The sequence below is a fragment of the Lissotriton vulgaris genome, chromosome 12, assembly GCF_964263255.1.
Source record: "Lissotriton vulgaris chromosome 12, aLisVul1.2, whole genome shotgun sequence".
NCBI classification, from domain to species: Eukaryota; Metazoa; Chordata; class Amphibia; order Caudata; family Salamandridae; genus Lissotriton; species Lissotriton vulgaris.
In genome coordinates this window covers 748,946,292-749,083,547 of record NC_141700.1, presented here as the reverse complement: position 1 = coordinate 749,083,547, position 137,256 = coordinate 748,946,292, and the positions used below count along the sequence as shown (strand labels likewise).

Here is a 137,256-nt window from a genome sequence, read left to right as displayed (position 1 = left end):
CAACAGAGGGTCTAGGTGGGGTGGCATTGCAGTAATTGCTAAATCTTCTTATACGTGCAACTTTGAGAGGGAGTCACTCGCCGGGTGCGAAGCTGCTCACTTCAGGATCTCACCTAAGGCGAGTTATATTCTGTCTGGCTTATTGATCTATCAACCGCCTGGGCCTTCCAAAGAGTTTAGAATTGCCCTCATTGATGCTGTAGGACCTCTGGTTATAAGAGTGGCTAATTTCAGTATACTTGGGGACCTGAATCTGCATTTGGACAACCCTCAGGATGCTTACATGGGCAACTTTCTGGACGATCTTGTCAGCTAGTTCAACTAGTGCAAGGCCCTACACACTCTGCAGGTTATTTACTGGACCCAGTTTTTACTAATCTTGCCCTCCTGACTGTTCACCCTCCTTTCCCTATGTGCTGGTTGGATCATTTTCTGATAACTATGATACTCCCTGGGGTTGTGTCCTTGTGTAGGGGGTCCCAGAAGCGAAAACTTAGGCGCCCTTGACATAAACTTTACATTGCACAATTCCAAGTCCTTCTTTCCTCATCTCTGCCTAGTTTTCCAGCCGACCCAGATTCTGCCAATAAATTGTTGTCGGACTGGATTCTTGGTGCCCGCGACCTTTTTATCCCAGGAAAATGGTCTAAAAGCCGCAGCTCCAAATCTAGTCCCTGGTACAACTCCACGCTCACTTCCATGCGCAAAGAGTGCAAGAGGTTGGAGAGAGTATGGAGAAGGGATTATGACCCCAACTTGAAGATGCCCTTTCAAACTGCGATCAAGCAATACCATAGGTCAATGAAGTTGGTACGGGCCACTCTTATGCGGAGGAGATTAAGAGCAGTGCAAATCCTTCTAAATTATCTTTTCGATACTGAAGGAACTGAAAACATCTACAGCCATGACTGCTACGCCAATATCTAAGGACGAGCAATGCGATACTCTAGCCTCCTTTTTTATCGAGAAGATCTATTAATCCTTCCCCCAGGCAACCTCAGGCTCTGACCCAGTGTCTCGTCTCCCTACTCTATTCACTCTGACCACTCTCCTCGCTATCTCCCAAGAGAAGCTGTCTGTGCTTTGCCACAAAGTCAAATCTGGTTCCCCCACTGATCCGCTTAAACCAGCCTACTCGTTGAAAATCCTACCTGTGCTCATCCCTCCACTTAGTCATGTGATCAACCTTTCCCTCTCTTTGGCTGCCGTTCCAAGCACCTGGAAACATGCGAGGGTCGTCCCCTTGTTAAAAAAAACCCAATCTGGAGGCTGCCAAACCCGAGAATTGTTGTCCCATCTCCCTCCAGCCCTGGGTCTCTAAGATCTCCGAGGCCCACGTCAATACCATCTTGACGGGTTATCTGGAGGATAATAATATACTGGACCCCTCTCAGAATGGTTTCTGTCCTGGGTACAGTACGGAATCTGCTCTTCTTGCTGTCACCGAGCATCTGCGATGCGCCCTAGACAAGGGTCGTACCTAGGCACTGATTTTGCTCGACCTCAGTGCTGTGTTCGACACGGTCTCCCACCAGATTCTGCTGAGGCGCTTGGAAGAGGTGGGCATAGTAGGTTCCTCCCTGGATTGGTTTGCCTCTTTTCTTGCCAAGAGGTCCTTCCAGGTAGCCGTCCCTCCCTTTGTCTCCAGAGTTTATGCCACCAAGCATGGGGTATCGCAGGGCTCATCGCTGAGCCCTACCCTTTTCAACCTATATGTCTAACCACTGGCGATGGTTGCTAAGAACAGAGGGCTTACGGTAGTGTCATATGCAGACGATACTCAGTCAGTAGTCACTCTCACCGACGACATTACTCGGGACACCTGTAAGTTCTGGAGCAATCTTGAAGCTGTCACGGGGTGGATGACTGCCAACTGTCTCCAGCTCAACGCCAGCAAGTGTGAGATCCTGCTGGTAGGGAGAGACTCAGGGCTGTGGAGTGAGCATTGGTGGCCGGCCTCATTGTGGCTGGCTCCTGACCCTAAACAGGTAGTAAAAAACCTGGAGGTTTGGATTGACAATGCTCTTAGCTTCCGCACCCAAACCAAGAAAGTGGCCGGGACCTGTTTTGGACTTCTACGGGGGCTCAATTCTTTGTTGGGCTTGTCCAGGCTTTGATTATGTCAAATCTTGACTATGCCAGTTCCCTGTATTTGGGGTACAACCAGACTGAAATTGTCAGACTACAAAGGGTTCAGAATGCGGCTGCCCGAGCTCTCCTTGGTCTGCCTAGGAGGTGCACCACTTCTAACGCCATCCGTTGCCTCCATTGGCTACCTGTGGCCAAGCGTATAGAATTCAAGGCCTTCTGCATTACGTTTAAAATCTTGAATTTTTCTTCTCCTGGTATCCTGGCCAATCTGCACACCTTTTATACCCCCTCCCGCCTACTCCTGTCTATGGGACAGAATCTTGTGGCTGTCCCTAGGGTGAGGAAGCTCCATGCTGGAGGGCGCTCCTTCCGTGTGTTGGCCTCAAAACTTTGGAACGTGCTCCCTACTTCCATCCGTAGTATAAAGTCCTACCTGCCTTTTCATACAGCCATCAAAACATTCCTCTTCCCTCCGCTGTAAGTTGCCTTTGGCCACTAGCTGTGTAGTTTTCTGCTTTCAGCGCTGGGACGCCCCTTTGCTGGGGCAGCCATGCACTCTATAAGCCACCATAACACCATAAAGTGTACCATGAAATTACATGTTGGCCCCTTTGCTGGGGCAGCTGTGCGCTATAAAAATACCAAATAACATAACATAACATAACATAACATATTGTTTTGAAGAATTTTCAAGGGCAGATTATGAAGCAGTGACATCTTTCAGCCTATTCATTTCGAGGTTTATAACAAGTGTGTGTTTTAACCATGGCCTAATCACAGGAAGAGTTCAAAGTTTTTCTATGTTGTCATTAATATTCCTTTGTGCTCAGACTGTTGGGAGGGGATTTGACAAATGATCCATTCTTGGGACCACTCTGACATCGGACTGTCAATATCATCCAGCTGATCTTTCTATAGATGGGTCGCTGCAGGCTGTCTCCTGAAGTGCGCAAGCACAAATGTATGCCGGTAAAACGTGTTCAGTTGCAACGCAAGCCTTTACCTTGCATGCATTACAACGAGAATGCCTTTACCACGCATAACCTTTACCACACATTTTTTATAATGAATATGCCTTTACCACACATGCCTTTACAATTAATGTTGTTGTATAGGCATGCATGTTAAAGGCCTATGCTTGCTAAAGGTTTTCCCTGACCCCCGCCCTCGAACCCATTGCTGTTACCCCACCGGCCCCCAGCCCTTTTTTAAATATACCCCAACCCTGCTCCGGGCCCTAACATGAGGCCCTTGCCTCTCAGGAACTTTTAAGAAAAAACCCACCCCCAGTCTAAAGCCCTAAAGCCATACCCCCATGCCCAAGGCCCAGTCCCTCTTACCTTTACAGGATAACAAGGCTGCTCTTCTGAGGCGAGGTGCTGCACAGGTCATCAAGAGGAAGTGGGAGGGTCTCTCTGTTTACTCTAACAACGCCAATATCCTTGATCACATCAGTGCATTTACCACTGTCACCAGCATATGTCCTTAACACCAGTGCAACTTATATATCTCTAGCATTCATACCTTTTCAATGTTAATTTGTCATAAAGTCATGTGTGGTAAAGGCATATGCTTTGTAAAAAAAAAAGCTTGGTTATGGTTGTGCCTGGTAACAGTGAAAGCGTTGTGACGCATGAGTGATAAAGGTACTGCGTGGATACAGCCACATTGTAATGGCTGTTTCCACTACAAACACACTTCAGGAGTACTATATATGTGTCTTCAGTCAAGGGTTTGATTCTTCTCCACTGCAGCAGCCAGGTGTAATACCTTGCTGAAAACAATAATCACTGAACATGGTCATTTGCATCCTGATATCCAATCTAACATTCTTGGTGAAGATTAAGGAAAGCTTCACAATGACCATGCTCATGCTTCATGTGTCAGGATTGCATGGCCTTTAGCATCAATTCGATCCTAAAATTAACTCCAAGTGAGGGTTGGAAATCTCAGATGTTGGTAGAATATTAGACAAATAAATAATGTTTTGCTGCATCTTGTATTTTTCAGTTTGTACACCCTTGCAGACATTTGTCCTTGGCAACCTATGTGTAACTTATGTACCCTCGAGGTAGCCAGCGTAATCTGTGTCCTGATGTATCCCATAGTGTTACAAAGAGCTGTAATGATCTACTACTGCATCCACACACACAAAAAAAAAATTGAAAACCTCAGCCTTCAAAGAGAGATGTCTTGGAACTGCTAATTTTAGACATCGGATAGGGATGCATTAGTGATCATCAAATTAACTTTATTCGGCACACAGCCATAAGGTTTAAACAAAAAATACAATCCAAGTTTAAAATACACAAGTCAAGTTTAAAATACATTCTTTTGTCCATTAAAAATATTATAAAAGATATAAAAGTTCCTATACAAGCTAAAAACATGATTATACGTAGATGAAGTAATGACCCTCGGGTTTAGATCCTGTTTAACATAATTCATTTCCTCATGCCCCTTCAGTTACTGTACTTCATATTGTTTCCTAATGCCCATTGCGGATTTGATACTGCAGTGCAAATAACAGGATTAGTCAATGATTGCAAATATCTGAAGCCCTCTAAATATGTACATGGGCAAATGTTCTTTAAGAAGGGCACCAAAAATCTGCTCCGTCAATCTTTATAAAGTGCACAAAAAAGAATAAAGTGCAAAGTGCTCTGAGTAATACTATTGTCACATGGGCAAAGAATAAGGTTGTCTGTCCACCCGGATTGTTTAGGGAACACTACCACAAAGTGCAACGGAATCTTGTTAAAAGAAAATACAACTGGCTGTTCGTGGTGAAGGATAGGTAATATTGCTGTTTATGTATGAAAGGGCAACTGGGGCCGGGTGCCTCGAATTGTAAATGGTACAAAAGGGGGTGGTGATGGACGGAGCATCTGAACCAATCAAACACTCACACCCAGTCAACAGATCTGGGTTTAATCCATCACCATTCTTTAGCCCACTCTGCCACCCCAGTTCAGACATGGCCATATGCAAATCAGTCTGACCCTGTGCCTCATGGCAACAGACCAGCCCGAACTGCCAAGCCATGCCTTCCCTGGACCAGAGTCAAGCTTCCTAGGACCGGTTTCTGGCATTACAGTGTGTCAGCATGGAAGTATTTCTCCTCTGCCTGCACTGGCAAAGATATGGTGTATATATACCCAAAACGTACCCTCAGGGGATTATACCTTGCTGTGTCATGTAGGCCGAGGATGGCAGTAGGGATGACCCTTATACATAGGTATTAGGCAGAAGATGGTAATCCTGTTAGGATTCTTCGAATCCTTATGCATAATTAATATGCTAGTTTTCAGGAAAAACCACACAATATTTATGAAGCGCTAGATGAAAGGTCAATATGAAACCCATTATGTAGTACAACGGTATGATAAATGTAGGTGAAGGGTTAGGTGAGTACTTGAACCTATTTTGGGGTACCCTAAGAAACATAACCAAATGGTCTCGGTAACGTCCTATATTGATTTGTGATTTTAATAACTACACTGTATACAAAAATGCCATGCTATATGTTTCTACTTATTAACAAGAAAACATGATAGGAAAAGTTTAATATAACGAGATAACAGTTAATCTCAAATTATGATGTGACTAATATGCCATTTAGTAATTTAATCTTGACAACATCCTATTGTCATTGGAAGATATAATAAGAATTCTATATCTGAGAAAGATAAAAATACCTATGTAGATCCCTGGGCGACATGACGTGCTTTTTTCTAAAAGATTCGATTCGCAATTAGAGTCAAAGAAACCTGTCTTAGTATCAAAATGTTCTAGGTAGGAGAGACAAATGGCGAAATAATAGTAAAACGCCCCAGAACGTAGGCCTAAATGTATGTATAATTCAAGAAGTATGGTATAATCGTTTAGGAGTGCAAATGTCTCAATTAGCCTAAACGGTGGAAATCGATATGTTGATTGAAGTAAGAGAGACATAAAAAAACATGCAATATCAAAAACATGATCTCAAACCTGCGGGACATGCTCTTACCTGATAAGTATATTGTGTGATCGCGTAGTGTTGGTCAATCAATCAATCAATCAAGACACTTATAAAGCGCACTACATACCAGTTAGGGTCTCAAGGCGCTGGGGGAGGGGAGGGGTGCTGCTACTGATCGAAGAGCCATATGGTTCTATGATTACATTAACAACCAGCCTCCGAACGCAGTCTGTCTTGAAAATAAAATCCAACAGTGTTGACCTTATATTGAGTGCTGTACAGGAAGAATTAACAACTAGACCCTACTAACCATGTGAGTTTCTTGTCTACAAGTTGCATGCCCATGGAATAGGTGTTCGAACACACTGAATGAAACAAACAAGACAATGCATACGAATGTAGCATGTCTAGAATCTTTGTAAAAGGTCACTCAATCATCTGCCATCGGATAACTAATTTATGCTCCTGTGCATAATTGCAACATAAGTTTAACAAACACGCTGAGTAGTGTTACTAAACGGGATGAAAGAAATAAGAGTATCACGTATCTAAAATCTTTACAGAGGGCCTCGCGATCACCAATCCCCCAATAAATTCTCTATAATACTGTACCTGATTGCTGCGTAAATATTCAAACACATTGAATTATACGAAAAACAACAAGTTTCACCTATCTAGAATCTTTATGAGAGGTCCCTTGATCACTTGACTCCACATTAAAGGCCATTGAGCTATTACATATGTTAAACTCTTGGAATGTAAAAATAAATACAAACTAAATGCATGTATTGGATGGGAAAAATATAATATCATTTCAATTTAGTGTGCACCTCGAATTCTTATATTAATACTCTCATTAGTGTAAAAGAGAACCTAAAGAGAACCTAAAAGCGCAATACTACCTACGGTTAGAATGTCTAAATATAGCTATATCTGAGCTGCTGGAAAAAAAGAGAAGAAAAATATTCTGCATCAAAAAAATGCCCTATCTAAAAAGTAGGTCCAAATGACTGCACCAAATGATAACAGTAAGTTTAGGTGGAGGAGAGCTAAAGGTATATATATTAACCATGGGCAAAGCACTACGCTACGCTCGCGTAGTTTGTGAAGTTTGCGCTACTTCGCACTACGCAAACTGCACGTAGCACAGTGCAAACACGGGTAGCGTAGCCTAGCATAGTGCAGCGGTCATTTTTTGTTTGCTTGTGGTCCTCAACGTCAAGTTGGCGAACGCGAGCAAGCAAAATGACATCCCGGTGAGACGTTTTCCTCGTTCGGGATCAGCAACATCAAGTTGCCGATCGCGAGTGTGGAAAATAAACATCCCGGCGAGATTCTCAACGCCGGCAGATCAGGTTTCTCATTGCGAGTGGTCACGTATGCTCGCGACCGCTCGCGATGAGAAACTACGAGTCTGCGTTGAGAAAGCTGCTGCTCGAGTAAAAATCTACTTGAGTGGCAAAAAACTAAGCTTACACCGTTTTCAATGATTGCACAGTGCCGGATGCTTGTCCGCAGTTCACGTAGTGCTACGCTTAGCTCACGTAGTGCGAAGTGCACTTTGCATAGCTTCACGTAGCGCTACTTCGCAAACTACGCCCAGCCCTATATGCTCTGGTACAATGAAAACTGAAGCCCTTATAGACCAAAACTAGTTGGTATCATCGCGAATAGCATTCTCCCAGGGGATATCACTATAAAGGCCTCACTTTAATGTATTGAGGGTGAAAATCCAATAAACATCTCTTCGCTTTCTTATTTCTGTACTTTTAAAAAGACATGACAATTTTCTCTAATATCACACATGGCTTATGGTGGAATTCGATTTTTTTTTTTTACTAGTGGGGTTGCTTGTTTAGGTGTCCTGATTGCTGATGAGTATTCCGTAAGGCATGTGGTCAAGGACCTGGCAGTCAAGACAGCACTGCTTCATGAGCATGTGGCTTGACACCCATGCCACAGCTTGACAGATGGCCAGCTCAAATTTGTTTTGGGTTCAAATGATGGAACTTTTAATTTTCTCTGGAGGGTTGTGGTGGACTAAAGAGTACAGGAAGAGTGATGGAATGACTGAAATGAAAGGGCATCACGACCTTTGGCAAGAATGGCACCCTAGTCCCTAACACCAGTCTGTCAATGAAAAAAGTGGTGTAACATGGATGAAGGGATTGAGCTTGTAACTCACTCATGCTATGAGCAGACGCTATCGCTATGAGGGAGGCTAACTTGCAAATCAGGAGACACAAAGGATAGCTGTGCATTGGCTCAAATAGGGAATACATATGAAAAATAGGAAGCATATCAAGGTCCCACTGTGGCATCAAAAAAGATTTGGGTTTGAAATGTATACACTAGATGTTTAATAAAAAGGTTATGTAATTAAGGATAGTTAGTATGGTTAGCGTAAAAAGACCATAGGAGCTGACAAATACCCTTTACCAGTGCCCCTGGCAAGTCCTTACTAGGCTAAAGACAGCACAAAAAAGCAGAACATCTGACAACTTAGCATAGAATGGGTCTGTCTGGCAGAAATTACACCGGGCCACAAACATTTCCCAACATCCAGCATCTACAAAGTCCAACCGTTTAGGGACACCTGGCTGTTTGAATCTCATCTACTACTTTGGAAGGGAGGGTAAAGACAGTCAACTGTTGCCCCTCAATCCCCACACATGGAGTATGCATTGTGCAAGCCCAGGTTCAGGACTGTGCCCTACTGCTGTGAGAGATGATCCTCCTCATGTGGCTCATACCCAATGCAGAGCTAATAGAATGACTTAAGCATGGTAATTTCTGATCTTCTTCAGAACTCAAGATGAAAGACTCATTGGTGGAAATGAGTCCTGTCTATGCAGAATGAGTCTCCAGAGGAGAACCTACTTGGTAACTCCAACTCACAAAAATGTTGGCATTGTGTGTTCCTGGCAGCAATGGAGAAATTGAGCCAGGGTCCTCCCCATAGAAACCTGTAAGGAATTAGATTATTATTTGTTGAGGGTGACTGAAAGCTGCATGGGAAATCCCAACTCCTCTCAGGAAAAACCCTTAAAGTTACTTAAGTACATGGAGCTCAACCCCCCGGATAGCTCTAGAATTGAAATGAGATAACCTGCACAATAAATTGTGTCAATAACACCTACTGAAAAAAAATCCAACATAATAGGTCAACTTTGCCTAAATCAAGATCAATATGCTTATGTTCATGGAACATCAACGGATTAGCAAATAAAATATCCAACCCACAACTCCTTCTCTACTTTCAAACCTTCAACTGAATACTTCTACAGGAAACTTCTACTTAATAACCACCCGCACGTACAGGGCTTTAAGAACCCCCATGTTCCCACATGGAAAGAAGCCAGATATGGTCATTAAATGGGTGTCCTGGCGATATACTGTGTACATCTCAATAGCAGCCAATGGCTCTGCTGAGGAGATGAAGGCAAACCCCATAGTGCCAAGTTAAATGCTAGTGGTAAGAATGACACTCAGAAGCAGCCAAGATGAAAGGAGGGTAGTGAATAGTTAAGGTTTACCTGCATCCCAGAGACAGGGCCAAAGACTCAAAGCAACTGATCAGTGTACTATTATGGCTTTTAGAAGAAAGGGAAACTAATAAATTCATAGTTCAAGTTCAGGAATTTGTATAGCGCACTACTCACCCAGAGGGTCTCAAGGCGCTTGGGGGAGGGGTTGTATTATTTGTCGAATAGCCAAGTTTTAAGTTCCTTTCTGAATGAAATGTGGTTCTGTGTGAGGCGGAGGTGGGTGGGGAGAGAATTCCAGGTCTTAGCCGCCAGGTAGGAGAAGGATCTTCCTCCCAATGGTGGATTTGTGAATGCGCGGAACTGCGGCGAGAGCTTGATTGGAGGATCTTAATTGGCGGGTGGGTGTGTAGAAGGACAGTCGCGTGTTGAGGCATTCGGGTCCTATTTTGTAGAGGGCTTTGTGTGCGTGGGTGAGGAGACAGAACGTTATTCTCTTGTTGACGGGAAGCCAGTGGAGGTCTTTCAGGTGGCCGGTAATGTGAGCTTGGCGAGGGATGTCTACTATGAGTCTGGCTGATGCATTTTGTATGCGTTGGAGTTTTTTCTGTAATTTGGCTGTGGTTCCGGTGTAGAGGGTGTTTCCATAGTGCAGTCAGCTAGTGACCAGTGCGTGGGTGACCGTCTTTCTTGTTTCGGTGGGGATCCAACTGAAGATTTTCTTGAGCATACGAAGTACGTTGAAGCAGGAGGATGAGACGGTGTTGACTTGTCTGGTCATCGAGAGGGAGGAGTCTAGGATGAAGCCCAGGTTACGTGCGTGGTCTGTGGGTATGGGTGCTGTGCCCAGGGCCGATGGCCACCATGAGTCGTCCCAGGCAGAGGGGGATGACCCTAGGATGAGGACTTCCGTTTTGTCTGAGTTAAGTTTTAGGCGGCTGTTTTTCATCCATTCGGCTACTTCTTTCATGCCTTCATGAAGATTGGTTTTGGCGGTGTTGGGGTCTTTGGTGAGGGAGAGGATCAGCTGGGTGTCGTCTGCGTAGGAGATGATGTTGAGGTTGTGTTGTCGCGCGATGGAAGCAAGAGGACTCATGTAAACGTTGAAGAGGGTGGGACTGAGTGACGATCCTTGTGGTACTCCGCAGATGACTTCGGTGGCCTCTGATTTGAATGGGGGGAGTCGGACTCTCTGGGTTCTCCCGGCGAGGAACAAGATGATCCAGTCCAAGGCTTTTCCTTGTATTCCGATGTCGTTGAGGCGTTGTATGAGGGTGCTATGACAGACTGTGTCAAAGGCGGAGGATAGGTCTAGTAGGATGAGGGCAACCGTTTCTCCGTTGTCCAGTAGCGATCGAATGTCGTCTGTCGCTGCAATGAGGGCGGTTTCGGTGCTGTGTTTGGCTCGGAAGCCGGATTGTGATGGGTCGAGAGAGTTGTTGGATTCAAGGAAGGCGGCGAGCTGGCTATTGATGGCTTTCTCAATGACTTTGGCAGGGAATGGGAGGAGGGAAATGGGGCGGTAGTTCTTGAGTTCCGAGGGGTCTGCTGTGGGTTTCTTCAGGAGAGCGCTGAGTTCGGCGTGTTTCCAGCTATCTGGGAAGGTAGCGGAGTTGAAGGAGCAGTTGATGACATCACGGAGATGGGGTGCGATGATGGAATCTGCTTTGTTGAAGATGTGGTGAGGACAGGGGTCTGTTGGCGAGCCTGAATGGATGGAGTTCATTAGGCGGATGGTGTCATCAGTGGTGATTGGGTTCCAGGTGCTCAGGTTGCTAGAGGGCGGTTTAGGTTTGGAGGCGGGTGGAGTGGACTGTTCTTTGGAAATGTTCTCAAAGCTGTTATGTATGTCGGCGATTTTGTTGTAGAAGAAAGAGGATAGCGAATCGCAGAGGTCTTGGGAGGGGGTAATGTCGTTTGAGGCTGCAGTGGGGTTGGTAAATTCTTTTACGATGTTGAAAAGTTCCTTGCTGTTAGGGGCGTTGTTGTCGAGTCGATCCTTTAATGCTGCTTTCTTGGTGGATCGGATTAATTGGTGGTGTTTGCGGGTGGATGCTTTGAAGGAGGCCAGGTTGTCAGTGGTTAGGTTTTTTCTCCATGTTTTCTCGAGAGTACGGCAAAGTTTCTTGGATTTTTTAAGGTCGTCGTTGAACCAAGGGGCCTTTTTACTACCCTGTTTGGTTTGGTGGTTTTTCAGAGGTGCTAATTCGTCAGCACTGTGAGTAATCCATTGTTTGAGTTTGGTGGCAGCTTTGTTTGGGTTCGATGAGAGGGTGGGGGGGTTTTGGTTGAGCGATGTGAGGAGTTGGTCGGTGGTGATTTTATTCCAGTTTCTTCGTGGAAAAGGTTGTGGGTCGAGGTAGTTTTGTAACTGAAGTGAATGCAGCTGTGGTCCGTCCAATGGAGAGCTGTGGTGTGATCGAAGGAGATGTACTTGCTGGAGGAGAAGATTGGGTCGAGCGTATGTCCGGCTATATGGGTGGGGGTGTCAACAAGTTGTTTGAGACCAAGATTGGCCAGGTTGTCCAGAAGGGTGGTGGTGTTGCTGTCGTTTTTCTTTTCCAGGTGGAAGTTGAGGTCTTCCAGTAGAATGTAGTTCTCGGAGGCGAGGGTATGTGGGCTGATGAAGTCAGTGATGTCTTCATTGAATTGTTTATGGGTTCCTGGTGGTCTGTAGATGAGGGTGCCTCTAAGTGTGGTACTGGGGTCGGTGTGGATCTGAAAGTGGAGGTGTTCGGCGGTTGTAAGGTTATCATCGAAACTGGTCGTGATTCTGATGGTGTTCTTATGAATGATGGCGATGCCTCCTCCTGTTTGGTTGGTGCGGTCTTTTCGGATGATCTTGAAAGTGTCCGGGATGGCTATGGCGATGTCGGGCGCTGAAGAGGCATTCATCCAGGTTTCTGTAAGGAAGGCGATGTCCGGTGAAGCAGTGTCCAGTAGGTCCCATAGTTCAGTGGCGTGTCTGTGGATCGAGCGGGTGTTCAGCAGGATGCACTTCAGGTGGTTAGGGTTGGATCTGTGTTTGGAGTTAGTGGGTTTGGTGTGGGTCTTGATGCAGGCAAACTTGCAGGAGAGGCAGGCGAAGGGGCCGTGGGTGAGTCCTGGGGCAGCTTCGTAGCATTGTGGTGTGCGACCAGGGTTAAGGGCTAGGAGGGTGGCAGCGTCATACGTCATGCAGGTGGAGTGGGTTTTGCGAGGACCAGGGGGTCCGGCGCTGGGCGCGGTCCAGGCGCGGACGGGCGTCCGCGCCTGGACCACGCCTGGACTTCAATATCCACCTTTTGGGACTAACAACAGACGCAGATTTGATGCTTCCCCAGTGAGCGCCATGGAACATCCCAGAACAGGGGTCAAGAAAAGCAGGCAAGCAAACCAAGATAGCTATGCAACTCTTGAAGGAACTGGAGCATCTTAGACTACAGGCATTAAATAGATGATTTTAGGATGACAATCTGCCTGCACTAACATATCATTCGGCTTTCTCCAGCTCAGTTCTCGATTACACATTTGTCACTCTCCCCAAGTTCACAAAATCTCCTCTTTCAATCTGGGGATGACAGACATGAATGATCATATGGAACACAGTTCCTAAGACCAGAAGGTCTCAGGCGGGTAAAGAGGTCCTCGGTCAAGAGGACAGAAAGGATATATCCTCCCTATTCTATACACTTTTAACCAAACAAATATCCTTTCAAACATTTTTTGGTTGCTCCCTCTCAAACCAGGGGGTAGCAAGCAACACAGGAATGACCAAAAAGAAGGGTTTTTTTTGTTCCTAAGTGTGTGATGGTAATACTTTCAAGAAGCTTCTTGAGAGAATTATGAGTCTGACCAACCCGTTGTTTATGGGTGGGAAGGGAGAAAGACCCTTTTCTTTTAATAGCCCTCACTCACTCTAATAGTAACCTGCTTCATCATGGGGCTCACCCAACTCCTAAAAGTCGGGGTGGGTTCAACTGTTTTTCAGAGAGCACTTAGGATATTGTGTATGGGGACGTACTATTATAGATAACATTCCTCACCCACTCCTAAACAAATCTTTAATAATGGGATGGGTGGGAAGGTTAAAATATATACTAACGGGTGTTTAGGATGTGATGGTCCTATGACCCTTGCTTCTGCACCAACATGTTTCAGCCCTTCCTACCTGGCCTAAATATGTCCTGGGCTTTCGTCAGGGTGGGATGTAATGAAGCTACTTCCCCCAAAGACTTGAGGGCATATGAACCATTTGTCTCAAGCACTTCTAAGTGTTAAAAACTGGAACAAGCCTAAAACTTGCCACTGGTCTGGATAAGGAAATACCTCATCAGGAGACAAGATATTTATTCTAAACCTGGGCGTAGTTTGCAGAGTTGCAATATGCGAAGCTACGTGAAGTGCAAAAAAAACTACGTGGAGCTCCGCAAGTTAGCACCATAGAAAAATGCCGATCACAGTGATTACACAGTGCTGGATGCTTGTCTGCACTGTGCAATCATTCCAAACAGCACCATGCACAGCGCTAGCTTACCTTTTCTGCCGCTCAAGTAGATTTTTACTCGAGCGGAAGCTTTCTCTACGTAAACAAGACCACTCGCAATCGGAAACCTGACGCCCCCGCATTGAGAAATCTCGGCGGGAGGTTTATTTTCCACGCTCGCACTCGCCAACTTGATGTTGGTGAACACGAGCGAGGAAAAAAACTCGGCAAACTCCACAAGCAGAGCAGAGTTCACCGCCCAGGGTTAATTTATTCATTGTTAAATACAACGCCATCATTATATAAATCCCCCTGGAGTCTTTGTAGTGGGGGTGTAGGCATTTTCACCCATTCCCCCACATCTTATTAACCTAGCGTGTTGCTGTTGTGATTAAGGGCCATATGTATCAAGGCAAAATGGGTTCGCAAACGCCGAAATTCGCAGAATTCCGGCGTTTGCGAACCCATTTTCGCTAAACGGTATGTATGAAACATTTTTGGTGCAAAATAAGGAATCGCTAAATTTGCCATTCCTTATTTTGCGATTGCATTTAAGGAATTGCAAATTTTGCAATTCCTTAAATGCAATGTATCAAGGAAAAAAACATTCCAAAATGCCATTAAGGAATCTTCTAGTTGGTGGGAAGTTGCGAATTCTTTTAAAAAAGCATTTTTTTAAAAATCAAAAGGTGCCATGTGACGCTCATACATGCCCTTAAGGCATGTATGTGCGCCATATGCGCACACATGTCATTTTCAGGGGTCCAGCAGGCTGTACTTGAGACACCCCTGCACCCTTGAACATATTCACAATTTGCGATTAGCAAATTGCGATTTGCAATTTCCCCTTCATTCCTATGGGCCTCCTGGCCCATAGAAATGAATGGGAAATTATTCCTTAATTGCGATTAGCAATTCGCTAATCGCAATTATGGAATTTTAAGGAATCGCTAAAAAGAAGCGATTTTCTACATACATACCATTTTGCGATTTCTAAATAGCGATTCCTTAATAATCGCTATTTAGGAATCGCAAAACGGAATGTTGATACATATGGCCCTATATCATATGTATCACATTTGACATTCCATATGCATTCTTGTGCCTTTCACATGTGCTATGGAATCATTAAAGCAAAATCCTAGGCACACATAAGGTAATCAAACAGTATGTAAGTTATTACAAGAACTACAACATAGTAAAGACCGTTTTGATATAAATCTTCTGATGAGTCAAAATCAGTTGAATAAATGATCGCATGTCAAAGAAGGTATGTGTGTGCAATAGTGATAGAACCTATTACAGACTCTGGCGAACTAATGCTTATTATCTGCTTGTCCTCTCCTAAGCCACCAGTCCTTGTCGTGACTCCAATTTGTTTAATTAACACCTCTTCACCTGAGCTTTACCAACAATTAAAGATCTTGTGCAATTAAATGCAATTACCACCATCCCCTGTGGATCCTCCAGTCTCTCACTTGGAAGCACTGGAGGGTATAAAAGAGCGTAGGGCACTGGTATACAGAAACAAATGACCGCTCTGTGAGGCAGAACACTACACAGTATTAGGAAAATACTTTTTAGACTGTAGTCTTGTTAGAGAGTGACAGCTTTGTATTGATAATTGCAGCTTCTATATGACAATATAATTTTCTACAAATATTGATAAACACACATGAGTTCTCATATAAAGACACTCCTAGTAATACAATCACACACACACACACACAAATACATCTACTCACATACTTCTTACATTAACATACATTTGTAGGGTACATTGCCTCTCATTTGGTACTAACATTGGATGAGAATTACCATAAATTGAATGAGATGATGCAGTAATGTGATATGAGAAGGCACACGTTTATAGCCAGATATAAAACTAGCACCCCACCTTTACTGCCACAAACACGCTTCAATTTAGCAGTGTTTTTGATGAAAAATTAATCAACACAAAAGACAAGACATCTCTTCCTACAAGTAGAGATATTACATTGATGGCCTTCATCAACAATCTTCTTGGCATTCGTGTAGTCGTGTACCTCCTCGTGTGCTGCTTGATGCCAGTGTCTGTTGCCCACAGCGTGGTGTCCGGGTGCCATCTCAAGAGAGACAATGCGAGTGCATTTTCAAGAAATGGAGACATCTTGATCGGTGGGATTGTCTGGGTCCACTTTTCTGTGGTGCAGAAAGAGATCACCTTCCAAGAAGAACCTGAGCCAGCCCGGTGCCAGATGTAAGTCCATTACTACTCACTAGTGAGCAAAGTGTTTGCATACTTGTTTCAACTTAACACCAGAAGCCCTAAAGCCGTGTTCTGATGAATAACAACAGTGACAGTAACAAGGTAAGATGGTGGTGCAGGGACCTAGTACTGTGTATGGTCATCTGTCGTGAATGTAAAACAGCACTGTTGATGACTGAAATAAGTCCTTGGTCACATTAGTCCTTAGTTACAAAGTCTGCTGATGTGAAATTCTACTACAACGGCACATATATTAAATCTGCAATTAAACATGCAAATTGATTCCTTGGTATTTTCCCTCTATTAATACTTTTTTATGTTGAGGTGTGATGCTCTTTCATGTTGTATTTTGTTAAATATTCCTAATATTTCACATTCTAAAATGTAATATTTCTGCTCCTCTAATACATCTCAAATATAGCGAAGAAAACAACCATGCCCCAGTTGGTTCATTACAGTCATATTGTAAGAGTGTATATTCCACTACTAGTCATTGCCATAACAACTTAAGGCATTACTTCCTTGTTCATAAACCCATTTAGTCTGGGAGAATTAGAGTTTCTCAAACACAGTGCTTGCACAATAATGCTCTATTTTGTTTGGTAAGTGTGTTTACATTCCTGTGAAAACATCATTTTTTCCTGCATGCAGCCAGTGCACATCTGTTAGAATGTTTGTTAAAGGCAGCAGCACAGTAGCAGTGTTTTGTCCCACGTTAGTGCCTTATTAATATTTTCTCTTGTGCGCTGGCCTTGTATGCTTTCTGCTGAAAATCTGAAGGACTCTCTTTTCAGTGTACTTATATTAGCACATAATTTGCAAAGCTTAAACACTATGGCCCATATGTATCAACATTCCGTTTTGCGATTCCTAAATAGCGATTTTTAAGGAATCGCTATTTAGAAATCGCAAAATGGTATGTATGTAGAAAATCGCTTCTTTTAAGCGATTCCTTAAAATTCCATAATTGCGATTAGCAAATTGCTAATCGCAATTAAGGAATAATTCCCCATTCATTTCTATGGGCCAAGAGGCCCATAGGAATGAAGGGTAAATTGCGAATCGCAATTTGCTAATCGCAAATTGTGAATATTTTCAAGGGTGCAGGGGTGTCTCAAGAACACCCTGTTGCACCCCTGAAAATGACTTGTGTGCGCATATGGCGCACATACATGAATGAGCGTCACATGGCACCTTTTGATTGAAAAAAAATGCTTTTTTAAAAGAATTCGCAACTTACCACCAACTAGAAGTTGGTGGTAATTTGCGATTCCTTAATGGCATTTTTGAATGTTTTTTTCCTTGATGCATTACATTTAAGGAGTCGCAAAATTTGCAATTCCTTAAATGCAATTGCAAAATAAGGAATGGCAAATTTAGCGATTCCTTATTTTGCATCAAATATGTTTCATACATACTATTTAGCGAAAATGGGTTCGCAAACGCCGGAATTCTGTGAATTTCGGAGTTTGCGAACCCATTTTGCCTTGATACATATGGCCCTATATCAATTTAACTACACAACACTGCTGTCACTGGTACGTGTAGGAGGCTGCCACAGCAAGCAGTGCTCCAACAATATATATGGTTTGATTGCAGGTTTATACCTTTAGAAGTGCACCATTGTGTAAGAAAAGCAAAACAAAACAAGAAATGCCAGCAATCTCTGTACCATGCGTTTACGTATGTAATATAGCGTGATGCTTGAGGTTTACTGGCTTGTGTTCGAAATAAATCATTTCCCTCCAAATGCTGGCTTTAAAAGCAAAAAAAACCACAATGAATAGTAAAATGTTGGACTCTGCTCCAGCCCCCTAGAGGGCAGTCATCAAGATGCAACTCTACAGCCATACTCCAGATGCTGACAAACTGCCGTCCAGACATCCCTGCTGGGGGGGTCATTATTCACCAGACAGAGCAAAAGAATAATGTTAATTAGGATTGCCACTGTGAGTTGCCCGGGTCACATAAAATAGAGTTAGTATTTTAATACTATCTTATCCCCCTCTCATAACCATACTCGTCGCCATATTGTACAGCATACCTTGATTACTATGTGAGGCGACCAGGGTACAATGGATAAGGAGATAGTCAGAGACTGTATTTCTCGAGTTGTGGACTAATGGGCATTTTGCCATCCATTCTCCTGACACAAGAGAAATATTAAGGGCCCGATTCACAGAACTAACTTAAGATAAAATCCCAAACTTACTACTTTCGGTATTCAAAGAAGTTAGAATTTTGTCTTAAGTTTGTCTTAAGACAGACTTAAGACAGACTTAAGTTAGGATTTTGTCTTAAGTCTGTCTTAAGTCTGTCTTAAAACAAACTTAAGACAAAATCCTAACTTCTGTGAATATCAAAAGTAGTAAGTTCAGGATGTTGTCTTAAGTTAGTTCCGTGAATCGGGCCCTATGTGCCTGAAGATGGCACCAGAGGCGGGAGCCTAATATTCACTCGTATAGAACCTGCCAAAGAGGGCACACCCTGGTACTTGAGGAGAACCCTTTTGTTTCAGCTGAGTTCACGGGAATGTTGAGTAGAGCAAGAGGAACCAGGTCTACACAGCTCTGCAATAAATTAGCAAACTGTGTTGAAATTTCAGGTGCCTCCATGTGCAAAGACTCATGAGACTTAATGGCATGGGAAAAAATGTAGGTATGTTTTAGGTAAAATTAGGTTTGTACTAAATCTACATTTAAAGTTAATTGTTGATTCAAATCTTTGTAACAGTCACACCGGAATGCAGCGCCCCGAAAGTAGGGATGGGGAACGGAGGTGAGGCATCCCCAAAATAACCTTGCTGGATTTCAATAGGTGAATGAGCTATAAAGAGACCTTTAAATGTTGTTTTTATCTTGCCACATCTGTTGCATGTCAAATGTCTTCTGACAAATTGCCTCTGATTCATTTAACTTGGAGATTCAAGTTTACTTTTCTTTTCTTTCTCTGACTACAAAGTGGGGAGATTTTGTCAAGTGAACCATGTGACAATCGTGCTGGTGTAGGGGGAGTGTGAAAGGAAAGTCTGTGGGATGGCAATTTTATTTTAATACACAACAATGAGCTACACACATATTTCAAAGTGAATGAGTCATTAGGAAAGCACACATGAGACACATTTTTTGTAACTCTGGATTGTGATGGACGCAAAGATTTTAATAGAATCAAAACAAATCAAGACAATTTTCTTGGTGATGCAAAAAATGATACATATTTGTTGAAAATCCTATTCCAACATGTTGCGTATGTTTTAAAAAGAAAACATGGAAAAATTGATTTTCGTAAACAACAGTGCACTATCACACCATGCTTTATTAATATATTTGTGATTGTGTGCTCCTAAATGCACTACGAGACACATACCATACTTGTGTCACTCTAATGCAGAATGGACATGGCTCATTTGCTGCACCTGTTCTTTGTTTGATACTTGGGGGCATATGTACAAGCCGCTATTGCCACCACAATTTCACTTTTACCGAAGTTGTGGCAGCGATAGGGGCCGCGCCTTATGTACAAGGCAACGTTAAGTCACTTAAGACTTAACGCTGCCTTGTACATAAGGACCCCTTTCACACTATTGGTAATGTGAAAGGGGAGGGCAGTGGGTGTTGCGGTGGGCATTTCACCGCAACACCCATTCATTTTGATGCTGTCCCCTATGTACAAGGGTGACGTACATAGGAGGCAGCGCCAAAATGAAGACCAGGTAGATCCAGGTCTTCAGTTGACGAAGCGAGGAGAATGCATTATTTCTTATTGTTTGTGCTTTTTTCATGTGTGCTGCCTTGTGCAGTAAACATGGAAAATGCAAAATGTCATGGTCTGTTTATGTACATAAATACATAAATACACACTTTAAGACAATATAATATAGTGATATAAAACAGTAGTAGGGTCATGCTATATCTAGTCTTTGCCATATTGTACGAACAGCAATAACATGTATCAAACCGTACATATCTCGAGGCATACTGAACAGTGAGCTAAAGCATAGAGCACAAGACCATTCTGGCGAGTTAAGACATATAAAATCAGAGTTACAATCTGGGGAAAGTGGAGAACCAAAGGGGTAAATCTGCATTGTGTGCAAGATTGATATATGTAGAGGGGGGATATGAACACCAACCTGAAAATCTACTGCGATAAGATGTGGTTGGGGGGCTGGATGCATGGCAGTTGGTAAGCTGTATAACAGTAATCCTCTCTGGGATATAGCTCTAATTACAGCCAAAGGGTGTCCCAATCACCATTAACTAACCATCTACGGAGGTCTGTGACTTTTTCTGTTTAAAGGTCTGTACTTTCAGCTTTCATTCGCCACACATTTTCCTTCTCCCCTCTTGTTGGGTGAAATTTGTTTTTGTTGGTTATAGAACCTGGTGCACTTTGCCACTGCTAACCAGTGTAAAGTATTTGTACTCACTTCTTAAAACATGGTAAAATTGTTCTACTCCGGATTGACAGTTTAATTGACTTGTAAGTCTCTTGCAAAGTGGTACAACATGTATCATAGCCTGTAAATCAAATGCTACTAGTGGGCCTGTAGTATTTATTCTGCCATCCATTTGAGTAGCCCTTTAAAACACGTCTCAGGCCTGCCATTGCAGTTGCTGTGCAGTTTTAAAATGCCATTTCAACATGATAAAATATACCTTTTGACAAGCCTAAAACTTCCTTTTTAATAATAAGGCACCCATAAGGTAACCTTAAACAGCCCATATGGCAGGGGGCAGTGTATTTAAGAAGTTAGACATATACTTTTAAGTTTTGCATGTGCTGGTAGTGAAAAAACGTTTAAATGAGTTTTTCACTACTGCAGGGCCTACCTTTCCCGTAAGATAACATTTGATAAGAGATAACTTTTTATTGAGAACAGGCAGAGATGTCCTTTTTGATGTCAGACAATTTGTCAATTAAAATTCTCTTTAATGGTAAGGCCAGATTTTAAGTCACAATTCTGAAAATATAACTTTTAGAAAGTTAAACAAAACTGCAATTGCCCGTGCTGACAATCCTTTCACACACTTAATTTGACTGTGCACGCCTTATCTCACTGAGTGGCTCATGCTCTATAGTGGGAGGTGATAGGCTCTTTGCAAGTTTTCAAAGAAGGAAAGATCTAGCTGAAATGAAATCAAACGAGTTCCGGTCACAGTTGACCTAACCTTCTCCGGCGAAAGGCTTCAATAAATAACACGGATTACCACCAGATGACAGTGGGTCCACAGCTGTTTGGAATTAATTTTGTCAGAATTTACATACACAAGGTATAATCACATGACCCATTGATTCGTTCAAGAGGTCACTTTGAGTGTCGAGTAGTTCTGGGTCCTGAGGAGAACCCTCAAATAACATTTGCTTAAAAATGCATCAACAATGTTTAAACACCAGAAAGTGAATGTAGAGACATCACTGATGCACAGGGAATAAGGAGAATAAGGAGAAATATTGGCATAAAAGATAACTTCCTGTCAATAGCCTGTTTTTATGTAAATTGAGATTACATCTCAGGTTCAAGCCAACAGGCAGGCGCTAGTTAAAAAATAGATTTACCTTATAGTGGTTGATCAAATTCAGAGCCATGGTAGGTGTTGTTTATCTACAAATGTTGTGTTTTTGTGTGTATGTTTTCATGTAGCAGTTACATGCTTTGTTAAGTCTTATGTGGGTGACCCTCATTGAAGAATTTTATATAATGGTTTCCATGTTTGTTAGTCAACTGTCTATGGTTTTGTTGTGGTAAAATTATTAAATGTTTCTTGAATATAGAGAAGATAAACAGTGGTAGCAGGTATTCATTTGCACAATCATGAAGAGTAAAATTGAATGTGTGACTGGATCGTCAGCACTGGCAATTGCAGTTTTTCTTAGTTTCTAGTGGCCTAGCCTTGCTCACACATTATTGGCCCAACCCCTGTTCCTGAATTCAACTTTTAGAAAGTTGGTATTTTCTTGTCCTAACCATAGGGTGCCTGCAGTCTGTGTATCAACAGTGAGACAAATGGGGACTAGGGGCCAGATGTAGGTAGGCCTTTACCGGTCGGTAACGGCCGAAAATACCGATTTTGGGCCGTTACCGACCGGTATTGAGTGATCCGTATGTAGATGACAGAAAATAGGCTGAATCGGTAAATATACTGATTCGTTAAAGTTACCGATCGTTAAAGTTACCGATCGTGGAAGTTACCGATCGGTAAACGTACCGATCGGTAAACCAACCGATCGGTAAACGTACCGATCGGAAAACCAACCGATCGGTAAACGTACCGATCGGTAAACCTACCGATCGTTAAACATACCGATCGGTAAAAAACAGTCAAAATTGAAATTGAGATGTAGGGAGGCACAGAAATACCGAATTTGCTCCAAAATCGGTATTTAACATTCATTAATTACCATGGATTCAAAGCAGGTGGTAACCAGGTGCAGCCTATAAAAAAGGACCCAAAATGCAATTCTGTTTGCACAATGGCTGCATTTTATGTCATTGCAAGACGGCTACGGCTACAGGAGGAAGGAGAGAGGGAATGGCAGAGACAGGAGCAGGTTTACAGGCAGAGGGTGACCCTGTTCATGCTCACAGAGGAAGAGATACTGCAAAGGTACAGGTTGGCTCCAGACACCATCTTGGAGATAATCAGGGACCTAAAACCACTGTTGGAGCACCCCACTCCAAGGGCACATGCAATCCCAACACATGTACAGGTGCTGTGCAGCATCCACCTGCTGGCGTCAGGGAGCTACCAGAGCGTGGTTGCTGCGGTGGGAGGGGTGAGCCAGAGCAGCCTCTCAAGGTTTTTTCAACATTTCCTTGACGCCATGTTGCATAGGATGGAGCATTACATTTCTTTTCCATCCACCCATGCTGAACTGTTTGTAACCATATCTGACTTCTACCAGATGTCAAGATTTCCCCATATCATCGGATGCATTGATGGGACGCACATCCCCATTTGTCCCCCTGCTGCCACGGAATACATTTACCGCAATAGAAAGTCAAGCCACACCATCAACGTGCAGGTGATTTGCAATGCCAAGAACGTCATCACAGACATTGTCGCTAAATACCCGGGAAGTACCCACGACTCATATATATTTCAAAACAGTGGCATCTATGCACACCTGACTGCAGGGGAATTTGGTGAAGGCTACCTCCTAGGTAAGAGACAGTGTGCAACACCTATTACACCTATTGCAATAAGCAGTACATGTATGCATGTGAGTAAATTGTACCCTTTTCATTCTAGGAGACAGTGCATATGCCCTCCGCTCATTCATACTCACCCCCTACCTCAACCCCTCAACACCCAGCCAAAGGAGATACAACCGGGCACACAAGAGCACACGCAATGTTGTTGAGAGAACATTTGGTATATTGAAAAGTAGGCTCAGATGCTTGCACAAGAGCGGAGGTGCAAGGCAGTATACCCCCATTACCTGCTGTAAGATCATTGCTGCCTGTGCTATGTTGCACAATCTGAACAAACAATGGTCCGCAACCTATAAATTGAGGTATACAGATCTGATCAGAAATTAAATTATTATTCCCAAAACAGTAGCACCTTTAATAAGTCTGCTAACCATGCAGCAAAGACTAAATCTTTGGGAAAAAGAACCTAACACCACGGTTTTTGAAAAATATATATTCTTATTTTATTTTTATCCATTCAAATTTTTGGTATATTTTTTCTCAATAAAAACAAGCGGGTTGCCCCACGACAGGAAAGTGCAGTGGTAAAGGTGTGATTCAAAGGGGTGAACAAGTGAAAACAGAAAGGAAATTGCACAAAAGTAGAAAAAAGAATTGAATATAATTCAAACAATCAATACTGCATGTACATAATTCAACAAAATTGCAGCAATGAGTACCTAACCAGCCGATGTAAATTCATAAAGTCATGAAATACAACACTGTAGTCTTCATGTGTCAATATTCATAGTTTTGCACAGTCTACAATGTTGGAAATACACTGGTCTAGGGTGTATGTGTAGAAAATGTCGACGTTTCGACTCAACTTATTCCCAAACGGTGATTTAGACCTGGGGATGGCGAGTCTTCATCAGGACAAGAGGCAAAATTACGAGGCAACCAGGGATTAATGAATAACCCCTTAGTAGTAAAGGAACCGTTGATTCTGGTGATCCAAAAGAATTCACCGCGTCTCACACAGAATTCCTTGAGAGACAGCACGAAAGGGTGAGTAGAGTATATCCCAAAGCTCCGTGGTGATTATTCCCACCTCACCTGGTTGGCGATTCAAGAGCAATATCTGAGTCCATGTGGAGTCATTATTCTGTTATATGGACATGATAGGAGATGCCTTAAAGATATATAACTTGGTCCATGTAGTATACGTAATCTTCTTATATGGGCATATAGTTTATACCTTAACTGTGTCAATGCACAGATTCCAAATAGAACAGATGCGGCCGATCACTCCAATAATTGCGCACTGATTTTCAGTTATTTAAGGACGCTAATGAAGCTAATCCAAATTCCATCCAATTGTTAGCCGCTATAATCCGGCTTCCAACGTAAGCATCCGAGCCTCCCAGTGCTTCCGGATGTGTACACAGTGTGGGGGTTACTTCCACTGTTACATGGGGACGCTGACCATACGTCCAAAAAGAACTCTACTCCCGAGCCTCACAATGCTTCGGGATGACCGCCGGTATCCCGAAGCATTGTGAGGCTCGGGAGTAGAGTTCTTTTTGGACGTATGGTCAGCGTCCCCATGTAACAGTGGAAGTAACCCCCACACTGTGTACACATCCGGAAGCACTGGGAGGCTCGGATGCTTACGTTGGAAGCCGGATTATAGCGGCTAACAATTGGATGGAATTTGGATTAGCTTCATTAGCGTCCTTAAATAACTGAAAATCAGTGCGCAATTATTGGAGTGATCGGCCGCATCTGTTCTATTTGGAATCTGTGCATTGACACAGTTAAGGTATGAACTATATGCCCATATAAGAAGATTACGTATACTACATGGACCAAGTTATATATCTTTAAGGCATCTCCTATCATGTCCATATAACAGAATAATGACTCCACATGGACTCAGATATTGCTCTTGAATCGCCAACCAGGTGAGGTGGGAATAATCACCACGGAGCTTTGGGATATACTCTACTCACCCTTTCGTGCTGTCTCTCAAGGAATTCTGTGTGAGACGCGGTGAATTCTTTTGGATCACCAGAATCAACGGTTCCTTTACTACTAAGGGGTTATTCATTAATCCCTGGTTGCCTCGTAATTTTGCCTCTTGTCCTGATGAAGACTCGCCATCCCCAGGTCTAAATCACCGTTTGGGAATAAGTCGAGTCGAAACGTCGACATTTTCTACACATACACCCTAGACCAGTGTATTTCCAACATTGTAGACTGTGCAAAACTATGAATATTGACACATGAAGACTACAGTGTTGTATTTCATGACTTTATGAATTTACATCGGCTGGTTAGGTACTCATTGCTGCAATTTTGTTGAATTATGTACATGCAGTATTGATTGTTTGAATTATATTCAATTCTTTTTTCTACTTTTGTGCAATTTCCTTTCTGTTTTCACTTGTTCACCCCTTTGAATCACACCTTTACCACTGCACTTTCCTGTCGTGGGGCAACCCGCTTGTTTTTATTGAGAAAAAATATACCAAAAATTTGAATGGATAAAAATAAAATAAGAATATATATTTTTCAAAAACCGTGGTGTTAGGTTCTTTTTCCCAAAGATTTAGTCTTTGCTGCATGGTTAGCAGACTTATTAAAGGTGCTACTGTTTTGGGAATAATAATTTAATTTCTGATCAGATCTGTATACCTCAATTTATAGGTTGTGGACCATTGTTTGTTCATACTGTTAAGTTACCCAGGTCCATACCTTTAGGGTTACCCCATTCTTGTAAATGTTGCACAATCTGGCTGTTAAGAAGGGGACTGAGGTGGAGTTATCTGACTATGAGGATCATGACGACGACATTGCTGTGCCTGAAAGACAACCTGCTGGAGTGGCAACACCAAGTGATGGCAGATACAGACGTGATGACATAGCACGCAACTATTTCTGAGTAAGTGAAGACACTGAGCTATAGTGAAAGCACAAGCTTCTGTTTAATTCGATTCGTAAAGTTTTATTGAAGAACAAAAGTGCAACAGTAAGCATTTGACATCAATGCTCACAGTGGGCAAACACACTCAGACAGGTGTAGAATCCACCAACCATAGTTGTACATAGTCACTTGGCTGGTTGCAATGGCACAAATGTGCAAATAACACTGTATGAACTATAAATCTAATGTCCATTGGCAGTAGGCCATCGTTACAGCTGTTCATTTACGCACACGCTTAGCACTGGCAGGGGTCTGTGGCTCATCCTGTTCACTGGGCGTTTGGCCTATAGCCTCACCCTGTCGCCTGCTGCTCCTCCTCGTCTCTAAGCCATGGGGGCTAGCTGTGCTGCTCCTACTGGTGCTAGCTTCAGTGTCCGGCACGTCTACAGCAGAACCTTGTGCACTTTGTGCATTGAGTAGGGCCTCCAGCGCACCGGTCATTCCAGCTATGCCCCTTGTCAACTGGTTGCTATTCTGAGTCAGGACTAACTGACTATTGACGCTACGCCTGCATAGCAGGGATGTGGCTGTAGCCAGCTGCTCCATGGATGTCTCTATTCTCACAGCGCGCTGCCTGTCCCTGCGCCTTGCACCAATATCAGAGTCAAGTTTTTTGCACAGTTGCTGTATGCCTGTTGCCATGCTCTGGTTGACTATCACCAGCTCTTTTATGCCCTTGCTAATTTCTTCCATGTTGATGTTCACGTTTCGCATTTGTCTTTGACAGGCCATGATGCCCTTGCCCTGCATCCTCTGAATCCGGACCATGGCTCCCTCCAGGACTTTGAAGACACTGGAACCCTCCCCATGTGCACCTTCATCCCTTCCTTGCACTGTGCGCCTTCTAGTGGTACATAGTACAGGCTCTGTGCTAGGCTGCAGTGTGGCAGTGATGTGAGCTTGTAACAAGTGAAGTGAGTCTTCACCCTCCATTTCATCACCACCTGAGTCCATTTCCGGCAGTGGGGGAACAACATGCCTCCTGCCAGGGTGTGCAACAGGTGTTTCTACAACAAGGGATGCATGCATTTCTGGTGATGAGACCAATAGTGGTGACTGCGAAGGAATTGGGGAGCCCTGCATTTCTTCACAGATGTCAGTTTCTTGGGTGGGTGGCTGCCCACTCGGAACACCTGTGTTGTGGGATGCACTGGGCCCTGGCTCCTGACTGCCATCCCTCTGGGGTGCCGCGCCCTCTGCCTCCTCAGACTGCCTTCTGGATGTGAGACCTGTGGACATATGAGCACATATCAGCTAGGTGTAAATGTGTCACAGCCACTACAATTAAACATGTTACATTGCACTTTGTACATGCTGCCTGCCCTTCATTTTGTAAGCATTCATGTGAATAATGTGTTGGTTACAGTGCTGTGTGACATGGTCTTCCAATGACTGACTACATGTATCATGATGCATTGGTACAGTTTTGCACAGGCACCATGGGACTGGGGTAACTTAGCTGCAAGGGGTGAGGGATGTATGGGGGTGGGAGGGGGATGGCTGTGCATGCATCTTACCTTTTTTTTTTGCAGCTTGCGCAGAGCTGTCCACTTCTCCCAGTCCATGGACACTGTCAGCCTCCAGGGTTGTGGCTACCAGCTCCTCCAGCTCGTTGAGGGGGGGTGCAGTGTTCTTTCCTCGACCTGTTTGCTGTGACTGTCTGTGGCGGTCAGCCAATTTTTTCTTCGTGAGGCTCCTCAGGTCATAGAACCTCTTCTTTAAATCGTCAGTGCGTCTGTTGGTGACTCCCACTGCATTTACTTTATCTTTGATTTCCAGCCAAAGTTTCCTTTTTGTTGATTCTGGCACAGTTAGGGACTGCTTTCCAAAAGGTCTGTGGTGTACCTTTACCACCTCCTCCACAAGGAGCTGTAGCTCCTGTCTACTGAATTTAAGCTTTCTTTTCCTTTCAGCCTGCTCAGTGTCCCTGCTGCTTTCCATGTTGGAGTTTTCAGTGAATACACAAGCTCTGTCTGCTGCTTCTGCTGCTCCCACTCTCTCTGCTCCAACTGCCTTTCCTGAACCTTCTAATTAGTTGCACCTGCCTGTGGGGCCACTCCCTGGAGAGTAGGGGGAGGGTGGTGGCACCTGATTGGCTGTTGTGTTGAGTTTCACTTTTGTTTGTTGTCCGTCGCGGGAATTACCGATCGGTATTTACCGATCGGTAAATACCGATCGGATGATACCGATCGGTAAATACCGATCGGATAATACCGATCGGATAATACCGATCTATTAATACCGATTTTTAACGATTCGTTAAATAATCCAGATGTTGGTACCTACATCCCAATTACCGATTTTGGAATACCGAATCGGTAAAATTCGGTATTTCAAAATCGGTAAATGTGATTTACCTACATCTGGCCCTAGATGTTGGCAGGATGTACCAGCCTACAGGCTGGGTGGAGCAGAGCTCTTCCAAGCTAATTACAAATGTGTTTGTCTAGCATCTACTCGAGCTCGGCGGTGAAGGGTAGGTCGATCTGCGTGGACACAGGAGGAACGAGCTTTAACCTTGGGCTCTCCCTGATGTCTAATCCCGCCGACCCCTCATGTGGCATGTAGTCCTCAACCTTTAGGCATAGGAGTACCCACAGAGGTAAACATAAGACATACATGACACTAGCATGTTTTGACACTGCACATTTACACGGTCCTGATGAATCGCGGGTGACTATACCCATAGCGTGAAACATGTCGACCTTCATCACCTTTAGCCTCATCTAGGGTCACCTGACCTAACTTGTTGACTCATAGTGAGCCTAACCCCTCCTTTTAACTGCAGCCAGGGGACCCCCTGAATAAATTGAATTCCGGTACCCCTTGCTACATTTTAATACCCCACACATCACCACACCTAGCCCGGTCCACACACCCCCACCTCACCATAAGGCAGTTGGAAAAAGATCTCCGCCAAAGAGCCCCTCTTTGAGGTGAGCCCGTCGGGGATTGCACCGCCTCCCCGACGAGGAGCAACTGCCGATGATGAAGCATGACATCCTTCGGGGTGTGTGAGGCCACTATATCCAACAAAATGGATGCCCCAGGATGTTACTTTAACATCTGTGGTCATGCCAGCTAGACACTTCTCCCATTTCCCGTAGGAACAGTACAGCGACCTCTTTTGTTTCCTTTGTCTAGCACACACACAAAGGAAATTGATACCAGCGCTTCAGCACCTCAAACTTCTGGATTCCTTGGCATGGGAAGGAAGGAACTTCCCTGATACAGATGTGGGGGAGTTCTAGAAGTATTCCCAACTTCAATGTATGGCACCAGGTTCGAATATTCAACCCTTAGACCAGTTCATTAGTATACTACTGGACCTCTGGAGGACTCCTAGAAAAACGTTGTTGTAATTCGGAGGACTGCCTTACTACTTGAGGCCTGCCTTGTACCTCGGAGGACTGTCCAGCTGCTACCTGAGGGATGCCCTGCTGCTTGAAGCTTTCCCTGTACTCTCAGAGAAGATTGTCCTGCTGTTTGAGGGCTGCTGTGCTTCTTAAACCCAGGTCTACAAAGAGTGACTCCAAGGGCTATGGCACTGGCCTCTTCTGTGAGCTGCATGGACATAACAAGTTCCAGATACCTTGAAGTTGCTTCTCCTGACAACAATTGGGACTTTAATAAAGTCACCAAAAAGTGGCCTGAGAACCGACAGGAGACCCAGACATATCTGCTTGCTGATCCGCTCTAGGTGCAACGCCGGTCAGCCTAATTTTGCAGTAGCTCCCTCTTCGGTCTTCTCTGCAGCATCAAATCCTGTTCAGCTGCACCTCTCAACAAAGGTATCCAGCCTTGTGAAGCCTTCGTCAGCTACAGCCTGCAGCCCCATCCTGATGGAGATTTTTGACTTCCAAAAAGTGACAAAGTCTGTGCTCAGAAACCTTTACCACAACAGTCCACTGGCTCCCCGACAATGATGTGTCCTCCTTAGATACCACCCGCTGCCTTTCCCAGTGGAGTTTATCCTTCTCAGGAACTTTTCTTCAAAATGCCTTTTAAGACTGAAGGTAAGCCAAGGTCGGGCCCAATCCCCCTCATATATCTGAAACACCCTCCTTCACAGTTGGCCATAACTTTTGACTTTGGCAAAGTTTTGCATGCCAAGATGCCTGTGATTGGGGCTTTTATCTTTTAGGTTCTAGTTTTCACTAAAAGCTTTAAAAATTCTAAACTTGTGTTCCACTGGTTAGATTTCATTTGTTTTGATGTCATTTTATTTATCAAAACTTTCTATATTTTCCAAAATTAGTTTGGGGGTTTTCTTGTGTTATGTTTTCACTTTGTTATTATTTGTGTGCTGCATAAATACTTAGCACATGCCTCTGAGTTAAGCCTGATGGCTTTTGTGCCAAAAGGAGGCAACCTCCACCTAAAGACCCTGCGAAAACTGAAACCCTTTCTGCCCGCCTACGATTTCAAACAAGCAGTTCAAGCCCTTGCAATCACCCGCATGGAATATGGGGCAGTAACCTTATGTGGCCTCCCAAGGTCATCGACAGCCCCTCTGAGAGCCACCATCAACTCAGCTGCGAGACTCAACACAGGTTCTAAGAGAAACGCTCACATATCCCCAGACCTGAGAGCCCCAACTGGCTACCGTTTGGAGCCAGAATTCATCTAAAAATCACTTGTATGACGCACAAGGCCCTCTACCACAACGCCCCACACTACCTAGCTCAGAAACAGGTGCTCTCTGTGGGCAGCAGAGCCTCCAGGAGTGCCAAGACTCTTCTCCTACAACCTCAACGATTTGACAAGAAAAAAACCTATAACCGGTCCTTTTCCAGTATGGCTCCGAGGATATCGAACGCTTTACCCAATAAAACAAGAATGAACCCTTCCACTGCCTACTTCAAAAGAGAAGTGAAAGCTATCCTTATGGCTAAATACACGTGAACTCAATGACTATTTACTGTATTTTACTATTTGTTATGTTCCTGCGCTCCATATTCCTCCTGTTTTTTGCGCTAGCTTAGTACTGTTTTCTTTCGATTAAGAACTATGTATACCTTTCTCCCATAGATTGCTGTATACTATATCTTGCCTTCTACCTATGACTGTAAAGTAAGCATGGGCGAATTTTGCAAATTCGCTATTCGCGAATTTGCGGATTTGCGAAATTGCGATCCGCAAAATTCACAAATTTGTGCGAATTTGCGTTTTTTTTTAAATTTTTGTGTGTTCGCGGGGCGCTTTGCGTGATCGCGGGGCGCTGTGCGTGTTCGCGGGTTTTTTTTTTCCGTTTTTACTCTTTGTTCCCTTCTACCCTCTGCCCTTCTGTCCTCTGCCCCACTCCTGTTTTATTTTAGGATGGCGCCAGCAAGCTGCCAGCGCCATCCTAGAACAGTTACTACGTTATCAGGAAGCACTAATAGATAAAATAAAGCAGGTGCACCTCTAATTTATAGAAGCCAGGATCCGCTTATCTGTCAGGCCTCACAATAATATCGTTTATCTAGTGGCTTATTCTGCAGCACCCTATGGCCCTCAAGACAAGTTATACTGTTTACTTGCACCCCATACCCCGTGACCTACTCACCATGGGAACTTGTAGTATACTTGTTGTTCGATTCATGTGGGCCCCATTGAAGTGTATTGTCCACAAAACCAGCCCAATGCAGTTCTAGGAGAAGCCTTGACTCCAAGATCCCTTGGAATTCCACACTCTACTGTCCCTCAGAGGAAGAAAGCTGGCCAGTTACAACAGCCCCAGAGACCCCGGCTCACCGAATCAAAGTCAGTATAACTTCCTTCAACTCCCAACAGAGGGGGTCTTTCCACCCTTTTCTTTTGCAGGTTCCAGTGATTCTCAAAGTACCACCCTTGTGCAGGAGTTTTAAGTGGTGGCGGAAATTTCTGGAAAGTGGGAACCTCTGCCCAATCCACAGATGCCATATCATTCATTAATACACCCCATCACTCTGCACAGCATCTTTATGGTGACTTTAAGTGGTCTGTGAACACGGCTCTCTCATAGCTATACGCCTGGCCCTATGTTCCACTGCTTAACTGATTTGTTCCCCTCAAAAGGTCATTGCGGCCTCCTGAAGACGGAAGTCCAACTAATCCCTGATGTTTCTCTGGGAAGGTCAGGCTTGTCAGGCAATATGAATGTAATTAACCTTTGCGGATTCTGCTACCAACCTTTTCTTCTCCCAGGACCAGGCATAATCCCCTCCAAATGTGTCCAATGTGTGGCAGAGGCTTTGATCTACCTGATGGCCAACAGAGTTATTAAGACCAGCAGGGTAGTTAAAAGCCCAAATCGAGTTATGCGATGACCCACAGAACTAAGACTAAAATCCAAAGTATGGAAGGAAGGCTAATGCGTCCACATTAGTATTACATTTGCACTCTGGATGCTTGTGAACCCTGGGAAGCATGCAGTAAACCCTTCGCTAGTCTGAGCCATTGTGAAATTGTTATTTTGGTGTGGCTTTTCACCTACAGTGTGAATACAGTAAAGCACTACAGCCATACAGTGAAGCAGTACAGACACACACTAGATTGAAAAGGTAATAGCCATATTTATTTTTGAACGGCCAATTAAATAATAGGATTGCACAGGCAGTGGCGTAGCAAGGGGGAGCGGGGGGGTGGCGGTGCAAGTTTTTGGGGCACCGGCAAGCATCTTCACCAGTACCCCCCGCTCTTCAGCGCGACGTGCTGCAGCAAAAGGCAGGGACCGCCATAGAGGCAGTAGAGTGCCTAGCTATGCGCCAATTTATTAAAGTCCCATCTGCAACAGCCTACCTGTCAGCCACCACACGAGTGCACATAATGTGCATTTGGGATCACATGTAACCAGCACTGAGTCTCTTACTCCTGCTGTGCAGCTGCAAACTTTATTTTAGAAGGCAAGCCCTGGGAGATAGCAATGAAGTCCATTTTATAAGTGCTTACAGTGACTGAGATTTATTGACATTTACTCACAACCATGACCCAAAAACTGTGTGGTACACAGGTAGAACATCTAAGGGGCTAAATTGTGCCAGAACCATATGCATCAAAATTACTTCGATGGGTAACTGGTGAGTGACAGTCAATCAATCAATCAATCAGGCTTTTGTTAAGCCCGACTACTCACCCGCTTCAACAGGAAGCACTAATAGATAAAATGAAGCAGGTGCTCGAGCACCTGCTTTATTTTATCTATTAGTGCTTCCTGATGAAGCTAACTTAGTAACTGTTTTAGGATGGCGCTGGCAGCTTGCCGGCGCCATCCTAAAATAGTTACAAGCTTGAAGCTTGAACTTTTGCCCCCAGATCCGTTCGCTCGCAGATTTGCGGATTTTCGGCAAATTCGCGGGAGTTCGCGGATTGCGAATTTGCCAAAAATCCGCAAAATCCGCGAGCGGAACGGATTTTACGCTCACACTTACTGTAAAGCACTCTGATACTCACAAGAGTCTTGTTTACACTAAATAAAACCGTCAGAATAAAAATAAATAAATAAATAAAGCTATCAGAGGGTTAGGCACAGGTTAGTTTAGTGAGTTTTGTGGTCACCCTGACAAACACTGTAGTTGTTCCTTGAGTAGGGTTTCAATTCCTCAACCAATAACCCAGTTTCGTACACTGGTTCACACTTCATGAGTGTTGCAGAAATCGACTTCAGAGCAGGGCATTTAAAACAGGCAGGGCCTGACCTGCTGCAGAAGCGGTGGCTGGGCTGATCCTCTATGTGTGATCCACTCCGCAAAACTCATGCCACAAGGACTCCTCAGGGAGTGGCATTGAGGCAATCCATTGTGTCTAGTCACAGAGGCAATCACTGCTAATCACTATGGGAATCCTACCATCCAAGAAATCCTTGCTTTGGGGCTTAACCCCGAAGCCAGCAGTTTGGGAACACACACTGAAGATCATGATCAGATAGAATGGAGGCCTTCGGCCTAGATGTCTGCCTTGATTGTCTGCTTGGCCATTCCCAGAACAGCTTCACTTAAAAGTTAACTCCTGAGGGTGCTACATTCTGCAGTAATAAAAATGGCAAGAAGGCTCCATGGGCCAAATGACATAAAGTATCATGCATGAATCAGCCCGACAAGTTAGCAATTACAGTAATCAGTGAGAACAAGTTTTTTTGGTTTTGAAAAGAAATCTGTTAGCTCCTTTTGGCTAGAGAAAATAAGGAACATTTAAGAGAAATAGTGAGTACATTTCTCTATGCTGCTTAAGCAGCAGAAACATTTATCATTCTTACCAGCTTGGTTTGCTTTAGAATATATATTGATACAGTAGACGTGGCTAAAAAATAGGAGCTAGAAATTATTTTAACAAAGTCTTTCTCTATTTTGGCATTTAATAACTGTTGAATATATAACATGCTAGTAAACACATGCCTCTACATATTCCAGGTTTGAACTTCAGAATTACCGGATGATGCAGGCTATGCTGTTTGCTATTGAAGAAATTAACAACAACCCACACCTTTTACCCAACATTACCCTGGGATTCCAGATCTTTGACACTTGTACAATGCTCCAGCGATCACTGAAGGGGACTCTATGCATTCTATCAGGACATGAGGAGCCGATTCCAAACTTTCGGTGCCGGAAGAGTTTGAAACCAGCAGTTATCATTGGTGATTCTGGATCCACAAACTCAATTAGTCTTGCACGCATACTGGGCCTATACAGATATCCACAAGTAAGACTTTGACATTAATGTGCATCATTTGAACAGATTCATTAAGAAGTGCGGTTGTGTCATAACAATAAACAGTGCTCTTTGAAAAAGGAACACTATTGTTCAAGATATGATTGTGTTAAAAAACTAGATTATGAGTTCTAGGTGACTTAAAGTTCTTGTCCTGGAAGATGTAGAGCAGAGAGAAAATTAAATATATTCTATTTGTACTTGTTCCACCCTCTGGGTCCTGAAGCAGAAAGACTAATTCTAAACAGCATGGGGTATACAGAGCTTTAAGGCCAGGGTAAGCACACAAATGAAGTAGCATCCTTACCTAATTGCACATGTTGAGGGTTTGTCTAACGTTCTTTAGTGCATGTCCTGTATCACTGCACTAAAATGCATTGACATGTATAATTAGTAACTAAGTATGGGCGAAATTCGCGTTCCGTGAATTTGCGCAAAATGGGATTCGCAATCCTCAAAATCTGTGAATTTGTGAGAATTTGCGGATTTTTTTTTGCGTGTTCGCTGGGTTTTTTGTGTGTTCGCGGGACTTTTTGCGTGTTCGCGGGCCGCTTGCATGGCGAAGTTACCCATGCAGTCGTGTATGGGCACAGCACCCTCTGGTTCACCACTGCCACCCTCTGGTTCACCCCTGCCACCCTCTGGTTCACCCCTGCCACCCTCTGGTTCACCACTGCCACCCTCTGGTTCACCACTGCCACCCTCTGGTTCAGCACTGCCACTCTCTGGTTCACCCCTGCCACCCTCTGGTTCAGCACTGTCACCCTCTGGTTCACCACTGCCACTCTTTGGTTCAGCACTGTCACCCTTCAGGGCAGTCTGTAGACGAGGGTGCCTCTTAGGGTGGTCGTGGGGTCCGTGTGAATCTGAAAGTGCATGTGTTCAGCGGTGTTGAGGGTGTCGGTGGGGCTTGTGGAGACTCTGATGGTGCTCCTGTGGATGATGGCGATTCCTCCACCGACTCCATTAGTGCGGTCCCTGCGGGTGATGTCTGGGTCGGCGGTTTAGTTCAGCCAGGTCTCTGCCAGGAAGGCGATGTCCGATGATGTGGAGTCCCAGAGCTCGACGGCGTGTTTGCTTGCAGAGCGGGTGTTGAGCAGGATGCATCTGAGCTGATTTGGTTCCGTCGTGGTTGGTGGCTCGGTGTCTTTGGTGCAGGAGAAGCTGCAATTTTGGCAGGTGAAGGGGCCGTGGGTGCGCTTGGGCGCGGCCTTGTGGCATTTGGATGGTTGTCCGAATTTGAGTGCAATGAGGGTGTTGGCATTGTACGGGATGTGGGCTTCGTGGGTGGTGCTTGGTCCAGGGGTCGTGGCGCTGGGCGTGGTCCAGGTGCGGACGGGCGCAGACGGGCTTGCCTTCGGCACGCCGCCATAAAAGGAGGAGTGGGAGAAAGGGTCAGCTGGGAGGAGGGTGGGGCTGGTGGGAGCAACGAATCGGCAGCAGGGAGGCGGGGCAGCAGGGGAGGCAGCGGCGGGAAAAACTTGGCAGCAAGAGTGGGGAGCGAGGGAGGGGGCGGGGTACAGAAGGAAGGGGATGGGGCAATCAGAAGGAAGGCGGCGAAGCAATCAGGGCAGTGAAATCACTGGGGCCAGGAACCGTGAGGCCTGGAGCACATGGAGTGCTCAGGAGCAGGGGCAGGCACAGGAGCAGCGCACAGGTAGGTCAGGAGGTGATCATGGAGGCAGATAGCGGCGGAGCTGTAGCGGGAGGGGAGCGACCTACCAGAGGGTCAAGGGTCGCTGACAGTGCTGCAAACAGAGTGAACACTTAATTTATAAGTGCTTACGTATTGGTGGAGAGATAGGATAAGTAGATAGTGGTAGATAAGTGATTAAAGATTGTTGTGAGTGTATCTAGGACCCTTATTAAATCTTCCTGATTCATGCCTTCATGCGGTTATGATAAACCATGTCCTAATGAAGACATACAAATCTTGCCCATATTCAGTAATAGTCCACGCAGTCCAAATATGGCAAGGCTACTTCCTTAGATTCCTAGAGTGCACAACGAGTTCTTTCGACACACCAAACCTTCAGCAACCTGGGAATTCCCCATAACTTTGTTTTGATTTGTCATTGAACTCCTGCGAGCACTAAAGGAACAGTCAGTTCTTAGTGACATCTTTTATTGACGTCTTATGTCCAACCTTACGTCAAACATGGCACCTTCCAGGTATAAATATACCAACACTTGCCTTAAGCAAACACACAGTGGCTATCTACTTATCCGAAGCCCAGCTGATGCGAGAGCCGAAGGAAGCCGCCCCTCCCCTTTGACACACTGGAGAAGCTGCCTTTTCTCACGTCGAGAAATCCAACTCCGGTGTTTCCAGTCACCTTTGCGGGTGACTGGGAGATCGAGTCCTGAGAAACGAGATACAAGACCTCCTTCATTCTATAACCAAGGTAGGGAGCTGATTCAAACCTTAGAGAGAATTCTTGATTCAGATTCTTAGCAAAAAACCCAACTAAACTTAAAGCTGCAACTTATTTACTCCTTCCCACGTATTAGGCTTAGGTCAGGTACACTGGGGTAGGCGTATCTTAGAAGCACCAGTTGAGTTTGTTAGCCAATGTTTTTATGGATGTAAATATTTTATCCATTTTAAAGTATCATATGGCTAAGAAACCATATCAATGCGTTTACAGTATTATTTCATAATACTCCTTTTACTGTACGCACTTTACTTCATGATAAGTATTGCAATTGTGGCAATTCATTTCTCTTGCATGAGAAAGAAGACTGCTCAATAAAATAACACCTTTTATTGAAAACGCCCGTCTTTCTGTTTCCCTGCACCCTGGTGAAATTAAGCATGCACGATTGACTGGGGTGAAATAGCTGTCTATTGTTTTCACACGACTCTGGAGATACACTCCATATTCTGGGGAAGCAAAGTTGTCATGTTATATGGTTGTCAAAAGCTAATCCCTTCTTGTCTAAATCAGGGAAGTTAACCCCTCCCTATTCATTCGAGAAAGTTTCTAGTGACCTCTGAGCTAGCTGGCAAAAACTAATTAAGCCTAACATGGTCAGTAGAGACCTAGATGACCTCAGTCCTACGTCTACACTGCTGTTTATGTTATTCCAATGCGCAGAGCCTATTGGGAATATAGGAACTACACTACATGGCGCCCAACGCTTGGTAAGGCGATAATCTAACGCAAGACGTCTGGAGTGGGTGAAAGGTTAATAATCGCCGAAACTTAGTAGGATGAGAATCCTATGTATAAGTTTATGGTATAGTCAACGTTGAAGGATACAGTGTTCCAAAATATTGTGCACCTAATCTTTGTTTCCTCAAAACTTGCTCTGCAAGAAACTTTCATTAAACAATGTCAAATCACGGCGACAATAACGACACCGATGAAGCCGCATTAAATGCGAATCAACCGGGTGTAGACCTTACAGGGTTTAATGAAGATAACGACCCAGATGCAATACTCACACCGGCCAATATAAGAAAAACCATAACTGTAAAACTTATAGAAAATGGGGTATCACCAAGAGGTGGTACAGTTGTATTTGTGGTAGGGCCACATGAGTATCGGCAGACAGAGGTATTCTATTCCTGGATAACTTTTCCAGCAGCACATACTGTGACACGTGAGTTCCACTACTATAAAGTAGCAGAATCTCCAGAGGAATACTCTCCTTTTGAGGAAATTGAAATTCCACTAACATACCAAGAGCACCTGCTCTTATTTAATGGCGCCCTAAAACATCAAAATCACATCACCATGCTCGGTCCACAAGGGAGACCAGGAGCCACGTGGCCGGTTCTAGCCAGCTACACACCTCACCCAGACATTGAAGAAATGTCAGACAGAGAACTTTTAGTTCAGTTAAAACAACTAATTAAAATACATAGACAATTGGTCCAATATGTCATGCGGACTTCAACAGTCCAACCTGCAATTAAAATTCCTCAAAACACCCCTCATCAGGAGAATACAAATAAAATTACACCACAGAATATTCAATCATGTCTTGGGAAAACACCCCCAAAATGGGAACAAATTCCCTTTTGGTTAGCTCAAAAAATCACTCAGATAGAGGCAGTTTTTCCTGATACTACCCCTCACGAAAAACACAGAATTCTGACTATCTGTCTCCCGATGGGGATCGCACCACAGGTGGAGGACTGTGCCACTTGGGGCACGGTCTTTGCTTCTATCTACACAAAACACATGGTGTTCCGTCAATGGCGGTTAAACCAGATGTACTAAGACAGATTCAAAAAGAATACGGTCCAGAACCTGCTTTAACTCTGGGTATGAAATTACTGAAAGACTTCAAGCAGGTCTCGGCTATATTATTAGCCAACATAAAAGGAGAAGCAGCATGTGTGGCAATCCGCCAAAAATTGAAGGAAACAGATATAACAGACCAGCCTTTTGAGCTTGCTAAAATAATTGAAAAATGCTATGAAGAATTAGGCAGAGATAGTTTGGGTGGTAAACCAGTAAAACCCCAACTAATTGAAAATCCTGAAAAAACTTTTATTAAAAACAATCTCAATTCTCAAAAGAAGAAATGGGAGGGTAATAAACAAACCACTCCCAGAGAAAAACAATTTCAGTCCAGAGGAAGGTCACCCCAACGGAGAAATAAATCTCCAGGAGGAGGGGATAAGTCTCCCCAAATGGAGCCCTCTGAGAAAAGATATAACCTTAGAGATAGGGATAAATTAAGAAAACCTGACAGATATCAATATATTGATACACGTCCCTCTCGATCTTTTCAGACTTCCTCACAGAAATCGGAAAGAAGAGGACGGTCAGAACACAAGGAAGAGCACGTCAAGTCCAAAGACAAAGAACCTGCTCATCAAAGTAAAAAATCACAATTTCCAAGAAAGAAGGTAGCAAGTATTAAAATTAAACATGCCGAGAATCCTGAGGACACAACTGAAAAACGGAGAGTGGGCCCAGACAATGCTAGACAGCGCAGCAGAAGTGACCATAGCTCACAAGATCCTGATGAATCTTCTGGAGACAGTGGACACAAATGAATACATTCAGGTGGAAACTGCAGACACGCGAGTTAGCGTGCCCCATAAACTATATGAAATAACATTACGTATAGAGGGAGATAAAACTAGGAAAATAAAAGGTCTCTTTTGGGAGAATCTTTCTAAAGGCTATGACATCCTGTTAGCTGAAAAAGACTGGCTACCAGAGTTTGTCAGGGAGTGCCCTCATGGCGAAGAAATGATTATGCCTACCTTCTCAAATCATATCCCGATTCATAAAAAATACACACTTGCAAGAAAATGGGCAGTGGCTCCTGCTTTATATAAAAATCATGTAGGATGGGACGAGGACTCTCCTCACCACAAAATCCAGTTAAAAAATCAACCTACTGCACAAAGGCAGTACCCAGTAAAAGAAGAAGCTAAAAAGCAAGTCAGGGAGATCTTAGATCAACTTGAATATCAGGGGGTGATTGAAACATGCACCTCACAAATGAATAATCCTTTGTTTCCTGTCTCCAAGCAAGACAATTCATATTGTCTAGTTTTGAACTATAGACATTTAAACTCCTGCTGTAAAACTTTTGCAGTCCAAAACTCTCACAGTGCAGCAGTTATGAATAACATCGTGCGCAAAAAATATAAAATGACATTAGATATCTCTAATGGATTCTTCTGTCAAAACATCGCACCTGAAAGCAGGTATTTGACAGCTTTCTCAATATTGGGGTCACAAAAACAATTTTGCTGACTCCCACAGGGATTCAAGAATAGCCCAGGATTATTCTCAGCAAGGGTAACAGAATTACTACAAATGTATGATGACGAGGCATTGTCCTATGTCGATGACATCTATCTTACAGACGATGACCTGGAGACTCACTTGAAAAGAGTGAACACCATAATACTTGGGTTCGCATGCGAAGGTTACAAATTCAACTTTAAAAAGTCAAGAAAATCCCATCCAACTGTCCTATTTTTAGGATATGAATTATCAAGTGAAGGCAAAAGCCTAGCAGACAATTTCCTAGAGAAATGTGCAGTACTCCAAGCAATCAATTCTAGGTTTCCTGAATTTCGGAAGAACATACAATCTAAATTATGCAGAGAGGGTTAAACCTCTCTTTGAATTAATAAAACCTGACTTCAAACCAAATAATTGGACTCAAAAACACACAGAAATTTTGAGATCATTACAGACAGACATGTTAACTAAAACAAAACTGCAAACACGCGCAACCAAACGCAATCTGGTAATCCGAGTCATCCCAGGAAGATGCGGATTCACATACCTGACCTCTAATGAGGGAGAAACTGTACCAATAGCTTACAAATCACATTTGTACACTCAAGCTGAAATGAAATTCAGCTCGACAGAAAAAATTCTGACAGCGGTTCAAACTGCTGTAGCAAGAGAAAGAGCCCTAGCCCAAGGCAAGAGGATAACTGTTTTTACAGCAGAATCAGCCATTGAGGCATTGAGAAGCCCACGCAATCTAAATGCTGTGGCATTAGATCCGAAATGGATACAATGGAAAAATTCTCTTGCTGCAGAAGACGTGAAACACTATTTTGATACGAATATGAAAAAGCTAGAAAATCTGGAATTCGAATATGAATAGCCTCTGCAGACCGAAATCCTGCCTCTAGAACAATACACCTGTGTAATCTACACAGACAGATTTGCACAACATTTTGTTGTGGAAAAGCAAATTTACAACAACGCGTTCGCGATTGTTAAAGGTCGTTGGCGCTTAGGTAAATTCAGACCAATGGTCACTAAAACAGAATCATTCAGAAACTGTACAGCTCAGCGAGCTGAAATAAGATCCCTAAAGATGGCGCTTGAAAATGCCAATCGCGAATTCCCCACACTAATAGTGTGCGATTCACATTACTGCGTCCAATCTTACAATAAGCACCTGCAGACTTGGATTCAAAACGGTTACAAAGATGACACAGGTGCCACAATGAAGTATAAAAAACTATGGGATCAAGTAGTTCTTTTGCAGAAAGAACTACAAAAGACTCACGTGATACATACACTGAGTCATCGACGTGATGGCGTTCACGTTGCAGGGAATTCATTGGCTGATAGAGCCACAGCGGCGGCTGGTCAACCAGCTTCCGTAGCCACTAAAAAGCGTTCAGAATAACAAATAGATGGAGAAACCATGCTGGCAGTAAAAGCCTCATTAAAAGGCGACTATGCGGCATTACCTCTCAACTATCCACTCAAAAATACATACATAATTGATGCAAACTCCGTTCCGTTTGCTCGAATCCCTGGAGTGGGGGATAGAGTAATTCCAAACACGAACTGGAGAATCTTCTTGATACAAGAAGCACACATGGGATTGGGTCTGAGGCACCAAGAGATCTTGAAATCTCTGATAGAATTACAATCACAATACTGGTGGCCGGGGATGAGCGTAGAAATTTACAATTTTGCAATAAATTGTGAGGACTGCAACAGAGATCGCAGTTGTGAACCGGACCAGGCACCAGCCCAAACACCACTATTAGACAGCATCAGGCTATCTATGCGCAGATGCCCGACCGGACAAATGCGGTCCCATAATTATTAAGACTAAGATTCACTAAAGATGTGGCCCCAGTGCTCGGCTGACGCCAGAACTGTTATAAAAGATTTGCGAGTCTTTATCGGCACATATGCAATTGGCATGCTACATTCTGATCAGGGTCCTGCGTTTAGCTCTCGAGCTTACAAAGAGGCCATGAGCAGCATGGGCATTGCCTTGCGGTACTCTTCTCCCTTCCATCCTGAGGGAAATGCGGTTGTGGAAAGAAAAAACTGTGACATAAAGCAATCTATAACGGCGAGGGTATTAGGTTCGGGTGATGGGTGGGTCAAACATCTAACAAGTGTCCAACGTAGTCTTAACAATCTGCCAAGAAACTCTCTAAAGGGTTTCACTCCATACAAACTATTGTTCGGCACTAGAATGAAAATCCAGGACTTAGATAGTCATACTTCAGTGGTAGAAGAAAAAACCTTTGATAGCAAAGATCGTTTGGCTGTTTTACAGGACTTGAATGAAACAAGAAAAAGTCTAAGTAACATAAAGTCTAAGCCAACAACCACTGAATAACCACCTGTCCCAGCAAGACCTGTCTGGATTCCAAAGATTGGGGATCTGATCAGAGAAAAGATCGCGGTGAAGAAGGAATTTGGGCCTTCTTACAGAAAAGCAGTACCTGTCTTAGCTGTCAGCGGAACAAGATCAGTAGTACTACCGCCACTTGCTGGTAAAAAGGAAAACTGAGTTGTTTCCATCGACTTGGTGAAACCACAATCATGTGGCCAATAATAAGTAGTAGGCCCAGTGGCTCCCAAGAAATAGCAGTAGACCAAATCTTGCTACAATCCAAGAGGTTCAAACTGAAAGACTAATCACTTTCGATAAACCATCAGTGAATAAAATAGAGCTATGCAACAAAGCAATGGAACTTGTGCCTCTTGAAACCCAAATTGCAACAGTTCAAGAAATACCAGTCTACAACGATGTAGCCTCGGACTATACAAATGTAACAAAAGAGAATGCAAAGATCAATGGAAATCCGGAAGTAATCCCACCAATTGACAGAACTGCACCTGGCTACTTTATCAACTTTGATGACTTTTCCGATGATCCGAGTGAACATGGAGACAAGCCAGCAACAAAAACTTTCAAAATGAAAATTACAGAACTTTTTCATCAACTCAAAGAAACATATCTGATTTCCCCTTGGATTGAACTATGGATTGTGTTAGGTGTACTTATCCTTCTACTTTAGTTAATCTTAGTTCTAATTTTGGGAAAATGTATTGATGGAAAATACAGTACAATGTACACAGCAAATCAGATTATCAACTTGGTCCTGAAACCACACAGATCCTCTCACATAGAGAAAAGAGAACTATCATCAGTGAACATCACAGCAAAGCCTATACCTGGTGGTATAGCATGGGACAGAACTGACTATGAAATCTATGGCCCGGTAGAGCTCTTGAAGTATTCACATCAATTCAAGATTTCATTAAGTGACTTTGTGACACCAAGTTCTTTCTCTGATGATTGGGACTTTGAAAATATTAATAATATGATGTCAGATTTAGAAATGTCAGCAAAATTTACAGAACATGATTATTTACAGGGCTCATCGAATTATGAAGAGATGTACTATTATAACCACTATGGTCATCATTATCTGCATAAGTCTGCTAATCCTAGAAATGTTTTTACTTATAATCAGTGGGAACATTGTCCAACTCCGCCAATAGGCTGTTCAAAAACGTTTTATGAAAAATTCCCATACTTTTCAGGGTTTAATCACACTGATCCAGAAATGTTTTATTTCAAGATGTTAAATAAGACAGGAATGAAAAACATGCTGACAAATACTAAATTGATTTATTCTGAAAAATTTTATGACAAAATTGCAACATTTGGCTTCGAGTTTTGGAAAACAACATTGAAACAAAAACCATCTGGGGAACAAAAGAATGGCAGGTACAAGGTCTAGAAGCATTATTCAGAGCCTGCATGATCCCAGAACAAATAATGTTCCTGAATGACACAATTCAGCAAACAACTTGTCTTGGCTTAGCTAACATAAAAGATTTAAACAACCCGTCTATACCAAAACCTATGCCTGATAGAAATACCACTACAGATGAGGGGTTAGACGTGTCCCATATTTTTAAACAAAACAGAACAAATTCTGATTGGAAAAAATGGTTGATCTGGCCCTTAGACACAAAGAACTGTCAAAATAGATTCCTGAACAAAATACAGGGGTTCAAACAGAACAGGCCAGAACCTAGATATTCCCAGAGACAACATCCAGGGATAGTAACAAAATATAGTGTAGGAAAACTATGCCTTGACTGGCTACAGAAATCCACACTTCCCGAAATAAAACAACACTTAACTTTACTTAAAGAAGGTGCTGACTTGCGAGATTTCATAATGGGACCTCGCAAACAGCGTCAAAACGTTTCATATACACCGGTATATACGCAGCTTACAATGAAGCTTGGAAATTGAAACAAATTGAAACTGCGGAAAAAATACGGGAAATTGATTGTATCAATTTGGAAAAATCACTTTCTGTAGAAGACAATGGGTTAACGACTCTGTCTGTCCTCCAGAATCTATTCACTGGACAGCATCATATCATCTGCTATTGATATAATAGAGCTGGACATGCTAATGTTACAACATGGCCAGTCCCAATTACGTTCTATTGTACAGCTAGGTTGGACGTTGCAAAACCTGCGTTCAGGCTAGGTGCCATGGCGTTTAATCAACACAACGTCATTGTTTTCTATCTTTAACCTTACTGATAAACAAATCAGTTTGGCACAGAAAGTAGCAGACTATACGATACTGTGCATTGAAAAACTTGAGAGATTACCATTGACAATGTCAGAAAGACCTGTCATTGAATGGATAATACATGATACCATTACAATCCCGATTACGACTTTTCAGTTTTAATACTGCCAAAAATATATACCAGCAGGCCTGTTTGAAAGGTTGGGTAAAGGATACATCAAATCAACCTGGAATTTACCTAATACACACAAATGTTACAGTGAAGGAAAAAAAGAGGTATTTCTTAGTGGTAATGATTGTAAAAAATCACTAAGCAGTAAACTCCTGTGCCAAGGTATTAACTTGTATGGGGCCGGTGAAGGTTCTTCGAACAACCTTTCATGTCATCTTCAGGGCACCCCTACTACACAGATAGAGCCGTTTTTTAGACAACTTTCCAACGGTAGCTACGTTTTAATAAGCAATCACATCTGCTGTGGCATGGTGCCAGGAAAAGCCTATCTCGTAACTGTGACGTCCAGGGTCATTTGCTGTATGCAAGTATTGTATCCAAACAGCAATCCAGACATGGAGGCGGCTATATAGCCTTATGTGAATATCTCTTCTATTCAAATTGAAACTTTAAGCAGAATGAAGTCTATTCTTTTATAGACAACTGTGCCTTTAACCTCGTCCAAAGAGACATATGACCTGCAAGTTGCAAGGACAGCGGCAGAAATACATACCCTATTATCGACAAATTGCCCGGTGCATTTCGCAGAAATGTTAAGTCAAATCTTAAACATGTCAGATACCAGTGGAATCGCACATGTATTTAAGACAATTTTTTCGGGACTGCTAACACCCTTCGAAGCAGTTCTTGGCATCTTCCCGAATTTTGTGCATTCGCTCTTCGGTGGCCTGCCCCTTATTTTGGGACTCGTAGCAGGAATTTCTTTTTTGTTCCTCCTGCTCCGATATGGCAAGCCAAAACACAGACAAACCTCTGGCAATGATGGAAGAAACGATCCTAGCAATACGATATCGAGACCGTATCACTAAGGTCCTCGGGCTGGCCCGGCTAAGAGATCTGAATACTACCTGGTTTCTTTCATTCAGACCAATTTGGCAAAATTGCATCTTACCTGTGCTTCGATGTCTGCTATGCGGAGAAGAATGCGTGTTGGACGTCTGTCTTACACTACCATCAGCAGTACCAATGGATATCAATGCTTTGCTTTGTCCTGTAACGACTCATGCAACGTGTTGTCCCCAGCGGCTACCTATTCTGATGACGGCATTCGTTGAGACTTCACCATTACGATTATGTGGCGGTGAGGTACGAGATGAAAGCGGCACCACACAGGTACAACCTTCTGTGAACATTGCTGATCCTGACATCGATGATGGCAATGCATCGCACATTTGCACTATTTCCACCTTTTCGGAGTTGGCTCAACTTTCACCTACTGTAGTAGACAAATTTTTTACTGGCCTATCAGAAGTAATGTTCTCCCCTAACAACGAAAGTAATATTTGAAAAAACAAGCTCACAGCGTTCCCTGAAATCTGAATTCGGCCTTCAGTTTTTGATGAACAGAACTCCAAAAAGACAGTGACACTATTTTTGTCAAGAAAACTTAAGCATAGTCTGCAGATTCAATAGGAAAATACCATGTTAATGCAGAAGTAGTGTTTTGGAGGTAGCAATGCTTGTTATGTAACATATTTGTATAGCGCAATGCTTATTGTCATAGGGATCTGTAGGAGGCTATGAATATTCATGAAGGCATCACGTTGAGCAGGTGCGCTCAACCGACGCTCTCCCACACGTGAAACTCAGCCTATAAAAGGCTCGCAGGTTCCCTGAAACAACGCTTCGCTTCACAGCATACGCGTCGCTTCAGGAGCCTCGTTCCCCAGCACCCGGCCCCGCCCGCTATCCAGAGCACAGCAGCAACTTGCCTGTCCCTGTCCACGGAGCAATCGAGCATTTGGAGGAATCCTCGACACAGGCAGCATTCCGGCGATGTCAAGGCTCCGTCAGAGACAGATCTAGTGACTTCCGTTTTTTTGAGTCGGAGCTCGTTTTCAGTCGGACCAGCTTAACCCTTCCGGTCCCAGAACTTGGTCTTCCGGCAGATCGCAGGATACAGTAAGACCTTTCTGTTGTTGCTAATAAGGAAACAAACCTTGGCCAAGACAACAAACGACCCTTGGCAAAAACAATAGTTTAACCTAACTGAACCTATGCTAAAGTGTAAGCCGGACCTTTTATTTAATGGACACTGTTATTGTTTTTCTTGGTATCTTTTAGGCTTATATTTGAATGTTCATTTTACAGCGGTGATTTAAACTGCAAAGTCTTCTCATGGTACTGCAGTGACTTAAACTGCAAAACTGATTGTAAAGCTGTGTCGATCTACAGGATTGAGTAGTTGTTATTAGGGACTCTGTGTTCTTTTTCTTTATATTTCTACAGATTCCCTTTAAAGACACACTTGTATCAGTGCAAGGTAAGATGCAACTGTTACATGCTGAGAGTGGTTTGAAGTTACACTAACCAGTTCTTTTACTTTGGTCAGTTCCTTTAACTTGGTGAAGCAATAGAATACGGACGAACATTTACCCTGTGCGTTTATGTTTTAAAGGTGCTAAAAGTTCCTAAGCAGCTCAGTGAATGTTTAGTGAGGTCTCATAAGCTTGCACAAGAAGCACAGGAATGGGCTTTCAAATTGTTGGTATGTACAAAGTTAACCCTTACTGTATTTATTACAAAGGCTGCAGAACAATAAGAAACTAGTGGTGATTAATGTTGATCTTACAATACAGTACTGCAGTCTATGAACCACGACAGTTAAGAGAAAGTCCAGATTGCTTCAAAAGAGAGAGAGACAGTCATCTCAAGAAGAGATCCAGTGTTGTTTGTTTCTCTCTTTCGCTTTCCTTTCTCCCATCCACTACCCTTCCCGTCCCCCACTTCCCTGTCCCTTTAGGGGTCAGCAGATTGTGCCAAGTTTTGCAATTCTTGTCACATTTGTTGGTCTCTGGAGGTATTGGGACTAGTCGGCTCCAAGACGGAAGAAACCTGGACTCTTGAGGTGGCGTTACTGACAGAAAGCGAAGCCACAACAGTCCATATTCCCTCTTGAAGTTGACTACTCCCATGGAAGACATGGATGCCACCCAGTTAGTAGAACTAGTGCGCAAAATGAATGATGAGATACAAGACTTACATTTAGAAAACCAATCTCTCAGACAAGAGTTAGATCACACCAGAGAAGAATTAGAGAATACCAGAGAGGGCTTCACTTCTTGGAGAGATAAGGGGGAGTCAAAAAGGCCAGTTCGATCACCTCCCAAGTTCGGGGCTCCTTTCCAAAACCCAACTCTTACTTCTGGAATTGGTCAAGGTCAACCTGCTCAGATCCCCGTAGTCTCCCCACAGCCTGTTCCTTTAGCCAACCCAGAACGCTTTTCTGGCGATAGTACTCACTTTACTACTTTTATGAGCCAGTGTCAGTTACATTTCTTATGCAAACCTAACATCTTTACTTCAGACATCTCCAAGGTAGCTTTCATTATCTCTTACTTAGGAGGTGTAGCGGCAAATTGGGCCATGCCTTTGGTGGATAAGAATGATCCTTTATTGCATAATCTAACACATTTCAAAACTGCTATGTCTAGTTTATTTGCAAAACATGTCTTTTTACAAGCGTCTGACAATGAATTATTGAATCTACGTCAAGGTTCTCGAGATCTAATTTCTTATGTGACCACCTTTAATCGCTTATTGGCAGAAACCCAGTGGCCAGAAGATAAAAGAATATCCTTGTTCTATCGGGGTCTTAGGGAGGAATTAAAAGACTCCCTGGCTCATATTGTAAACCTTCCTGATGACTTTACTGAATTCCAAGATCTCGTAGTCAAGTTAGATCATAGACTTGGTGAGAGAAGAACTGAAAGACCCAAGTCAGATTTCAGAGCTCTACACTTTAAAAACGAAAAGAAGAGTAGTGAAGATAAGAATGCTCAAGTAGAACCAATGCAGATTGGGGGAATTAAAGGACCTTTATCACAGGATGAGAAAGATAGGAGAAGGAAGGCAAATCTATGCCTTTATTGTGGGAAGCCAGGTCATTTCGCCAAAGAGTGTCCGATTCGGCCGGCTAAAAAGAAACTCCTGGCCACAATTCAAGATCCTCTTCAGGAATCGGAAAACTAGGTTTCTCGAGGGAAGGAGAGACCGATCCCTCGGGAAATAAGACTTTTGAGGACTCACGATTTATTACTAGTGTTGCCAATCATGTACCTCGTCATTTCACAATTAGGCTGGTTTTGATTTTGGCTAACCAACAAAAACATAGTATTCCTGTTTTGATCGACTCAGGAGCCACCGGAAACCTTTTTGATTTAGGATTCGCTAAAAGGTTAAACTTAACTAAAATTTCAAAAAGAGAACCAGAACCCGTGCGAGCTGTTGATGGTTCTGCACTTTCGTCTGGTTTGATCAGGTTTCACACTCCACCACTGCTTCTTCTATCTGACAATGGGCATACAGAGCTAACTGTGTTTGACCTTATTGATACTCCCGCCTTTGGAGTTATCCTGGGCATTCCATGGTTGGAGCTTCACAACCCAAAAATCGATTGGGTTAAGCGTACCGTAACTTTGGATTCAATGCACTGTAAAACAAATTGCTATTTATTTATTTATTTGACAGATTTCTAGAGCGCATGGCTGCCCGTGAGCATCCCAGCTCTAAGTGACAAGAACCTTCTGAGGAGGGGTCTCATGGGAATAGCCATGTTTTGAGCGCTCTGCGGAATGAGAGCAGGTTAGGTTGGGCTCTGATGTCAGGCGGAAGGGTGTTCCAGAATTTGGATGAGTTGTATGAGAACAATCGACCTCCTGAACGAGCTTTCTTGATTCTAGGTATGGAGGCTAGGTTGCAGTTGGAGGAGCGGAGAGTTCTTGTAGTGGTATGGGGTAAAATGAAGTTTTGTAGTATTGGAGGGGCCTTGCCGTGGAGAATTTTGTAGGTGGTACAGAGAGCCTTGAACTGTATTCGTTCCTGGACGGGGAGCCAGTGTAGAGCAGTTAGGGCTGGTTTGGCTGAGCAGCGGCGGTTGGTTCCTGTGAGGATGCGCGCTGCAGCGTTTTGTACTGTTTGAAGTTTGGACAGTACTTTTTTGGGGGCCCCCAGGTACAGGGCATTACCGTAGTCCAGGTGGGACAGCACCAGGCCATGGACTAGGAGTTTGCGGGAATGTGCAGGGAGAAGGGGTAGAACCTTTCTTGCTGACCTTAGGAGGCCATGGCATGTTCTCGCTGTTTTCCTTGCTTGGGCCGAGAAGTTGAGGCCTTCGTCTAGCCATATGCCCAGGCTCTTAATTTCATGTTTCGGGGCGGGGGGAGGACCCATGATGGGTGGCCATAGGGAAGTGGGGTTGTAGAGAGATTTATTGCCCAGGATCATTATCTCCGTTTTGTCGTTGTTCAATTTGAGGTGGGAAAGGTTCATCCACTTTGTTATTTCGGTGAGGCAGGTTTGAAGGTTGGGAAGAGAGTGATCTTGCTGGCTGAGGGATACCACGAGTTGAGTGTCGTCGGCGTAGGTTAGAAGCTTGATCCCAAAAGGGGCGACGACTTTCTCAAGAGGGGACATGTAAACATTAAAAAGGGTCGGGCTCAGGGAGGAGCCCTGAGGGACCCCACAGCCGATGGCCGTAGGCTTGGACGTGAAGTTTCCATCTGCCACCCGGAAAGATCTGTTCTCTAGGAAGGATTTGAGCCAGGTCAAGACCGTTCCTGCAATTCCAAGGTCCCTGAGCCTGTGGACCAGAGTAGAGTGGTTGACGGTGTCGAAGGCAGCGCTTAGGTCCAGAAGGATCACTGCCACTGATCCTCCTGTATCCATGATTTTCCTTGCTTCCTCGACTACCGCCAAAATTGCAGTTTCAGTGCTCTGGCCTGGCCTAAATCCTGTTTGGGAGGGTTCAAGCAGACCTTTAGTTTCAAGGTGGGAGGAGAGGCTGTGGTTGACGTACTTCTCCACTATTTTACTGGAGAAGTGTGGCTCAGGGGTTAGAGGCGGCAGACCCGGAAGCTGAGATCGGCCCTGGACCAGGGTTCAATTCCCCGCCCCGACGGGGGTTGGGCTCAATAATTCCACCGACTCGATAATTCTCGCTCCGGTGCCTACTCGACTCACGAGTTCACACTCTGCGACTCTGGGCAATAGCTTGCTTAATCTCCACAACGGCCCCTCGCGGCGGGATGCCTGGCTTTCACCTTGTGGATACCCTGCCGGGGTATCTCACAGGGGAATACCAGGACGGGTTCCCTAAGCAAGCGCATAGATGCCTGCGATGTGGGCGATTTGCGCTATATAAATACATGTACATTTACATTTACATTTACTAATGCCTGGGAGCAGAGAGATCAGTCTGTAGTTGCCCAGTTCTAGTGGATCCAGGTGCAGTTTTTTAATCAGAGCTTTCACCATTGCTTTTTTCCAGCTTGGGGGGACAGTGCCGCAGGCAAGTGAGCTGTTAATTAGTTTAACCAAGTGGGGAAGAATGGTGGGTGCGACTAATTTTAGGATGTTGAGTGGTGCTGGGTCTGTGGGGGAACTGCTTTTGATAGAGTTCAGTATGGGAAGGATGGTGTCTGTTGTCAGGGGGGTGAAATCTGACAGCTGGTCAGCAGTTGCTGCAGCAGTAGAGGAGGTGGGGTGAGTGTCCGGAGTGGGCGGAGGAAGGGAGTTGATGATATTGTTGATTTTTTGATTAAAAAATTCTGCGAGTTCATTGCAGCGTGTGGTTGAGGGTTCGATCAGGGGAGGGGGCTCCGGTACTTTAAGAAGTTTCTTGGCTATTTGGAATGTCTCCCGCGATGAGTTAGTGAAGGATATTATTTTCTCCTCAAAGTAGTTAATTTGAGCAGTTTTAAGTGCTTTTTTGTATTTGAGGAGGGTTTTTTTGTATTCAATTTTTTTCTCGTCGTCGAAGTTTCTCCTCCAATCTCTTTCTGATTTTTTACAGGCTTTTTTTAGAAGCCGCATTTCGCTAGTGAACCAGGGGGAGGAGGCTTTGCCCCGAGGGTTACTGGAATTTTTTTTAGGGAGTACTTTGTCCAGAGTGTCTCCTATCCATTTGGCAAACTCTGTGTCGGCGAGAATGGGGTTCGTATCAAGTTCAGGAGGGGAACATTCAAGCTGGTGTTTCCAATTCTCTACATCTAGTTTGGACCAGGATCACGTGGGTTTGTTAGGTTTTGCAATAGGGCGAGGAGTGGGAGGTAGCTGCCAATTTATTGGCACTAGGAAGTGATCGGTCCAAGGCATTGGGATGGGGTCTAAGACAGTGAGGTCATTGATGTTGGAAAAAATAGGGTCTAGCAAGTGTCCCTGTGAGTGGGTAGGAAGACGGCTGGGTAATTTTAGCTGGAGAGATTCAAGATCTGCTATTAGGTCGGTGGCAGATTTGACTTCCTTTTTGTCAAAGTGGATATTCAGGTCTCCTAGGATCAGATATTCAGGGTAGGTAGCGGCTAGAGTGAATGTATGCTCCGTGAGGGATTCACAGAATTGACCCAAAGGCCCCGGAGGGCGGTAGATGAGGAAGCCCGATAAGGCTTTACATGGCGAGACCTGAATAGAAAACATGGCGTTTTCGCAGTCTAGAAGAGGGCTGCCTAGTAGACGGCAAGAAAGGTGGTTTTTATAAATGATGGCGATACCTCCGCCTATTCCCTTAGGGCGGTCCAGATGATGGATAAGGAAGCCCTGGGGTAGAGAGTTAACAATGTCGGGGTCCGAGTTCGGTCCTAGCCAAGTTTCCGTAAGAAAGAGAATATCAAGATCATGGTCTTCCAATAGGTGATATATCTCCAGAGAGTGCTTGGGAAGGGATCTACAGTTAATTAGGGCCATGTGCATGTTCAAATGAGAAGGGTTGTCGAAGCCGGTAACAGTGAGTTTGTACGGGCAGTGAGAACATCTGTTGCGGGGGTGATCACCAGGAACAGAGTGTCGGCATAGAGAATGTACCTCTTTGTTCAGGTGGAGCAGGGTGTCCCTTGCATATTTGCGCGTCTGGTCGGTAGTGTCTGGCTCTGCGCTCTGCCTAGCGGGGACGAGCGCAGACGAGCTTGCCTTAAGCGCGCCTTCGGCGCGCCATCGTCGCGCCCGCTGCGCCTGTCCGCTGCGCTTCCGGCCGAGACACATGATTTATGTTGAGTGGACTGGGCGTTGGAGGGGGGTGTGGCCAGCAGAGATGGGCGTATCTCGTGGCTCCCTCATTGTCGGTAATGGCGACCGCGAGCAAGTATTTTGCCTGAAGCAGCGTTAGATCCGCTGTTCAGGGAAGTGCAAGGGGTGCCAGGGAATTCAGTGCAGTTTTAAAAACAAGGTATCACACAGTATCACACAAGTTTTAAAAAGTTAAATTGCGCTATCGCGCTCCCGGCTTCCGCCTCAGGAGCCTCTTGTCAGTGTCGCGCTTGCGTTCTGCGCGCACTATTTATGCTTGGTGAGGTGGGCGTGGCCAGCAGAGATGGGCGTATCTCGTGGCTCCCTCGTTGTCGGTAATGGCGACCGCGAGCAAGTATTTTGCCTGAAGCAGCGTTAGATCCGCTGTTCAGGGAAGTGCAAGGGGTGCCAAGGAATTCAGTGCAGTTTTAAAAACAAGGTATCACACAGTATCACACAAGTTTTAAAAAGTTAAATTGCGCTATCGCGCTCCCGGCTTCCGCCTCAATAGCCTCTTGTCAGTGTCGCGCTTGCGTTCTGCGCGCACTATTTATGCTTGGTGAGGGGGGCGTGGCCAGCAGAGATGGGCGTATCTCGTGGCTCCCTCGTTGTCGGTAATGGCGACCGCGAGCAAGTATTTTGCCTGAAGCAGCGTTAGATCCGCTGTTCAGGGAAGTGCAAGGGGTGCCAGGGAATTCAGTGCAGTTTTAAAAACAAGGTATCACACAGTATCACACAAGTTTTAAAAAGTTAAATTGCGCTATCGCGCTCCCGGCTTCCGCCTCAGGGGCCTCTTGTCAGCTATCAAGAGCATAGAGACCCTGGTCAACCTCTTGTATGTGCTGTCATCCAATCAGAAGTGGTGGAATTACCAATCGAATTCCAAGATTTTTCGGATGTGTTTGACCCTGTAAAAGTAACCAAGTTGCCCCCTCACAGGGTCTATGCCTGCAGAATAGATTTAATTCCCGGAGCAGTTCTACCCTGTAGTCGTGTTTATGCACTCTTGGAACCAGAAAACCAATATCTACGGACTTACTTAGATGAATTGCTGGAACTAGGCTTTATTCGGCATTCTATCTCTCCAGTCTCGTCTCCTTTATTTTTTGTAGCTAAAAAGACAGGTGATTTGAGGTCCTGTATCGACTATCGTGCGATTAATAAGGCCACTATTAAAAATCGATACCCACTTCCGTTGATCCCTGTACTGTTAAATCAAGTTAAAGGATCAACAATTTATACCAAACTGGATCTTCGTGGGGCATACCACTTAATCAGAGTAAAGGAAGGTGACGAATGGAAAACTGCCTTTCGTACTAAATTTGGCCTGTTCGAATATACAGTGATGCCTTTTGGTCTCTGCAACGCTCCGGCAGCCTTCCAATACTTCATTAATGAGGTGTTGCATGAACTGTTGGACATTTGTGTCATTGTATATATCGACGATATTCTAATTTTCTCAAACACTTCAGAAGATCATGTAACACATGTTAGACTGGTTTTACAAAAATTACGAGATAATTCTTTGTTTGTCAAACTTGAGAAATGTGTTTTTAACACAACAAAAGTGGAATTCTTAGGTTACTGGTTGTCCCTTGAAGTCATAGTCATGGACCCCAAAAAGGTAAAAGCAATTTTGGATTGGCCAACTCCTACTTCTGTCAAAGAAGTACAAAGGATTCTGGGGTTTGCAAACTTCTACAGGAGGTTTATCTCGAAGTTTTCGGAAATCGTGGTGCCAATTACTAGTCTTCTACAGAAAGGAAAGAAATTTCAGTGGAATGAAGAAGCTGAACAAGCTTTAGACCTTTTAAAAAAGGCCTTCACTTCTGCCCCCATTCTAACACATCCTGACCCGGACAGACCTTTTTTCGTTGAAGCAGATGCTTCACAAACTGCAATTGGGGGAGTTCTGTTACAGAAAGATGCAAGTTCAGGGAGTTTCCATCCTATAGCCTTTTTCTCCAGGAAACTGTTGCCAGCAGAACAGAATTATACAATCGCTGAGCGAGAACTTTTAGCGATCAAGGCAGTCTTTCAGGAATGGAGACATCATCTCCTAGGGGCCAAGCATACAATAACCATATTTTCTGATCACAAGAATTTACAGTTTTACTCCACAGTGAAAGCAATCACGCCACGACAGATGAGGTGGTTGCAATTCTTTAGTAAATTCGATTTCGTGATCACTTATAGACCTGGGACCAAACAATTATTATCAGATACTCTTTCACGTTTAGTTTGCGATAGAAACAAAGAAACTGAAAAAGGGCAACAGAGTATCATACCAGTGGAAAAGATTTGCGCAGAAATCACTCAACTAGACTTCCTATCTTTACTCAGAGATCAGAATAAAGACCTAAATCAAAAGGATTGGCTTGCACAAAAACAGACTTCTATATCAGATGGTATATTTTATCTCAAAAATAAAATATTCATTCCAAACGAAGACTTGAGAACAAGTGATAAAATGGAACCAGGATTTAGGTTTGGTCGCTCATCCTGGAATTAACAAGACAGTCGAATTGTGTCAAAGATACTTTTGGTGGAAAGGCATGAAATATGATATACAGCAGTATGTTCAGACTTGTCCGGTGTGTGCCCGACAAAAGTCTTCACTCTCATTTCCAGTTGGTTTACTGCAACCGATGGAGATACCTTCGACACCCTGGCATACTATCAGCTTAGATTTTATAACAGATCTACCAAAATCAGCAGGAATGACTACTATTCTAGTAGTGGTGGATTTGTTATCCAAAATGGGGCATTTTATTCCGTTACCTAAACTTCCCTCTGCAGAAGAATTCAGTAAGGTGTTTTTAGCTAACATTGTAAAATTACATGGTCTGCCACAAAAAATCATTTCAGACAGAGGGCCACAATTCCTGTCTAAATTTTGGAAACAATTGAGCACACATCTAGGTATTGACTTAGCTTTATCATCAGCTTTCCACCCTCAAACTGATGGGCAAACCGAGAAAGTGAATCAATACCTGGAACAAAGTTTGCGTTGTTTAACCACCACTTTAACCACAGAATGGATAGACGCCCTGCCTTTGGTTGAATTCACTTATAATAACACTGTGCACTCAGCCCTTGGTTGTTCCCCGTTTTATTTTCTCACTGGCCAACATCCCAGAACTTTACCTGTTATATTTCCAGAAAAAGGAACCAATATGCCGGCAGTCTCGGAAAGACTAACTAGTTTACGTAAATTCCAAGAAAATGTAAAACTAACATTGACTAGGCAAAAAGAAAAGATGACATTTTATGCTGATCAACATAGGACACCAGCCCCTGTTTATAAACCTGGGGATCAAGTTTGGTTATCAACCAAGAATATACAGATTGAGGGACCTAAAAAACTAAAACCCAGATTCGTCGGTCCGTTTTCTATAGAAAAAATAATAAACCCAGTTTCTGTGAGGTTAGCCCTTCCTCAAGACTATAAAATTCATCCAGTATTCCATGTGTCTCTGATAAAACCTGTACAACCTGACACCCGTCCTGATGCTCCACCCCCTCCACTTGTTGTAGGAGATCACTTTGAGTATGAGGTCAAAAAAGTACTGGACTCAAAAAGACTTAGGGGGCGTTTGTACTATCTAATCGACTGGAAAGGCTATGATAGTGCAGAACGATCCTGGGAGCCTGAGAGCAATATTCACGCCCCCCGTCTGATTCGCTCTTTTCATGCTTTGAATCCCAATAAACCACGACCCCTGAGAAGGCCTTGGGGGGGGAAACTGTCAAGAAAACTTAAGCATAGTCTGCAGATTCAATAGGAAAATACCATGTTAATGCAGAAGTAGTGTTTTGGAGGTAGCAATGCTTGTTATGTAACATATCTGTATAGCGCAATGCTTATTGTCATAGGGATCTGTAGGAGGCTATGAATATTCATGAAGGCATCACGTTGAGCAGGTGCGCTCAACCGACGCTCTCCCACACGTGAAACTCAGCCTATAAAAGGCTTGCCGGTTCCCTGAAACAACGCTTCGCTTCACAGCGTATGCGTCGCATCAGGAGCCTCCAGGACCTCGTTCCCCAGCACCTGGCCCCGCCCGCTATCCAGAGCTCAGCAGCAACTTGCCTGTCCCTGTCCACGGAGCAATCGAGCATTTGGAGGAATCCTCGACACATGCAGCATTCCGGCGATGTCAAGGCTCCGTCAGAGACAGATCTAGTGACTTCCGTTTTTTCGAGTCGGAGCTCGTTTTCAGTCGGACCAGCTTAACCCTTCCGGTCCCAGAACTTGGTCTTCCGGCAGATCGCAGGATACAGTAAGACCTTTCTGTTGTTGCTAATAAGGAAACAAACCTTGGCCAAGACAACAAACTGAACCTAGGCTAAAGTGTAAGCCGGACCTTTTATTTAATGGACACTGTTATTGTTTTTCTTGGTATCTTTTAGGCCTATATTTGAATGTTCATTTTACAGCGGTGATTTAAACTGCAAAGTCTTCTCATGGTACTGCAGTGACTTAAACTGCAAAACTGATTGTAAAGCTGTGTCGATCTACAGGATTGAGTAGTTGTTATTAGGGACTCTGTGTTCTTTTTCTTTATATTTCTACAGATTCCCTTTAAAGACACACTTGTATCAGTGCAAGGTAAGATGCAACTGTTGCATGCTGAGAGTGGTTTGAAGTTACACTAACCAGTTCTTTTACTTTGGTCAGTTCCTTTAACTTGGTGAAACAATAGAATACGGACGAACATTTACCCTGTGCGTTTATGTTTTAAAGGTGCTAAAAGTTCCTAAGCAGCTCAGTGAATGTTTAGTGACGTCTCATAAACTTGCACAAGAAGCACAGGAATGGGCTTTCAAATTGTTGGTATGTACAAAGTTATCCCTTACTGTATTTATTACAAAGGCTGCAGAACAATAAGAAACTAGTGGTGATTAATGTTGATCTTACAATACAGTACTGCAGTCTATGAACCACGACAGTTAAGAGAAAGTCCAGATTGCTTCAAAAGAGAGAGAGACAGTCATCTCAAGAAGAGATCCAGTGTTGTTTGTTTCTCTCTTTCGCTTTCCTTTCGACCCATCCACTACCCTTCCCGTCCCCCACTTCCCTGTCCCTTTAGGGGTCAGCAGATTGTGCCAAGTTTTGCAATTCTTGCCACATTTGTTGGTCTCTGGAGGTATTGGGACTAGTCGGCTCCAAGACAGAAGAAACCTGGACTCTAGAGGTGGCGTTACTGACAATTATTTTCTCCCTTCCCGAGAACGATATTATTTTGCCCTAATTTCCAAAATATTTACCATTTTTTGGCACATGGTACTCTTCTTAAGGTACAACTATTCTTAGAGAACAGAAGTTCTATTTTTAGAGACTCTAGAGACCATATTTTGAATCAGCCTCTAGCATATGTACAATCTTATATAACTTTGTGATGAAATGGTTTCGACTTTTTTTTCTGTATTCAGAGCCATTTCATAAATGTATTTTTTGCAATTCATTCAGCCTATATTCATATTTGCATTTCCTGAATGATAACTCTGCTTGAAAGCGTACAATATATTCCTCATTTTTTGTATCTATACCATTTCAAAGGCATTTATTGTATTTTGGGGTGGGTTGGAAAACACATGCATATCTATATGTTTATATATTGCTTAGTATTTAGTAATGATGGACATTATACGTGGAGTGGGTGTTGTGAATGTATCTTGGACCCTAATTAAATATTCCTGATTCATGCCTTCATGCGGTTATGATAAACCATGTCCTAATGAAGACATACGAATCTTGCCCATATTCAGTAATAGCCCACGCAGCCCAAATATGGCAAGGCTACTTCCTTAGATTCCTAGAGAGCACAACGAGTTCTTTCGACACACCAAACCTTCAGCAACCTGGGAATTCCCCATAACTTTGTTTTGATTTATCATTGAACTCCTGCGAGCACTAAAGGAACAGTCAGTTCTTAGTGACATCTTTTATTGACGTCTTATGTCCAACCTTACGTCAGACACGGCACCTTCCAGGTATAAATATACCAACACTTGCCTTAAGCAAACACACGGTGGTGTGGAGCAGAGCGGCTATCTACTTATCCGAAGCCCAGCTGATGTGAGAGCCGAAGGAAGCCGCCCCTCCCCTTTGGCACATTGGAGAAGCTACCTTTTCTCACGCTGAGAAATCCAGCTCCGGTGTTTCCAGTCACCTTTGCGGGTTACTGGGAGATCGAGTCCTGAGAAACGAGATACAAGACCTCCTTCATTCTATAACCAAGGTACGGAGCTGATTCAAACCTTAGAGAGAATTCTTGATTCAGATTCTTGGGAAAAAATCCAACTTAACTTAAAGCTGCAACTTACTTACTCCTTTCCACGTATTAGACTTAGGTCAGGTACACTGGGGTAGGCGTATCTTAGAAGCACCAGTTGAGTTCGTTAGCCTATGTTTTTATGTATGTAAATATTTTATCCATTTTAAAGTATCATATGGCTAATAAACCCTATCAATGCTTTTACAGTATTATTTCATAATACTCCTTTTACTGAACACACTTTACTTCATGATAAGTATTGCAATTGTGGCAATTCATTTCTCTTGCATGAGAAAGAAGACTGCTCAATAAAATAACACCTTTTATTGAAAATGCCCGTCTCTCTATTTCTCTGCACCCTGGTGAAATTAAGCATGCACGATTGACTGAGTGAAATAGCTGTCTATTGTTTTCACACGACTCTGGAGATACACTCCTTATTCTGGGGGAGCAAAGTTGTCATGTTATATGGTTGTCAGAAGCTAATCCCTTCTTGTCTAAATCAGGGAAGTTTACCCCTCCCTATTCATTCGAAAAAGTTTCTAGTGACCTCTGACCTAGCTGGCAAAAACTAATTAAGTCTAACATAGTCAGTAGAGACCTAGATGACCTCAGTCCTACGTCTACAGTGCTGTTTATGTTATTCCAATGCGCAGAGCCTATTGGGAATATAGGAACTACACTACAAGATGTGCATGGGACAGACTGGACGATTCCTACACTGCATGAGTACTAACTGGGTATTTATAAGAGTGTATCAATAGTATGTAGCTTATTAGAGGTCTGTTTGGATATTGCACAAAATATTATAGCTATACTTGTGTTAGTAGCTAGGCCATTCCATAAGTTCAGGACTAGTAACTAGAATAATTACAGTATTCCAAACAGAGTGTATAGTGATTTTATAAGTGCTTAGGTATTGGTGGAGTAATAGCATAAGTAGATAGTTCTGGATGGGTGATTGGAGAAATACCTGGGACATACAGGAGGATTTCTACACTCACTGCATAGGTACTAACTGGGTATTTAGAAGAGCGTATCAATAGTTTGTAGCTGGCTGGAGGTGTGCATGCATAGTGTACAAAATATTGTACCTACACTTGTGTTAGCGACTACGTCATTCCTTAAGTATACAAATAATAACTGGAGTAATTTCAGTGTTCCAAAGAAAGTGCGTGCTGAATTTATAAGTGCTTAGGTATTGGTGAAGTGATAGGATACGTAGATAGTGCTAGATGGGTGAATGGAGAAGTGCATGGGACAGACATAAGGATTCCTAGACAGCATAGGGACTAACTGGGTATTTAGAAGAGCGTATCAATAGTATGTAGCTGGTTTGAGGTCTGCATGCATAGTGCACAGAATATTGTTGCTGTACTAGTATTGGTTTCTCTATGGTTTCGAGAATGGTAGTCTGTATTTTAGGGTGTGAGGAGGTGCATCAGATGATCATGTGGATGATGTCATCAGTGATGTCATTTGAGATGTCATCAGTGATGTCACTGACCATGTCATCAGTGATATAATATGTGATGTCATCAGCAGTGCATTGCGGGGGCGTGAGGTATAGTTAGCACAACTAACTTATGCTCCTGCTAGGAACCTTTGCTCCTCTGCGAAACTGCTCCTCACCGCTCCTCGAGTGCGAAGAGCTAAATAGGGAGGCAGAGCCTTTTCCAATCTGGCTCCAAGATGGTGGAACACTGTTCCTTTAGAAATCAGGATGTTACCTTCAATACAACCATTCAGAAAGGCCCTGAAAACATGGCTTTTTGGTAAAGCCTACCCTTAGCTTTTGGTTCTGCCTTTTCGTTTTTCATTTTTTTTGTAGGCTCCTTGATGCCTCCGGGCAAAGTTGCGCGTTTATAAGTCTAATTTCATTCATTCATTCACTAACTATAACGGCCAAATTTCTCTTGTTTTTGTAGGAGTGAAATGTCCAACTAACTATGATATCCATGAAACCTGTGGTTTTTTTCAGTGAATTTCTGAGGTTTTTTTAAATGCTAATTTCTAACTACAATGTCCCTGAAACTTGTTTTTTCAGTGAATTTCATGTATATATATATATATATATATATATATATATATATATATATATATATATATATACATATATATATATATATATATATATATATATATATATATATATATATATATATATATATATATAAAATCAAAGTCCTGCAATGTGGCTCCCCACACGTCCCTCAGGTACAGATCTTCTCAACACCAGATGGTTAAATCAAAGTGGCTTTAATATTCCCTTGCCATCGGCATGACGCGTTTCGGCCGTCAAAAAACGGCCTTGATCACATGGCTTCAAATGACCAATGGGGGTGTTTATATACTGTACTCAACAAAATTAACATCCGATCACATGGGTAAGAGACATAAAGAAAATACTGGTATACAAATATACACTAAGTACAAACACATTAAAAAATATTCATTATATACAGGAACTTATATGAAACAATGTGTAAACATTTTATCATGTTCAATGAATTAATCTTTGATAAACATCGTTTCTTCAATCGGTTATATATACCAATTATAATAAAGTGCAAGTGCATGATTAAGTTCCATGATTGACTATATGGTGTTAATATTGGAGTTTGTACATGAGGGGAAAAAAAAAATGTAAACCCCAGCAGAGAAAGTTTGTTTTTAGGTGTGTTCAAATTCATAATACCATGTCCCAAAATAATGAAACAGACCCTTAGGATGTTAATTGAAAAACAGTGCTCAAGTGCTTGAAAGTGCGTGGTCTACTCGCAGTATGTACACATTCATAATCTTTCAAAATTAATGACTGATCAATGTCACATTCTCAGATCGTTGTACCTGCGCTAGTGCTTATAACTAAACACAGTTAAAAACATGTTAAGCATTGCCGCTGATGCTGTGAATAAATATATATATTTAATCTCATCTCCCTCTTACAAGGAAGGAATCAGCACTCAGGTTGTAGTTTGGAAGTATTTAATCTGCAAAGGACGTGATCCACGCATTTCGGCTCGTCCGAACCTTGATAACGATACAAGACGTCATTGTAGCATCCTTATTTAAATTTAGAAATGCCTAAAGTTGGCAACATTAACAAAGGACTGCATATTACTTTAATCCAGAAAGCTGGCGGCCATATTGGCCTAGTAACGATGTGAAAATTCAGGAATTGATACAATAAAGAAAAGAAAACAAGTGTTAATATGCACACAATATCATTTCAGCATATCTTGCCCCGTGACCGCCATACCTGTAGGTTGGTCAATGTGACATATACATATTAAACATACTTAGGATTGCAAACATCAACATAAACAATGGACTACACTTTACTTTAAAGTGAAAGGCTATCAGCTATATTAATCTGGGCACATTGCGTATTATAATGGTTCTTACACAAAATAAAATAAAAAAGGGGTGTTACTATACACACACTATCCCTAAATAAAGTTCTAGTGATTATAATTCCATTCCATTCACAGCTCATTTGAGATGTCATGAGTGATGTCATGAGTGATGTAACTGACCATGTCATGAATGATGTAATGTCTGAGGTCATTAGCAGTACATTGGGGGGGGTGTAAGTTATAGTTAGCTCAGGTAACTATAACTGCTGAATTTCACTGGTTGTGTATGCGTGAAATCTGAGTCTAACTATACCGTCCCTGTAATCTTTGTTTTTTTCAGCAAATGTCGAGTTTTTTTTAAATGTTAAGTAAGATGCTTATCACAATGGTTTGTGAGGGGTTGGAAACAGGGCCTGGCATTGTGCTTCCCCCATCCAAGCTTGCTGCTCCTTCCTTCCCTCCTCCTAGCCATCCATTGTCCAAGTCCCTGCTCCCTTATTACAGCCCTGTGTGGCCGTTCTTCCGCCACTGGCCTTCCCACCTTCTCTGAACAGTTAGCTTGCTGCCCCATCCACCTCCTCCAGATCCTCTGTTGTCTGAATCCATGGACTAGCCTCTTCCCTCCTGCCATGTATGGTATGATGTGTTGCCACTGCCCTACATTTAGCATGATGTACCAGTCCACTCTTACTGCCCTCCATTGCCCAATTCTATGCCCCATCATTGACCTCCTGCTTAGCCTCTGTACTTAGCTTGCTGCCCCTATTCTTCTCTCCCCTGCCCTCCGATGTCTTTGTGCATGCCCCTGCTTCATCCTTTTTCCCCACTATGTTCCATGGACCTGCCACTCCTATCTACTCTGAGTGTTCTGTTGAGCTGCCACTCCCCTCCCACCTGCCTAGCATTGTCAGATGACTGTAACCTGTCCCTGCCACCTCCACCCTGCCAGTCCACATTCCATGCGCCTATCCCCTTCCTCCTGTCCCCCATGGCCCATTTTACTGCCACACCCTTCTTCCCTCCCTGGTCTGTTGTGCTGCAACTGCTCCTCCTGCCTGCCCCGTGTGGTCTGTTGTGAGGCCCTCTTCCCCTGAACTCTCTTGTCTGTGCCCAGGTCCTGACCCTCCCTTCTATCCTCCATGGTCCTTTGTGCATGCCCCAGCACCCTCCTCCTTGCCCATCATAGCCATTGTGCTGCCACTAACCCTCCCGCTTGCCATGCATTTTAATTGGTGCTGCCACGCCCCCCCCCACCTTCCCTGTGTGGTCAGCTAGCTGCCCCCTCCTACCTTCCCTCAATGGTCTGTGTGTATGCCATTATAGTCTCACTGTTGCTCTCCATGGTGTGTCTTGCTTCTAGTGCCCATCCTGCCTGACCTCCATGGTCATCTTGCTGCTCCTGCCCTACCCCCTTGCCCCCAGCCCTCTGTTTCCATGTGCAGACCCCTATTCCCTCTCTCCTGACTTGTCCGTTCCATTGTAATTCCCCATATCCGTCCCTCCTGCCCTTTATGGTACTGCAGTTTTCTATCCTGTCTGTCCATTATGGTCAGCTAGCTACCATTGCCTCTTTCCCCTCTGTTCTCTGTTCTCTGTTGTCCATGTGCATAGTCCTGTCCCCTCCCTATTGCTTTCTATGGATTGTTGTGCTGCACTCCCGTCCCGCATGCCCTGTGTGGTGTATTCTGCTGCTGCAAACCCTGATGCCTGCCCTGTAGGGTCAGTTTGGTGCACCTCTCCGTGTCCCTCTGTTATCCAAGTCAGTGAGTAGTGCACTATGCAAATACCTTGATTGATTGATTGAACTTGGTAAGAGGGAGATTTTGAAAAAAAAACTGGGGTATTGATTTTCCCCTTTGACTTACATTGAAAAAGAGGAGATTGTAGACAGGAGACAGATCAAATCATGCCCATTTGGGCTTAAAAACATTGGATGTTTCCTGTCTGAATCTGGTCTGTTGGAATGTATGGTTGTTTTGCCACTTCCTCTTCCTTCTGCCCACAATGGTCTATTATATTGCCACAGCCTCTCTTGCCAGTCCTGTATTGTTAGTTTGTTGCCCCTGCCCCCCTTTCCACTGCCCTCCATAGTCTGCTGTGCTGCCACTGCCCTTCTTGCCTGCCCAGTGTGGCCAAATTGTTGCCTCTGCACCCTCCTACCTGCCTTCAATTTTCAGAATCAACGCCCCTGGCCTCTGCCTCTCAACAGTATCCTAATGAACAACTAGATTGCTAACATTCTATATTTATTAAAAAAGGGTGGAACGCCTGGCGTCATCTTAACATAATCAAAACTGTAATACCTAGAGCATTTTCTTTAGAAATTACATATATGAGAGGGTCTTATTTGGATCAAAATTATGGTTAGTGCTCTAAAAAACTAAAAATAGGACATATTTGCTGAGTTTTCAAATAGCGACAAAACAATTTAAAATTATTTGTTATCTTTCTTTTTTTTATCCAGTTGACCACTTGATTAAATGTTGCACTTAGGGGAGAGGATGTGGTGTTACTTCCAGAGCTGCAGACTTTGCAACTGGGGAACCAGGTTGGAGTTTCTGCTTCAGCTCAACCCTCTGTGATTCTGGTCAAATCCATTTCCATTTCATAATCTTTATTTCGGCAATACATGCCCTAAAAGATGTACAAGATCAATGAGGGGGGAGGGAAGGAATATGTGATCCATTCAGTTTCCTTTGGTCATATATCATCTAATCATATGGGAAGGATCACTTGTCCTGCATAACATCGGGTATGCGGAATTTGTTCTTTCTAGTCCCAATTAAAAAACCCTCATGCACGTGTTTGTTGATGGGAACGTCAAGCGGTATATCTTCATTCTCCGCTAGCCCTCACACGTGTCTGCATAATCATAGGGTTTAGTTGTTATGCAACCTCCACCAGGAGGTAATACCCTTTGTTAAAATCATTAGTGATCAGTGTTAGTGACAGTGATAGGGTGTAGTAAAGGTTGTTAAAAGTCTCTCAATCCCAGATAAGTATTTTAATAGTTCTGGTTTCTGGAGGCAGTAAAAACAATCTAGGTGACTGTAGAGTGATAATGACTCTCTCACACTAACGGTGTGCTCTAGGTGTAAAAGATGTACATACAATCATAAAAACACATTTCTCATTTTAAAAGACATTGGATGAAGAAACAAATTCGTACTGATACAAGTCTGTGTGGTAGATAATTCAAATCAGTCAATAACCTCTACACATCAGCTGGAGAATTTTTCTTTGTAAAGTGCATGTGCATTAACGAAGTTGTAGAGTGTTCAGCACACCACTGCGTTTATGCCATATCGCCGTGAGAAATTTTGCAACAGAAAAAAACACTATAGGTGACCAGTCGGTTTTAAGAATGCGATAGGCTTGCATGCACTGTGTAATTTGCATGTTTTTGCATAGGGGCACCAGCCAGTGCCTCCTCATTGTTCGATAGGCAGGGCAAAAAAACATGATATGTGTTTCAGTTTCCAGGTCACAGCTGCAATTAGGATACATTTTTTCAAAGCAGAGGAAGACCATTTACATGTAAAAGCTCTGATTGGTAATGTACCATACCTCCACTGCAAGTACAACTTCCTCGTAAAAACAGGGAAAACACCATCCATTACAATTTCAAAATGATAAAAATCCTTTTCCTTTAAAAAACAATCTGTTAAAGTGCCGCTGTGTACACTGCGTATAGAGGCAGTTAATTTGCTTTTATAAAAAAGCTTTGACAAGCTTTTTCTTGAGGTCCTAGGGCAAGCAATTGCAGGGTTTTGCCACATTTGGGGAATCCCTAGCTTGAAAAATTCATTTTTAATATACACAAGCCACGAGATTTTCAACACATTGGGTAGCCTTAGGATTTCCAATAATTCCTGTCTATAGGGAGAGAGCTCCGGGGTGCTCCATAATCTCCACCAAAACGCTAGAGGCTTCAGGCCCACAACCTCGTCTATTGGCCGAAGTCCCATGTCAAGTCTGATAGGTAACAGGGGAGTGCTAGTGGGCAGCGACAACAGTTGCCTGAGAAATTTATTTTCTATGCCCACGATCTCAGGCCTACAGGCATGCCCCCACAGTCCACCCCCATAAGTAACAGCCCCTCTCACTTGTGTTTTGTAAATCTCCACAACTGGTCGGTTTTATTGTAGAGGTATTGGATAGTTTTAAAATACCCCCTGTAAGTTGGGACTGCCTGAGTTGATACTTAATTTGATGCGGGCCCACATCATATTTTCATTAAGGGTTACCCCTAGATATTCAAAAGTCTGCACTCTTTCCAGTCTAGTTGTTCCAATTACGAGGTTGGGTCTCATGTGTACCGGGGGATTGAAAATCATGAATTTTGTTTTCAGGGCGTTGATTTCCAAACCCCTTTCCTCACAGAATCCCACAAAACCACCCAAAACCTTCTGTATACCCATTGGGGATTTTGAGAGCAGCAGGGTGTCGTCTGCGAACATTATCGCAGGCACCCTGCTACCAGCTAGTTTGGGGGCGTCAATATATTGTATCCCATTTAAATGGGAAATTACCCCGTTGACATAAAGGCAAAACAGGGTAGGCGCCAAAACGCAACCCTGTCTCACCCCCCTGCCAACGGGGAATTTTGCTGATAGGAGGCCATTTCTTCCACACCTGACCCGTGCGAAGTTATCCCGGTGGAGGCGTATTAAAATGTGCAGGATTTGTTGGGGAATGCCCAATTCATTAAGTACAGCCATAACTTGCATCTTGGGACCAAGTCGAAGGCTGGTCGCAGGTCCACAAAGACCGTGTAAAGGCTTCCCCCCTCGATCGTGACAGACTTCCAGAACAACATGTTCAGCCGGAGAATCTGGTCCGTTGTAGATATATTATTTCTAAAGTCTGCCTGGCTGGGGCTCAGTATGGAGTTTTCCTCCATCCAGTCCTGGAGGCAGTCCAATTTTAACCAGCCAAAGATCTTTTGCGGGCCGTCGATCAAACTAATCGGCCTGTAGTTGGTTGGGAGCAGAGGTGAGCCCTTCTTGAAGATTGGGACATTCTCTGCGCCCAGCCAAGTACCGGATATTGGCATCCCTCTCAGGACTGCGTTATAAATAACTGAGAGGTATGGGGCCCATACTGCAGGTTAGTGTTTGAAAAGATCACCCGGGAGCTTGTCCAGCTCCGAGGCTTTCCCCGCTGCCAGTTTGGTAATTACATCAGTGACCTCCTTCACCGAGAAGTCAATAGCGTCTAAGTGCGGTATTTGGTCTGGCAGCACTCCCCCTGTATCTCCCTCCATGTTAGTAGGTCCTGCTGCGTAGAGGGTTCGGAAGTGCTCTTCCCAAACACTTTCAGCTATATTTACCTCCACAGCAGCTGCTGGCTCTGCTGAGCATGAATTTACAATAGACCAGAATTTACGTAGGTGTGTAGCTGCCAATGCATTAGATAGACCAGTCCAATTGTCATGGTCCCATTCCTCTCTTGCGTACTTCATTACACGCTTATAGTTAGCTCTCAGAGTCTGTACTACTAACTTAGCAGCCTTATGTTTTATGGCAGAAACAAGTTCGGCCTTTGCTCTTCTGCAGGCGGAGTTTTACCATGTGGCCCTGATACCCTTTACTGGGCATTTAACAGCACAAGGGTAGAACACATCTGACAATTTGTGTATTAACTGATCGTATAGGGTCCCCAACTTGTAAAGAGAGTCCAGAATGCATTCATCATTAGTTACAGCACTGATCTCCTCTAGAATAGGGAGGACTAGAGCATAGAGCTCCGAGACTCGCTCTGGTCTTTCCACTATTTTCGCCCACTTTATTCTTCTCCTACCGTTAGTTAGGATCATTCTCGGGTCCGGGGCACCACTGACATCCAGAGTCTCCCTTGCGACACCAGGCATGGTAATTTTTAAGCTTAAGGCATTGTGGTCGCTATCATTTCGTGGAATTACAGAGAAATCCTTTATTGTGGCCCAAAATCGGCTTTCCACAAATATGTAATCCAGGCGAGACTCATGGCCCAATTTGTTAAAAGTGCATTTTGGGGGGATATCTGATTTGACGCGGCAATTGCACGCCCTAATGGAGTGCTTAAGAGTTAGTGACGTAATTTGGACCGCCAATGGAGTCCATGGCCTAGGGAACGGAGCCTGCAGTGACGGTATTGCCCAATGCGCATCCTCCTCCATAAGGCCACCATCTACCAGGCCTGCCAGTGGCTCGAAGTGACAATTGAGGTCGCCCCCAATCACAAGCTGAGCACCGCTAGGAATGGAGCTTATGAATGAAGACAGTTCCTCAACTGTTTTAGATTCCGCGGTGACACCCACTGGTCTGGAGTATACGTTGATCAGTGCAAGCTAAGGGCTGTTGGGCCATTCCAAAAGTACGCACTGCACATCATCAGATAGTGTGTTCAGGGTCTAGGCCGTACAGCCTAGGTGTGAGCCCACCCAAACTGTGAGGCCTCCCGATGGACGACCCTTTCCCCCCCATCTCGCCGGTATGGAGAAGGAGGCATAGCCAGTGCGTGTCTTATCCTCTCTGGCCTATGTTTCTTGGAAAAGACACACATCATTTCCATCTATGAATGCTCCCCACTCTGGGCAATCGATCTTATTACAAAGACCTGCCAGATTCCATGACAGTATTGTTAGAGGACCCTGATTAGCATAATTGGCAGTACCCCTCCTACCCCCATTGAATTCTCCAGTAGAAGGTTCCGCGATCCCCTGTGCCATGTCAGGGGAAGGCGGACCTTCCGGGTAGGTAGGCTGACGAGCAATAATACAGGGATTAGATTCTGTGCTATTTATAAGTGTTTTATTATTGTTCTCAGTCTGCCTGGAACATTAGTTGGTGCTGCAGCAACCGGTAGATTTTATCGTGTTGCTGCGGCCTATTAGTTCCGTGCTACCCTCCTGCACCCCATAGGAGGGGAGTCAGTCGACCATATCCAGAGGGCTAAAGCGATTGTGGCTCAGGAGAGGACCTGGTAGGTGGATGTTAGCATTCCCATCCCCAGGCCCACTGCTCCCTCCCTTGGGGCCCACTCTCGTCCAACCATCCTCCACCTCCCCACTAGAACTCCAAGATCCAGGCCGGTAAAAGGAAGACAAGGGAAGGGACTGAATGGAAGTATCAAGATCTCGGTATGGCCAGGAACATATATGTGAGACAGTTATTGGGTCTTGGAAATTTACCAAAACACAGTCCCCATTAATGTTTTTAGGCGTATTGCCTTTTCACTGCACCCTACGAACCATCAGAATCTCACTATAGATTTGGGGGGAGGGAGGCCTATTCCTGCTCAACTAGTTAATAACCTTATTTTTCAGAGACTGGAAGGATTCCCTGGCCGAAGCCTCCAACACTGGGACCCCTGTTAGTACGACCACAATGGGACACGCTTCTGGGGGTAAATTCATTGCCAACTTGTTTGGTCAAATCACTTAATCTCCCCATGTCTAAAACCAAAATGAATTTGTTCTTGTGTGATATAACTAATGCTCATGTAAAGCACTCCAATACCTGACAAGTCTGCACTATATAAAACTGCAAAACCTCAAAAAATGAAAAGTGTTTTTCACACTTCTGTCATTGGGCTACATGTGGGCTACATCTGGGAGATATGTGTGCTACATTTTGGCTCTTTTGTTTCTGGTGGCAATCTTGGGAGATTTATTTGTTATGAAGTTTCCTAATTTCCTCATTTACTGCAGTCTCCTCAGTAGGATATGCTTTCAGTTTTTTACTTTGATTCCATCAAGAAGGTATTCAGATATGCCACACATTTACCATAAATTCTGAATGTTAGCACTTTAGTTGCTCATTAGATCACTATAGTAAAGCTACTGCTCACCACGGAAGTCTACTGCTGGAATTAAAAGTGCATGTTTCAGTCTGCAATGCATGTCAGAATTTTTTTAATGAAATAGAAGATGATTTGAGAAGTCACTCAAAGTGTGCCCTAATTTTTCTTTCTTCAGCACTAATCATAATTTCTATGGCAAAATGAACCCCCTCAAAGTGTTCCTTTTTAAATTAAATGTTTTAGGTGTTACCTGTTTATTCCAATCAAGATGGCTTCAGGTGTGTCATACTTTTGTCATAAGTAAGACAGTAAGCACTCTAGTTGTTCTTTAGAATACTCTGGGACATTCTGTCATTGAGCTATACGTGGGCTACATCTGGATGATATTCGTGCTACAATTGGGCACTTTTGTCTCTGGTGGCCATCTTGGGAGACTTATTTGTTATGGAGTTTCCTAATTTTTTCATTTACTGCAGTCTCCGCAGTAGGAAATACTTTCAGTTTTTTACTTTGGTTCCATCAAGAAGGCATTCAGATGTGTCACATATTTACCATGAATTCTGAATGTTACCACTCTAGTTGCTCATTAGATCACTGTAGTAAATCTACTGCTCACCAGGGAAGTCTGCTGCTGGTATACAAAGTGCATGTTTCAGTCTGCATGTCAGAATGTTGAAATAGAAGAGGATTTGTGAAGTCAAAATGTGCCCTCTATGGCAAAATGAACCCCCTCATTTTGTTCCTTTGCAAATGAAATGTTTTAAGTGTTACTACTTTATTCCAATCAAGATGGTTTCAGGTGTGCCATACTTTTGTCATAAGTAAGACTGTTAGCGCTCTACTTGTTCTTTAGAACACTCTGGGACATTCTGTCATTGGGCTATACTTGGGCTACATCTGAGTGATATTTGTGCTACATTTTGGCTCTTTTGTCTCTGGTGGCTATCTTGGGAGACTTATTTGTTATGACGTTTCCTAATTTCCTCATTTGCTACAGTCTCCTTAGTAGGAAATACTTTCAGTTTTTTACTTTGATTCCAACAAGAAGGCATTCAGATGTGTCACACATTTGCCAATCCTGCTGCACTGCACCGAGGAGTCATGTCTGTACAGCCAACTGCCTTTGGCGTACACGCGGTCCAGCCGAGCTCACAATTCAAATCGGGTCTTGATTGCCAGGATGATGTACCGAGGCCACGCATAATCTCAGGCTTCACACCTGCTCAGCTTTGGTGGCACTAACTCAGTGCAGCTCAAGTCATCGCCATGTGGCAGGAGTCCTGGGTGGGCCAAAAAGCCTTGGCTGCCACCAACTCTGTGCACCTCAAGTCATCGTCACGTGGCTGCAGGCCAGTGTCTGGCAAAGTGCTTCGGCTGCCACCAACTCTGTGCACCTCAAGTTATTGCCACGTTGCAGGAGGCCCGTGCGGCCAAAGTGACTCTGCTGCCACCAACATAATAAGCACACGGATACACCCAGATAGTGAGTGGAAACTGCATTGAGCACGTGCGCCCGGCCCTTTTTATTGGCAGGGTCACATGACATGTGACGCTTGTGTTGCATGGGTGTGGTGTGGGTGTAAACCAGCTGTGATGGAGTGGCTGTGACATGCTTACAACTAGACATGTGATCAGCAGATCACTACAGGGAAGAACTGGGACATGTAGCATTGTAGTTCCCTCCTTGTAAGCGAAAGCAGAGTGGGCTGGTTGAAACGTGCATCCTTCACAACTTTACCAATATGAAGGTTTGAAGCCACACACCCAGCAAGATAGGTACACAATGGGTTTCTAAAAAAAAATATATATATTAATATTCAAGAAAACAGAAGACATTTTATTATTTTATTGACAAAAAAACAAAATCACAAGAACTATTTTAAAGATATTCAAGTTACAAAATACCACTATTTTTTTTTTCAAAATTACTGAAAAAACCATAGGTTTAATGGACATTATAATTCGAAATTAGCATTTAAAAAACCTTGGAAATTCACTGAAAAAAACATAGGTTTCAGGCACGTTATAGTTTGAAATGAGCATTTAAAAACCCTTAGAAATTCACTGAAAAACCACAGGTTTTATTGACGTTATAGTTAGTTGGACATTTCTCTCGTAGAAAACCATAAAAATTCACCCGTTACAGTTAGTTCAGCTAACTATAACTCGCGCCCTCTGCAACGCACTGCTGATGACGTCACATATTACATAATTTAAAAATATATATACATACAGACACAAAAGCACACATACACATATAGTGTACATTTGAAACATTGGTTCATCAAATACTCATGTACAGCAGATTTTAATTTTACAGCAGCTACTGTTAACAAAAAGTCATACTGCAGAGCATACTATGATTGATGGCAACATTTCTAAGTATTGAAAAGTCACCCCCAATTTTAGAACCAGCCAAGCTATGAAACATGACAAAATATAGGGTGCATCATAGTTTCCAAAGATCAGTTATCACAAGGGCAAAGTAAATTGACATACAATACCCAAATGTTCTAAACCTGGTTAATACATTTCCTTCGTAATCTTTGTTAACCCAGTAGGGATAGTGTTCCAAACCATACACAAATTTTATGAGGACAAAAGTACCTAACACTTAACTTACTGAACTCTTCCGCCTCAGTTAATATACGTCTTTTTTTATAAACCTCTTTGTTGGACCTGCGATGGGCAAGCCCAGCACAAAGGGGGTAGCTTGGCTCAAGTGTCAAGGCAAGTGAAGGCTATCGTGTTAAGCCGGCTTCGACCCAATAATATCTCCTTGAACAACCACCAAAAAGAAGGACACCACACCACTGTTGTAGAAAAATACGATTCCTTTATGTAAAAATTCTCTGTTGTGAATAGGATCAATTTGGAAAGCACAATTACATTTCTTTTGGGTCACAATTTGCTGGGTTTCGATTTTGGAATAGATTCAATAAGTAAGCTTAGGAGTACAGTTCATCAATAAATAGATTAAATATCAGGAATAAATATTGTCAATAAATAGAATAAATATCGGGAATAAATATCTTCAATAAATAGCATAAATATCACTGTCTGTGTAGCAGAGTAAATACTGGTTCAGTTCAAGAACATCTACAGATTCATTCTGGTATCGCTGCCACCAATTAAATACTTCAGGAACACTACATTTGCAAATACATTTCAGATTGGAAAGATTACTCTTACAGTTTATGACGATTTCACCAATAGTGTACACAGGCTTCTCTGGGCTTAACATGGAGTGCTGGGACTCTTTAAGAACCACACGGGGGTTATGCGCGTATATCTAAAAGGCAAGGAAAAGCAGTGAACACTTCATTTACACTCGGCTGCCACCGGGTTTAGATCTCTGTTTGCCGGTGGGGGTCTAAGCGCGCCTAGGGGTTTCTGTCCCCGCTAGCACTCAGGCGGCACCAGTTCCAAGTCTTTAGACTGCCGAACGGGGCTGCCGGAGAGGTCACACAATCTTCGCGCTCAGTCAAATAAATGCCGGTTCACAGTTCCTTTATAACAGCGCTTCCCACCTGAAGAAACGGGCCCACCTCACATCGGCTGCAATCGAAAAGCGATTCAGTCGGGTTCAGCACTTCTCTCGCCTCGCGACGGGTTCTCAGGGGCTCCACGGACCTCCCTCCGACTTCCTCAAACAGGGATGGTTCCCGCCCACAGCTACAGCCGCCGATCCACTGGGGAGGGCCAGAGACAGTAGTCCCTCCCAACGAAGGCTGGCCTTTCCCCGCCCCGGCGCACCACCTCACCTCAGTCTGCGCAGGAAGCACTCTACGCCGGTGGAGCTCGGAGACGTCCGAGCTCCTCGCTGGAGGCGCCTGTCACACAAGGGGCACAGAAGACGCTCGTGGTCGCGGCGAACTTGCTCTCGCCTCGCGACCCGAGTCAGTCGTAATTCGCCACCGGGGGGGCGGGGAGACACACGAAAGATCGGCCACAGTCTCTTGGGGGTGACGAGGCACTCGCTGGGCAGGCGCTATAGGCGCGAGATCACCGCACACACAGCTGACCGGAACGCCAGTCAGGATCCACGCCAGTGACTCTTGCTTGCTCTACCGCCACACTTCCAGCCGCCTCAGGGGTCAACAGGGCAGGTGTCAATCTGGTGTCAAGTCTGGAATCTCCTTCTTCACCTAGATCTGGAACATCATTATCCTATCTAGTCTTCTGGTCATCTAAAATGGCCGCCAGGGACTGGACCTTATATAGCCAGTGCCCTGAGGTGCTGGCTCATGCCAGTAGGTTCTAAAACCTTCTTTGGGTTGGGCCAATGACATGGCACTACTGGGGTATTTGGGTCTCTAACAGCCACCATACTGGGGTTCTAGAGCAGCCATTTTGTGTACCTGAGGGAAATAAAGTAATTCCTGTCAGGAATGCGCGCCAAGTAAAAGGGCGCCAAAACCTTGAAAGGTCAGGGTTCATGGAGGCTCCACAGGGAGTCACTCTCATGAGGAGAATGGATGGCCACCATTTTGGGGTCATTCATACAGGTTGCCAATCCCAGTCTATAATGTCACAGGTTTCGCCAGGTGTCTTGTGAATAGGTGCCAAAACCTTGTGAACAACTGGGCGTCAAGGAACATCTAGCCCCATTGAAACAGCACACAAAAAGGTCCTGGTAGACAAAGAAAAGCGACAAATTTTGGGAGGTACAGGGGAACAAAAGAAATCATAGTGGTGAGGGGACTCTCAGAAGCAGACGGGTCTAACACGCGTCCCCCCCAGCTGAAAGTGGGGAGGGCTACCCAACCTCAACACTAAGGCGGAAATACCTGGAGAGACCGTCTGCATTGGCGTGGTCAACTCCGGGCCGGTGTTCCACCCGAAAGTCCATTCCCTGTAGGGAGATAGACCACCTCAAAAGTTTGGGGTTTTCCCCCTTCATCTGCATGAGCCAGCAAAGGGGTCGGTTGTCTGTCTGAACAAGGAAGTGCGAACCAAACAAATATGGTCGCAGCTTCTTCAGTGCCTAGACCACCGCAAAGGCTTCCCGCTCAATGGTACTCCACCTCTGTTCCCGGGGAAGCAGTCTCCGTGACAGGAAGACCACGGGTTGATCCAGACCCTCCTCATTGAGTTGCGATAACACCGCCCCAATGCCAATGTCGGATGCATCTGTCTGGACAATGAATTCCTTTGTGAAGTCTGGAGCCTTCAAGATGGGAGCATTACACAATGCTTGTTTCAGAGTGTCGAAGGCTCGCTGACAAGCCTCCGTCCAGATGACTCTCCTGGGTTGCTTCTTGGCCGTGAGTTCAGTAAGGGGTGCCACGATAGTGCCATGCCCCTTCACAAACCGCCTGTAGTAGCCTGTGAGGCCCAGGAAGGCTCGGACCTCAGTCTGGGTCTTGGGGCGTTTTCAGGCCATGATTGCCTCAATCTTCGCCTGAAGGGGCTGCACCTTTCCCCTGCCCACCAAGTGACCTAAGTACACTACCGACCCCTGTCCAATCTGACATTTGCTGGCCTTGATTGTCAAGCCAGCCCTTTCCATGGTTCGGAGAACGGCCTGCAAGTGCTGCAAGTGATCCTCCCAACTGCTACTGAAGACAGCTATGTCATCTAAGTAGGCAGCAGAGAAAGACTCCATCCCGGTGAGGATCGTGTTCACCAGCCGCTGAAAAGTGGCAGGAGCGTTCTTGAGCCCGAAGGGCATGACACAGAACTGGTAGTGTCCATCAGGTGTGGAGAAGGCTGACCTTTCCTTGGCTCCATCAGTCATGGGAATCTGCCAGTACCCTGCAGTGAGGTCAATGGTACTGAGATATTGGGCAACTCCCAACCGGTCAATCAGTTCATCCGCCCGTGGGATCGGATGAGCATCTGTTTTGGTTACCGAATTTAGTCCCCGGTAATCCACACAGAATCGTAATTCTGGTGTGGCGCCAGGTGGAGCGGCTTTGGGCACCAAAACCACCGGGCTAGACCAAGGGCTACTTGAAGGTTCAATGACCCCTAGCTCCAGCATCTTAGCTACTTCACTTCGAATGCTGGCCTTCACCTTGTCAGACAGCCGGTAAGACTTGGACTTCACAGGTGGGCTGTCTCCTGTGTCCACGTCATGGGTACACAGGTGGGTCTTACCCCGGGACAAGGGAGAACAGAGGAGCGAATGACCCCAAGACCTGGCGACATTCCTCCTGCTGCTCAGGAGTCAGGGATGGCAAGAGTTTCACTCCCTCCACCGACCCATCCTTTTCTTGAGACGCAAAAAGGTCAGGGAGAGGCTCTGTGTCCTCTTCCTCTGATCCATCAGTCACCATAACCAACATGACTTCGGGCCTCTCGTAGTGGGGCTTGAGGCGGTTGGCATGTAACACCCAATGTGGGTGCCGAGGGGTCTTTACGTCCACCAAGTAGGTAGCCTTGCCCATCTTCTCCAACACCTCATAGGGGCCTGTACAACGGTCCTGGAGGGCACTCAGCTCGCCAGGCTCCATCACCCACACCTTCTGACCAGGCTCCAGCTCCACTGGGTGAGCATTGTGGTCATACCACGCTTTCATCACAGACTGGCTGGCTTCCAAGTTGTCAGAAGCTTGCTTCCACAACTTAGCCATTTGGCTCCGGAAGGCCAGCATGTAGCTCACCACGTCCTGGGGAACTTTCCGAGGAGACTTTTCCCAGGAGTCCCTCACCAGACTGAGAGGTCCACGTACAGGGTGCCCGTACAAAAGCTCGAAGGGGCTAAAGCCCACTCCTTTCTGCGGCCCTTCCCTGTAAGAAAAGAGCAAACAGGGTAGAAGGACGTCCCATTTCCTCCGCAGGCTTTCGGGTAGACTTCTGATCATACCCTTTAAGGTTTTGTTGAACCTTTCCACCAGGCCATTGGCCTGTGGGTGATAAGGAGTGGTAAACCTATAGGTCACCCCACACTCCTTCCAAATTGCCCGCATGTACGCTGACATGAAGTTGGTACCCCTGTCAGACACAACTTCCTTGGGGAATCCCACTCGGGTAAAGATCCCCATCAGGGCCTTCGCCACTACCGGTGCAGTAATGGTTCTCAGAGGTATTGCCTCCGGATACCTTGTGGCTTGATCCACCAGTACCAGGATGAACCTGTGACCAGATGTTGTCGGCGGATCTAAGGGCCCAGCAATGTCGATAGCCACCCTTTCAAAGGGGGTGCCAACGACGGGAAGTGGTTCCAGGGGAGCCTTCAGCTTCATCCCTGTTTTCCCACTGGCTTGGCATGACACACACGACCGACAGTATGTATCGGACGCCACCCTCATTCGAGGCCAATAAAAGTGGGGGACAAGCCGTGCAAAGGTCTTGTCCTGTCCCAGGTGTCCTGCCAAGGGAATCTCGTGAGCCAACTCTAATAGGAAGGCTCGGTAACACTGTGGGACTACCAGGGCCCGTGACAGTCCGTGCACTGGTGCCCTGGGCTCACTGTAGAGGAGTCCATCCTCCCAGTAAATATGATAGTTCCCAGAATCGTTACCTGCTGCCTGGGCTTCAGCCTGTTGCCTCAGACCCTCGAGGGTGGGACATTCCCTCTGTCCCTTGCTCAGTTCCTCCCTGGATGGTCCTCCCTCCACTCGCCACTCAGCGGGGATAGGCAGATCCTCCAATGGAACCATGTCCTCCTCCGCGGACTCCGGGTCCATCTCCTCCGATGGCCTATCCGTCTCACGGGGCACGGACATCGAGGCAGGCTCTTCCTGTCCTCGATATGCTCCCTCATGGGCAGCTGGGTGGGCCATTGTTCCAGGCTCCAACCCATGCGACTTCTCCTCCCGAGCAGCCGCCGACCTGGTACTCACACAGGCCCAATCAGGTGTACCCAGCATCTCAGAATGAGTCCGGTATTCCACCTCCTTCGAAGCATTGTGCTCCATATCATTGCCCAGCAGACAATCGACTGGCACGGCGGGGCTTACGGCAACTCGAAGTGAACCTGCAACCCCTCCCCACTCAAAGGGAACTTCAGCCACGGGATAGTGGCTCATTCTGCCGTCAGCCATCGCGGCTGGATGAAGTACGCCTGGAATCACCTGCTCTGAAGACACCAGATGACTCCTAACTATAGTCATACTGGCTCCTGTATCTCTCAGAGCTTCCCCTCTATGGCCATTGATGGTGACCCATTGCCCATACTTGGTAGTATTTGGGGGCACCTGGATCTTTGGAACCATCTCCCGATCACACACAGACACTAAGGTGACACCCGCCCACTCCTTCCCCTTAACTAAGGGCATCTCCTCCCCGAGCGCTACACTAGCAACTCCCGGGGCCTTTCCTCCAGTGGGAGGCGGTGGTCTCTTTGGGCATTTCGCGTCTCCCTTATAATGTCCAATACCACCGCACTCAAAGCAATGGACAACCCTTGGCTGCTGACTCTGGCCAGGATTAGGGTTCTTTTGCGGGCTAGCCTTAGAGTTAGAGAAGAAACCTTTCCCCTTAAAGTTATTTTGGGGGCCTTTGGAGAACTCCTGTTTCTTATTATCTCCCCCCTCTTTCTTCTGGGGAGCGCCCTGTCCGGACTTCTGAGAATCTCCTCCCGTCCCCTTCGTGGACACTCGGGTACTTACCCAAATGTCCGCCTCCTCAGCAAGCTTACGGAGGCAAGTAAGTTTGCTGTCTACCAGGTGCTGCCTCAGCTCGGGAAGACATTTCTCGAGGAGATGTTCCTTGAGTATGAGATTGTACAACCCTCGATAGTCTTCCACCTCACTACCTTGGACCCACCCATCCAGGGCTTTCTTGGCATAATCCAGGAAGTCAACCCAATTCTGTGAGCTCAGTTTATGGCTGCCCCTAAACCTCTGCTGGTATTTCTCGGGGGTCAACCCAAACTTTCTAATGAGCGCCACCTTCATGGCGGGGTAGTCTACCTGATCCTCACGGTCTAGGGCCAATAGGGCATCCCTACCTTTTGGAGGCATGTAGCGATACAATCCACCACCCCAATACTGCTCATGGATCCCATGGGCTCTTAAGGAGACCTCATAGGCTGCCAGCCACTTAGCTATGTCGTCTCCAACAGTATAGCTAGCGACCACGTCCTTGGGTAAGTGAGGCCTGAGCTCCCTGGCAAATTCCTTAGACTTGACACCCTCCGGAGTGATGTTATTGGTTCTGAGGTCGAGTTCTCGTAGCTTGAACTCGTGTTCCATCCTCTTCCCTTCCATCTCCAATTTAGCTAACTCCCACCTCAATTGTCTTTCCTCTCTTCTATCAGCTAACTCGGTCTCTGACAACCCTCCTGTTGATGCACTGCTGCCCTCCCGTGAGGCTACCTTGGGGCTGATTATCATATCACCCGCCCCCAGGGGACATTCCGCAGCTCTCTCAACGACAGTACCCCTGTCTGACTCCTCCTCCTCTACCATACCCTCCGGATGCGCCTCCTCCCAGGCTCGTAGACTAATGCGGAGCTCCTCTCTTTTGGCCTCTCGCCTAACGAACACTCCCCTTTCCTGACAGAACTCTTTGAGCTGCGCCACGGTATAGGTCTCCAGCTCTGACTTATCGAATTCCATCTTGTCAGTGAAAAGTGTGGACAACCACCTCGAAGTAGGTTACAAGGATAGGAACTCTGAGGGTCACCTCCACCCACCTCCAGAAGAGAATTTGGAAAAAACAAAATATGGAATTGGAAGGCCGCTGGGAGAAAACTCCGGGTGTGTACCTGTGGCGCACACGGAATTATTATGAGGTCCAAAACAAGCACGGCTCGTAATCCCACCCGCTGAGCACCAATTTTATGTTGGACCTGCGATGGGCAAGCCCAGCACAAAGGGGGTAGCGTGGCTCAAATGTCAAGGCAAGTGAAGGCTATCGTGTTAAGCCGGCTTCGACCCAATAATATCTCCTTGAACAACCACCAAAAAGAAGGACACCACACCACTGTTGTAGAAAAATACGATTCCTTTATGTAAAAATTCTCTGTTGTGAATAGGGATCAATTTGGAAAGCACAATTACATTTCTTTTGGGTCACAATTTGCTGGGTTTCGATTTTGGAATAGATTCAATAAGTAAGCTTAGGAGTACAGTTCATCAATAAATAGATTAAATATCAGGAATAAATATTGTCAATAAGTAGAATAAATATCGGGAATAAATATCTTCAATAAATAGCATAAATATCACTGTCTGTGTAGCAGAGTAAATACTGGTTCAGTTCAAGAACATCTACAGATTCATTCTGGTATCGCTGCCACCAATTAAATACTTCAGGAACACTACATTTGCAAATACATTTCAGATTGGAAAGATTACTCTTACAGTTTATGACGATTTCACCATTAGTGTACACAGGCTTCTCTGGGCTTAACAGGGAGTGCTGGGACTCTTTAAGAACCACACGGGGGTTATGCGCGTATATCTAAAAGGCAAGGAAAAGCAGTGAACACTTCATTTACACTCGGCTGCCACCGGGTTGAGATCTCTGTTTGCCGGTGGGGGTCTAAGCGCGCCTAGGTGTTTCTGTCCCCGCTAGCACTCAGGCGGCGTCAGTTCCAAGTCTTTAGACTGCCGAACGGGGCTGCCGGAGAGGTCACACAATCTTCGCGCTCAGTCAAATAAATGCCGGTTCACAGTTCCTTTATAACAGCGCTTCCCACCTGAAGAAACGGGCCCACCTCACATCGGCTGCAATCGAAAAGCGATTCAGTCGGGTTCAGCACTTCTCTCGCCTCGCGACGGATTCTCAGGGGCTCCACGGACCTCCCTCCGACTTCCTCAAACAGGGATGGTTCCCGCCCACAGCTACAGCCGCCGATCCACTGGGGAGGGCCAGAGACAGTAGTCCCGCCCAACGAAGGCTGGCCTTTCCCCGCCCCGGCGCACCACCTCACCTCAGTCTGCGCAGGAAGCACTCTACGCCGGTGGAGCTCGGAGACGTCTGAGCTCCTCGCTGGAGGCGCCTGTCACACAAGGGGCACAGAAGACGCTCGTGGTCGCGGCGAACTTGCTCTCGCCTCGCGACCCGAGTCAGTCGTAATTCGCCACCGGGGGGGCGGGGAGGCACACGAAAGATCGGCCACAGTCTCTTGGGGGTGACGAGGCACTCGCTGGGCAGGCGCTATAGGCGCGAGATCACCGCACACACAGCTGACCGGAACACCAGTCAGGATCCACACCAGTGACTCTTGCTTGCTCTACCGCCACACTTCCAGCCGCCTCATGGGTCAACAGGGCAGGTGTCAATCTGGTGTCAAGTCTGGAATCTCCTTCTTCACCTAGATCTGGAACATCATTATCCTATCTAGTCTTCTGGTCATCTAAAATGGCCGCCAGGGACTGGACCTTATATAGCCAGTGCCCTGAGGTGCTGGCTCGTGCCAGTAGGTTCTAGAACCTTCTTTGGGTTGGGCCAATGACATGGCACTACTGGGGTATTTGGGTCTCTAACAGCCACCATACTGGGGTTCTAGAGCAGCCATTTTGTGTACCTGAGGGAAATAAAGTAATTCCTGTCAGGAATGCGCGCCAAGTAAAAGGGCGCCAAAACCTTGAAAGGTCAGGGTTCATGGAGGCTCCACAGGGAGTCACTCTCATGAGGAGAATGGATGGCCACCATTTTGGGGTCATTCATACAGGTTGCCAATCCCAGTCTATAATGTCACAGGTTTCGCCAGGTGTCTTGTGAATAGGTGCCAAAACCTTGTGAACAACTGGGCGTCAAGGAACATCTAGCCCCATTGAAACAGCACACAAAAAGGTCCTGGTAGACAAAGAAAAGCGACAAATTTTGGGAGGTACAGGGGAACAAAAGAAATCATAGTGGTGAGGGGACTCTCAGAAGCAGACGGGTCTAACACTCTTAATCACCCAAATGATATTACTTGCCTGAATAGTACGAGATTTAGAGAACACCTCAGGAAATGCCAGTTCTAAAGGAGAGTTTTTAATTATCCTAGAAATAGAATCTTATGAAAAGTATTAATTTAAACAGTTCTGAGTAATTTAACAATTCAGGTATGTTATTGATTTGAGGCAGATGAAAATCCAAAGCCTAATACGGCACAGATTAATTCTGTTCAATAAGTACCCTACATCCAACTTTTCATGCAGGTAAAAATAGGTTTGCTCTTAGGCAAGCCCACTAGATTTATTTTGAAGGTATTATTTATTTTAAAGGTTTTATATAGCGCTGGCTAGACCCGGAGGTATCAGAGCGCTTTACATGAGTATCAGATCATAGTTACATGTTACATCGTTCCAAAGGTTACACAGTTATTAGAGCATGGCAACATAGTTACTTGTAAGGTCGAGATAAATATAAGCACAAATACGTAAGGGGAAAAGCAGGCAAGGGGGGAGATTCAGGGGGGTAGAAGCAGGGGAAGCAGACAGATAATGAAGGCGGGAAAGAAGAGGGGAGGGTGAGAGATAACGCAGGGAAAGAGGAGGGGAAAGGGCGATGAGGACACAAACCGGTAGATGAGTCAAAGCAACATCCAAAGTTCAGTAAGCTGTGATCCCAGGGGAAGTGGAAATACTTCCCTATCTCTGTTGCGGGAGGCTCCCTTTACGCAGTGGACTCTCTCAGAGAGGTCTCTGAGACTCAAAGGCCTACATACTAGATACTTCCCCAAAAAGGGGATAGGGAGTGCTTTGGCAAGGGGTGCCATACCATACCTCAGCTGTGAGTGGCTCCCTTGGCGCAGTGGACTCTCTCAGCGGGTTCGCTGAGACTCTAGAGTATAAATATTGGATCTTTCAGCAACAAGGGGAGAAGGAGTGCTTAGTCAAAGGACACAAAGGACAGGGGGCTAGGCAGACTAGCAGGCTAGGAGCGAGATTCAGGGGAGAGAGAATAGGAACTAGGAGCTAGGGGGGTAGGCAAAGAGAGAAAGAGTACTAAATGGGAACAAATTTAATTAATGAGTTATTATATAGGGCTGGCTTGACCCAAAGGAATCAGAGTGCTTTACATGAGGAACAATAATGTTGCAGTTAACATCAGTTAAAAGTTACATAAGTATCAAGAAAAGCATTTAAAGACAAGGTGAATGGAGCAAGGAAGGGTAAGGGGATAGGGTAAAGGGGTAGAAGGAAGATAGGACGTAGAGACGAGGGGAAAATCTGCCCATGGTCCGGCTGGGTAGGTGACGGCAGGGGCGGAAGAGTCCATAACCCATCTCCTCTTTAGCTATCTGGTAGATTCACTGGGCATTAGGAGACTGCAGAGGAGGGAATGCACAGCCCGTCTCTCCAATAGCTATTGGGGTAGCTCCACCGGGCATCAGTCAGAATAGCTAGGCCTCAACAGTTGAGGGAGGGCTCCAAGGTGGGGCCGGGCACCGGGGTCCCCCAGGCCAGCAGTTGTCGCTCCTCCAGACAGCTCCATGAGTTGGTGCCTCATGGGGAATGCTTAGTGTCAAGGCAGGAAAGCTCTGTGGTCACTCCCCTGCAGCCATCTTTAGGTCAGGTGCCCTTTAGCTGCTTCCACTGTTGTTCGTTCTATCCCAGCCCCCTCTCTCTTCAACCAGGACCTTAGGGTAGGTCTTCCCCCACAGATATTCCTCTCCTGTCGCTGTCGGGCTGCTGAATCGCTCCTCAGGGCCGATCACTGGGCAGCCACCATGTCAAGGTCAGGCATGCATGGTTTTGTGGTCTAGCTTTCCATCTGGCCTCCTTTCTGCCGGCAGACAAACTCATTGAGGGAGCAGCGGGTACTCCCCTGGCACCTTCTTAGCTCCCAACTTGTCTCAGGCATCAAGGGCACTCACAGCTGGTCACTCGCAGTCAGGCCATCAACGTGTCACAGGGGAGTCCACAGCGGCTCTCAGCGTCCCTTTCCAGGTCGCCTGGGCTCCCGCAGTGCGTTCCAGCATGCCTCAGAGCCCCGCGCAGCTCCGTTCCCCAACTGGCCAGGGAGAGAGCTTTCAAGCAGACTGCATCATCAGCCTGGAGTGAGGAAACATAAGGGGAACCCACAATGCCCAAACCAAAGGTTACCATGAAAGTGCACTTGGTTGTATAGATCGTCTTCATATGCAGGACTGTTAACCCATCTGCAAGGTAAAATTTGGAATAGCCGTAGGGATTTTTAGGTCTCACCTCTCAATGCGCTTGCGCATTGAGCAGAGCGAGACTATAGGGCTTTAAACAGAGTTTACCCAACTGGCGATTTGGTGCTGTGCCCGTGCGGTTTTAGGTCAATGCACAAGCGCATTGACCTAAAATGCGCGTGCACAGCACCAAATCGCCGTCTGTTCCCTCAGCCGCACTCCTCCCACACCCCCGCTCCGCCCCCTCCCCTGCCTGCCTGCCTTTTCCCTCAGCCGCACTCCTCCCATACCCCCGCTCCGCCCCCTCCCCTGCCTGCCTGCCAGCGTGCGCTCATCCCCTAATTATTCACGGGCAAAGAAAGAAGCAGCATTTGGCTTCTACCTTTTCCCAGCCGGACTCTTCCAAACAAAACCCAGTATATTTTCCTTAAGGGCTCATTCCTGTACAAGTTGATGGTCGTTATTTAGAGTGCCTGCCCAATACGAGCACTTTCAGATTAGAAATAGGGAGATTTATTTACTTTTCAGTTAGTGAAACCCATAAATGTGTGTTTGTAAAGCTGAATTTTCCCACCCTTTCACACCCTTATCGCCGCTCTCCCCGCTCCGCCCCCTCCCCTGCCCGCCGTGTCGCATTTCTCCTCCCCCCTCCCCTTCTCTGCCTTCCCTCCGTCTTGTTTTCCTAGCACCCCTCCCACCCCCCACCCCACCCCCCTGTCCCCTACCAGCCTCCACTGAATGTTCCGATTTTTCTGTGAAAGTAACTGGGCTCGTGAGAAGTTACGCTTTTTTCATTCCAGTTCTGATGTGCATTGAGTGCGGCTCCGGCAGCTTCCAGTTCTGCAGCACTTCGTCTATTGCTTTTGGAAAGCTGCATTTCTCCGCCTCCCCTGCCCGCATTGTCGCTTTTCTTCTCCCCCCTCCCCTTCTCTGACTTCCCTCCGTCTTGTTGCAGCACCCCCACCCCAGTCTTTAAGGGTTAGGCGGCAGCCCCTCCACCTTTGCAAAGCGTGCTCATGGGAGGAGGTGCAGTGAAAGCGGCTTCTTGGAGGGCGCTGTGGTGTCCAGGTTTATAGGAAATGTATCGTTCCTTTAGATCTATCCTGCTGTGAATTGAACTCGTCATTCTGGTTCAGTTTTTTTGAACTGTAACCTTCAGTTCCAATCCCGGATTTCATCCCGGACCAACATTGTGTGATCCTCGGCAAATCCTTTTTCTACCTGCGCATTAGTGCATTTATCAGCTATAGCCTGGAGCACATCATAAAAAACTGAAATGACTGCATGGAATGGCTTGCTCTAAGGGCCCAAAACTTATCCCAAATAACTAAATGTAACCAATAGCACTGAACAAACCACTAACCTTGGGTTCCGGAGCAGCTTGCTGCTGGCGTAAAACACCTCGAACCCTCGTCAGGGGTAGTAAGTGCTATATAAATACAATGGCAATTTTTATTTTATTTAATTATTAGTTGGCTAATGTTCCAGATAGCCTGGGATTAGAAATTAGAGTGTTATTTATTTTTAGAAAGTCGATCTTTGGGAAGTTGTTTTTTGGGCTAGTTTCTAGTTGCGACTTTGGCGTGATTTGGGGCTTAATACATTTGCCAGTATTGCATGTGTGGTTGCCTGACTAAATATTTGGGGTACCAATGGCCACTGCTTTTTTGGGCTCTGTTACACAAAGTGCACCTGGTATAATATTAGACTCAATCTTTGATGTGCCCAGTTTTTTGCACTTTCTACAATTTTGACGTCTTTCACATCAAGTGAGTCAGCACAATTACTTTAGGCTAATTTACAAGGAGCAGACATGTTACCTGTTAGCAAAACTTCTTCTGTAGGCCTGCTCCAATCCGTCGAAATGAATGTTTTGGCCTCCAAGGATGTACTCTAAAAATTGTGATTGGTTTTGTCAACTTCTGCTGTGCTTAACTAAATCATGTGGTTTGTATATCAGCCTTAATTATCTTCATGTGAAATGGCTAGAATGAAACTGGAGTTTTTTTACTTCTGCTTGTCACACCACTTAATTTAGTAGTACTCTGTGCTGCAGGTAAACCGCAGATGTGGCCTAATGACCAGAGCTGCCATCTAAGTCATGTAAATACAAAACATGTTGCATTACAAATGCTACAAGTGTCACATCCGCGAAAGTTATAACTATTGGCATTGTAAATTACAAAGCTATCAATTTAGCTATTTTAAAAACCAACACATAAATAAAATATTTTTCATTTACAAGACCAAAAGCTACAACTTTTTTAATGCGAGACCTATTGCATTTCCAATGCTTGTTTATATAGAAATCTCCATGATTGTAGCAAATTAGTGCGCCTTATAGTAATATTGAAAGGTAGACCCAAAAAGAAAAAAAAGCTTTTTTCAAAATTACCTATATAGTATGGATAGTTGTAAATTGAGTCATTTATGTGCTCATAATTATGACAAAGGTGTGGAAATATTAGTAATTAAACTAAGTCACCCATAAAGGAGCTATAGCGGTGAAAGAACTTGTTAAGCCCATTTGGTTGTCCTGAAGGTTAATGCTACATCATCCCTGTAACTATGAGACCAAAAATTGCATTATTGTACACCCTTATCTTGTTATGAAAGTAGTCTTGCATGGTATTTCAGCAAACTCTTGATTAATTTAGGGATTTTTTTGGGTGCCTATACCTGTCATTGTTTTTAGTCTCCATCTTATTGCAGGCTTGACTCAAAGTGCGTTAACTCATGACTTTACCATATGTGTTCCATTCTACAAATGATTTATGACTCAATTTTGGCCACAACAATATTGTAGTACAAGATATTGTTTTCAAAATATCAATAACTGCAATATCGACTTTAAACACACATATAAAGTAGAAAAAGCTCAACTAAAATTTGAGTGGTCCAAAATATCAATATTATATTTGAAAACATATATAGTTAATTGTAATTAATACTATTGCAAAAGTAATTTGTAAATTAATATACTTAAAATATTCATAACACATATATCTTGTAACTTTAAAATAAATTCTTCAATTAAGGAAAAAAAATACATTTTAAATTTAGTAAAGCTAATTCCTAAATAAAAGAAATGAATATTTTTAATTACATTGAATAAAAACAGCACAAACATGTGTAATTGTGAATAGTTTTGAAAATACATATATATAAACAAATATTCAATATACTAAACTATTCTAAATAATATTGAAAATATGAAACAACGGTGACAACATGACAACATAACAAAAATAGAAAGGAATTGTACAAGCACAAAGGAAAAAATTAAATATTAGTGCTATTGCAAGGGCTTCCCACAAGACACAAGTCAGCTCCTTGTAAGTAGCTCAACCCCTGTGGGGCAATCAGTCACCCTTAACGAAGAAGCCGAACACAGCTCCCTCCAACAGGACAACAGCCTTTCCGGGGAGGCACAGTCACGGGCATTGCTATCACCATCATCGTCACAGCCATGATCACAGCAGTCTCTCCAGGGCTCGTCATCTCTGCAGCTGCAGCCACAACATCAGCCCCAGATGTCAAGAAACACGGGATCAGACCTCTCAGGACAGCAAGTGCAGACTCAGAAAGAAAATGAAGAATCCCAACGCAGCTCATTGATACAACTTCAAGAACGAGGAACTCTTCTACAATGTGATATATAAACTATGCTGAATTTATTTTTAGATGAGATAAGAGTGCTCAAGACAACACAAGCTAACGAAATAGCATCCCTTCATCAACGCCTCTCAAAGATCAAGGAGGCAGTGGTGAGTTTACCGGCAAGGCTACAAGAGGCGGATACAAGGACAGCACACTTTGAAGATCAAATTATTACAATCCAGCAGCAGGTGAACATGGTAACTAAGGAGAAAGCTTCATTGGAGAGTAAGCTTGAGGGGTTCGAGAATCACTCATGGCATGCAAATCTGCGCATAGTGAGGGTCCCAGAAGAGAGTGAAGGTCGCAACTCCTTCAATGGGCCGAATCTTTCATCAAGAAGAACGTGCGCCCAGAATTTACAGGCAACCTCCCCATAACAAGAGTGCATCGGGCGCCCTCTCATGCTCTGCTGAATTCAAAACTACCTTGAACAATCTTGATTAACTTCATCAACTATCGTATCAAAGAGTAGATATTATCTAAGGCAATCCAGCAGAGAAAATGTTTGATTAATGATGAGGCCAGTTGTCAGATTTTTGCTGATATGTCTGCATCTGCGCACATCGGAAAAAAGAGTTTGTTAAATTGTTGAATCTTTTTAAGGCAAAGGGTGCACAGGCGTCAACAGCCCAACAGTCAAAGTTAAGGGTGCTAGTGAGTGAGGGGCAAGTTCCATATGTTTGCAAATATAGAGGAAGCATAGCATCTCTTGAAAGAAATCTCATCCGCAAAGTAGATAAGATTTACTAAATCTAAATGCCAGGGGTAGCTTGAGGTAGGGGCTCAGGGGTCACTTAGGGTGTAGCACCAAGGTACCCCACAAGAGAAGAATTTGGGGAGGGTGGAGACAGGATAGTGGGCTATTTCCATCTCCTGAATATAATTAAAATCCCCCCCAAATACTTTTTTCTGAAGCCCCTCTGATTGTCTCATTCATTCATCCTGACCATAGATGTGGAGGGATAGCTACAGGAGGGGTACGGAGCAGGAGGGTTGCGGTGCAAAGGGGAAGAAAAGGAGCAGAATCATAGGGGTGAGGTGGTAGGAAAACAGTTTAGACTGTTGAATGGATTATTGCAATACTTAGGCATTAATTATAGAAAAGGGATTTAAATGTAGGATAATCTCAGTCAATGTAAACGGTGTTCTAAACAAAAAAACGTATGGAGGGATTATAAGATAGTTAGCTTCCTTTTCACCACAAGTTCTTTTTCTTCAAGAAACACATCTGAAAACAAATACTCCAAAGCTTTTTATACCAAAATTATTTTCTAAAGTTTTTTATGCGTCAGCAGGGATGGCAGTAAGGGGTTTTGTTATGTACTTTAGTCGGGGGCTGGATTGGGAGTTTCTCCAAGTACAGAAGAATACTCATGGCCAGTGGCTATGGGTCATGGCAAGCCTAAATGGGAATACTTTAAACGTTATTGATTATTGTGGTCCAATTATCGATGACCCTACATCTATGGTCAGGATCAATGAGATACTTAGAGGGGCTTCAGAAAAAATTATTTGGGGGGGATTTTAATTATATTCAGGACTTGACAAAGAATAAGTTGAATAAAAATAAAAACCAGCTGAAGCTGAAGACTAAAAAAGAAATCAATGTTATTACAAAAGATCATCAGTTAATTGATCCATGGCCTAGAGTCAATCGGAAAGAACTAGAATATACCTGCTATTCCCAAGTATTCCAGTCAGCTTCCAGCACTGACTTTTTAAAATATCCCATTATTTGCAATATTCTGGATCAGAAATGGGGACTAATTCATTTTCAGACATTCTTTGGTCAAAGTAGAAATAGAAATAGAGGCCAGGAGTATGAGGTCCAGGTGGCAGATGGATCGACTCCTTCTCTCAAACTAACAATGGGTAACTAACACAAGAAAATGGATATTGTTTTTTTTTTTTTTCAAATCTTTTTTATTTTCCAGAACAAGCATCAGGCAAAGGGAGCGTTAAGCCTACAACCCACTCAGGGCCGGCCGCGTTACTAGACAGTGCAATGATAGCTTTAGAAAGCCACACACTAAATCCTATTGTACACAGCATTTCGCCTACAACCCCTGGGAGTCGGCCGCGTCATATGATGTCAAGGATAGGCCATTCAGTCTTGCAGGAAGAGTCCGACCCCTGGGGTCAAATACAAACAGGCAACCAGCCTAAATGGAACAAACAGACCAGCAAGGTTCAAAACCCTACAAGATAGTGGAGAGAGAAGCAGCAGGAAAGAGTGAACAGCAGCAGTAAGCAAAGAGGGAGAAAGAGAAGACAGCAGAAGTAAATGCAGCGTGCGCAGGGGAGAGGGGACTACGGGACGAAAGATCCAGTCCTGCACTCCTGGCAGCTGGGGCCTAATGCCTGAGGGTGTCTATGGCAGCAGTCTATCTGGGTCTAAGGGGGCGACAGCGTCCTCGAAGAGACGCAGCGTCCTGAGCTTGGCAGGCATGTGGCGCTCATGTTCAACGGCACATAAATATTTAACTAGGGGCCGCCAGACAGCTCTAAAGCGGGTGTCCGGGGCTTGCAGCCAAGCTGTAAAGAGCTCCATCGTAATAACATGCCATAAGCGCATGAACCAGGCTGCGAATGGAGGGACTTCGGGCTTTTTCCAATACAAGGCTATAAGCTGCTTGGCCGCCCCCAGCATTTGAAGCGCCAAAGTCCAATCGCTCCGAGTCAGTGCCCTAAGGCCAACAGGTTTGATACCTAGTAGGAGTGTGCTCGTGGCTTCAGGCAGTGGGAACACCAACACCCCCCTGATGTGGCTTGGAACATCTTTCCAGAATAGGGTCAACGTGGGGCATTTCTTTCTGACAGATCCTTCCGGGTCTCAGCACCACCATTCTTATCTCAAGCCCATTCCATCGGCCAGGGAGTTCCGCAGGGCTCTGCGTTGAGCCCGACTTTGTTCAATCTTTATGTACAACCTCTTGCGGTTGTGGCAAAAGATCGGGGCCTAACGCTGGTATCGTATGCTGACGATACTCAGTTGGTCATTACCTTAGCAGAATGCCCTTCTATATCAGCCACGAGGTTCAGAGATGGGATGGCTGCAGTTGCTCAGTGGATGGCTGATAACTGTTTCCAGCTAAAGGCCGGCAAAACGGAAGTGATGCTGGTAGGAAAAAACATCTCCCTCTGGAATGAGCATTGGTGGCCGGCTTCGCTGGGCACCATGCCAACACCTAGGCCAGTAGTTAAGAACTTGGGAGTATGGATGGATGTGGCTCTCAATTTTCAGACCCACACGGAAAAGGTGGCTGCGACCTGTGTGGGCCTGTTGAGAGGTCTCCACCCTATCCTGAGGTTCTTTAATGCACCAGTTCGGCAGCTCATTGTCCAGGCTACAATTTTATCGCGCCTGGACTATGCGAGCGTTCGACTTCTGGGTGCTAACAAAGCGGAGATCTTGCGACTCCAACGAGTCCAAAACTCGGCAGCTCGAGCATTGGTTGGACTCCCAGGTAGATGTTCTGCCAGAGCCACTATCAGAGGCTTACACTGGCTTCCGATCCAAGTAAGGATCCAGTTTAAAACTCTCTGCATGGCGTTTAAAATCCTAAAAGGTACTAGCCCTGAGCTACTGCGGCCTCTTCTAACTCCATACATTCCCCAACGTAGCTTGCGCGCTTTGGGACAACAGCTGGTGACAATACCAAGGTCTAAACTGTGCTGTGCTGGGGGGCGCTCATTCCGGCTCCTGGCGGCTAAATTGTGGAATTCTTTGCCAGTCACTATTCGTGGTACAGAGGACATATTGACTTTCCGGAAAGCCATTAAGACCTTCCTTTTCCCACTATTTTAAGGACTGTGATTTCTTTGGCCAGCATCTGCTATCTTGTACAATTAGACTGACAGCGCCGGGATGCCCCTTAGCTGGGGGAGCTGCGCGCTCAACAAAATTATAACATAACGTAACATAACATATGAATAAAATCCCCCGTTGCTGACCGGCATCTCCAGCACGTAGGAGAGGAAGCAAGGAACATCTTGTGTAAGCACTAAGGCGTGTACTACCACTGGGTCATGAGCTTATAGGCATTTTCCAGCTGTGGGATGCTAAGGTGGACTTTGGGGATATCCTGCCACAGGCCACACCACTCCACGGGGGCAATGTCCGTACACAATAGTGACTGCCAACGTTGCTGATATGGGTGCGAGGGTGGTGTCTTTGGGTGTTGCAGAATCTGGTAGATCCGGGAAATCAATCCCTTTGAATCAACAAAGGAGTGGGCCAGTCGCTCAAATGGAGTGAAGGCCGCATAGCCGCCTGATACGTTTCCTCCTAGTCTACCCAGTGCCTCAACTGGGCGTATTGCATCCCCGTTTCTGGAGAGACGCAGAACTCCTCCCTACAGTGGACAAAGGACTTGAGGGCACCCGCTCAAACAGATCAGTGATCACCCTGCAGTTTCCTTGCGCCCACTTGCTGAAGGCGCCCGTGCGATGAGCCGGCGGAAAGGACGGATATCCCTCTAGCGAAGTGTGCGGCGATGGAAAGGTCGTGAGGCTTTTGCGCACCGCTATCTTATCCCAGATCTCTAGCACAGTTTTTGTTGGTACCGCCATATAGGGGCTCCGAGAGCGCTCCGCACTATGATGCCATGCAAGATCCCAGATGGTTCGCCCAGTCACTGTCCGGTCCATATGCAGCCACCCCTTCTCACTCTCGGTGACCCCCCCACTCCGCTACAAAACAGAGGTGCGCTGCCCAGTAATAGTCCACGAGGTTGGGGCAGGCCCCCCCCCACTGTCGCGCGGTGCCATCAGGAGCATCTGGGAGAACCGAGGTTGCCCCCCCAAATAAAATTTGTGAGATCGCGTTGGAGGCCTCGTATATAGTGCAGCGGGATGAGTGTGGGGAGGTATTGGAATAAATATAGAATTTTGTGGAGGATGGACATCTTGATGGCATTGAGTCTACCCATCCACGACAGTACAAGCGGCTTCCACCTCCGTAGACATTCCTGCCAGTTTACTTGCGTCCACTCATCTAGAGAGGGGGTCAACTGAAGGCCAAGGTAACGGATGTGCTGAGATGCCCATTGATATGGAACAAGCTGTTCCAGGAGGGATATCTCATCCTTCGGAATGGTGAGGTTGAGGGCCCAAGACTTGATATGATTAATCTTCAGGCCGGAGGCCCGCTCAAAAAGGCACAGCACTGAGTGCAGCACAGGGAGGGACTCTCAAGGACTCGTAAGTGTAAGGATAAGGTCGTCCGCAAACAGCGCCACCTTGTTCTCACGGCCACCCAGGGGGATACCATGGATGCCAGGCGTCCGCCGGATCATTTCCGCTAAGGGCTCCACTGCAAGGGCAAACAATAACGGCAAGAGCGGACATCCCTGCCTGGTACCCCTACGGATGGTGAACGGTGCCGTGAGTTGCCCATTGACTCGGATCCTGGCCTGCGGGGCAAGGTACGGTGCCATGATCCTGGTGATCATATTCTGACCTATCCCCATCTTTTGTAGGACCAGTCCACCCAGTCAAACGCCTTCTCCGCATCCAGCGATAGAAGGCAGGCTGGTATCCTCCAGTGGTGCGCTTTGCCCATGAGGTGCACAATCCTGCGCATGTTATCCGCCCCCTGCCGGTTGCGGTTGAAGCCGACCTGGTCCGGGTCCGTCAGGCCCGGCATGTGGGGATCTAGCCATTTCGCCAGTAGCTTGGTGTAAATTGTAAAATCGTATTTAACAAGGCAATCGGGCCGTATGATGCACATAATGAAGGATCCTTTCCAGGTTTCAGTATCAAGGCTATCTCCGCCATACCCATATCAGAGGACGGTCCTGCTGTGTCAGTGAAGGAGTTGTACAGGCTAAGAAGGTAAGGCCGAAGCTGGGCTTGAAACATGCGATAAAAGGACAGAGGAAGACCATCTGGCCCGGGGTTTTCCCTAGTGGGAGTTCCCTCATGGCTGTTGTTATCTCATCTTGAGAGATAGGACCCTCCAGAGCCTTTGCATAGTGCGGGTGTAGCTGCATCCCCGTATAGTTACTCAAGACCTCCGTCACTACCTCCGAGGGTGGTGTCTCCGCCTGCTACAATGCTTAGTAATAAGCCCTAAATGCCTCACACTTATCCCTCTCCGCGGTAGCCCTCGTCCCATCCAGCAAATGGACATTGGCAATATGAGCTTTGGCCACACGTGCCCTCAGCCGTCCCACCAACAGTCTCCCCAACTTGTCCCCCCTTCAAAATATCTCTGTTTCAACGCCAATAGCGATTTTTCTGCCCTGTTAGTACGCAGGAGCCGGAGCTGCCCTCCAAGATTGGCCAGTCGCCGCCTCGACGCCATGGAGATATGGCCCTGATCCTGTGACTCTGCTTTCTTTATATCCCCCGCCAGTCTGTCTTCCAGCGACCGAGCCTCGTGCGCCCGTGCGATCGAAAGGGAGGTAATTATGGCCCCTCATTGTGGCCTTGAAGGCATCCCACACCACTGGAAAGGGTGTCTCCGGCAGATCGTTACTAACAAAGTAAGAGTCGATGGCATCCCTAATGCTTTCTACATCGTCTGTATACCGGAGAATACAAGCGCCACCTCGTTTCCCGGGCATGGCAAGCGTCCGGGTCCTGCAGGAGCAGCTCGACATGAGCGTGGTCAGAAAGCGAGATATCAGCCCCCAAGTATGTCCCGGGAGAGGGCGTGGGAAATAAATGATAATCTATACGGGAGTACGAGCGGTGCGCACGAGAGTAGAACGAGTAATCCCTGTGATCTAGGGAATGGTAGCCACGCATTTAGCAACCCTAAGTCCGTTATCTGCATGCGCAATGCCAAGGACATGGCCCCTGCTCCACTAAAGGACTCATTGCTGCGATCCACGTCCGGGCTCCAAACTAAGTTGAAGTCCCCTCCCAATATTAAAGAGGGGTCTCCTTGCGGGACCTGCTCTCTCAGGAGATCCTGGAGATATCGATCCTGCACCTGATTAGGGGCATATATATTACATAGGGTGTAGCGGCGCCGTCCAATCCCCACACTCACTCTAAGAAAACGGCCATCCCCTATGCAAAAGGGCTTGGTCTCCCCCTGCCTGATGGCAGCCCTGCACAATATCGCTACCCCAGCTCTCTTAGTGTCTGCTGCAGCCCAAAACTGGAGAGGGTACTTAGGATGTGCCATGCGCTTAGTATCAGCCTGCAAAAGATGCGTCTCCTGTAAAAATATGATGTTGGGGTGTTGCTGAAGGAGATAACGCCATGTTTGCCTCCGCTTGTTAGGAGAGTTGAGGCCCTTGACATTAAGTGTTAAGATCTTCAAGGAGCTAGGCAAATTTGCTGTCATGGTAGGTTTCGGTCAGGGGCCACCCATGCCCCACATCCCGCCCCTGCAGAGGCGTATAAACGCAAGAAGCGCCCACCAGAACAGTCCCCACAGCACACCACAGCCACATGTCCCCCCGCCAAGCGCACATAGAGGAAAGAAGAGAAAGAGGCCAGTATGAAAAAAGAAAAGGAAGAATAGGTCAAGAAGGCAAAAAGGACCAACCAGGCCACAAATCCTTGTACAACAATATCGTCCAACTACGCTGTCCCAAGTACAGGGCATCCTACACCCTAGGGTTAGAATACTCTCAGGGATGTCACTCCCTCAGGGACAGTCCGGGGTAGGTCTGCCGAAGCCTCTAAGTTCTGTCATCTGGGAGCTCCCACCACCCCCCACCCCCACAACCAGGAGCCCGGGCATAGTGTGAAATACTATACAGAATACCACCCACGGGGGTGAGTGTACGTGTTATAAGAGCATGCACCCTGTTAGTTAATTTGCAGCCACTCATCTGGTCATGGAGTCGAGGGACACAAGATGGGCTCCTCCCGATCCTCTTCTAGGGATCTCATGTGCACAATAATGTCTTGTTTGGCCAGGGAGGGTGATCGTTCATCCAAAGGGGCTGTGCGACGATAGCGTTGGACAGTGGTCCAGGACCGCTTGGCTGGTATCCTTTCCTGTCTTTGTGGGCAGGATGGGCTCGTTGGCAGCGACGTTGGCAGATAAAGGAGCTGCGCCGCCTCCGTGTAGGCCCGTATCACTTTTCTCTTGGTTTCCCACTGGAAAATGAGAGCGGACGGGTGGCCCCATTGGTAGGAGATGCCCAGGGTTCGTAGCTTCTCGGTCAAAAGCTTGAAGGCTCGCCGTTGTCTCAGAGTGTTGGGCGCCAGGTCCTGGAATATCTGTATTCTTTGTCCCTTGTAGCTAAGGTCCGGTTTGTCACGTGCCACTCTCTAGATGGCTTCCTTTTCCGTAAAAAAGTGGACCCGTGTCAAGATGTCTGGAATGAGTCCCGACCTCCCCGAAAACTAGGTGCGCTCGGTCCAAAGCTAGCAGAGAGGCACCCCATACCTCATGGAGGAGCTGCTCCTTGTACGTTAGAATGTCCTTCCCCTCTTCTCTTCTCCAATGGGAACCCCCAGGATGCGGAGATTGTTCCGGCAGCTTCTGTTCTCCAAGTCCTCCTGCTTCACATGGAGCTCTATGTTCTGCTCCTCCAGAACCACCAGACGCTGCCACAGCTGCTCCTGGTCTTCCGTACTGGCATCCATCGTTTTCTACAGCCCATCCACCCGGTCCCCCAAGTCTGTAACTTCCCTCCGAAGCTCCTTCCCGCAGGTGTGGACCTCGGACCTTAGGGAGCTGATCCTTATCTTGAGCTCTGACATGAAAGAGGCCATGAACGCCTGGGTGACCGGCATTGAGTCCCCTGTAGCTTGGGACGATCCCTCCATGGCAGTCAACGCCCCGGTCTTGCCCCACATCGCCACAACAGTATTGTCCCTGGGGGCTGCAGCCGGGTCGGCCTTGCCCCCTCTGGATCGCGTCATCACCAGCGCTGCAGTGTCCCACAAGCAGCCGAAGAATGCAGCCACAGCACGCCCAGGGCAAGAAATTTAGGGGGCCCTCTTCCCGCTCTCCAATGTGGTGACTTTAGTTAGTTAGGGACCAAGGCCTCGACCCGAGGACAATATGCAAAATGGTGGCCCCCAGTTCCCCACTCATCTGTTCGTCGGCACTTTGGCCTCGAGAGCCACGATCAGACCCGTCCCTCCACTTGTGAGGCCTGAACAAAATGGCAGGTCCACCAACCTGGGGTACTAGCCGCGAGTAATCAACAGGATAGCATCCAAAACTGTGGGGCAAGGCACAGAGAACACTCCCAATCTTCCCGTGACAGACAGTCATGGGCCTCAGTAGATCAGAGGGGCCCAAGTAATGCAACTGCCCCAGCACTCAGGATACACAATACACAGGTGCAGGGTGAGCAGCTGCAGCAGCGCAGGGCCCCACGATGTCTCTGAGGCAAGATGGGGGTGTGCCGGCCTCTCCACCTCCCTGCCTGCAAGCGCCCACAGCAGTCAACTCCCCACATCACCTCTTTAGACTCCAAAGTTGCAGTCCAGAAGTCTATTCACCCCCGAGCAGCTAGGCCGCGCAGCGCAGGGCAAAATGCATTAAGGCAAGATATCCAGTAACTACAGGCAGGGCACCGCTTTAAAATGGCGACTGATGACGCCACCACCCAGCACTGGCCTTTGGTGGCAGCCTCCCACAGGTACTCCTCAGATTCCCCCACAGCAGCAGGACACAGTGGGGCAGGGGGCCGCAGCAGGGGTCAGAGTCTCCAGGTGCAAGAGCGTCCAGGGGCCAGCAACACTAGGCCCCTATGGGGGAGCCGTCAAAATGACAGGGAGGAACAAGCGCTCCGACTCCCCTCTCACCTGAAGCGCCGACCGTCTCCAAGCCCAGCAGTCCTGGGGAGCAGAGGCCGCCCGTCCGGCAGTCCCCGGGCTCTCTGCAGGTCCGCGTCAGCCGCGCCGCTCTCCTGCCACCTCATCAGCTCCAGTCCGATCTCCTGGGTCCCTCTCCGACCGCCGTGTAGAACTTAGGCAGCAACCTCTAGGCAAGGCCCCCGGCACGACAAACAAAGACCAGCGGGCGTAGGGGGGGGATACAAATGAGGCCCGAGTCTGCACTTCCCTGCCGTGTCTCCAACTCGCTAGTCTCCGAGTCCCCGCCGCCACCCGGGGATCGAAGGCGGCGCCTCAGCCGCTGAACTCTGCACATCGCTAGGCAAACTTTCGCTGTCACCGCCTCCCGGCCTACGATGTGGGGAGGCCCATGCAGTCATCCGGGTCGCGGAGGCCCTCAGAGTCCGAGGCAACTACAGGAGCCCCTGGGCGCTATGAAGGAGCAGGCGAGGTGCTGTCCAAGATGGAGGCAGTTAAAGAAGCCCCTGGGTGCTATGAAGGAGCACGGGGACCCTCAGGCCCAGGTAGGCCACAAGAGAGGCTCCGCTGGGCAGGCCAAAAAATGGCGGCTCCCGCCTCAGAGCCGCCGCGTACTTCCTGCCGATCTCTCGCGGTGGCCACTGCAAACCAGGAGTCCGCCGCTCCGCAAGCAATTTTGTCCGCTACCAACAGCTCCCACCCCGGGGGGGCAGCGTTTGCGCCCCTGCTCCGCTGCACAGGCCAAAAACGGTGGCGGAGGACAGGAGCTCCCACAGAGCACGTCTCACTGTATCTCCAGTCAGGCCACGCTCCTCATTGGACTTTTTTTTAAGGTTAATAGGGGTACAGTGGATCTTTTTTCAGTGCGGGGGGCCTTCAAGGCCACAGTACATGGGGAGCATACTTGAGGTGCTGGTGGCCTTTATGGTTGCACGGTCTAAACTTCGGAGTATAGATGAACTTCAGTCGGCGGTTGATACTGCTTGCTCCAGAAAAATGCATCTTTAAGAGGAAATGAGCCAGTGGGAAGGCAGCTTGAAAAAGCTAAACCGGAGTTCAAAGTATTTTTTCTTTTAAAAGAAATGAATAGTTCCCGGACATTCCAGCAGCGAGTCTAAAAAGAGAGCCAAATGACAGGCAAACTGCTGACCTTTTCAACCAAGGTCAAACAGAAAGCTGCGCTAATAACCAAAGTTCTAGAACCTAACACAAGAGCCCCGGTGACTGATAAGGAAAAGAATGCTTGCATTTGATTGCGGCATTATGAGCAGTTATATGCAGCTAAATATATGGCAGCCAAGAGGCAATTCAACAATACTTTGAGGACATTAATCTCCCACAGCTATCGAATAGCCAGGCAGAGGAGATTCAAGTTGACATTTCTGCAGTGCCTTTACCTCAATTTTGGGAGGAAAAGTGCACGGTAACGATGGGCTGCCAACAGAATTTTTAAAAGTCTCTGCCAAGAAATTAACACTTTTTTTGGCGGAGCCTTTTCATTATGTAAAAATGGGTGGTCTAGCGCCTAAAGCCTTTAGGGAATTGTACGTTTTGTAAAGAAAGGGAAAAACCCAAGAGATATTAATTCATATAGACCAATTAGTCTACTTAATTCAGACTATAACATTTTCATGAAAATCTGGGCGCAGTGTTTTACTCATATGGCACAAAAAGTGTTCCATAAAGACCAGGCAGGGTTCATTGCAGGGAGGGTAATGCCCACAAATAAAAGGTTTTTAGTACAGGCACCTTTAATAGCAATCTAACTCCAGCTCTCATTTTGATGGTCGACACAGAAAAAGCATTTGACTTGGTGAATAGGGATGCCCTTTTTTATGGTCTGGGTCTTGCTTTGTAATATTCATGAAGGGGCACAGGCACAGGTGTTTATTAATTCTAACCTAGCTGGGATAGTTGATGTCAATTGAGGGACCAGGCAAGGGTGCCAACTTTCCACTGTGCTCTTCACATTTTTTATCAAACCCTTCGCCACTAGAATTTGCATCAATATAGAGATGAAAGCACCAATAACAGAAATGGCCAGACTGAAGTTGTTTGTAGACGACATTATCCTCTATCTTAGCCCGGCAAGATAGAATATGGATTTAATATTAGCCGAATTTGCACAATTTGATTAATTGGAGGATACAAAATTAATTGTAACAAGACTGAGAATTTAACAATTAATACTTCGAATGATTTTCTTCCCAACAATATTAGACAACAAGCCATTATTCCCAATCCAATTAGAAATTTAGGGATTTACGTTACAAGTCAATATACCGAAATGTAGAAATTAAACTATGAAGCCATGCGGAAAAAAAATTATAAAGATGTTAGAAGAATGGTCATTATTACCACTCACACTATTAGGCCTTGTGGCTCTTATAAAAATGTCAATTTTACCTTTACTTGCTTTTTTGTCTATAAATGTTCCTATAAGAATTAATAGGACCTATTTTAAAGAATTAGAAACAAGTTTTAGAAGGTTTGTTTGGAATAAGAAGGCGCCAAGAGTAAAACTCTCAGTGCTCCAACTTGACATCAATTGGGGGGCTCGCACTTCTTCAAGCTTGTGCATATTATAAAGCATCCTTTTTAGATTTATTAGCCTATTTACTTGAGCATAAGGGATCCGTCGATATTTTTTCTTTTTAGAGAAATGGGTACAAGAATTCCGGTATTTCTAAAAAACAGCCACACCCTCCCAAAAAATGAGGTATAAGACCTTGCAGGAGTACACTTACAGACTGCAGACTTTTTATTAAAAGCAGGCTAACCTCTGCAGGATCTTATTTCCTAAAACTAGCCGAATATAAAAGCTTGGGCCTCCAAATTCAGAGCAGCCATTTAAGGTCTTGGAACAATTGGGGATTTAAAGAGCTAGGGCCTTTTTTAGTGGATCGCAGGGGCATTACTTGGCAAGAGGTCCAAGCGAGGTGTGGTGACCAGAGTAAGCCTCTTTTCTTTGAATATATTCAGATTTCACATCTACTAAAAAAGTGCAGTCTCCCATCCTGTTCCGGCCCAACTCCACATGTGACTGCTCTATTTAGAGCAAAGCTAAGAGAGGTGGGTATTGCTGTATAGGGTCTCAAGGGGATCCATTTATGGTCAATAAATTCTTAGATAAGTGACACAAGAGACACAATGTAGGTCAGGATTGGCAAGCTATCTCACAGTTAGGGAGCAAGGCCTTAAGTGGGGCTAATTTTAAAAGAAAAGAATGGCATTCTTGTCATGCTGGATGGTGTATTATACCCCCCCCCCCCAGCTCTTCACAAGATACCCCAGGAGTCAGATGCTAGGTAAGGGAGGTTGGCTCCATACTTTTTTTACCTGCCCAAAGCTAGAACAATTCTGGGAGAGGATCTTTTTGGAGTTCAGAAAAGTTTGGAGCCTGACGCTGAGATTGCACTATTTGGTCGTGCAAGCCAGAGACAAAACCTTGGAATGTCGAGAGGGGAGGAGGCATGTGTAGCAATTGCCTTCCTCGTGACACACTCTCTGGTACTTCAGAATTGGAGGTCCCCAAAAATACTTACTTATTTGGAATTATTGAATACATTGATCTGCACTAGGAAATTTGAAAAGCACATGCTAAGAGAGTATGTGCCAATAAAATATTTAGTTCTGTATGGAAATATATGGAGAGGTTAGAAACCTTCTCGGAGAAGTAGGGCCCAAAAAAAATGCACTTTAGCACTGCACTTTAGTAATGTTTAGGGTGGAAAGTACTGTAGTAAAATGCACTGGCTGCACTTTGGCAAGGGTGCCTAGAAGATAAATTTCTAGCGTCATGCTTAGATGGTAAATCAACACATTGCACTTTAGGGGAAAATCTACTCGTAGAAACCAATGTTAATTTAACAGTAATAATGCATATTTGTTAAATATTGCATCTCGCATTTTATACATGTTTGCTCTTTCTGAATATTACTTTGCCAAGTCTTTCTGGAAGATTCATTTCTAGCTTTGTGTCAAGATGGTAAATTTGCACAGTGCACTTTTATTGGCAAGATCTATTGATAGAAATCTACGTTAATTCTATTGGAATGACACATAGTTGTTAAGTATTGTATTTTGCACTTTATATGTATACAAGGATGCTTATTTATCAAATCCTTTGTAGTAATTCTTTGTACTTTGTGTTTCTGGTCAATAAAAAAAGACAATGCAGTACTCAATGAATACATATTTATAAACAAGTATTGACAAAACATACCTACCCATTCCACGAATAATCCCTGCAACCTGAAGTTTAAATGTATTACATAATTAAAACATATATTAAACATGACAAAAAAATGAATACCAATGCATAATAATCAATATATTAATTAATTAACGTTAATTAATACTGAAAGAAACACTATCCACCCAACTTCTAATAAACCCACCAACCCAATATATGTATACATTACTATAATGTTTTTTTTAAATTAAATGAAGCATAATACAATACTATAAAACAACATAATAAAACATTATAGTAGACTATATCTTAACCTTTAAAATATTGTACAAAAAAAAACTTATCTCTGATATTTTTTGTCCATGATATTTGTTTAACCACGATATCTAACAGCACATGTCTTAAAATCTATGAAATCAATATTTAATTGTAATGCCCCTGCAAAGTCAATCAATGCTACATTCTTGAATGCTCACTTTAAGTAAAAAGAAGTATATTCCCATGATTATCTGCGTGTCTGACAAATATTGAGCAGTGCAGATGGAAAGGGGCGACCACTCGGTCCCCCCGAACGTATGGTTGGGTGCCCCGATCCCCCCGGGAAACCGTTTTGGGCAGGGGGCGTGGCTCGGCTGGTATGCCCGAAGTGGCGTAGCCGGGGCGCGCCTTTTCCCGCCCAAGAGGGGTTGTCCTAGACACCTACACGGAAGACCACGCCCAGTAGGCGTACCAGAGGAGGGTAGACGCCCTCCCGCAGAAGAATAAATAGAGCGGGAATCCGAAGAAGCGTCCTCTTGTTCCTGTGCTCTGAAGGCTGCACCCACTCGTTGCTCGTGAGCCCTCGACGGAACAAGCGGCAATTTTGAGAACTTGTAATCTTGTTGTTTCTCTTTCAGTTATTGGAGTATGAAAGATCCAGGACCTCGTTGATCGAATTGGAGCAGAATACTCGAAACCATGGCTGGCAAGAAAGCAGGAAAGGGTTCCGAGATGGAGAAGGTATTACGCCTGTTGTCGAACCGAATGGCTGGCATGGACCGGAAGCTCGGAAAAGTTGAATCGATCGGTCGAGATTTGTCGGAGGTTAAGAAGCAGTTGGCGGCCCTGAGCAACCCAGGTCGCCCCAAGAAGGTAATAGGCCCGGCCTTGCCGGGAGCCGTCCCCGAGGGCAGGGGGAAGCGGGTCAAGAGGAGGGCGGTTTCTGGGGAGGTCCCGGTTCCTGAGGTACCCCCAGTCGCCCCCGTCACGCCAGCAGACATCCCGGTACCAAACCCAGATATAGGTTTGCCAATCCCGGTTGCAATTACTCCCGCTAATGATGAAGAAATGCCTCCCGAGTTGGCCATCCAGTTACCAGCGGTGTTGCCATGGCTTAAGAAAAAAGCAGGGGGGGCAGTGGCCGCGGGAGATCCAGCCGAGGAGGCCAGACTAATAATCGAGCAATTGCGGCAGTCGAGAGAGGCCGCAACGGCGAATGTTCCTCTTATTCCCCCACAGGTGGCGCCAGGAGGACCTGCGGTTGGTCGGGAAAAGGCGGCGGAAACAACGGCCGAACCGGGTAAGCACGCATTGCCAATGGCAGGGGAGGGTTCATTACCCTCGAGGCGGGAAAGGGTGGCACAGCAAATCCCTTTGGCCACAAAAGAACTAATATGGGGGGACAAATATGTTAACATGTTTTTACTATTGACTGACCATCGCGAGATGGAATATGCAAAATCCCAGAAAGATTTATGGCATCCGAGTGCATGGCGCGCCAAGATGGCGGAATTCAGGGTTGATGAGACAGTAACTAACTGGGTTAAGGCCTTTTCCACCTTTATTGCAGTCATGGGGGAACGAAAGCCTGAACTGATGACCGAGTTGACTTGCTATCAGAATCGGATTATGGATTTTTATTCCATGTATGAGGGGGAAGAATGGAAAGGTTATGATATGAAATTTCGGAAAGCGAAAGAGTATGATGTTACTTTGACTTGGGACTGCCTTGACTCGGTGTCATGGCACAAGCAGCTCTTGCGGCAGGTACGTCCTCGCCGAGCGGGAGCGGGTCGGGGTTCATCCGTCAAAAGCCCGCAGTGCCCTTTCGAGTGGGCGCCGGTGGGGACTATCAGCCCAAGACCGGCGGGAATGGCGGCAAACGTGGGGTTTGTTGGGGCTTCAATAGAGGCAGCTGTAACAGACCGCAGGGAACATGTAAGTTCAGGCATGCATGTGCGGGCTGTGGGAACTCCTCACACCCGGAGAGTAGCTGTAGATCAAAAAACAGCGGGACGGGAGGTAAAGGGGGGTCTAAGCAAGAGTGAGGTAAGACTTCGTGAACGATTACCTACACCTATTGATATCGTGGCTCTGACTCCTTGGTTGAACAAATACCCTGATCACGTATCCGCCGGGGTGTTGAGGAAGGGATTCCTACATGGCTTCCACATCCCGGCGGGGGATTTTCGGGGGGACTCCTTTTGTAAAAACCAGTTATCTGTCGAACACAACCCAAGCGTTGCAGCAAAGAAAATTGCAAAAGAAGTCAGCTTGGGGAGGGTGGCAGGGCCTTTTCATCGCCCACCGGTGGCGGAGTTCATATGTTCCCCGTTAGGGGTTGTCCCGAAGAAAGACCCGGGGGAGTTTAGACTTATTCATAACTTGTCCGCCCCAAGGGGTTCCTCGGTGAACGAAGCCATTGACCCGGAAGTTTGCTCAGTGCGGTACGCATCGTTCGATGATGCCGTGGCCATGTTAAATCGCTTGGGCCCCGGGGCGCTGATGGCGAAATCAGATATCGAATCAGCGTTCCGGTTGTTCCCGGTACACCCACAGGATCAGCGCTTGCTAGGTTTTGCATTTCAAGGGAGTTATTACATGGATAAATGCATGCCGATGGGTTGCTCCATTTCTTGTGCTTATTTTGAAATGTTCAGCTGTTTTCTACAGTGGGTATTCACTGAGGCCACGGGCCATAAGCATGTGATGCACTATTTAGATGACGTCCTGTTTCTGGGGGCAGCCGGCGATGCGAGTTGTGCGCAGGCGCTACGGGACTTCTGCATCCTCATGCGGGAGTTCGGAGTCCCACTGGCACCTGGTAAGACGGTTGGACCATCTACTTCACTTGAGTTTCTGGGAATTGAGCTCGATTCAGTGGAAGGATGTTTCCGTTTACCGATCGAAAAGGTAGCCAAATTCAGGGCTTCCCTGATACAATGCCTGGGCAAGGAGAAAGTGACCCTGCACCAATTACAGCAAACAGTGGGTCAGCTTAACTTTGCCTTGAGGGTAATGCCGATGGCCCGCCCCTTCTCACGCTCTATTGCACAAGCTATGGTGGGTCTCAAGGAGGGACACCACAGTACGAGACTGTCGGCAGAGGTTCGCCAGGATATGCGCATTTGGTTGGCATTTCTGGCGGACTTCAACGGTCGAGTTGTGTGGAACAAGCCACCAGCGTCCTCGGACGAGCTTGGTCTGTGGACTGACTCAGCTGGGAGCGCGGGATTTGGCGCCATCTTTGGTAACCGATGGTCGGCGCAAGTATGGCCGACGTGGTGGCACTCCAGCGGTCTCACAGGTAACATTGGGTTCATGGAATTATTTCCCATTTGGGTTGCCCTGATGGCATGGCCAGACGACTACAGGGACCGCTCAGTGGTGTTTTGGTCTGATAATATGACTGTGGTCGAGTGCATTAACCAGCAGGCAGCCCGCTGCAAGTGGATCTTGAGATTGCTGAAAGAAATTGTACTACTTTGCATGAGATTGAATGTACAGTTCAGGGCGAAACATGTGCCAGGCGTATTGAATCAGGCAGCTGATGCACTCTCTCGTTCACATATGCAGGCGTTCAGGGGCTATCTACCCACAGCGGACCTAGTGGCGGCACCATTCCCCGAAGCGCTATGGCTAATCGGTGCCCCGGATTACAAGACCTCGTGGCAGCAAGCTTAGCCCCCAGGACAAGGAAAGCATACGAAGGAGCGTTTCGTTCCTACTGCGCATTTTTGGGTCCAACAGGGAGACAGAGCTGGGGTCAGGAGGAATCCTTCCTGGGGTTTCTAGTAGCGCTGCACAGAGAAGGCCGATCAGCGGCAGCGGCCAGTAGACATAGGGCGGCCATTTCATTCATGGCACAGGTGCATGGCATAAAAGACCCGACGGGTTCCTTTTTGGTTAAGAAAGCCCTTCGCGGCTGGCAGCGCCTTGAGGGTTGCAAGCAAGATGCGAAGCGCCCGATTGGCTTAGACAGGTTGTCTTTACTCGTAGCAAAACTGGACGAGAGGTGCTCCTCCCATTTCGAAGCAGTTCTGTTCCGGGCGGCTTTCGCATTAGCATTCCATGGGGCTATGCGGGTGAGCGAACTTGTCGCGAGGAACAAGAAAGATGTTGAGTGAGGCTTGTGCAGGGATCACGTCCAAATTAGGGGTGATTCAATGGTGATCTCAATAGCCAGGTCCAAGACTGACCAGGGAGCTATGGGAAATAGTGTTATCATACAGCGCGCGCGAGGGTCCCCCACGTGCCCGATAAAGTGTATAGAGGAATACTTGGCACTAAGGGCGGCTACATGGGGGGGAAGTTTGCTGAGACACAAGAATGGCACCCCACTGACGAGATTTCAGTTCCAGAGGGTGCTAGCACTGTCAATCGCTGCCGCGGGCATGGACCCATGCGATTTTGGGACCCACTCCTTTAGGATAGGGGCTGCTACTGAGGCTACAGCCAGGGGTCAGAGTGCGGAGGAAGTAAAACAGTTGGGACGTTGGTCCTCGAATTGCTTCAAAAGGTATGTGCGATTGCACATGTTGTAAAGTTCAATTGACATGCACTCACGCTTCTTGTCTTTTGTTCGAATTACAGTTTCGTGAGTCTGTCACGCGGGGCGGAATTTGCAGTCGACCCAACACCAGGAGATCAGCGGTCAAGGATCACCGACTGGAGAGAGAGGGGTATGGGTCGTGGGCCACTCATATGTGAGGCGTGCCGGGGACGTATTCAAGGCAGGTGACGCAACTCGCGCAGCTGGGGAATACGGGTACAGAGTGACCTTGCATGGGAAGGGTGGGCTCTGTTTTGACCAATTCGAATCGTTTTTTGAGGGCCTCTTAGGGCGGCAAAGGTCACCGCCATCTGTAGTCATAGTACACCTGGGGGGCAATGACTTGGTGACACTGGGTAGACGAGTGTTATTGGAACACATTTTGTCGGCTGTTAGCTGGTTGGCTAAAAGAGTCCTGGGGTGCACGATTGCCTGGTCCCACATGATCCCAAGGAAGGTATGGCGGGGGGGCCTTTCGGTGTCAGCACTGAACCATTCAGTGAAAAGGGTTAACAATAAAATTGGTAAATTGTTCCGCTCTTCGCAGTTGCATAGCATTCCTCACGGGTGTATTCGGGGTGATCATATGTATCTGAATGATGGGGTTCATCTGTCCAGGGAGGGGAATGACTTACTCATAGGAGACTTCATAGCATGGCTAAGGGGTTTGAGGAAGCATGACCTTTAGGAGGAGTAGGGGGGGGGGGCGGATAGTCGGTCAACTATCTGGCCTGTGGCGGTAAGGTCATGATCGGTGAGCAGTAATTTCAAGGTCCCTAGAGGGGGGCGCCACCCAGAATGGATGGGAGCGCCCGTGGGGAGGCGGCCATTGGCCCCTTCCACGGGGAGGCGGCACCCACTAAGGATGGGTCGCCTAGGGGGAGACGGCCATAGGCCCCTCCCAGGGGGGAGGCGGCTAGATGCCCCTCCTACTAATTTCCCGGGGGCCGGATATCCGCGACGGCGGATAGAGAGTGTGGGGATGGGGGGAGTCCACGCTGTCCTTCCTACAGATACCTCACACGGGAACTCGGACGACCTTTAAGATGGTGTCGAGTGGAAAGGGGGGCCCCCACCACGACAAGGGAAGTTACAGTTGGCAATGAGGGTAGATTCCTCTGCGCATGCGCCACTCACACCGTGAGGGCGAGATTTTGGTAGTAGGGATCTGACACCGGTTAAGACCTTGCCGTTGGCCCTTAATGCTAGGATGTACAATTTTAATTTAGAATGTATGCATTTTCAGGATGTTAGACTCGGCTAGGAAACCTTTGTATTAGAGAGCTGTTAGGGTTAGCCAAAGAACATGTCTTCATCTAAATGTAATAAATGTAAAATTGTACATAATGATGAAACATTTTATTTAATGTTTTAAATTTTGTTTCATATTTTAATAAATACGGCCGGGAGGGTGACTCCCTCCCGCCTTCCAAAAGTTCAAACCTGTGTCCGACTTCTCCCATCCTTGGGGATTGGTGTTGGGAGGGGGTGGCGGGCATCCCGGCCATATATGCAGGAGACTCTTCCTGTCCTGAAAATTTGTAGCTAGGTTTGAAAGAGCTCTGCCCTTCATAAAGCAAATTGGAGATGATAAATGTTTGCTCTTCATATAAACACACAGGTATACTCTCCGGCCACTTTGAAACCCAGAGGTGGAATATGGCCTTTTCCACAGTGTGGTGCCACAACTTCTTCAAAGTCTAAACCAGCAGCATTGGCTTGAGGGATCTGATAACAGAGGTTCCCTTTTTAGTCTTAGAAATTGCCTAAACTTTTTTTCATCAAGTTGAAGAAAATGAAAATGTCAAATGAAAGAAGCACTAACAAATTAGCTGGAGACATTTGTGCTACCAGAAACGGCAGAAGGTAAGTTGGACTCTGTTCTGTCCTGTGCTTCCAGATCTTGTAGGATGACATCCGTTGTAGTCACTGCCAGAGAGGCCATTAGCAGGTCTTCATACATGATGGTATTGTACCAGGGCACCCGTTGTGTTGTTTATGGTGGGAACCTACATTTCATTGTGAATTAACTGTTCAAAGACTTTTCCAATAAAAAAAGTGTATAACACAGACAGTAAAAAATAAGCTACGACACAGAAGTCACATTTTGGGGGTTAAAGGCATGATAATGAGGGAGACAGGTGGTTTTTGGTGCAATACGCAGCAACACGTCAGTCCCATTATTAGGGACAAACTCTCAATTGCGATTTATTTATTAGACCAAACATTATCACATCTGACAAACACCAGCCCAAACATAGGGAGACTCACAATAAGGGCCAATACTGCACGGGGTTACCACAACAATTGTTATGAGTGGCTCTAGAAATGCAGCTGTAAGCCTAATTTAATTTTTTCTCATTTGTATTTACATGTTCTGGCATTCTCTATCTGCTGATCTCCAATTAACCTGCCTTCAGCAAATCGGCCTTTCTGTCAATTCGTAAGTCACTTTAGAAATCGGTCCATGACCCCACTTCTTATCTCTCTTCCCCTCATACACGTGATATCATATGCCAGCATTGCCTCTCTGAAACATTGGAAAACCTGCCTGTCCTCCATTGTGTTTTAACCAGTGATCCACCAAGTTGCCTGGCTCTCGACAATTGCCAGCACAAATTCCTACCATCCAGCAACCCTGATGGCGATTTGGGATTTGTTTAAGCAAAGATATGGAAACATCTCACAGTAGCATTGACCTGAGACACCAATAACCAGTTGTCTACATAATACATCTTCCTGTATAATACCTGCTAGCTACTCTTCTTCTTTCCACCACTCACACCATTGCAAGTGGTCAGGTCTATGCATTGTCATTTCAAGTTAGGTGGAACTTGGAGAACTTCCTTCCGCAGAATTCCGTGGCATTAAATGAAAACTCAGTGAGATATCACAGAGTTACATCAATGGTCAAAAAACATGGCAAATGGCATCATGCATTGTGCAAAAGCGTGCATCCATATGAGTTGGTTTTGCTGCCTCTCAAGTAGAAAATCTACTTGAGGGGCAGCAAATCGACTCAAGCGGAAGACCTCTGACTGGGACCACCGGCCATGTTAGAAATTCTCACTAGGGGACACCAAGTTGTGCTTGCATGCACCAGCTCACATTTTCTGGAGCATCAATGGAGAAAAATTCTGCCACACTGCTATTGGTGGAATTTGATTAGAGCGATGCATTAAAGATCAACGCGGAGTGACCAAAATTACACTAATTCCGCAGTCAGAATGAAACATTAGACCCACCCCAAATTGCCAGTGACCTTGTATCTCTGCAACTGCTACACGGCCCCCTTCACCTCATGCTCTGAGGTCCCTGTCTGTGACAGTGGTGCAATCCCTTATCACCCAATCCCCGCTTACCAACTTGCAAACTGTGGGCCATATTATCAAGCAAGGGCGATACATTATTGCAGCTTTTATCGGCAGGAAACTGTCGCTAAAGCAGCGATAATTGGCTTGATAATGTGCTCTTGTGAATGCTCATAGCAGCCCAGGTTAACACCAGAACCTGGGCTGCTATGGGAATTCACAAGGACATATTATCAAACCCATTATCGCCATTTTAGCGGCAGTTTCCTGCCGATAAAAGCAGCGATAATGTATCGCCCTTCCTTGCTAATATGGCCCTGTGTTCTCTGCTCCACTTCACATCCACTTTTTCTCTGGCAGAGTTTATTTCAAGTGCATTTAGTTGTTTGCTGTGTGCCAATTTGGGCAGCACAAACACATTCAAACCACCAACTCCATCCTCGAATTTTGGAAGAAACTGAAAACCTGGGTCTGCTTATAGGCCACAGACAAACCAGAACTTCACCTTCACAGGCTCCAGTATACTCTTCCTGGTGATATGCCCACCCTACAAAAAAATGTGACTAAACTATATTTTAACACAGATTTTATAAAACAAAACAGCCTTTTCATCTTTACCTGTCATACTAGGAAAAACGTCACATCACTGGATGCATTGAATCTCCTTCTGTGTGCTTCAATATGCGCCACCCAGTCCCTTGTTGTCCTTCTGCTGCCAGCTGCCCAATGGATCTCTGTCATCTGCACCACGAGTATGCCCAAATGCTTCAAGCTGGTCTGCCATTGCTTATCCCCGGGAGGTGGTGTCTGTAGCGCCTCTCTCCTTTTTTTGTATAGACTTCACTTTGGCCAGCCATGCTTGCAGAGGCTTTGAAGGATTGTGCATCAGCCCTTAAGTAAGCAAATTGAGTCCAATAGGATTTCACCATTTGGTGGCCAATGACCGACTCCCATGGGGACATTTTAGAAATTTCACAGGCAGATGTATTTACTCAATTGTAGATCCCTACCCACGAATAGTTTAGATTAATTTACGTTTATAAAGGAAGAATATCCAAATGCTATGTTCCTAACTGAAACTTTGCTTAAGGGGGTTCCATATCCGACATAGCCATGACACTCCCCCCAGGATATTCCATTAACAGGATGGATAGAGAAGGAGGAAAATTTTAGATTTTGACCCTGATTTGAAGGAATGTATTCAAGCCTTTCCATGTATTTTATACAGGAGATCTCAGTCTATTGGAGACAATAAAACACAGAGTCACTTTTCAAATAAGATAAATAAGGATTAGATGAATGATATGACACCAATTTTTATCTGAAGTAAGTATAAAATCATGCTTTTTAAGAATCAATACATTTAGGAAGCTTTAAAAAGCTATGTGAAATCTTTTGAGATTATACCTTTTATTGATTGCCTTGCTGAATGTGACGTCTGTGCTGTGATTTCTCCTTAATGATAGATATATATTAGGAGAGCCATTTGTCCAATGAAAGTTCAGATACTTCAACAAATGCAAGCAATAAGAAATGAGGATGCTAGCCACTCGGTTGTCATCCACTTTGCTGAAAGATTGGACGGCAGAATCAATTTTTTTTTATGTGGTGTGACTTTATAAAGAACCTGTTAATTCAAAAAGAGGTAACAAAGAGTTAAGTCTCCAAAAGATGGAGTCTTTCTTAATATTTCTTCTATACTTGATAACACCAAAAGAACTAAAAACAGGTCTTCATGTATTTTTTTAAGGTATGGAGATGATAAGTAACCACTGTGGTTTGTTTCTTGTCTTTAAGATAGTGAATGGTATTGATGGATCATTTTGAAATGAAGGAATGTCCCATCAATGTAATATTGAATGCCTATTGAAGTTCACTTTGTCTGAATTTGTTTTAGACATTTTTGCTTTATATACATCTGCATGTTATAAAACATTAGGTTGTAATCATGTCTGGGATTTCTATTATATTGCAGTGCTGCATTATAGGTAAAATGGTTTCTATAAATTTGTTAGACAAAATGGCTGCTGTAATGTACTTTTGAAGATCCGACTGAAATGCATCAAACAATATTTAACACTTTGCACTGTTTCACGATCAACAGTTTGTCATTTTTCTATGCCACTGACATGATAATGGATTCCCAATAAATACATCAATTTGTACCTAGGCTGAAGGTCCTTAGCTGCTTTAATCAATATGCCTGCTCCAACTTTAATTGATTTTACCACTTGTAGCACCTTTACATTTATTGTTGTCAATGTGTCTTGCTTTTATTTTTTCTGTAAGGTATTCAGTTCAAATATAGGTTCAGGAGACATTTCATTTATGAGCGTGCGTGCATTTGAAGTAATCTCATGCTAAAAGGTGTCTTTTTCTACTTTGGGAAAGGTCAGTGCTTATTCAACAAGTCCACTACTAAGTGACCGGAACCAATTCCCTTCTTTTTTCCGCACCATCCCTAGTGATGACTACCAATCTAGAGGGCTCGCCCAATTAGTAACTCATTTTGGATGGACTTGGGTGGGCATTGTAGCCGCAGATGATACCTATGGACAGCTGGGAAGTCAAATAGTGCAAGAAGAAATAACCAAGAATGGGGCTTGTGTGGCCTTCAGCGAGAACATTCTTTTAAACCGAGTAGACAAAAATGTTTTTCATATAGCCCAGGTTATCAAAAACTCAGCTGCCACTGCCATTGTGATCTTTTCCACTGTTGCGTTCCTGATTCCTCTCTTAGATGAGCTGGTGAGGCAAAATGTAACTGGGAAGACCTGGATTGCCAGCGAAGCCTGGTCAACAGCTTTTCTCTTACCATTTGAGAAATACTCAGAAATCCTTGCCAGCACCATAGGATTTACACTATACAGTGGAGACATGCTAGGATTTCAAGACTATTTCATGAGAATTAACCCTTATAAAACTCCAGAAGACATCTTTGTGAGAAGGTTTTGGGAAGAAGCCTTTGGCTGTCAGTGGTCAGTTGAGGACACACTCCTGATGAAGGACAATAAAATGAAGAAATGCACTGGGAATGAGAAACTAGAAAGCCTTCCAATCAGCAGCAATATGGACTTTAGAAACACCTACAACATCTACAAAGCAGTTTATGCCACAGCACTGGCTTTAAAGGATCTGACGATGTGCATAAAGGGTGGCGGGCCTTTCATTCATGAGACCTGTGCAAATATCTCAGACTTCCACCCATGGCAGGTAGGTTTTCACCTAAAGCATATAAGGAAATCTAATGTTCATGTGAGGAAGAGAAGAGGGGATAGCACAGATAATTCAACCACTGCTATGTACCCTTTTATTAGTTACAAATCAGGAAACATAGTGCGTTATGTGTTTGCTGACCATGGTCCCATTGAGTGCCTGTATATTATGATCAAAGTGCAACAGGTAACATCTGAACAATGACATTGAAACATCAGGATAACATCTTTAATTACCATTAATTTACATTCACAGGTTTGCATTCACAGGTTTGCATTCACAGCACTCAGTGGAGAAGTGTGGCTCAGGGGTTAGAGGCGGCAGACCCAGAATCTGAGATCGTCCCTGGCCCAGGGTTCAATTCCCCGCCTCGGTGGGTCTTGGGCTCAAAAATTCCACGGACTCGATAATTCTCGCTCCGGTGCCTTCTCGACTCACAGGTTCACACTCTGCGACTCTGGGCAATAGCTTGCTTAATCTCCACAACGGCCCTTCGCGGCGGGATGCCTGGCTTTCACCTTGTGGATAGCCTGCCGGGGTTATCTCACAGCGGAAAACCAGGACGGGTTCCCTAAGCAAGGCCCGGGAAACCTATATAAGCTCAAATACATTTACATTTACATTTACTCAGAAGAAAGTTTTTATAATCCTCACTTTTGCTAACTTTGCTTTTTCAGCATTTTAACCTGACTACCAATGGGGCCCAGGAAGGTTACCCACTGCACTGTTTGCTCATAAGCTGATTTGTTACTACTAAGGTTCCTTAGCAGGAACGGATTCAGAAGCTCAGCCACTGGAAATTATGCCCTGCTGTTTTTACTTCTATGATTGCTCTTGCCATTGCATAAAGTTTGTGTGAGTTAATATTGTGAGGCATTTTCACCCAGTCCTGGACAATCTCATGGCCATAAAATATCGAGTCACTATTGCTTATCACTATAAACACACTGAAAGCAGCTAAAGTCACTCCACTGGTTAGCACTATGGGTCGGTGGAATTTGCGTAGTCGCGCTACGCAAAGCTTCGTGAAACGCAAAAAAATTTCTGTGAGCACGCAAAAGTTCTTTAAACACGCAGAATTGCTTGTTCCGCGCGTTCTCAATGCTTTTTTTCTGTTCGCGAACGCTGTTTGCATGCTCGGGGAGAAATATTTTGCAAACACACATTTTGAAAGCGCGAACAAGCAAACAATTCTGCGAAGCCGCGGATTGCAGAATTTTTGGCAATTCTGCGTTCTCAGCGGAACGTGAAATTACCCAAATTCTGCAAATTCCACGAGCGGAACAGAATTTTCCCGCCCAGGCCTAGTTAGTACTCTATCCATTACACTGATATGCAATTAGCACAGAATAACTCAAGTACTATCAGTTCATTGATCCTTACAGCATATACCCATTGTCTGTGAAGAACACATCTGGCTTGGTTAGTCTGGGATCAGGCAACAAAAAATAGCATAGACTTTAATATTGTAAGTAACTAATGCATTCAATTGGCTTTGCTTGTTTCATATGGCATAGCCATCTCTCCTACAACTCTGACCTGAGTGGCTTTTTGTCTGAGCTGGGATAAAGACTCTATTTTCCTCAGCTTTACAAATGACTCAAATGGTGATAGTCAGAACCAAATCCTTTTAAATTGCCCCATATCTGGTTAAATGTTCAATGTGAAAGCTTGGCCTAGTATTTCAGAATACTGTGGATAAAACTTTTACACTACCAAAATGTGGTTTTCGAAATATCTACTACTAAAGTATCATAAATTAAAGTATATACGGAAAAGTATAGATTTACTATGATTAACTTTACATCTTACAGTGTATATATCGTCAAGGTACATGTCTGGGGCAGGTTAATAAATATAAGCAGTAGAGGGTATACTGGTGCTGTCAAGAGCAGTCACTTTTAATGTTTTTTTCCAGGCTTGTTTATTTTAGGGTGCTGAGTAGGAGTCATATTCTCTGATTCTGTTATGTATCATTAGTCCAAGTAAAACATATGCTGCATGGTAAATTCACAAGCTATCCTTGCCCTCTAATATGGGAGATCAACACAATTCTGTCAAAACTAACTGTGAAAGAGGTTGAATAATTGTATACATTGGGGCATATTTACAGATGTATAATTCTGATTAATATTTATCTGAATACTAATTCCTGTTTCTGTGAGACCTAAACAAAGATGTAAAACAATTATTGCCTGCTAGCTTAATTGCTACAAATGTTCTATGCCACAATCTATTTTTCCTGGGAACAATATACAGTAGTCAAAAGCTAAGAAGCAATTTTTGTTTAAAGATGACATTTTTGTCCTACTTTTGACAAAAACAATTTGATCATTTCTAAGGGCTTGATTAGGATGGAGGCCGGACTTCCGTCCGACTGCTATCCTTTTGGGAACATGACTGACCGACGAACCGTCTGCGTACCCGCCATTGGGATTACGATGTAACCATCTGCAAGGTGGCCACACAGTCTATTCTTTGTATTGCGGTGGATGCTGCGGGCTAAAGCACACACCGCAGTACAAAAAATGCACCCAGTGCAATCCCTCTCAATTGGCAGGCACCATGGTGTGCCTGCCACATGGTGCAGGGACATGCCCCAAACCCAAAACTGAGGGCCAGAGGGGAAGGGGGGTCTGCTATGGGCCTCCAATGTCCCTTTCGCTCAGCCTTTTTATTGCAGGTAAATCACCATGAAATGGCCAGTGGGGAGTGACATCATAATTCCATACGGCGGTGGAGTCACGATCTCTCCGATGGTCGGGAATCATCAGTACAATGGCTGTGGGACTGCCAACGACGGGCTGTCTTGGGTTGTCCCACTGTCATCATAATGAGGCCGTTTGTCTTTGTGGACTGTGAGAAAGGCTGGATCATGGGGGTGAACTATCAAATACTCTGACAATATTACCTGGTCTTGCATAAAAGTGGGCACCATCAAGACGTTGTCTGTCAGCATTGAGATTGGAGCTGAAATGAGAAGTACTGTTGGTACTATGTTTAAACTTATCTGCTGCAATAGGATCTTAAAACTATTTGCTTCAAAACGTTAGGTAGAGGCGTGGTGAATTTTTCCACTATATTGCTTTATAAACATTATTTTTTGGGAACAAACTAGCTCCCTGTATGTATGTAAGACTATATGTAAAGCATAAAAAAGGAGCACTGTAGATGGATGTGAGCCAAAGTATATCATAGGGCTAACTTTACAGGGAGGCAGAACATATGAGTGAAGATATTCCTATTTAGAGAGAGTGTGTTCTTGAAAAAAATGTACATCTTCATAACCATTCCTATTTCCAAGCTCTGACTTAATTTGGGAATACATACTGAGATATATTTTCATTACATAGAGCTTTCCCATTTATTATTTTTATATTTAAACACCAGCCCTAGTATATCTAGCTGCTGTTTTCTACATACTACCCTCTGTGGAAATAGAGAGCCACTACACTGCAAAAGGTCAGCCTAGGAACTAATGGGGAAGAAAGACTTTATTCAAGTTACAATGGGTGGAAGACCAGGATCCGGATGAGGAGATTCTGTGATTTACATCTTTGACAGTCGATTAAATAGTGTATATATTTATTCAAGATGTTGTGTGGCATGTAAATCACCTCAAAGAGATTATGTTTTATAAACAAAAAGAGGAAATAAGAGTGAGATACGATACAAATAAATCTTAAAAGGGTAAAAGTATTTACAAACTGAAGTAGAGCAGTGAAGGGTATGATGGGCATTAAACTATCTTTTCAAACAATTGTATTGTTTACAAACTGCATTAGGACCATTTTAGGGAATGATCTATTTGCCAAGGTAAGTCCAGTTGATGGGCATGAAGATTTGTTAGCAAGTTTAGTGTGCGAAGAGAGGCAATTAGTTATGTAAGACACCAAAGCTGGAACAATATATATTTTTTTAGTTTGCTAGTAAAGATTTAAAAGAATTAGCTTGTCCTGTTAATGGGTGTGAATGAATTCCACAGTTTTGATGTCCATCCAGTGAAAGATTGATTAAAGGCTTTTTTTCTTTCTTCAGACAAGGAATTCCACAGAAGGGTCTTTGCCCTCTGAGACAATAAGTTAATTAGAGAAATAGATCAGTGTCTTAGAGTGGAGATTTATTAATAATGCAGGTAAATTTCAAGATGTTTAAGTATCAGAATATCTAGGACAAACATATAGTGTGGCCAAAAGAGCTGGGAAAGTAATATTGAGAAGGTAAGTGCAAATAGACAAGCATAGATTCTTTAGGCCCGATTCACAAAAGTAATCTGAGATAAAATCCTAACTTTACGAATTTCAGTATTCACAAAGTGTATTTAGGAGTAGTACAGTTAGGAATCCTTACTTTACTACTCCTAAATGCCCTTTGTGAATACCAAAAGTCGTAAAGTGAGGATATTGTCTCAGTTAAATATAATTTTTGGTCTTCTCAAGACCAAAACTTAAGTTTAACTGAGACAAAATCAATGTAACAGTGGCTTGTGGTACAAGTTTAATCAGAGCAACTGATGATTGGTAAAGCCTTTCAAGTGATGCACATCCAAAGTCAATTATCAAAATGGTCAGTTAATGAACAGCGGTTTTCTGATGATCCCGGGAGATGTGGTGACTTTTCTTAAGAGAGTTTTGATGAAAGTCTGTAGCTCTCTCCACCTTAATTATAAGAAGATTAGATGTTTGTGATGGATAAGGAATTAAACCTAAGTATCAGGCAGATGGGGTTTGGTCTGTTGAGAAGCCCTAAAATGTTAGCAACCCAAAAGGCTTAGTTAGCCCCGGGGGAACTCTACTAGCTTGTACCAAAGGTCTCTGTGTCTTCAGCGCCAACATGTGAAAGCAGTATTCCTGTGACTCAGTGTATTGAATTGTATTTGTCTGCTTTCCATATTATATAACATGAGGAAGATTTCATTTAGGGAATCATGTAAAGCTATGATCCTCTTAAACATTCACATTTCTAATGAAAGTAAAAGGGTGGTTCAAAAGCACACGCTCAATAGAGCAAGAATTGCTGAGGAATTCATTAATCCGACTTCCACACTGCTTTATTCCCAGCTCCTTTACTACATCAAGAAGGTGAGGTTAAGAAGTGAAGACACAGAAGCTTTTTTTGATGACCATGGCAACCCCCCAGCACAGTATGACATTATACACTGGCAGCGGGATCCCAAAGGGACCATTATGCACAGGAAGGTGGGCACCTATGACTCCAGTGCACCAAAAACATTTACAATCAATGCCAGCGCTGTTCAATGGACAACAGGGAACAGACAGGTAAGAGTCTGTTTACTTTATATTATTTTTTATCAGCCATATTTAGATAGGCCCGGATTTACTAGTTTATCATGCAGGGCAGTGCACCTGCCTTAAATGCTGTGCTGCGTGATAAGGCAAGAGAGCACCATATTTACAGGAAAATTGACTCTCCTCTCCTTAGTGCCAGTGCTGAAATGAGCCAGGGACAACCCTTTACACCATAGTGCAAGGGTGTCTCCGTGAGTCTAGCCTAGGTTTTGTTCTGTAAGGATACCGTTCCGGTACAAACTACTATGCTTAGACTAACTTTAAACTGTTTACCACTTTGTATGTGTGCTATCAGAAAAGAAAAGGGAAATAAAAGCATTATTCCGTTATAGCACCTATTGTAAATGGGTGCAGTTTTTTCTGTAAATCCCTGTCTACTGTTTTATGTAAAGAGGGTTTTACATCAAAAACATTGGGTGGTTGCAAGGGAATGCCCATGCACCACCCATGGAATGCACCCTGTGCACTAAGTAACGGAAAGCAGCACTATGCACTGCTTGTCTTCCTTAAAAGTGAATTCCCAAAGTAAACTGGCTTTACCATGGAAAGTAAATAGGTAAAACGATTTCTCATCGATTGCATCACTTTTGTGTTAGTAAATACACCCCTATGTTCAGTATTCCATCCAACTTCTTTTTGTTGTTGTTATAATTGCCCTAATTGGTAAGGATATGCCCAGATGTGGGGCCCGTGCTCACTATACCAGTGGTTTCAAGCTAGCCTGGCATATGAGGGCTGATACCCAGAATCTGGTCCCAGGATGCTTGCTTCTGGTCCAGAGAGGAAATGGCATGGCATTTCGGGCTGGATTGGCCCCATGGGGAGCAGGGTCAAGACTTATTTGCACATGGCTGGGTCCAAATTGCATGGTGAGCAAAAAAACTATGGATTTAGGGACAGATCTCTGTGGGTAAGTGTTTGACAATGTTCAGCATTCCATCCATCATCTTTTTATGTTGTCCCAGGAGTATTAGTTCACTACCCATGTGGTCAGTGTAGGGTTTGCCATCTGATTGTACCCACTAAGAAAATAGATGTAGGTCTACACTTCCACTGGTAATTGAGAAACCATCGAACTGTAACATGATACAAGTGATATACTCATTGCCTGACCATGCTCTATTAAATACATAGGCATGACTAAGACAGCACTAAGAATCAGGATATATGATCACAGGAGCAATATCAGGTGTAAACGTAACACTTCAAAAATGGCAGATCATTACATATTCACTGGACACTCTGTTAAAGATCTTAAATGAATCACCCTAGAACAAGTCAATGTAGGAACAAGAAACCTAAGGAAATCCTCTTTGAGAAGGAACAGCATTTGAGTTACAAACTATCCACGCATAAAGAAACCAATGAATACAAGGAGTTTCTCACCCTGTCAAAAATCCTGAAACGTCAAAAAGATGTCAAAGGAATTACATTCAACTCCTCCCCTGCTGGTGACGGAACCGCTCCGTCATCAGCCGTGGTCGCGCTGTGCTGATGACGGAGCGGTTCCGTCACGGCCCGCCCGGCACGCCTGTGCGGCGCGGACTCCACGCCTGCGCTGAGCGTTCCTTTAAGCGGGCGAGGCCGTGATGGAACCGCTCCGTCATGAGCACAGGGCGACCGCGGCTGGTGATGGCCCCCCCGCCCCCTTAGCGCTGCGGCGGAATAGCCGCCGCAGCGAAGGGGTTAATAAAGTCTATCCCTATTCCACACCAGGTATAAAATACCAACAGATACCAACTCTGACCTGCCAGATGCATACTCTATAGCGGAGGGATATACATTCTCAGAAACATGGGGCAGTGATACTGATCAAAAATGTAGAGCAAAATCAAGGCAGAGAAGGAGACCCTGGGGGCAAAACTTAAATTAACAACTACCCACCAGCTCCACAGTACACACAGTACTTCCAACCAACTTTCCCACAATAGAAGCGAAAGATGATTCCATGGGGGCCACCACTCAACCCTATGGGCCCCCCACATTTTTCCCACAAAATCTGCCCTGAATTTTTTATCTAGGGACCAGGGGAGGAAGAGAAAGAGAAAACAGGGTACAATGGGACACAGAGCAGACCCGAATACACACAAGGAGCATGTTCAATGTACAACAGGGCCCAGGAACAGCAACAACCTAGTGACTAATCTCACTCAAAAAAATATCATAGATGCACAACTACAGGTACTAAATAAAGGCCTAGGTTTCTTGCCTACACCAAATTTTGACAAATTCCATTACATTGCTAGCTAGTAGCCTTCTTTTGCAATTTACGCATAAAGGCAGACTTTGGGGACCAAGAAAGCATGCAAGAGACATCAATCCCAGGCTTAAGGCAAGGAGTCTACCTTCTACTCCCCACTCACACCACTCCAGTAGAGTTGTTAACAGGCATTATGCACAGAAATTAGAACCAACGACACACATGCTTTAAAAATGTTGCTGAATTTAAGCAACATAGAGAAAAAAGCTCTGAACGAATTACAAAACAACACTTACATCACCATAAAACCCATCTACAATGTCTGTGCCATAGTCTTACAGGTAGCCACAGCCTACAGAACTGCGTTTTTCAGACTATTGGTGGACGAGTATAACTCCAAAATTCTAGATGCTGACCCTACACCCACACTCAGAGGAGAGATCAACTCCATGTTAGAGGAATTAGAATGCAAAGGATGGATCATCAAACATGAAGGGGACTTTTCTAAGGAACACTACCCCAGTAACCCCATACTTATCAAGCTCCCTAAGATCCACAAAATTTGCAAACCATATCACAGAATACAGAAACCTACATTACGGATATGAAAGACTTATTGGTCCATGTCAAAGACATCGAGTTCAGTGACCAACAAGACCTCTTAATAAGCTTGGACGTAGAAAGTCTATATACCAGCCTTCCCTAAAAAGAGACTCTAGAAGTCACTTCAGTATGTGGAATGGTCATACGCCAACCCAGAAACTTTGTGATGGACTGTGCTCATTTAGCCCTAACGAACAATTTCTTTGAGTTTAAAGGAATTCTCTTTCTTTAAACCCACAGCAGATTGATGTGGAGTACCTTCCCACCCTAGAATGGCCAGGTTACCATTTTACAACCTGGAAAAGAAAAACATCATAGATGAAACAAATCCACACTGGAGAAACATCTCTACATGGAAGTGGTATATTGGTGACATGCTTGTGATATGGAGGGGTAACACCCCCACCGCCTTTGACTTTATCACCTTGCTAAACATCCGGGACAGAAAATTAAGATCTACCCACACCATTACGAAAGAGTCACTGACCTTTTTGGATGTCAAAATCTTTGCTGAAATAGGAACTCTACAAGCAGATACCCACTAGAAACCAATGCAAAACAATAAAATTGCCAAGTTCTGAGAGCTCTCACACCTGTTCACCACAGGAAAACCTACCATATCAGCAATTCCTTAGCTTATGGAAGAAATGTAGTCGCACAAACGACTTTAAAGAACAAGTTGACTATCTAGACAAATTAAGGGCACGTAATTATCCAGAGCGGATCATCTAAAAATCAAAAAAAGGCAAAGAAACCAAAATCGAGATGCACTACTAGAAACTCCAGTAAAGGAAAAGACAGAACTGTGATTGGTATGCATTACTGCATACAATATCGCCTTGGATAGCAGCAAGAAGATAATCAATTGAAATTGGTGTATCCTCAACACGGGACCCAGACACTGGGATAATCCTCTCTAATCCAACAATGTCACTACTTGTGCGGCCAGTGTAGTGTTTGCCATCGGGCCGAACAGATTAAATAAATAGATTAAGGTCTAGGCTCTCCCTGGCAATTGAGAAAACATACGATCTGTAACATAAAACAAGTGATATACCTCATAACCTGCCGTTTCAATCATAAATAAGTAGGCATAAGTATCAGAAAAATGATCACCAGGATATGTGAGCACAGGAGCAATATAAGGTGCAGACGCAACACTACAAAAATGGCGGAGCATTACATATTAACTGGACACTCTATTATAGATCTCAAGTGGGTCACCTTTGAACAAGTCAATGCGGGAACAGGAAAACCTAAAGAAATTCCTCTTTGTGGAGGAACAGCATTGGATTTACAAAACGTCCATGCATAAAAATTGACTAAACAAGTATATACCCTAATGAAATATACTGCAATGGACAAAGTACCCCATGCATAGCCAGTAAGAAGTTTTGAGAAATCAGCACTAAACCACTTTCCTTTTGTGTCTTTTTAACCTCCCAGTGTTACAATTCACTTGCCAACCTCACAATGGTGTTTTGCTTTTTTTCAGAATTATTTGCACGGTTCTAAGGTACCCTAGTTTGTAGGTCAACAATTTCCTTTCTATTGGTTCTCTACCTATAAAATACACAGCAAAACCCCAGTTTCTGCATTTAGCCCTTGTAACTGAGTGGCTTAACTAAAGTTCCTTACCCCCTAGCCCTCGTGACTCTCCCTTAGTATTGGTACTAAGCATGGGCGAATTTTGCGAATCTCGCGTTCGCGAATTTTGCGGATTTGCGAACTCACAATCCGCAAAATCCGCGAATTCTCGCGAATTTGCGGATTTTTTTTTTTTTTGTGTTTGCGCGGGTTTCTGCCAGTTCGCGAGGGTTTTGTACAATGTCGCAAATTGCGAACTTACCTGTCGGGTCGCAAGTTTCGCGAACTTGTTGTTTCTACGTGTCCAGCCTGTTTGGGACACTCTTCTTCATCACTGCCACTCTCTGTCACCACTGCCACTCTCTGACTACTCATGCCACCCTCTGGCCCACCCATGCCACCCTCTGTTTCATCACAGCACCCTCTGGTTGTCCAGTCAGTGTACATTATTGTGGCAACGCAAGCACACCTTCCCTGCCTCAAGTGACCTGAATTAATTTGGGGCTGATTAATGTGTCACAGAATATTTTTTTAGCTGGCACCTGCTTCCTTAGTGCTTCCTGATTAGTGAACTTTTGCACTTGCTAAGTGCTTTCATTGTTGCAAAATTAGTTACAACACCTGCCCTGCCCCAACTGACAATAATGAATTAGGGGCTGATTAATGGATTTGAACTGCCAGCCTGGCTCCTGCTTGTCTCCCTTAGCTGTAATTCAGGACCTTTGTGGCATATGTGTAACTATTCTGAGGTTCAGAGCAGGGTCACATAATAGTTGCAACTGGCAACTGAACTCTGGAGGGGCCCCTCAGCAAGCACTACAGGAAATGGCTACTAATGATGAGCCTGAACTTTTGAACCTGGTAAGTAGTTTCAGTTTTGATTAGATCGTATTTCTGCAATTTTGCACTTATTCGCGGGGCGCGAAGTTGTACTGGGAAGCCGCGAACTCACGCGAACAGTGCGAGCAGTGCGAGCAAAATCCGCTGTTCGCGGATTTGCGGATTTTGCGGGAGATTCGCGAATCTCGCGGATTGCGAATTTCCCGAAAATCCGCAAAATCCGCGAGCGAAACGGATTTTCCGCCCACACCTAATTGGTACAAATAGGAGGCGGGACTACAGTTCTCAGCCTCCCCCACTTAAGTAGGCCTCGAAACCAATGCAATTAAACCCCCATTCATGTGACATGATCACATGACACCTGGCATTTACCTCCAGAATCCTCCAGAATCTTGCATAAATATGTCCCAGACACAGCAAGCAAAGGAGGAGTACGGGAGCCAAAGTAGGTGTAAGGGAGGATGAAGCCCATTAATGAAGTAAGTGTGGGGGGCTCTCCTTTCTAAAAGGCAACAAGAAACCATTTGCCCTGGATATATATTCTTTTAAAAAGGCTTACAATTATTTTTATTTCCCAAGAGTGTTACTGTTACTACAGAGATAGCCCACCCCCACTGCCTCATAAAGTCCTACTTAATAGGTGATATGTAGGCTTTAGGGGTTCTTTATTTCTGATATACACCTGTGTGTGCATGATGAACACTATCTAAAAATATGAATTGTCTTTATTTACCTTCCTGTGTGTGCTTTTATATGTATACATGGTATGTCTGATGGTAAACTCCCGTCTCTGCATGCCCTGTTTCACACGTCAACCAAGATATGCCTGAGAATGAGCCAATACAATATCATGGGATCAGAATGGCCCCCTAACAGAAATACAATTTCTCTTTTTTGTTTTAGAGACCTTTACAGGGAAAGGTCCACTTTGGTCTGTATGTTTGCATGCTTCATGATGTTTGTATAAACTACTACTCATAGTTGGTGGTTACCAACTATATGTCATAGGTTACTAAGTATTTTTCTGGTCCTGAAGAAAGCCTATCGAGTGTTGGTGGCACTAGATACAGGCTGAAACATGTCAACCCATTGATGTTAGTAATCATTATACCCACTAAACATCTCACTGTTTTTATTCTTTCCAAAGGACCTTGCTAGTAAACAGGATTTGGGATCCTGGAGGTGATTTTAACTTGCACTGGTTATTCCTTAGACAAAGAGCTCTTCTGACAAATTGCACCGAGCCCACCCACTCACACTAGTTGCTGTGGGTGAGGATCCAATGATGAAGCATGTCACTGTTGGTATCTGTGGGTAAGGATCCTACTTATATATCCATGAGATGCCAGGGAAGTACCAATTTACCTGAGTGCAGATCCCCCACCATCCTAAAATATACTTAGACCTTAAGAGTTCATTTCTCGACAGGTTAAATCTCTCTTGTGTAATATTTGTTTTATACTTGGTCCTACTGCAAACAAATTTGACCTGGTCACCAGGCAGTTGCGCTTTGACTTGGAGAAGAAGAGTTAGACCCTTGACATCGCTCTGCCTCACAATGCTCTTACCTTCCCACCTTAACCATCATGTTGAAATTCATGATCTTTGATAAAAAGACATTGAGAGAGTCTTCACACTTGCTTCAAGCCACCACCTTATCGGTATAATGTCCTCCGCTTGATTGGTAAATCAGAATTGGCAAATAGACAACCATAATGCATTTCCGTTTCTGTAACAATGGTTTTCAAAACTGACTCAACTTTGTAAGCTAGTCATGCTGTGCATCTTTAGACTCTTTGTCACCTGTTGCTTGTCATCAATTAGAAAAGCTTCTTTAACTCGCCTGAGAGCATCACCATCATTGTCACCTGTTGCAATGGCCGGCCAGTCAGCAACATTTCCAATACATTTGTCCTCATTATGAGAAGGGAAAATAAATAGTACTTCCTCAGATGAATACCAAAGACTCAAATTCTTTCCTCAGGGCTAATTTTTTTGTAGCTTTGCTATATTTTGTAGAAAAGTTTTTCAAAGCAGATCTCTGTTTTGCTGCAATGACAATATTGATCACTGATTCAGCCAATCATATTCATTATGGTTAAACATGGCTCTATTTTCTCCTTTCAGGTCCCTGTCTCTGTGTGCTCCCCCAGCTGTCCAAAGGGATTCCGAAAAGTCATCCGACAAGGAAAGTCTGTTTGTTGCTTTCAATGTGTTCCATGCAGATTAGGGGAGATATCAAACCAAACAGGTAGGATGCCCAGCACAAGGGTGACTTCCTGTTAAAGTCTAATATTAGTTAAGGAAATAGCTCTTACGTTTTTCTCCCTGTTTCCTTTTCTAGATTCCATGGAATGTGTTGAATGCCCCTGGGATCAGTGGTCCAATGATGACAGAGATCAATGCATTCCTAAAAACACTGACTTTCTCTCCTATGAGGAAACCTTTGGAGCTATTTTGGCAGCAAGCAGCATTTTCTCTTCAGTGATTCCTATTATCATTATTGCACTCTTTTTTTGCTACAGGAACACGCCCATCGTGAAAGCAAACAATACTAGCCTCAGCTTCCTTCTGCTCATGTCCCTCACCTTGTGCTGTCTTTGCCCACTGACTTTAATTGGTTACCCCACAGAAATGAAATGCCTCCTGAGGCAGGCGGCCTTTGGCACTACCTTTGCACTTTGTGTCTCTTGCATTTTGGCCAAAACTGTCATGGTGGTCATCGCCTTCAAAGCCACCAAACCAAACAGTATCTTAAAAAGATGGGTTGGAACCCATCTGTTGTGTATTATCATAATTGCTGGCACACTCATTCAGGTAGTTCTCTGTGCCCTTTGGATGACTTTTTCTCCCCCTTTCTCAGAATATAACATTCACATTCATCCTGGGCTGATATTAGTTCAGTGCAATGAAGGCTCTCCTATTGCTTTTTGGTGCATGCTGGGATATCTTAGTTTTCTGGCCACTATCAGTTTCATTGTGGCCTTCTTGGCTAGGAAGCTGCCTGACAGCTTCAACGAAGCCAGATTCATCACCTTCAGCATGCTCGCTTTCCTCAGCGTATGGCTTTCATTTATTCCAGCCTATCTCAGCACTCGAGGCAAGTACATGGTGGCCATGGAGATTTTTGCTATCTTATCTTCCAGCTCATCCTTGGTTTCCTGCTTATTCTTCCCCAAATGTTACATCATCTTGTTTAGATCAGAGATAAACACAAAGGAATATCTGATGGGGCGGGATACAGGCAAGAGCAAGAAGGTGAAAAGGATGTAAATCAAGAAGATTAAATATTGATAATAGATTCTCCATGATGAAGGAATCGATTTTACAAGTGACTGATCCAGGAAGAGTGACATGCACAAATAACACAACCATGGCCTGGGAAGGTTGGTTGGAAGATAAAACAGTTAATCAAAAACACTGTTCCTCATCTATGTTTCAGACATTGCCCCCTCTAGCTACTGGCAATGTTTGGCTCTTGACTTCACAATATGTTGAGATTGTGATTAGCCCAGACCCAATTGAAGTGAACCAGCAGATAAAATAAAGCCTCCTTCAAAGAGGTCTAAATTAATTACCTGCAACATGCTTACCGTCCTCAGTGCTTGGCTCTTATTTCTGATTTCTTTTGTAGAAATATTATATGACATTTTCAGCTGAGACCATATAGAAAATGCTGGGGGTATTTAATAAGTAAGAGGTAGGTGGCATCAATATGACATAACATTTGTTATCCTTTAACATAGTAACGTCCCAATTTCTTATTCTTTGCAATGTGTTATCATCATTATATCATATTTGGAGGTCTATTGCTGCCATGCCTAGTCAGTTAAACACTGTATATGTTTACACATTGTACCACGAAATTACATTTTGGCACCTATGTTTTGAAGAATTGTAAGGGCAGATTATGAAACAGTCACATAACATAGTTCCCAGAAATCTTTCAGCCTATTCATTTCGAGGTTTGGAACGTGTGACTGTTTTAACCATTTGGCCTAATCATGGACGAGTTCAAAGTTTTTCAATGTTGTCATTAGTATTCCTTTGTGCTCAGACTGTTGGGAGGGAAGTTGACGCATGTTCCATTCTTGGGACCATTGTGACATTGGACTGTCATTATCGTCCAGCTGATCTTTCTATAGTTGTGAGGATGGGTCACTGCAGGATGTCTCCTGAAGTGCACAAACAAGAACGTATGCCAGTACAACGCATTCAGTTGCAATGCACGTTTACCACACATCTGTTACAATGTCAATGCCTTTACCATGCATAACCTTTAGGCGGAGAATATGGCCTAACGGCTAGGGTGGTCGACTGTGGAGTAGGAAAAGCGGGTTTGAGCCTCGGCAGGGACCCTTAACATTTTGTGATCCTGGGCAAATCACTTACGGCCACATGCATCATTGTTGCCGTTTGCGATTTCTTAATTGCGAATATTAAGGAATCACAATTAAGATATCGCAAAAGGCAACGCATTACCAATTCATATTTTTTTTGCGATTTCTTAAATTTCCTTAATTGCGATTCACAATTTACGAATCGCAATTAAGGAATTCCTTCCCATTGATTCCTATGGGCCTAGATGCCCATAGGAATCAATGGGAAATCATTTTCAATTTGCTATTAGCAATTTGCGAATCGCAAATTGAAAATGCAATTTCAAGAGTGCAGGGGGGGGGGTCCAAAGGACCCCCCTGCACCCTTGAAATGTTACTGTAAGTACATTTTTCACACACACATGCCCCAAGGGCATGTGTGTGTGTAGAATGAAACTTTCAAAAATTCACTTTTGTGCATTTTTGAAAGTTTTCTCAAATTACCATGAAGGTCAAGTTCATGGTAATTTACCTCTACCTATTTGCGAATTCGCAAATTTAAAATGTTCATGCATTGCATTTAAGAAATCTAAAATTGCGATTTCTTAAATGCAATCGCAATTTTAGAAATTGCAACATGATTGCGATTTCTAAAATTGCGAAAAACATGATGCATTCCAATTTTGTCAATTGCATTCGCAAACGGCCGAAAATTGCGATTCGCACCGTTTGCGAATGCAATTCACAATGATGCATGTGCCCGTTAATCTCCCCGTGCCCAACAAAAATGTATGTGTCCATCTAGAACGTAACTGATTCTCATGTAAAGGGTCTACCTCTCGCTATGTAAAACTCCACCAAGCGAAAACAAAAACTTTATCACACATTTTTTATACTGAATAAGCCTTTATCACGCATACCTTTACAATTAATTTTGTTGTAAAGGTATGGATGTTAAAGGCCAATGCATGGTAAAGGTTTTCCCGGACCCCTGCCCTTGAATCCGTCCCTGTTACCCCGCCGGCTTCCAGCCCTTGTTAAAATACCCAACCACTTAATTGAGCTCTATAATTATACCCTAGTGCACCTCTCCTCTGGCCCCCAGCCCTTTTTAAATATCCCCCACCCCAGCCGCCTGAGCCCTAAAAGTGGGTCTCTGCCTACCAGAAACCTTTAAGAAAAAATACACCCTCAGTCTACAGCCCTAAATCTGTACCTTCCCGAGGCCCAACTCCCCTCACCTCTACAGGTCATCAAGGGAAAGAGGAAGGGTCTTTCAGTTTCCTCTACCAACGGCGATAGCCTTGACCAAACCAGTGCCTTTACCATTGTTACCAGTATTTGCCCTTATCACCAGTGCAACGTATATGTCTTTACCATTCATACCTTTTCAACGTTAATTTGTTGTAAAGGCAAGCGTGCTAAAGGCATTTGCAATGTGCAAAAATGCATGGTAATGGCTATGCGTGGTAACAGTGTATGCGTTGTAATGCATGCATGGTAAAGGTACTGCATGGTTACAGCTGCGTTGTAATGGCTGTTTCCCCACAATCATACTTCATGATTGCTATATATGTGTCTTCAGTCAAGTTTGATTCTTCTCTACTGCAGCAGCCAGGTGAAATGATCTACTGAAAACAATAATCACTGAACATGGTCATTTGCATCCTGATATCCAATCTAACATTCTTGGTGAAGATTAAGGAAAGCTTCACAATGACCATGCTCATGCCCCATGTGTCAGGATTGCATGGCCATTGGCATCACTTCCATCCTAACATTAACCACAAGTGTGGGTTGGAAAGTGCTCCAGCTAAGCCCTGCCTCTTACTTACTGAATTTTCCAGATGTTAGTAGAATAATGGACAAATCCATCATGTTTTGCTCCAGTTTGTATGTCAGTTTGTATTCCTGTGCAGACATTTGTCCTTGACAACCTATGTGTAACGTATGCACCCTCGATGGGGCCAGCATAATCTGTGTGACACTGAAAAAGTTGAGAATACCTGAGACTTTGGAAGAGAGACGTCTGGGAACTGCTAAATTTCTACTTCAGATAGAGATGTATTAGTTGTTTTTAAGCAGTAATGAATACAAATAAGAGTCAGAGTCCTCATTTCTGTATGCACTGAACCAATTTCAACATAATTAAGGAGGATGACATGCACAGTTGATAACTATTAGCTCACAATCTCAGTTGGATTAAGGAAATGTATATATTCTTTAAATTTACCGGGCAATATTCCTTCATTTGTCTGTAGCATCCTATAACACTTGGGGGCATATTTGCATATATGCCCCTAGGTATCTGACCGGATTTCACATTACTAAGTAGGCTATGAACATGTCTCTTGGATGCAGGTGGTTGAAATTAGCTGCTTTATATTGCAGTCTGAATTGGAGTTATCTATTTCATTTTTGCTCTTGGTAGGTACTGTTACTACTTCCAGTCTATCAGCCAAGCAGTGCATGGTTTGTCAGGGGATTCTCCCATCTAGCAATGGGAAGCATCATGAGCAAGAGCGCGGGCAGGGAAAACAAAATATGCTCCCACCCAGCAGGATTATTTTTAAAGTTCCTTCCTTGTGGGAGTAGGGATGCCTTCTCTGTTTGTGTTCCCACGAGCAGAGATGGCATGTCTAGTCTCACCCAGCAGAAGATTTAAAAATGCTTCCCTGCCTTTTCTTATGCGGGCAGGGAATCTACTGTGTCCCGAGGTGAGCTCCCGGGGATTCAGTAATTGAGCTGAGTCCTGGGGTAGTGCATCCCCGGGGCCTTTACAAAGTCGTGGCTGACGGTGTGCACCTCATCTCCTTCAATTTTAGGTTGGGCCTGGGGGATGGGGTCTTTGGGGCCTCACTGAAGCTTGGGGAGGTGGGCCACACACACCCTCCCCTTTTTGGAACATTCAGCCCCAGGTGATAGGGTCGCCAGGACCCTGACTTGGTCTGGGAGAGGGGCTTCTTGCTCAGTCCCGCTCCCCAAATATATATAATGCAGAAGGCCCCCAGACCCTTTCACACCATAGGGGCCAGTTTTATTATATATAAAATGCATGCATTCCTTTTTTTAAAAACAAAAACTGTGATCCCACAGGAGACCCACAGGACCACAGCATTTATAAAAATCTAAATATGTTGGGTGTAGGGGGTTCTGGGAACCCCCCTAAAAGGACTAGGGGGCACCCTGCCCTGCCCCCTCATTTTTTTTATTAAGTGCAGGATTGGGGACTAAGTACTTGAGTCCTGAAATGGCTGCCTATAACATTTTTCTTCACGTTGAAGACAGCCAATCAGAGCACTCGAATACAGGCCCAAGGGGAAAAAAGCCCCTAGGGTCAATTAGATTGCCCTATTTTCTAAAATTGGGTTTGAGGGACTCTCGCGTGAGTCTCTGAAACCCAACTATCGAGATAAACAAGTATTTTTTACCCTAATTTCTCCAAAACTACTGAATGGATTTAGACCAAATCCCCAAAAATCACACTTTCTAGACCAAGACATAGCTTAGTATAGTTTTGTTTAGTAGTTTTTGCAGTAGCACTGCGTAAAAAAGTATATGGAAAATGTATGGGGATATGTGATTTTGGGACCTACCTTTTTTCTCAACCAGAGCTTGATTGCTTGCCCCAAAATAGTCCAGGAAGGAGCTGAGGTGGGCATACATTTTTTTTGGAAAGTTTCTTAATGAATCATCAAACACACCAAAGTTAAAATCAAATATAATATGTTTTCATTAAATTAATTCAGCAATAGTTTCTCTGTGGTTATAGTTCAATGTGGTGCTTGATTTACTACAAGGCTAGGCGGGAGTACATTTAAGCATGTTTTGGCACAATTACCCCCATAGGAACTTTAGAGGCATATTTTGTGAGCTGCAATGATCTTGCTCTTTATCTTGTGCAAGTTTTGCATTACCATGCCCATTCCATATGACTCCTTAAATTTCCTTTAACTTTACCCACTTTTGAAGAATCATTATTCCTGATTTTCCCACCACTCCCCCGCTAGAAAAAAATAGATATCTCCTCCAAGAAACACAATGGAAAAACATATCTAATTAAATAAAAAATGTGTGCAACGTCAGTTTTGTGAACAAGTAAATTCATTTTTTAGATGATAAGCAAATAAAAAGACAACATCTTTTACACTGAATATGAATCAACATGTAGCCACATTATCTTAGGTAGTGCAATATAGTATGTGTCAGAAAATGCAAAAGATGGCTCAAAAACCAACTCTCCTGCCTTCAAAATGTAATGTATTTGAGTGGGAGCAAGATGATCAGTTGAAAATCTGGAAAAGTTTAAGATTTTATTGCATGTCGAAATACTTTTTTGAAGAAGAAAGGCATGTTTGGAGACTTAGGGCTTATTTTAGATCTTGTCAGATCAGGTACTACCATTGCTTTTTTTGGCAGTCTTCCCGCCTGCTGCATTGGCAGTCTTCCCACCTGCCGCCTTGGAGGTTGACTCTATCGTGAATCTTGGACCACGTCGACGTTGGCACATCCTGATGGCAGTACTGCAGCCACTGTTCCCTCCAAGCTGATTATTATGTGCTTCCCTGCCAGCCCAAGTGTGGCGGGTAGACCTCCATTTTCCATATTTCCTACTTCTCCCTTCAGGTTCATTTTATCTATGCCAGGTGTTCCTGTCTTCCCATTGCTGCACCGACACCAGCACAATGACAAATGAGTCCATAGTTGCCAGGATTGAAGTTAAGCCACTCAAACATTTCTCCTATGTATGGTAGGGGCTTGTTCAGTGGTGTGTAAATGTTGTGCGAATGGCATGGAAAATGTGACTCAAAGGGACATACCACATTACCTACACATGCATTGCATACTAACATGACACATATGTATTTAGATTAATAAATAAGTTGCACTTACCAGTCTTCAATGTACCAGGACTTCACTCCACAGATAAACGGTGACTTGTAGACCACCAGCACAGTGGTAACATCTAAATAAGAGCGGTGTAATACCGCCGGCATCATGTTGTACTGCTAACCAGCAGAGAAGACTGCAGCCACCACAGTCTTTTGTCTCCAGTCAAAACATCTAAATACAGCAGGCAGACCGGTGTCAGCTCAACAGAGTACTTGGGACAGCTGCCGTGGCGGACCGGCAGTAAGACTGCCAAAATCGTAATCAGACTCTTGGTTGCTGACAATTACTAACTTTGGTAATGCTGTCTGGTGCACACTTCATATAACTATCAGTCTGGCTCTGGACATTTTTCATGGCTTTGCTCCTGCACACTGATAGGTGATGTCATGCTGCTCAGCGCCGGCTTCATACTGACCTGGAAGTGATGTTAACCATATATAAGCACCACCTCTGCATGCTGACATCCTTGTCTTTGTTAACTCAGACCACAATGGTGGACATAAAGCTTCATAAGTGATAAATATGACCTTTTTTTATAGATAATGTAGTGCATTTCACAGAATACAGAAGTGGGGGGTGGGGATGAATCTGCAGTTAGATAGAACATCCACCAGAAAGAGTCTTTGAAGGTAAGTAGCTTGTTTTTCTGGTGGATGCTTCTCATCCTGTCAATAGATAACAAAGCAGTACCTCCCAAGGTGATAGGTCTGTAGGATGGCTCAGACCAAATAGCCCTGCAACCCAATTGGACAAAATATACTTCCTGTAGGATCCAGCAATCAACAATGCAATAGTAATCCCCTTTGTAAACCAACTGATGTTCATGCAGTAAAACAATACAGGCCATGTAGCACAAATTACTTAAATCAAGTACAATTTTCTTTCCCATACAGGGTATACATATTAGAACTATAATAATCAAAGGATGAAACTCACAACACATCTAGAATAAATTCAAAATATAAAATACATGAACGTCAAACGTGAACAATACAATATAGAAACAATTGCACACACAAATATACATAAATACTGTTTTTGCGCAAACTGAAAATAAAAACATGTTACATCTCAGGCAATACATACAAGATCAAAACTTGATCTCTAATCATTACAATTCATCTGTTTCTTATTTCATCCCATGTATGTACAACACTCCTATGAGCCTTTCAGCATGGTAATACACCTTCTTCAGGAAGAGCCACAGATAAAATGTTGTGAAAACTTGCCCATAAGTATAAATTCATGTATGATACATAACTACTGAGAAATGCCTCAGTGGTGAAATAATAAATCAGTGCCATTAGCAGAGTAAGGTAAAAGGCCTACTTAGACCCAAAGAGGTAAATACATCAATATAAATGGTGGTTCAAAGAGGCAATCACAGGAAGCCATCATGCTCAAAATGGGCATATAAAGATGAATGAGTCATCAGATTTCCAGTAGGGGGACAGAGTAAAAGGAGGTGCTCATGCAGGATATCGCAGAGTGTTTGTCTACCCATCACAACCTATTTAGCTTCGAAAAATGAGTACATCTGTAATTGACCCTATACTCTCTGAATGCAAGATATTGTATAAAGACAAAACACAAGGAAACACAAGAACTGGGGTGACGAAGTGAGCTAAAGAGCAATGATGGATTCAACCCAGACTGGTGGTGAATGTCTGAACATTTTCAGCACTCTGTCCATCATCTCCTTGTGTCTGCATTGTATAAAGAGAGACAAAGATAAATCTATTGGGCAAAAAAAAAAAACTATATAAAAGATGATATAATAATTAAATGTACTTTGAATTTCTATACATGGAATATGTCAGAATGGCATAGAGAGGCAACTTTGGAGAGATTTTATAATTTTATACCTCTTATGATGGTGGTGATGGCTGTCCTTAATTAATTGGAATGACAAGGAGTCGAAGGAACATAAAATAGATGATGGCTTCTTTGGACTTTGCTGGAATTGAATAAAAGATGTTAAATAATAAATTGCGGAATAGCAAAGTTCATTTAGAAAAACTGGGAGCTTTTACGGAGTCCTGATACTCTCAAGTCTTAATGTGGCTAGTGTGCCAAATGGTTTAGGTAACGGCATACATTGATTCATGATTTTTTATAAATACACTGTGTGCAAAAAAGCCAAGCTATCTGTTTCTACTTGTTAACAGGAATCAATCAATCAAGGGGTATGTTAAGCACTGCTACTCACCTGAGCCGGTCTCAATGCGCTGAGGGGGGGGGGGGGGGTGCAAAGCTCCGGGATGTTTACTGTGATCCGTTGAAGATCCAGGTCTTGAGGTCTTTCAGGAACTTTGGGAGTGCTGATGCCTGTCCGAGGTGGAGAGGGAGGATGTTCCATGCCTTGGCCGTGAGGAAGGAGAAGGAATGCCCTCCTGTTCTGGTCTTCTTCATGCACGGCTCCCCAGTGAGTGAGAGCTGGGCTGATTGTAGGGATCTTTGGGGTGCATGGAACAAGATGCGATGGTTCATGTAGGCAGGTCCGGTGTTGTGGAGGGCTTTGTGGGTGTGGGTGAGAAGTTCGAAGGTGATTCTCTTCTCTACTAGAAGCCAATGTAGTTTCCGCAGGTGCTAGGTCATGTGGCAGTGGTGCAGGCGGTTGAGGACTAATCTGGCGGAGGCATTCAGGCCTTTCTGGAGTTTGCGGGCAAGGCTCCTGTTGATCTCGGTATAGAGTGCATTGCCGTAGTCCAGTCTGGTGCTGACGAGGGTGTGGGTGATGGTTTCCCTGTGTTTGAGGGGAATCCAGTTGAAGGTCTTTCGTAGGGCACGAGGGTGTGGAAATAGGAGGAGGTGACGGTGTTGACTTGTCTGTCCATTTTGAGTTTGTTGATCAGAATAATTCCGATGTTGTGTGCGTGTCCCGTGGGGTTGGGCATGTCCATGAGGGTGGGGGTCCGTGTTTAGTTGTTGGCAGCTTTTCTTCATCCACATGGCAATGGCTTCTATTCCTTCCTGAAAGTTGAGTTTGGAGATGATCTGTTTGTTTTATAGGGAGAGGATTATTTGGGTGTCGTCTGCATGTGAAACAGTGTTGAGACTGTGGGTTCCGATGATGGGAGCAAGCGGGCCATGTAGACATTGAAGAGGGTGGGGTTGATGTAGGTTCCTTGAAGGACTCCTCACATGGCCGAAGTGGGATCAGAGAGGATGGGTAGGAATGAGCAGATCCAGTCAAGGGCCTTGTTCCGGATCCATGTGTTGTGGAGTCTGTGGGCTATGATCTGGTGTAAGACTGAGTGGAAGGCTGCGGAGAGGTCGAGGAGGATGAGGGCCACAGCCTCTCCACTGTCAAGGAGGGAGCAGATGTCGTCTGTTGAAGTGAGGAGGGCTGTTTCAGTGCCGTGGGTTTTCCTGGAGCCTGATTGGGAGTAGACAATGGTGTTGTTTTCTTATATGATGGAGACGAGCTGGCTGTTGACAGCTTTTTTAATGACTTCGCTAGGTACGGAAGTAAGGAGATCTGTCTGAAGGTCTTATAGTCGATGTCGATCAGTCAAGGTTTTTTCCATGAGAGGGTAGATCTTGGCGTGTTTCCAGTCATCTGAGAA

At 44.7% G+C, this 137,256-nt stretch overlaps 1 protein-coding gene across 1 annotated transcript; it reads left to right on the top strand.

Moving 5' to 3' along the window:
- Nucleotides 1-34,774: 34,774 nt before the first annotated feature.
- On the top strand, nucleotides 34,775-127,748 carry LOC147678570 (vomeronasal type-2 receptor 26-like). The gene is made up of 4 exons (XM_086945698.1): nucleotides 34,775-35,032; nucleotides 118,997-119,215; nucleotides 126,603-126,726; nucleotides 126,820-127,748. Exons 1-4 carry the CDS (start codon nucleotides 34,775-34,777, stop codon nucleotides 127,746-127,748), a joined length of 1,530 nt encoding a protein of 509 aa, XP_086801824.1.
- The last annotated feature ends 9,508 nt before the right edge of the window (nucleotides 127,749-137,256 follow it).

Excerpts from the sequence above, each read along its gene's own strand:
- LOC147678570 (XM_086945698.1), top strand. The coding sequence starts at position 34,775 with ATGCTGTTTGCTATTGAAGAAATTAACAACAACCCACACCTTTTACCC. Across the intron at positions 35,033-118,996 it reads GCCTATACAGATATCCACAA|CTCCTTTACTACATCAAGAA; the intron begins GTAAGACTTTGA and ends CTTTATTCCCAG. Across the intron at positions 119,216-126,602 it reads GGACAACAGGGAACAGACAG|GTCCCTGTCTCTGTGTGCTC; the intron begins GTAAGAGTCTGT and ends TTCTCCTTTCAG.